This window comes from Dermacentor albipictus, chromosome 9, assembly GCF_038994185.2.
Source record: "Dermacentor albipictus isolate Rhodes 1998 colony chromosome 9, USDA_Dalb.pri_finalv2, whole genome shotgun sequence".
Classification (NCBI taxonomy): domain Eukaryota; kingdom Metazoa; phylum Arthropoda; class Arachnida; order Ixodida; family Ixodidae; genus Dermacentor; species Dermacentor albipictus.
In genome coordinates, this window is record NC_091829.1 from 31924739 (window position 1) to 32068042 (window position 143304).

Here is a 143304-nt window from a genome sequence, read left to right on the forward strand (position 1 = left end):
TTGTGTGTTTGTGTGTTTACGCTTCATTTGAATTATCAATCACGTGAACAAATTATTTGCAGCCCGTCGAAATTCGTTCAAGTTAGGTTTTACCAGTTGTGGCTAAATTACGCATATGTTGTACAGGACGATGAGAGACCCTGCTGCTGCGGATGGCTCCGTGTTAGTCAAAATATTTTGACCCATGTTAACTCACATTGTTCAACGTACTATCAGCGTGAATTTAGCCTGTACAAGCGTATGTCTTGAACAAGTAGGTATTTAGTGAATAGGAAAATATGTTAGCGTAGAAAAAGAATAACGACGACAATCTGTGTTATTGTCCAGAAGTTGTCCCCGTTTTATTTATTTCTTTCCTTTTCTGTATACTCTAAACATTGCTATTCAAGGAAACTCTGATCGGAACTCCTGTTGCACGAAATCGCAATAGTTTGAGACGTGCGATCGTTCTGTACACGGTTTCTGAACATGATTTTGTCCCAAACGTACATTTCGAAGCCTGAATTAAACCACCTTTATGGATGCAGGCGAGCCTGTAAACACAGCAACGCGCTCTACGGTCATTTCTAACCTGTTTGCGTTTGAATTTATGCTAATAGTGCGCGTGTCCTTGAATTTTTTTTTTTTCGAATTGAAAAGCAGCCGACTACAGGTATTTAAACTAGCTGTGACCTCGCGCTAGAGAAAGAAATCGTCGAACGGCCGCTAAGAAAACTCTTAGGTTGTCATGTCTGGCGCTCACTATTGGGGGCGAGTAGTCACGGAGTCGCCATCTCTCGGAAGCGCCTCCCTTGGGTAGTATGGGGGATCACGCGGCGCTCTCCTCACAGGTTTCGCTTACGGCGCTCAATAAAAACACCCCGCGGCAGCCCTCCTGGACACTTACGTATGTACTCTCAAAACGAGGGAAGTTTTTGACTGTCGATATAATAACCTTGGGCAAACTGAAGCACAGAATCGTTTACAGACGCAATCTATTTATCGAATAAGTACAGTGAACGCCACTGCGCGCGGTCGCCGCGATGGAGTCTCCCGAACCGGCTTCTTGCGTGAAAGGTAGGCAAACGCTGAGAGTAAACTATGTGAAATATGTCCTTATAGTGGGCTGTCTGTATAACCAAATGGGGCATAGCAGAATAAAGCCTGAATGCAGCGATCGCACGGGTTTGCAGCGACCAACTGCGCGTCTGCATGCAGGTCCGCGCACAATGTTTGGCTTTCGCTGTGAGCCGGTTTTCGCACCGTGCCGTGAGCTTTATGCCGCAGCATATGAGCATTTGACAGCACACTAGCAACCATTGTTGCGTGGACGCTATCAAAACTGTTCAAAAATAATGGCGTTATAGAGACTTCGACGCCTACGGCGAATGTGATGTACCGTCGCGACTATTCAATCTTTTTTTGTCTTGTAAATTATTGGACATTTCAATATTATTTCTCAAGTTGCGTCGCACTGTATATTTATCGCTCTTCTCAGCGTGTGATTTCCCTCTGTTTCTTTTTCGCAATTTAGTGCATTAATTCATAACACAAACATGATCATATGCCATGCCTTTTTTTAATGTACGCCTTACTGTTCCCTTTCCGTTCCAGTGAACTTGCCAGTATCTAGCATCAACAAGTTAGTAGACCAAACCGTCATGACATTAGCCGGGCAGCGGGCGCGGGCGAGCGTCTCGGTGCGCGTTTTCTGTTACTCACCGAACATCGCGCAGTCCCGGCGGCGTAGCAGAAATCTTCCTCGCGTCTGTGCTTGCTGCATACCTGAGTTGTAGCCGATGGCTGTCTGTCGGCTCTGAGTTTCGCCAGCCAAGCTTCACGCAGCTCCTCGCCCTGCGGCTACGTGTGAATAAGGCTGACAACGGACTCCCTTGCGTACGTCCGGCACTGCGGCACCGAGCAGTAGCCATGCCATGCTGCACGCCTCCAAAGGCAGCCACTACCTATTATAGTGCTTTCAAATGTCGTCAAACAGACACTCAATGCGGTAAAGCCTCACCACTTAATCAGAATCGCGGCGCAGGTAGGACTTCAAACTTTCGTTTTCAGCTCGCTTCGGCGCTTCGGAAGCAGCCGACGCGGCCGCTGTGTCCACGTGATCCCTCATGCCACGTCACGCCGATGGTGGCGCCAGGTTTATCAGTGGTGGAGCGCGCCCCCAATACCATGTCCGGTCGAATCACTGTACTATTATATAGTCATACACATAGCTTCGAAAGGAATGTGGACACACGAGAAAACAAAGCCAAAACTAATATCAGTAATTAGCGCTCCAGCAAGGCGTGCACCTGGCGCAGTGAATCGCTATTACGCGTTTCTGGCGCTTGAAGCGTAACACATAATATCAGTAATATAATTATATACCTCATGTCGCACATCAAGTAGTTTTACATGGTTCGTGGTCAATCGCCATGCATATTTTGGTTGCGACAAGTGTGCAAAAAGTAACATGATCACAAAATATTACAAAACCTGGCGAAAGATAGAAAGAAAAGGAAAGAAAAAGAAAGGAAGCCTTAATTGTAAAGGATAGCTACGCGATCCACATGTATGGCTTTAAATTTCATAGAAATTCGTTGGTCGTGTACTTTGGAGCTGTTTCAACCTTGATGATAATGCAGCTCGTATATAGTGAATTGAGCGTCAAAACACAAATGCGCGCTTGTCTGTTTTAAAGAATCAATAAGGAATTTCGAAGTGCTCGTTAACCCCAAACTAAAGCATCTTGAAATACTAAAAATTAAAAAAAGATAAAGATGTGTTTCGAAGTACACTTAATGACAATTACGTAAAGTTGTGATGGCCGTAGAGTCCCACAGCAAGTAAGTTCGCGACCGCGCTGGAAAGCTAGCACACTATGCCATAGAGTTTCATACAATAGTAATTATTGTAGAAAAAATCTATGATCACTTCTACGGCATGCTATATCGCCACATTTTCGCTATTCTCCTCCGCAATAGACGCTGGCCGGGTCACTGTAGGCCGACCACGGAAAAATCACTCGACTCTAATCCCATGGGAAGCCCCAGCTCGGGAGTAGCATATGTTGCTATCCGCCTTGAGCATCAGAAAGGCGCTTTACTGGTTTGTTACTAACGTTACAATACTTGCGTGCGTGTGCGTGAGCGTGTGTGTGTGTGAGTGTGTGTGCGTGTGTGTGTGGGGGTGGGGGGGTGTTTTAGTGGGCACAACGCGAACGAATTTTTTTTCCCGGAATAATATTCGCAATGTGTTCTTCGTACGCTCGGCCATGAAGAGGAAGTTTTAGCCCACGAGCTTTTGTCTAAGTGCGTGGTAACGCAGAATTGTGGCACGAGTGGACGAGTGGCTACGACAGCCTTGGAAGTTCCCGCATCGCCTTGTCGTGACGTCATGGATTTTCATGGCGTCTCATGGGGTCTAGTTAACTGTTCATCACTGCGAATCGGCATGTCCTTAAGGAGCCAGGATATTGAACATGGCAAGTTACGAGAACCTTTACTGGGCCAACATGGCCCAAATACACACACAAAAAAACCCTTCAAACTCGTCACATCACAATGACGTTCCATCGCTGATGTTTCGGCGCGAATAGCGAAAAAGTCACATTCATTTCTTTTCTAATAATAATCAAACTATTATCGCAAAATTAACGAGGATAATGTTTCCGAGAAGTTCTGCTTCGCATAATTGCTAGAATTTAACTCTCTCTCTCTCTCTCTCTTAAATGCTACAAATTTCAGAATTCGCTCGCCCAGGTGCCCTGCTTCGGTATCTTTGTTTATGGGTGTCCAATTGTAACGCAAGCTGCTTGGGTCCCAGCAATACCCAAGTACAGTTTGTGTCCTTGCACTTACGCAATACGCACAAAGGGATGCGAGGAACTCGATGTAGTGGAAGGTTCCGGATTAATTTTTACCGCATATCTAGGGTTCATTCATGTGCACCCAAAGCAAGGTGAGGCCGTATTCGCATAGCCGGTATCATCCCCGTCCGGTCCCGCCATATCGGCGTCCGTCAGGGGAGAGCACTTTCACATCTGCTCTTGCTTTAAAAAAGATTGCTGATGATTACGATACTCCCTAATTCAAAATTTGAGTGCAGATGTATACGTGTTTTCATTTCGATATATATTAGCGAAAAAATAAAGTTTTCATCGATAATTTCTTACTACTAAACAGCATGGTCCTTATTTAACTCACTTTCGGGTACAAAATATAGATGCAATGATTGTTGCGCTACATATTGACGAAAAAAAAAAGGTATTTATCAACTTTTTTCTTACTAAACGTCGTGATGCTAACAAACACACTCAGTAAGAACTTTTCAAAAATTGAACCTGCTTTCGGGTCCAAAATACAAATTTGATGATTGCGGCGCTGCGTTCTGGCGAAAATCTAAAGTATTTATCGATAATTTCTTGCTACTGAACTGCACGGTCCTAATTAACACTGAAAAAGTTTGCGCGAAGACAGGAGGACAATGCCAAGCAAAGACAACCAACTAGCCCTACTATCTGCTCTCCTAATTACCACGCTTAGTAATGCCTGTTAAAAAGATTGAGCTCACTTTGAGGTTCATAATACGTATTTGATGATTGTATTGCTACCTTTTGGTAACAAAATAAAGTAAGTATCGGTAATTTCTTGCAAATAAACCGTAAGGTCCTAATCGTCACGCTTAGTATTACCTGTTACTTTCAGCTACAAAATACGAATTCAATGATTGTGGCGCATCATGGGAATGATGGGAAGTACAGGCTTCGGATTGACTTCGATCTTTAGACTAGTGGCGTTTGATTGCGGCGCAGTAAACAAAGCTATACTCAAATATTATCGCGTAAAATCTAATTTTATGTCTGCAGTATGTTATGTAATGTACAACACGCTACATAAACTTCGTATCACTTTGAGATGGAAGCACGGTCTACTATGGTTTATCACCAGGACACACCAGGGTATGAATTCTTGTGCTATTCTGTTCCCGATTTAACACCAGAGAGTAATTGTTTATTTATTTTTGCAGCAGCAATAGCAACCGTGCAGGTACTTATATAAAAATACTCATCAAGTATTTATGGAAATAAAAATGTTGTATTGTGAGAAAGTGTTGCGCCCTTGAGCGGAATGCTACAAGTGTCGTCTGCTACGACGCCTGCTCGCTTCAAACGCGAAACTTTTCTCGCAGACGACAGGCACTTGCGAACTCTCTCGCTCTTTCGAAAGGCTGCGTCGGCTGTCACGATTGCTGAACGTCTTCAAGTACTTTTAAGCACATCTGCTGCACTGCTAGCTAGGACGCTAGTGGCCTCCTACGAGTATGCTTCATCATATTTTATATTGACGTACCGCTTCCGAAGCGTTATGGCGTGGCTTTGCACTTACCCATTTGCCGACACTAGACTACAGCCAGGAAGCAGCAACCTTCCCTACCACAAGTAAGTTTATGTTCTCAAAGTCCTAAAACACGCATTTCCATGAGCATATAAACGAGCAATGCATAATGAAGCCCTCAATAAAATTTGAGAATAGAAGTACAACTGTATATGTCTTGTATCAGTAGTGTCTTCTTTTTCCTATCCTGAAGTTTCATAAAGCACGTAACGCTACAGCGCCAACCTAACACACTTAACAAACCAAGGTCCAAACGCTCAAAACATGTTCTTTCAACGTATGCGATGCCGTCGCTTTCTCGTCAGGGCTTCGACACCACACCGTGACACAAACATCGTCCCAGTCGCTGGCCCAGCGCGCTATCGTCACTTCGGGCAACACAGCAAAGCCAGAGAGCTTTCACAATTTCACAATTTATTTATTTATTAGTAAAAATACAGATAATTGCATGTGCGTAGTATACATAAGGATGTCCCAAAGTCAAAGACTGTATCGGGAACTCCTGCTAAAGACACTTATGATGTTATGCAAAGTTTAAAGCAACAGTGGTACAGATGAGAACTAAGAGTAATATCAAAACATGTTTATAGCATATGAGTAATAAGAACACTTGTTAACAGCAGGACAATATAAAAAAACGGAATACAAAAAAAACGAAGAGAGTTTCAGTAAGTATTTATTATGAATGATTTTAGTTCTTTTTTAAATTGGTATACATTTTTTGCATTTTTGATGATAGGGGGTAAAGTGTTCCAAAGCGATATTGCGGAAAATTCCGCAGTCTGTTTACCATAGTTAGTTCGCACTTTAGGTAGAAGAAAATTATTATTGAGTACAAATCTAGTGTGACTATGAGCTATTAGGTCACAAGGTGAGAAGCAGGTTGATGGTACTTCCTTAGTCATATATTTGTAGAACTGTAGAATTTGTAGAATTGCACTGTCCCACTGCATGTTATAGCAATTGCGCTCGGAGCGAAACCAAAACTGTCGAAAAATACTTGTAGACTAGTTCGCCAGTCAACAGAATGCCAATCCGAAGCCTGTACTTCCCGTCATTCTCGTGATGGTTGAACGATCGCAGCGCCACATTTCCCTATGATTGAAGACGTGTTGCCATAGGTCTTGCTACGCCACTGTCACCGGGTCTGTTTGATTTGTCATCGCAGACCGCACGTCCATGACCGTCTGACAAGCTGATTACACAGTGCTCATTGGGGGATAGCAGCGCGTTGGGCAATCAGAGGCGACAAATTGAACAGAATATACCGGCCACGGAGGGCATTCTGTCAGCAACGTTCGATCTTTCAATCTGTCAAATTTCCCGCCATTCGGACTTGACTACAAACATGCCGTTAATTCAGTACCACATCGATTACAAAATTTCCACCGTGCTGCAGGCGTTATCCGATTCGCGGCGCGGTCAGTGCGGTGACAAAAAGAAATTCAGCGGTGGTGCCACCTGAACAACAGTTTCAGCAGCTACTGAGAGAGGATTGACAACAGCGCCGCAGCACAGAACACGCGAACACCTGTGCACCTCCACCGAACGTAAAACGTGACGGATCGTTCGCGTACCAATTATTTTTGGTTTGGGTGTTCGCATTTTCCGTCCTTTGTTAAGCTTGCGTGGATGGGAAGATGAGAAAGTTTAATGGGTTTAATAGCAATCGCATCTGCAGCGTTCCGCATTGCACGAACCGTGCCGTGAACGGAGAAACCAGCCTCCATGCGTTCCCGCCCGATGCGGCCAGGAAGGAAGAATGGTGTGCGAGACTTCGCATCTGTAAGCCCGTGACCCCGGCAATGAGAGTTTGCAGCGCGCACTTCGTCGCTAGTGACTTCTTCTGGGGCAACGTGGGTAAGCGCGCTTACGTGGACGTGAATTGCCTACGGCGTGTTGACTTGCGCTGCCCTTGTCGCGGACTTGTTTTTGTAAGCGCGGCCTTGCAACAACAAGCTCCCGACACGAGCCGGTGAGTTGCTTCGCGCACGTGTTCATTAAGATCATTGGATCGAACCTTCAACTTCGTACTTATAGCTGAATTTGTCTGTACGATGCTATGGATTGCTGCAGCAAACTGATACCCTGCAGCAAATCAGGAAGGTGAGATCACGGCACGCAATCGAGGCCAGTTGTCTTGTGGCACATCATGGCATTCCTATTTTACTGCTTGAGGGAACTGCTGCTACTGCTGTCTCGATGGTTACTTTCGCCAGTTCATTCGAACTTGTGAAGGTTTGCTCATAAGAACTAACAGCCAGAGCCATATCCAGGAACGCAAAGAGTGTTCTCTAGGGCAACAAACTAAAAGTAGCTTTTCAGCGTCATGAAAGTGCCTGGCAAATTAAATGGCGATGTCTTTCGATGACCATTCGAAGTTAACATTGGCACAAGTGCCACGTCCTTTAATAATTCAATGATCTTTAGATTCCAGCAGTGTACTGGAAGACCTGAAACATGTTTTTATGATACAAGTATGCTGACAAAACCAGTGCTAGTGTCCCATTTCGCTTGCTTTTGACAATATCTTAACACCGCATATCCAATTAGTAATTCATTTGCATGAACTGTTCACCATGCCCCATATACTTCATCTCGCGTCGATAATGCACAGAAAGTTTGTGCTATCTTTGCTGACACTATTTGTTGACACTATTCTCACTTTTCACACGTTCAGTCGCCTAATGGAATCCTTTACTGGCCTGTATCATCACGTTAATCTAGCCAGCTTCACTTCAGTTTATGCATCGTCTGTTCTTGCAAAATAACAAGGTTCAATAAGTATGATTTTGCCCACTTCTGTGTAAGCTTTTTGTTTTCTTTATTTACCATATTTATTAGCATTCACACATTGTATTAATGTGCTCCTTGAGTATGCAAAAAAATAATGCATTTCTGTTCTCAATCCTGTTTTCATTCCCCCTCCTATGTAGTGCCCTTTCAGGCCTTTATGATTAAAGGTGCGTAAACAAATAAATTCTTGCGACAAAGCTGGGCACCAGAAAAAGATGTAAAAGAAAGGTATTTTGGTGCTAGTGCTTGCTCCATTTTACCGTTTACTGAGCTACTGTTATGGTTATCTTAATTCACCGCATAAACCATACCTGGAGCTAAACTTGTGTTAACAAATAAACAAATCAGCTGCGTTAGAAAGCTGCTGGGCATGACACCCTCGCAGTATAGATAGCACATTCTTGTGTTTCTTTTTCTTTTCTTGCAACCTAACTGATGCATTACTTGAAAGCATTGTTTTTCTCTGTATTTACATGCATTCTAATAAGCAGTTTCTCTGTCCATGAGTGGTATTTATGCTGTTCTGCTTGTATTTATGGTGTTCTTTAGTTCTGAATATTCTACCCGTATGTTGATATCTATTTCATTTTCTAGTACCTATATGCACGGAAATACTACGTAACACGATATTCCACTTGTGTGTAAATTTCGTTTCGCTGTTGTATGTTTTTGTTATTTCCTGCCTCTCTTGTTCTATGCCATTCAACCAGGGGCCTCAGACCCAGTCAAGCTAGGGACTAGCTTTTTGTCTGGAGTCCCTGAGAGAATAAAATCAGATTCTGATATGGCATGTCACGTGAAAGTACACCAAACTATGTATTCTTGAGGCTGATCCATAAATGCTGTCGCATGTGTTTTACGGGTACATTGAAAGGGCCCCTCCCGTGGGTCACTGGCATACAAATTTTATTAAATTCTGCAGTTTAACATTTCATTATAACTTATCGGCTATGAGAGATGCAGTAGTGAGGGGCTGCGGATTAATCTTGACCACTTGTGGTCCTTTCACATGCACCCGAGACATGGTACTCGAGTGTCTTTGCATTCTCCCTGCATGAGAATGTAGCCGCAGTGGCTAGGAATTGAACCTGCGACCTCCAGCTAAGTGGCAGACTGCCATAGACACTGGGTCATTGCAGAAGCACAGTCTGGAAAGCAGTGCCTTAATTGATGTGTCATTGCATAGATGGTTATTGCACAGAAACACATAACTGGCACGATATTTGCTATGTAAAGGATTAAACTTTCATTGACTATAGTCGGATACAACTTTAGAAAAAAGGGGGCGTTTACTCCTCCGAGGCAGATGCACACGAGCATCCACCAATGGGCGCGCACTCTGGACCGACGTCATGCGCCGCATGGCCGGTGACTTCGCCGCTTCGATCATCTGGGCGGGGCCTCCCCTTTTTTCTAAAGTTGTATCCGACTATAGTTACCTATTTCATAATTGTAAAGCTAGCTTTCCTGTGAGGCAGTTTGCCAATCTAATGGCGGTGTCATTTCTGCAGTCAGCATGTAGGAGTACGGTCTGCTTGTCTTTTGACAAGGAAAATGCTGATATGACTTGTGATAAAACCATGCGCAAGGAGACGAATCCTGGCATGTTTGTTTGCCTTTCGTTGATGGCTCATATCCACTATGGGGAATTGGCCAAGATTCAGACGGAATTAAAGAGAAGGTGTTTGGTACTGCAACGAAAACAGCCAAAATAATTGGGGAAAGAGGCAAGGTGTAAACAATAACTTAAAGAACTGTGGCTAGCACTTTGTCTTTATTTGAACCACATTGTGTACTGGCAAATATGCAATGCAGAAAAGCACACTTGCGAATAAGGAAGTGGGTCTGTTGCTACTCACAAAGAACCATATTCTGAAGGCTTCACTTCCTTTTGTGTTACGCAGACCCACACGTGTGGGCACCTCGTCGCAAGAGGCTCAAGAAGACTGCTATGCCTTCACAGTGCTTGCCTGCACAGATGCAAGGCACGAAAGGCTTATCGAGGCGGCAGGCATCCCCTCAAGTTTGTCATGGTGTGTCTTTCAGCTTGATACAAGCACCAATGGTACTTTTACGCTCCTTGAGGATGTTACAGAAGGGAGATGTATATTTAGAATGTTGAATATACAGAAGCAGAAAACAACTATAAAACAATGAAAAAAAATCGCAATGAATATGTTTGTGCAGTATAGAAAAAGCAGCAGAAAGTTTTGAAAACAAAATGGAAAATGATGTATGCTTTAGCATAAGTGTACATGAAGTCAGTTATAAGCTCTGGGGGACAAAATTACTACAGTTGTATACGATGGTTGATCTGAATTTCAGGATAACAATTTTGGCAAAGTCACTGCCAAAATACACTAAGTACAATGCTTTCACTTTTGGGGTTACTCGTGCATTCTACCTAGCTTTATGCAGCCGCAATTCATGATACAAATTTCTTATCCCCATGAGACCTCTCAGATGTGCACATTCCTCTGAGTCAGCACACGAGGTCTTGGTGTTCCACCATCCCAACAGAAACCCGCACAATTAAGCAGTGCTCAATGGTGCTGAAGAAATTAGTATAATTTTTTTTCTTTTAAAAGTCCTTATTTGAGTGCAGAGTCCTTTAATACTTTTTTGGTTGATGCCTTTAAAGGGACACTAAAGGCAAATACTAAGTCGACATTTAAATAGCATTCAGAAACCTTGCAACGGTTTTCTCGTGCCAAGAAAATAATTTGTTTACGAGAAAATTGCATCCGAAGGGTCCGAACACCGTTTTTGAAATTCAAATCTCCCGCAACCCAACCAGGGGAGTAGTGACGTTGCATACACCATCACCACCCTTTGTTGCCATCATTGAGTTAAACGGCGCCTGACAGACAGCGGTACCGAGTCAAGCCAGAGTGATGGATTCACTGCTGCAGCTGCTTTTTGGTCAAATGGCGTAGACCATTGGGGCATTCCGTGTCATCACATGGAAGTTAAATTCTCTGCTACTTGCAGTTTGTGCGAGTTTCGCAAGCCACCAAAACCAGCGCAGCATTACATGACAAGGAAACTACTGAAATGCGAAAGCATGTGCGGTGCACGGTTGAGCGAAAACAAAACCTTTCGACCACACCTGTCATTCTCAAGGGTAATTTCAATAAGTTCTTTTTTCTAAAGGTGAAATAGCACTAGACAAGAAGCATTTTATTTTGTCTTGTAATACCATACAAGAATGTTTTTTGCAAGGAGTGATTGAATACTAGTGACAAAATTTAACTGAGGAGTGCTTTCGTCATTGGGCAATACTTGAATGTCTAGGGGAAGTCTCTAATCATATACTGCATTTACCACAATTTCTCGATTATTCGGGATAATAATTACGCCTTAGAGATTCTCAAGCACTAATCTGTCACTTTAGCTTGACTTAATATTTGCCTTTAGCGTCCCTTTAAGTAATTACAGGTACTGAAAGTAGACTGTGTTCATTACAAAAAAAAAAAGAAAGGAAACGTAATCAACTAAAATTACTGCATTAAAAATTGTCCTGTGGAGGCAATTTAGCAATTAATAAAGAGTAATCGATTACTTTGATGTTACTTCCCTGACAACTTACGTTAACATACCACAAATTCAGTAAATAAAATGAGCTGGCCTGGCTCTTTTAGTGTGTCCTCCACAGCCCTTCACATGTTCTTCATCTTCCCTAATTGCTTTTCACTATTTTCATCAGTCTGCTTCCGTGACTTTAGGGACAACAGGGGCACCGAAAACTCGCTTAGTGTGCATGCTACAGAAAAGGGAAGTGTTCTAACGTACAAACAACCTGTACAGTGGTTACTCAGTGCTGCTTTGCTCACGCCCAAGTCCTCTATGAAGTGCAGTGTTGCTGGGGCTACGGGAAGGCACTCCGAATAGTACCAATGAAAAGCTGTTCATAGGCGATTTCTTGGCATCAACATCTAAATTGGCCCTCATTATCAACCCACAGAATCTGCAGTTCCCGCTCTCTTCCTAGCTCTCAACTGTGGTGTACAAATGCGTAACAATGTGACACAGCACTCTTCGGTAACTTCGCTTATTCAGGGGTTTATCTAAGAGTTTCCATGTTGTATTTCATTCCGTGAGTATAATACTTGCAGCGTTACACTCCTCCGCAGTTTTCCCTCACTGACTTTTCCTCTGCCATCAGTGGTGCCATCGGGTGCAAGTTCATATGCATATGTCAGCCGAGATTTCGAATTATCTGATGCATGTCATTTTCTTGGTCGATATAATAAAAGACACAGCACATAGAAATCCCTCCATTGCTGCTGACAGGGGCTTTTGTGTGTGTATTGAATTAAGGGAAAAATTTAATTTGATTGGGGTTTGATTCATGGAAGTGGGCTCAGTTCAGTTGTGATTGGTCGTAGCGTTCTTTGTGTGAAAATTCAGTGCAGTGTCACTTGTTGGTCTCGATTTCTGCAGCTTGCCCACCAACACCGGCTCTACCCTGTGAAGGAAAACGCACACATGGAAAGCTTATCCAAGTAAGGGCTCACTATCGCCATTTGGCTGTGGGGAATTACAACATATCTTATTTTGTTGTATTGCAAGCTGAACAAGGATATCAGAAAGGCACATCTGGCACACACAGCGCTATGCGTGTCAGATGTGCCTTTCTGTTGTCCTTGTTTAGCTTGCGTTATAAGAAAATAAGATGTGCCATACCAACAAGCCTCTATAGCTATCCTCAGGGAATTGCAAACTTGCCTTTCAGGGTGCTCACTAGAAAGAAAAGAAAAAACTTGTCCGATCTTTGGGATTCCTCTGGCTTTCAACTCATTTACTGTGACAACAGCTGTAGCAGCAGCCACCACATTCTTCTCCTCAAGAACAACTGTAGTTCAATTCCAGTTTATTGCTTCGAAATGTGGCACAGTGGATGGTAACAAATATATGGAAACAGGTCCAGAAGGAAGCACTGTAATCAGACTTCTCATTATAATGACTCTTAAAATGTAATTGGAATAGCAGCTGAACAGGGCGGTCAAGTACAGCATTATCATTAAGGGCATGGAAAAGCAAATAGTGTATTCAAAACGCATCGGGAACTACGAAATGTGGAGAAGGACCAAAGAACAACAATTTATAATATGAATTATGAGAGCTGCATTTTTTAGCAGTTGTTTGAAACTTTTTAGGCATGTGACAGTTCAAATATAAGCTGGGGAGTCATTCCGAAATGTTATGGCTTAGAATCAGGATTGTTTGCTTCCCATATTATGGGGCAGGAATAAGGAAGATTATTTTGATTGGCAAATCTATATGTGTTAGAATGAATAATCTGCATGGTGTCCATTATAATTAAAACATTAAGATTATGGTGCTCACAACTTCATCTTTGGCCTTTCATGTATTGCCTCTTGTGGCCTCCAGAATGCATGCACAAGTGCCCCTGCTCCCAGAGCCTGCACGGCAAGCGAAACTCTGCATAATTTACCAAGCGCCCAAGCTACGTGGCAGCGAAGTGGTTCGCACCATAGAAATCCCTATAAATACTATTAGAGGGAGCTCTGCCACTAGTGGAGCTGCAAGTAACGAGGGTGTGGGGCCACCATGGGAAAGACTGGCGCTGCCCTCAATGGGACCTAGCATGAGGGATCATGAGGGTGCAGCTGCCACCCTGTCCATGTCGTAAATAGAGGAGCCAAACTGAGAACACGTGGTTTTAACAACGCCATATCAGCGTTAGCCGTGCTTTGGTTCGCTACGAAGCTATGATAAATGATGATACAGTGAAGAATTCGTAGCATAACAAAAGTATTTTCGAATAGCTCCCGGCAGGGTTTATGCAATGATCATTGCATGATCTTTGCAATGATGACTGCAGATGCCAGTTTCGTAGGCTTAGCGTAAGCATACCGCAGAAAGAAGCAGAAGAAAGAAAGGGCCACAAGGTACAGCATTGCTATCACTTTCAGCTGAGAGGGAATATGCGAGAGTGAACAATGGCTTCCATGTGGAAGCTTCTGAAACATCAAACCCTTTGACAAAACCTTTTTTGGTGAGCGTGCTGCTTTTATTTTTCTCTTTTTTTTAGTAGGAAACATTCAGTTCAGGTGTAATAAGGAAAGCAAACCTTGCATTCCTTGTGCTAACTTCCATTCATGTAAGGGTGAAAGAGTTTGTCTTGAGTGCCAAGTGAACATAATTTGTCACGTTCTGCTAAAGTTACGTGGCACCTTAGGGCCTGTGCCCTGCCCTTCAGAATGATAGTTCTGCCTCGAATTTATTGTCCCGATACTTCTCAGAAATTGACCTTCTTGGAAAGCTTTAAACAAGGTTCACTCGACGACAAAGAAAGTATTTCCCCTTTTTTCCACCCTCCTCTGGAATATTTTAATCCAATAACCCCCCCCTATACAGAGCAGCATGTCAGCAGTCATATGAATGCTGGGGAAAAATTTCTGCATTGCAGTAAAGAGCATCTATCTCTCTCTTTCTCTCTCATATAAGGCCCTATCCCAAATTTCTTAGAAAATAGGTTCATAGTATTCTTTGGAAGGCATTGCACTTATTTTAATTTGTTGCTCAGCTTCAAGAAAAGTCATTTGAGAGCCTCATTCAGAGTGCAGTCAACATGCCGGAGAGTTATACTACATGTACTGTATACAGTTTTGTTGAAAATTACTTTTTCCCCTAGAACTGCTGCTGCTTTATTTAATTATTTGCACCTTGATGCAGGTGCAAGGAAATCAAGACGGAGAGAATCTGGACCGTGTCCTTCCTGATAAAGGTGTTACTGGCACTGGCATGGCAGCGCAGGAGGATGAGGTCGTGGAGGTTCTTCTTCAGCTTAAAGCAGTGCGTAACACAAGGAAAGACCTGCGAAAGAAAAGTATCCAGGTGAAAACCAAATTTTCGATCCTTTGAAAGCTTTCATATGTGCAAGCTGTCTCATACTCGTGTCACATGGGCACCCATGAAGTCCTTTAGCTCCGTCTTGATCTCACGGAAGATGCATTTAATGTTACACGGTTGTCCTTCTGCTGAGGTAGTTTGATGGAGCTTTTGGTGAAGGGGTTTGGTGATCTTCCTTGGCAAATGAAATGAGTACTCTTGTTCCCACAATGCTTGAGATATAATTGAAAACTTCATTTTTGTTTGTTTACTCTTGCTTGTAAATATACTAACGATTTTAGTTGGGTATGTAAAACAGTTTAGACACTGCTCGATCATATTTATGCTTGCTGCTGCCCACAACTTAAATGTACATAGAAGTGTCATATATCTTGCTTACTGTGAGGTTTCCTGCACGTGTCTTGTCGTGGTCGTGCCCCGCCGTGCTTCACAACTGTATGCGAAGTAGGTGGTCTAGGAGTTGTGCAGACTTTGTAACAAAGAAGGCTCACAAAATTGTCTGGTGCAAAAAGTTGCGATTTTAAGAAAGAACAGAAAAAATTGGTAGCCGCGCAATGTCGTTCACAAAAACGTGGGTAAGCATAAGGTTGCCAGCATCGCTGTGTTTGTCAAGTGTAATTTACATTTTATCGCAGTAGTGAATTTTTCACATTTCTATTATAGTTCTTTTTTCTTAAAACAACCTTAAGTGAGGTAGTTCTAGGCATAATTAAAGGTGAACTGTTCTTGCACTTGCACAATCTGAACAGTGCCTGATATGCTCCTGGCAACTATTGTTGTAAACTTACCGTATTTATTCGAATATAAGGGCAGGTTTCTGTCCCAGAATCCTTAGCCTCGAAGTCACTCTTCGCCTTATATGCGAGGGTGAAATTCATTTACTCTTTCAATATGGCAGTGCCATATTTCTGGCGACCCAGGTTTTAGGCAGCAGTGCAAATTGTGGCAATTAATAAGCCTTGGCAGGTCAAGCAGTACACTATTTTTGTGCATATAACCTGCAACAAGAATTCTAAAAATTTAACTGTCATATGCAAAGTTCTTCTTTTGGTGTGGCTCCATGGCATCGCGGTGCATGCTGCATTGAAGCCACATAAAACAGTGAAATTTGCACTGCTGTGAAGTGGCACCTCTGGACGAAATTCATATACAACTCGCACTGATTATTCCGGGGCTTCCAATTGTTTGGTATTTCGGGTACTCCCTGCCGAGTCTCAATAATCTGTTAACTACTCTATGTTGCCTTATATTAGTGTGTACTTGAGTTCTTTTTCTCAGGTTCCCCAACTGCACCCTCGCCTTATAATTGTGGCCGCCTTATAATCAAATGAATACGATATTACTGGTAGTGTGACTTGACCAGAACTCCCTTAAGGTCTTACTGCAACTTGTGGCTGTAAGGTTACATCCAATTACATGTTATTTGTGCATCTTTGTATTCCAAATATATGACCTACGATGTTTTGGTTGCGAGCACTAGTGGTATGCAGTGGCCCCTGGTGGCAGGAACCTGTCACTCTGGTCATTTGGTGGTAAATACGCAGGTCTGCGACGTCTCCCATGTAATAATTGTGTCATATATTGTGCCACAACAGTGTGAGACAATGTTGCGTTGAATTGTGTGACCGATACCTGCATTTTTTCCTTCTTATGTGATGCACGATGTACATATTTTCTGGTTGTGAATGCAAGCAGTCGTAGCAGTCTCTCTAGCCTTCGTAGCATAGCCTGCTGCACACATATAGGAAAGGGAGTATAAGCAAAAAGATTCCCCTGCTTCTATTGTTGTGTTCAATCTTTGCATGCTGGCGTTATCGGCTGTTTTGACGAAACTTTTAACGACGATGCAAGCCTGGTGAAGGCTAGCACATTCTCTGCGCTGTGAGGCTCGTTTAGTGCAGTCACCGACTCCAAACCTCTGACTGCCTGAAGACTGCTTTGTTTTTTGGCTTTAAAACAGTGCATCCAGAAAAGTTCAAGTGCTGCAGAGCGACGCAGTCATCCTGCAAAAAGACGCAAGAAAAGTGATCTGGACCACGTAGCTGGCACTGTTGCACAGAAATGCCACAAGCGAGGAGCTTTTGCAGCAAGGGCAGCCTCAAACCTGCCGCCCAAGTTTGCCGCCCGGACATGTATTCGCAGACGCAACACACGGGCAGTGCAGACTTATATCAAGGCTCCATCTGTCGGTGAGATAATTTTGCTGTTGTATGTGACTGCCTTTTAATTTTCAATCAGTACTGTGTGTGTGCCCATCACTTTCCCACACTTTTTGTTCTCTCTGTCCCCATTCCCTGGTAGTGTAGGATAGCAAACAATGTGCAACCTTGTTCATCCCTGTGCCTTTCCCTTTCTCCCTATATCTCCCTCTCCCCCCTCTCTCTCTGTCTGTCTTGTTGCTGTTAAGCGGCACATTGCAGTTTTTTGTGGCTTGGCAACCTGTTCATATTGATAGCTAAGCAAGAATTTTTGGTAGGCAGGACCTACAAGGCAATACACTGAGGCAGTCTCTATCAAGCCATCAATGCACCGCAATTACATATCTACACAGTACATTCACGTCCCAAGTCAAGGGGCTCTCAATCTGGACCAGATACATACAGGGTAGCATACATGGCATGCAGCTTATCATGGTCAATAGAGCTTCAAAAAAATCACTAGTGGGCACTAGCGTCCACACCTGCTATAGGTAGAGGACTTCGTCTAGCATGAGAATGATGAGTAGTGCATGGATTTGTCCTCACTTTGTCCCTATGGCTTTAAACAGCCTTCTGCGTTGTTTTAAGCTTACCATATTTACTCGAATCTAGGCTGGCCCTGATTCTAAGCCGACCCCCGAATGTCCGAAGCCAGAAAAAATAAATAAATAATAACAAATAAACGAGAAGAACCTTACCTCGAATGTAGGCTGAACAAAAAGGTGAGGACAGTGTTCACAAAATGAAAACAGCATTTATTTATTATGAACATGCCAAGCTCACTCTACGCCATCATCGCTGCTAGCCTCCGACACTTGCGTACGCGCGCCCACATGTGCACAGACAGTGCGGCACGGCTTGTGCGTGTCAAAACATGGCGCAATCTTGGTGAACAGCTCCTCTCTGTTATTGTGTGCGTATTTTCCTCATCGCTGTCATCTTCTCATTGCGGCACATGCAAAAAGCGTAGCCCGTTGCCCCCTCCAATGACTGACGTTTTTCTCATCGATGCTGAAGTCCCGACCGGCTTGAACGTTTGATGATGCCTCTGCAGCTAGCACAACTTTTCATTCGAAAGTGGCACTATAGCGGCATTGCCTGTTTGGTGCCGTCACGAAAACTCCACGCCATGGTCCACGCCGCGTGCTGATACGACACAGGTCAAAATAGCGACATCGCTCGTGTACTTTAGTTAGCTACTGGTGCAGCTAATAGCAGCTGTGATACTGACTTTTTTTAGATGGAGCTAGCTATGCACCGTATTTATCATTTTCAATTACAAACTGGCGCATTTTCTAAAATTCTCAAATTTAAGCCGACCCTAGAGTTTGGTATGCGATCATTTGAGAAAACAAAAACTATTGGCCTAGATTAAAATAAATACGGGTCATTAACACCTCAGATTCGCTGTAAGGCAATGGACAGCCTAACTTATTGTCTTGTTTCTACCATTGTATTGTCTTCAGGACATTAACAAGTAAAAAAGAACTCTTTGGAATGTCTAAAGCAGTTATTCATGGAGATTGTTGCTGCCCAGAAGCCATCTTGATCCAACATCTCAATTAGAAGTGTCAAGACTTAATTGTGTATCTAAAGATAGCTTAATTAACAGAATTAAGAAGATGCCAGCATAAAATGTTTGGCTTCTTGTAAGTGCAAGAGTGTATTTGCATTCTGCTGCCATCGTAATGCAACGGCTGGGATCGAATCTACGACTTCCAGCTCAGCAGCACAATGCTGTAGCCACCGAGCTAACATGGTGCGTGCAAGATGAAACTTCAAGATGATAAAATTTGATCAGGAACTCTCTGTGGTGGGTTCCCTCGTATCCCACTGTGCAGCTTTACAATTTAAGTCAGATTGTTCAATTTATTTATTATTTAATGTGTAAATAAATGGATAAAGGATTTAATTACATGCATGCGATCTAGGCTTTCTCACTTGTGGCAATGCCAGGCTGCGACAGCCGCATCTTGATTGAGGTGCAATGCCACCCTTTAGGATGAAACTCCACAAAGTAGTCAAAATTAATTTGAGACCCTTCACCAGGGTTTTTCATAGCCTACTGCGCAACTTTAGGACATCAATCAATCAATCAATCAATCAATCAATCAATCAATCAATCAATCAATCAATCAATCTAATGAGCCTGTCAAATGTGTATGTTAAGCTGGGATCTTGTGACAATTTGTTTTTTTGTGTGTAATACTATGGGGCAAATAATTTACAGGCGCCCTGTTCATTTACCTTTGCAGGGGTCCAGGCCAGTCCATCAGTACAGCACAGTCATGTCCAGACTTGTTACAGGCCGCTTTTGCGTGTGGCAGCTGTCACATAAACCATGGTATTGCCAGTCTACAGTGAAATCCTGTAGTGTTGCCTCAATTCTTGATGTGTACAGGTAGGCACAATCAGTGATACTTGAACAGAACGGAAGTGGAAATCTTTCTTTCAAATTGTTATGAACAAAACTTACGTTGTCATGTTTTTTTATTTTCAGGGCAAATTACTTCAAGAAGAGTTTGTGCTGCTTTGAAGAATACACTGAGGATGATGCATACGTAAGGCGTTACTCGCCTGTTTGGTCTCATTAATCTTAATAATTTAATATTCTTGATGTGTCAGAACAGCTTTGCAACATTGTCACATGAAAGATAAATATGTGCAGATTTATGTGCACAAGACTAGATTGAATGGCAGGCAGTCTTTATCACATCAGCATTGCCAGAAATATTGTTGATGACACTGCGCTGTTATTTACGTCCAGCAGGAGTCTCTTAAAGTGCTGCATCACGCCAAGATGTTGCACCCTTGTATATTTTGTACACCGTCTGACAAGCCCAAGCACATTGCTGAACCTTGCTATCACAGCCAATGGTTCACCCATTAGGCTAAGCTGCCAGTCTGTTAAATAAAACAGTCAATAAGTTTTTCCAACGGCTGGATTCTAACTGAGGACCTCTAGCACAGAATCTTGACAAGTAACCATTACACTACTGACGATGTTACCCTGCAACAGTGTGCCTTATAATCAGATCATAGTTTGGGCATGTGAAATCATGGAAATTTATAAAAAGTTAAGCATCATTATACATCAAAATGTGGGCCAATCCTGAATGTGGATGCAGTCTCAAAATCTATGCAGATTCCAAAAAGAGTACAGGCAAAAAATTTAACGAGTCTGATGCTCCTCCTCTCATGCAAGGAGTGATGCGATAAAGTTCCGAGTGCAGCGACTCCACCCCTATTTCAACCCCAACTTGCTCAGGAAGACATTATGCTTCATCAAATTCAACTGAAAGTTGAATTTCCTTCCAACTTTTTTTTTCTTTCTCTTCTTATCTTTTCTCTCCATCTATCACCTTTCATTCCCTTTATGCATTTCCGAAGCACAGGATAGCCATCCAGCATTTACACAGGCTAACCTCCCTGTCTTCCACTTCTTTTTTTTTCTCCCTCCTTCTTTGGATCGCCCCTCGTACAGTGCAGTCTACTGCTAAGGCAAACAGGAACAGAGCAACATGTTGCTCTCACTTTCCTGGCACTCCAGCTTCAAGTGCCAGCTGAAGCTTTTTCAATGCACTGTATGGTAGTGTATAGACGTGCTGGCATCGCCAACCGCAAGTGACCTAGCTAAGGCAAACAGGAACAGAGCAACATGTTGCTCTCACTTTCCTGGCACTCCAGCTTCAAGTGCCAGCTGAAGCTTTTTCAATGCACTGTATGGTAGTGTATAGACGTGCTGGCATCGCCAACCGCAAGTGACCTGCTGCAGAGCTGGGTGCTTCCACACTTGACAGAGGAGGATGTTCATATGCCTTCTTCAATCTTGTTTTCCCTGTAACAGCAGATCACACTGTAGATGCATGTGACCTTGACCAACATTAGCGAAATAGGGCGCCCAAGTGGCCTGCGTATGCAAAAACCTATGCAGAATTCAGGTTGGATGCGCAAGCTGCTCTCATCTGCTTGTCTAAAGCCCTCTAGCCTTCGAAGATATACTGTACGCAGCTGTGGTACTCGAGAGGGGTCTGTGAACTTAATGGGGAGCGAGCTAACATTTTTGAAATTTTGGGCTGCAGCTCTTTTATGAGCGCGATACTTACTCAAGTTATGCGGCTTACACTACTTGGGCCCTGTTCTGAGAATTCCCTGTGTATATGTATGTAAAGCATGCTCTGACTACATGTAGATGAACATAGTTCCTCCATGCAGTGGAGTTTGCCAAGCATTTGTAAGGCGCTTTTTCTCTTTGAATGGCAATATCCTTTCTACAAATCATTCGTGTAATGCCTTCTTTTCAAAAACCTTTCGAGAAAAAACATTCTTTTCCCCAATGGGATTCTAACTCCCAACTTTTCAATTGTAAGCCAGGTTCTAACTACTGCACCAAGGCAGTTTCGTTGAAGTTATAGAAATTACAGCATTTTAATTACGCTTGAAAGATGTGCATGGAGGTATTTAGGCACACCACTTTGCCTGTACTTCACGAATTGGTGTTGCAAGCATTGGGATGCAAAATCTGCAATCAAAAGCACGATTTTGAGTTGGCCTAGTTGGAACAGATTCATTAGTTAAACACTTCTTGTACACAAACAGACAGGGACAAAGAAGAGGAGCAACACACGGACGAGCGCTTACCAGAACTGGTAAGTTCTGTTAAGTGCTCGTCTGTGTGTTGCTCCTCTTTTTTGTCCCTGTCTGTTTGCGCACAAAAAGTTTTCAAAAGCATGAGGACAAAAACCTGATGCTGCAAGTACTGTGACTGCACTCACCTGGCTCACCTAACCGCCTGAATCCAATGTCACCATTTGTCCTGCTTGTAGCATTTTCACGGAAAAATAATAAAAAAAGGAAGAAATGGATATGGCTCTATTATATGGCTTTCTTGGTTGGGTTGTCTTATGGTGCTGACAAAGATATGGTGACGTCTTGCAGGCTGCTGTCTCCAACATTACTAGACTGGCTGTCCCCTTGAACATATTCTTTGAAAATAATTTGCCCATCAAAAAGAGTTCGCAATCTAAACTGTGTGGCCTTGATCATGAGACCCATGCAGAAATAACAACGGCCTTGTAACTTTGTTCGCCGCTCTTGCCCGACACTCACTGCACTATAGAGTCAGTAACTACCACTCTGACCGAACAGCCACTGATTATTTTCTTCAGTTTGTATGACCACGACCGATCTGGAGTATGTGCAGGCTCTCTTAGAAGCACGCATTTACTCCAGGCTGGCTGTGTAATGTTTAAAGAATGTGCCAGGAGATATTCTCAAGGAGACGCTGCATACCTGTTTGAAAGTTCGAAATAGGGAGCCCACAAGGAGACTTTCACTCTTAGAAAAGTTTGCACTCTTTCGTGCTTATCGTGTCCCTAGACTTACAGTCATCTCTCTTATGCATGTGCCTTTTGTTTATTTAACGCTGCATGTTTGATATTTCCAGGTAAATACGAAAAATAGATGTCCTTTTCACTAGACTGCGAATAGGACACACATTTGGCACTCACAACTTTCTCTTGTCCGGTAACGAGCCTCCAACCTGTGGCAGATGTGGCGACCGGCTGACCGTCCTCCATGTCTTCCTGGAGTGCCGGGAAGCCGAAACAGACAGGAGGAAACATTTCCCGTTTGCATACCACCATTGTATTCCCCTGCATCCGGCTATGTTTTTTGGTGAAGAACCGCTTTTTAAGACTGAAGCAGTCCTCGCTTTCTTAAAAGATGTTGTACTACATGTTACAAGCCCATTCATTTCGTAGCGCATCCTCTTTCCGGAGGATATCGCTAGGATAGATTCTCTGTATAGCACATGCCTCTAGGCCCTTGGGTTTCAAGGGCCCCCGGTAGGCAGTAGTGCTCTAGACTATTTTATACATCTAGGTAATCACATATTTTATATATAGCATCATTCTTTCTTAATGCATTTTAGTGATCATAGTACACGTCATTAATCATTGCCATAATTTTATACGTGTATTTTTTATGCAATTTACACAAACTCTTTTAGCTCTTTTAGGCCCCTTTACAGCCACGTCACATTAAATTCACAGATCCCACCAGACCACGACATATTCATTATCACTAGCATGGCGCTCTTTGGCCATACCTGGCCCTTGCGCCATTAAACCTCAAACATCATCATCAGGATAAAAGGCACCTTTGACTTTGCACTTTAGCGATATTAACTTTCTAGTTGCTCCTCATCCCTTTCCATTCAACACAAACAGTATTTTCTAGCTAAATATCTCTCAAAAGCTGTGTACAGTCTTTGCCTAAGCCTTCTCCTTGCAGAATATCCCACAGGATGTTGCTGTTGATGTCATATGGTCCAATAACGTATATAAAAAGCCCACATGTAACGGTCTGAATATTTCAATACACTGAGTAAATAAGTTATCATCCAGACACCTACTGATTCTGAAGCCATTCCGAAGTGCTCCCAATATGCCATTATATTCTGCCCATGCTTGCCTCTTCAATTTATTCACTTGCATTGCCAACCTGTATATGACCGATGTAATAGTCGTCAATCTACATGAGTGAATGTTATCTTTTTCCCCTTTAGCTTTATAAGTTAGTTGCATTCTACTTTGCCGCCAACTGTCTCGTATTTGCCTATCTTGTAAGCTTCTTTTACTGCTTTAAATAGAGCGTCCTTACTTTTTGGTCCTAGTTCATTAATCAGCATAATGGGAACCTTGTCTAATCCTGTCGCTGTGCACTTAGCCATTTTACTCTGGGGCTTTCGTTTTCAGTTGAAATTTCTCAGCACCAGCTCCTTTTCTGTCTTGTTCTTGTCCATTCTCTTTTTTCCTCAATATACACATCATCATTGCCTTTAAATGATTAGGCTGTTATTTTTTTGGATATAACTTAATGCCACATCCCCTTCCAGCTTGTTTCCATCTTTGTCTAGGATATGTTGTATTGTTCCAGACTTCTGGCTTAATAAGTTAATGTGGTTAGAAAGTATGCTATGCACAGCCTTCTTTTCCTCGTGTATCTCTGACAATCAATGGTCACTTTCGAATTTGGGAGCTCCACGCCATCTGGCAGAGGGTGCTGCAGCTATGTTAGACGGCACTTGGTGTTGGCATGGCAGAGGGCGACAGCGGCACAGAGACTTGCATCTGACCCTGCTTAGGGCTATTTATACTTGTTTTTTATTGTATCCTTAGTTGACTACTGCTACATATTCTCGCCATAACTAGGTATCATTTAATAGCATGTGACGTCTGCAAGTCCCCTAACTGTCTGCTTCAAGATAGCCAAATTGCAGATACGCAAAATCAATCTGAAGTCAGCTAAGGAGGCCTTGTTCAAAAAAGTTCTGAGGACACCTTTTGCAGTCCCTTCCGAATGAACTAGGGGCATGGTGGAGAGCCGCACTGACTAGCTCCGATCTCCAGGACCAACTTTGGGCCATGCAGCAAGCCCGGGAAGCTACCGGGAGACGGGGTCTCTCTGCTGCCCCGGCACAGCCTAGACCCAGGCCATCAATTTGCAGGATTTTCAATAAAGTTGTCACACTTAATCACTTCTTATAAATTGTGAATGCAAAAGCATTATGCCCTATCGAATGCTGCTGAGCGGTCCTTTGAGTTTTGCACTGCGAGTAATGTGTTTGAGTTTCGCTGTGGGGTATGTTATCGAGTTTTGCAATTAAATTGGTGCAGGTTATATTTTTTTACATTTCTGCGTTAGCATGTTGACTGTAGACTGGAATCTTTTGGGTGATATTGCGGAGAAATCGAGTGCATTTATTTTCACACAGTGCGTTTGCTAATGTCTATGGGGAGGGTCAAGCAGACGATGTCTTCGGTGGCCACGATGTCTTTATTCCCATTCAGCTACTCCACTGCCTGCTTCTTCGCTCGTTTTGCTGCATTCTTCCACTCCTTTACTTTGTGGATTACTGGCATGGACGGTCACGTTTTGCTACTGCCGAGGTTGTGGCCACCAACACTGTAGATGCGTCAGGCTCCGTAGCGGTACATGCTGCCTGATCCACCAAGGAGCAGCAGCCTGCGGTGCCAATGCAGCATGCCACCGACGTCCTGCACGCCCAGAGACCAAGGAAGCAGCGGCAACTAAGCCCTGTGGGGCGGAGAGAGAGATATGGACTGCATGCCAGCTTCCGAGAGCGAGGATAATGTGGCGATGCCCTCTCCCCCATGTAATATCCGGCGCACGAATGCGGCAGCAGGTGAGCCCTTTCACTCACTGTGTTCCTTCGATGGGTGCTCGTGACGTGCCGTTGCAGCCAGTGCGAATTTTGGTGCCATTTCGCCGCTACAGATGCCGGCTTTTCCGCTGAATAGGCCATTTGATGCTCTCGCACAAGAAAAAAAGGCAATGTGTATATAACACAATACCGCATGTTCAGGAATTAGGTGCACATGACTTCCATGACAAGTCGCAATGTCCAGGTAGCTAATTCTAAAAAACACAAAAAAGAAACATTTACTTTTTATGTATTCACTTCAAAGCACAAGCCTTAGTTGCGAAATAGAAAGCGAGTAGTAGTGATCGAGTCATGTTTGCAGAGATCCTAGTATGAGATCCTAGGACTTGCATTACTTTCGACATATCAGCCTCCTAAGTTTGCTAAATAAATGCTTGCCAGTTAACAGTGCTGGTCTCTACTATGCGTGGTTAAAGGGTAGGGCCTGTCTACCGCCCGGAACATGTGTTTGGGGGTGGGAATGAGAAGACTGTGTGTCACATTGACGGAAACGAGCATGCTGATATGGACCGAGCGCAAACGTGCGAGCGAGCTCTATCTCGGAGGCCATAAACGGAGTGGCGCGTTGATAAATGACGTCTGACATTGCCACCACGTCCAGTAAACAGCGTCGGCACCCGTACGCACATTTTTGCAGACTGAAAAATTATATTTTAAAAAATTTCAATTTGTTTTCCAGAGAAACCACTGCACCCTTAGACACTTCGAACTGCAGGCTTTCTATTGTGCTACAATATGGAAGGTCCTTGAAAAACAGTAGACAGTCCCTTTAACAGTTTCCCAAAAGCACTTCCGTACATTCTTTGAAACTCGGTTTCGGTTCACAGGGAGCACTGAATGAGCATGCAAAAGAGAACAAGCTTAAAGGTGAAGGCAAATCCAGCGCATCTAGTACGCTTTATGCACCGAAACTTGACCACTACAGAACGTGCCTATGCGCTGAACGGCGGGGCATGTGCAAGAATTTAGTAACGAAGATGCATATATGTAGGTAAGAAACACAATAACATGTTTTTGCCATTAATTATAGAAAAGCGCGCCTTGTCAGTCGTGAAAGCAGTGGTTCAAATTCGACTGCTTCGATAAATGGGGCTGCGTTTACGAATGGAAAAGTGTGTGTGCATTTCGTTGAAGCACTTCCCGTAGAAATTGAAGTCGCTGCTGCGCATTCAGTATAAACGGGCGCTCTGTCATCGACGAAGTAGCGTTCAACCAGTATGATTCGACGAAGGGGGCAACTGTTCGATAAAGTGGCACCCGACGAACGCTTCCGAACCCGCGCCGGTAAGGGACTCGAACACTGCAAATTTTAGTCCGCTTTGAAATTGCCGACTGCCTCGGCAAAGCGGAAGCAGCAGTCGAAACGGGACCGGAAGTCGTGGTGAGCCCAAGTCACGTGGCCCAAGTATTTTTCAGCGTTTCCAACGTGCGCTCGTTATTTTCCGCTGCGTTGGCTGGTCGCGCTTCGCCAAGGTTGCCTGCTAGTGGAGCAGCCGGAGCAGCAAGCGCGCGAGGCGACGTGGCGAGTGCCGTCTGTGCCGTCGTCGCTTCGGTGCCGCCGCGTTTTGTCGCACGTCGAGGCCTCCGCTGCCGCCAAGGTTGAAGTCGGCGTTCAACACCTGCGGCACCTTACGCCTACAGGCCTGCGATCGCCGTTATGTGTGGCGTGGCAGCTGCCAGCCCCGACAGCGGCGGCAGAAGCGGTCGGCGGTACGTCTTCGCCGGCAGGACTCGCGTCTGACATACGCCGACGTCGTTGGTTTCGTTCCCGGGCCGTCGCTCTCGGCTCTTGCCAGGATGGCAGCGGACGCGTCCCACACCGGCGAGATCGTCAAAGTCGTGCTCCTCTGCGTCATCTGGTACGGCATAAGCTCGGGCAACAACGTCGTCGGCAAGGTGGTGCTCAACAACTTTCCCTACCCGCTGACCGTGACCATGGTCCAGCTGTTCTCCATCACGGTGTATTCGGGACCCGCGTTTGCGCTGTGGGGCATCAGGCCCTACCTGGACCTGAAGTGGGGCACGTACATGCGGTGCATCGTGCCACTGGCGTGCGGCAAGTTCTTTAGCTCCCTCACGTCGCACGTCAGCCTGTGGAAGGTGCCGGTCTCCTACGCGCACACAGGTGATGCTTCGCCCATTCATTTGCGGGATCGAAGTGGGGGAAGGTCGCCTGGTCTCGATGCAGATCTGCGAGCGGTCGTGACGTGTCTTGTGTCGACAGTTTAATGATGTTACATGGCTAGGATGCTAATGCCGAAACTGGTTTGTGCATCCAGCTGTGGCTTCACGCAGTGTTGGAAACCGCGTTATCGTGGTAGTTCCGGCCTGTTCGTTCATGTCTGAATGGACAGAACGTTAAACAGGGCACGGGAGACGATATGTTAAACAGTGCTGGTTAATTAGTAGAGTTCTACATCGGCTGGCGGCAGTTTGTAGCTCAAATGTTTTGGTAATGGAAATCTTGAAGAGGCAGCATTTCTCTGGAGGAGAAAACTACACAGAAAAAAGACCGTGCACGAAGATCTTCGCGTACTGCTAAGCATTGATTATATTTGCAGTGCCATTCCTTATTTTTGAAGTTGATGATTTGTGTTGAGTAATTGTACATATACTGCAAATCGGTTCTTTCTGATTACCCCTTTCTTATCACCATGTTAGAATGCAGATGGCAGTATTCTCCACATTAGCATGTGCAAAAACTGATGGACCAGCAGGCTCTATTATTGTGCTGGCCAGCTTGGTTCATTACCAGTCATATTTCATTCTTCTAGAAATTTCTGAAATGTTGACATTAAAGGGACTGGCAACCAATTTTCATCATACCCATCTTTTTTTTTTTTTTTAGTGCAGTGTAATGCTTATCATTATCAGACTTTTTTAATATGCAGAGAGGATTTGGTCGTTCACTGGAAGCATATGCTGAGGACAGGGATAGGTGAGCGCAATAGCGATTATACGCCACCATTAGTGGCAGGCAGGCAAGAAGTGTGGCCATAGTGTGAGAATGTATTATTTTGTTTATTAAGTCGGTGTTGCTATGATTCATGTTTTCCGAAGTGTTAAAGTATTTCTGCGATAAAAGCTACGTGTTTTCATGGCTACCTGTCCAACTGCTTCACTATTTAACCAGTCAAAACGAAACCAGTCGGATCTAAAACAGAATGACACTTTTACATATGATAAGCAGTTAAACGTGTTGCCATAGCCACGCAAGTGCTTTTGACTTCCGAAGCATAGAATAAAACACAAATGTCCAATAATATGCCATTTGCAATGTTGAGCAATAATTATGCTGTATTTACATCAACGTCTCACAACACGTTCTGGCCATTTGTCAGTCCCTTTAAGATGAACGTGATGCAAGAGGTCATGCTTGTATCAGTGGCAGCCCAGTAGTATAACAATGCCGCTGGGCTCAGCATCAGGCTGCATTGTGCATCTAAACTGTTTGTACTGTCTGTAATGTCCAGCCATGGCTAAACTAAATGATGATATTCCGTAGGATGCAGCAGCTCAATGACCAGCGCATAGAAAAGCAATGTTGCCTTTATTAAGTGAGGAGAAGGAGGAGTAGATTTTAATGAAGAGAAAGGAGAGGTCGGCCTGGAGAGGGTGTCTCTAGTCTGCTACTCCTCACTGGGGTAAGCAAAGTGTTGCGCTTCACATAGGGTACTTCTGTGACGATTAAGATGTTTTTTCTTGACACTCTAGGACTGGCAACTTGGAAAATTCTTACATGCGTAGCACAAACAAATTTTTGATGAATTGGAAAGATGTGTCGTGGTGTGTTCTTGCTTTGTATGCACAACCATATGAGCCGCTGAGCATAGTTAAGCAACTTCTCATCTCTCCAAGTAGTTTGTATTGTTTAGCATAGCTACAATAAAGCAGCATGCTGGCAGTGTGACAGGGTCATGGAGCTGTATTTTCGTTCTTCCTTTTTGCTTTGCGTCCATTAGTCACTCATTTCATAATAACAAATGCACCCGATCAGGCGCAGTGCAACAATTGTACTGGGCCCAACAATTGGACAGTCCTGAGAAATCCTGCATGCTTCTGTATAATTTTCTTGGTTGCGTTTGAGCAGAATGTGCTTTGTCTGGCCATTCGTGCTAGATAGCTGAGGGCAGCATTCTTGTATTCAGTGATAGTGTAGTGAGTGTCCTAGCACCACTAAAGAAAAAAAACTGAAATTCTGAAAACGCAGTCATAACAGATGTTGGATGTTGCAAATCTCCAATAATGACATGCCACTGAATGTTAGAATGTACTGACAGGCAGGGGAAATAGTGTTAATATCAAACGGAGCGCAGAGTTCATATCAAAAAGAGCTTTAAAAAACTTCAAGAGACCTTGAGGAACTGTTTGCTAAAGGGAAATTTCATTAAAGTGAAAGGTAAATAAATGAGCCTGTTCTGCTATCAACATGTGCAGCTTATAATTGTTCATTGCGCGGAAAATTTTGTTCAAGGGACTTTAAATCAAGTGGTATTTCACTGCATTTCTATCCATTTAAAACAGGCCCTGCATTCACCAGTCTTTTCTCATGCAAGAATGTTTATTAATTTGCTGGCATGTGGGTGCATGTCACTTAGGCTAGCGCTTGCTGTGGTGACGAGGCAATCACCGCATCAATAACAAATCATGGACAGTGTTTGCATAATGGTAGTTTAGAGAATGCAGATTCATTTTCATGTGTTCTTCTCCTCTTGCGACACCGGACTAATTGTTGGCATGTGAAATGGTGTATTTTTTATTGCTCTGCAGTGCAGTAAGGTTTATTCCATGTTCTAGACCATAGGGCCACTTTTAGAATTATAAATGCACCATTCATTCATTCATGCCATATTTTTTGTAAGATACGAAAAGTAATAAAAAAAAAAGCCGCTGTAGGTTAGCTGGGATAGGTTTTTAGTGATCTCATATCAGATGAAGTTTTAAATGGGCCCTGAACCACCCCTCAGACTTGGTGAAATTGCATAGTCTACGGGTAGCATACGCTGCTGTGAACAACTCAGCCAAGCTTCACTGTAGTATGCAGTGCGTGGAGCTTGCAAGCAGATCACGAAGTCATCTTTCTCTCAGGTGCTCTCTTTTCAACAGAAAGGCCCTGTTCTCACTCTCTTCTAGATGCACTATTTCGTCATTGGACGCACTATTTCGCCATTCCCTTAGACAGCTGCTATTGGCTGATAGGTGACATCAAGCTGTGGTGGGCTATGTGGTGTAGATAATGCGGCCACCACGTGGTGCCGCCACAAGTCCACTGGCTAACCATACTGTGGCTCGCTGAGGAAAACCGCATCTGGCTTATGTTTAGTGCATTGTAGGCACCAAAAGTCGAAGTCGTGGTGTCTCCAAAATGAAATTTGAACTGCGCTCTACGGCAGCATTTAGAAGGCGGAGTGTTGTGGGCACGCCTCACAGTGCCGTAGCCTTCGCACTGCAAGGCATTGAAGAAGGAACGAGAGCACAGCGGAGGCCGCGTTTGATTGCCAATAACTCCGCTTCTGCTGAACGCATTGATGTAATTTTTGCGGTAAAGTATTTCTGAAATAGCCTATTTTCATTGCGAATGCCTCTCTCCACTTCGATAAACAGTGGTTCAGGGCCCCTTTAAGCAAGTCAAAAGACTTTGTTCTGACTATTTGTACGTGCAGTAAAAATGTGTGTAAGACATTATGGAAACACTAGTGTTAATGTTGCTTGCTTCTTTATTTCTTTTTTCAGTGAAAGCCACCATGCCTCTGTTCACTGTAGTATTGTCTAGGATCATTCTGAAGGAAAAGCAGACATGGACGGTAAGTGCTGCGTCCTCTGTTCCCATTCCTTTATTTGGAAGTTTTTTTTTTCTCACGCTAGACATTTTGTTTCAGCTGTGTTGCTCTGCTTCTCTGCGATCATAAAAATATAGCATGTAGATGTGTGAGATAATGACCATGAGCTTACTGCAATGGTCATTTGGTTTTAAGCTCTTTAAATATTTGCACAAAATGTCCAACTTTTCTGTCTTCATTGCACAAAATCTTTTTCCCCACTGGCCCAACTCAAAGGTATGCTGCGCATTCTTTCACATTTATAGTCATTCATAATATTCACTGTACTTACCATTCACGGAATCCACTTCACTGTTATTTTTTATCTTTTTGTTCATGCGTTTATACCGATGGCAGAATGTCTGTGTAATGACTTTCCCCCCTATGTAATGCTGTCTTGAGCCTTTAGGATACCTAAATAAATAAATGAACGTAAAATCATCTGCTTCAGTGAAGTAGGCTTTCTCTCCATGTACATGTAAGTTTCAAATATTTTGTCTTGAACAGCTGGCAGGTAGATGTATAAATTTCTATGCGATAAATTAAATCACTGCCCAGTGTCAAATGCCAGACCGGAAAATAGGTGATGTATGTATTTGATAACTGTGCTGCATGGTCACATAAAACAACATTGGCTGTTTTAATGCTTTCAGTTACATTTGGCTGCTGATACTTAATGATAGTTAATGACATTAAAACCTAATGCCACTTGTGGCATAGTGCATTCTCACAACTCATTTGGCTGTCTGACTCCCATTATTAGTAGAGATACACAGAAAACACACATGTTTGCATGAAGCACATCTCTTATGTGCACCTAAATTATTCTGCTTAAAATATTTGTATTAGCCTTCAAGGATAAGACAAAAACATTAGGAGGAAACATTTATTTTTTATCGAAATGTACAAAGTGCACCAAGTAGTTCCAGACACATGGCTGTGGGTCAGGCCAAGAATAACAAGTACATTCAAAGAAAATTTTTTTAAAATATTCTGCACTTCAAGGTGATGGCTCAACCTGCCTTCAACTCTTCTGGGTTATCAAGCCTCCTGTTAACAGTAGCAGCTGCTTTTTGGGTATTGCAGAAGTATAATTTGCTAATACAGCAGACCTTACTTTTCTGTTTAGTGTCCTATCCAGCTGTTTCTTCTGTTATTTCATGCCATGTTTAATTGCATTTGAACAATGCAATATTTGTTGCAATAATGTTGTCATAATGACTTGAGGTGGTATTTGTAATTCAGTTTTGCTCATTTTATTTACCGCACTCTCTGGCTAACTGGGATAATGACGCCATGATCACCGGGCTGAGCTAACATAAATTTATTTTAGTTTTATTTCAGTAGGCTTCTTCTAAATTATAAAATACACTACCGTGTAAATGTTCCATTATTTAAAAGCTGATAGCATTAGCTGTCAAATTCACATTGATTCATGTTTTTGAAAAACATAATATTTTGCCAGTCCCTACTTTTTGGGGCCTTTGGATGCCTGAGAACACCAGCAGTAAATGGCCAATTTGAGTGAGACATTGACGTGGTAGTCTTTTGAACAGCTTGGATCATTGTTAAAGGATTATTCACTAATTTTGATACGTGAGCTAAAACTTGCAGAGAAAATACTCCCCTCTTGTATTTCTTTTTATCCTGTTTGTTTCGGTTGTGGAGGCAGAAGTACACTCTGCAGAACCTCAAACTTAATTGCTTCATTGCTCCAGCTAGACGAACCAGCCCTCGATGTCCCGAGGCTCAAACTTGGGTATGGGCATGTTGAACTGCATGCCTGATGGTGACATGATCGAAGAAGCGGCAGTGCAGCAGCAATGCTTCGGGATTATCAGGTGTTTGCAGCACTGAGGTTGTACTTTCATCCAAGGTAGCATGCGTCTGTGAGTCAGGTGCCGTGGGCAGCAGCATGGCTTGATGGACTGTCCATATCTAGTGACGAGAAAGGTTTCGAGCCCTTCGTATGGCTGGTCACCAGGTTGTGCCATTTCCTTGTGCAGACCGTTTGGTAGGAACTCGACTGCCTAGCGGTATTTGTCTCACTGTGAGCTGACCCGACAAAGGAAGAAGTGGAAGAAACTGCAGGAACCAGGCCACTGGGTTGCTCTTGTAGAAAGATGGAGAAGGCAGCAACACCGTCCACAAAGCTGCCTTCTGTAGCAGCCCAGGGTGTGGTTGCCATTTCGATCCACACCCGGGCCACCAATACATGTATGTGGAAGTTGCCAGTGAGGGTGACCACGGCCACATTTATTGAGAATCGTCGTCAGTGGCAGAGCGGCTAGGCATATGGCTTTTTCTTGGCCACCGACTAGCGTGTGTTCTGCTCGAATGTCCTCTTCTTGTCTTCTGGGGCTGAGTCTGATAATAGCGCTGCAACACTGTCATTGTTTTTCCAGTGAAACACGAAGAGGCTGCTCTGTTGTATTTGCAATTATACACTGAATATTCATGCATGCATTTCTAGTTATCCTCGGTACTGTGATTCTATCAATTCCTCCAATGGTTAACATCCCTGTCTTCCTTTATTTTTTTATCTATCCCTCGCTCTCCCATGCAAGAAGGCAGCAGAGAAGTTTTGAACACTTGGCAGCTTAGGCACAGAAACCTCTCTCACAAATGACATGACAATACCCTCTGTCATTTACTTCAGCTATGTTTTACTTTCTTCACACAAGTAGTACGCCATCAGTCATGTTCCTCAGACAAAGTCTTTTCTGTCACTCAGTTCGCCCTTCAAGCTTGCTTCATTGCCATTCTGTGACATTTCTTAGAAGGCACATCTAGATGCGCCAGTGTTTGAAAGAAAAGCAGTTGCATGATAAAGGTTGGTCTGCATTACGGTCGTACGTTGAGCTAGGCACATGTGAGAGTGGCTGCAAGGCAAAAACAAACTGCTACGAAATGCCACTCTGCAAAATCTGTTCATGCTAGATCAACTCATTGGTGCGCTGAGAGCTTGAAACCTTCTTGGAGCACTGGTTTTAATATAGTCACAAATTAGCTTTTGTTCTTCTTTATTTAAGTCTGTTCAAGACCAACTGCACGATAATATTGGACTGTAAAAGGCATAGTTTCGGTTGGTTATCTATAGAGCAGCCTCCGTACAAAATATCTTGTCCGAGGTACTAGTGTATGCATTATGAAAGACTCTCGAAAAGAAAGGCTTTTAATACTGAAACTGAAGAAGGTGTCACCATTACCACTCAATAGAAATGACACCTCGGCAAGACCTCAAGATTAGGGGGCACCTGCGGTCGTTAAATATCTCCAAGGCGGTGTTCTGGGATGTGCGTCATATCTACTGACCACCAGGTGCATGCTTCATCTGCTTAGGGACTGTTAAAGGCTGAAATAAATACCATTAGCAGACTTGCGTCTTTGCCAATATTGGTTTGATTGTTCTAAATACTACTCATTTATAATCAACTTAGGTCAAAGTATAATTTTGTTGCAGTTGGCCACCAAGAAGATTTGCACACTGTTGTCCCTGTATGCTACAGTACCACCTGCTTTGATCTCCAAAATGTATATACAGATGATGCCACTACGGTGACATGGAAGCAGAAGTCGGGCTTTTAGCATAGTCAGCAACATGCGACGAAAAGTCTACGAGCAAGATGTAGTGCCTCAGTGCCCTATTCATAACAAACCTTAACAACAGGATGATGCAAGAAGGAGACAGGACAAGGTGCTTTCACAACTGGTATCTTTATTTTCTCCTTGTCCTAACATCTTACAAGACAGGAAAGACAAGGCGCTTTCTCAACTGACATTTTTATTTGCTCCTTGTACTGATATCTTACAAGCACCTTGCCATGTCCCGTTCTTTTGTGGTCCTGTTTGCACTAAGGTTTATTATGAATATGCACCAACCAGCATGTCAGTGCAGTCTGCTGATCAATGCCCGGTGCCTGGTATTGAGGCACATTGACATGCCACAGTAGCTTGGTGGCTTTAGCATTTTGGTGCTGAACGCATGGTCACAGGTTTGATCTTAGGATGCGATGAGCGCATTCTGGTGGGGGCAGAATGCAAGGAAGCTCATGCACAGAGCTTTTGGTGTGCTATATAGAGTTGTTCAAATGCAAACATCAGTGCATGTGGTTTTCATGCAAAGTATGATGTTGGCTTAGTTGGTTCATAGCTCTCAGTGTATGGCACGAAAGAATCGCGGAAGAAAAAAAAAGTGCTGCCCATTCTTTTCCTTTTTTCTGCTAACCTCTTGCACCACAAACATTGACGATTTTTGTACAGCCTAGAAGAAAAGGAAAGAGAATAAAGCCATATGACAAACTCTTATGTGTCATAAGCACCTCTTGTGACACATCACTATTGGTCGTACATGTTCATGCCCCTTCATTATTACTAGGTTGCACAAAAGCCACGCACTCTCTGCGCACTCCACTGTTCACATTTGAACGGCTGTAAGTAGTACCTGAAAGAATCCCAGTTGGTCAAAATTTATAGTGGACAGTCCACTAAGGTGCATCTTGTAATTTATGTGTCGCTTTGTGATGTTAAATCTCATCATTCAATCAATTGAGGCACATTGATCAAACAGAATGCTGCTGAATATCTATTAAGAGAAAGTTTATCTTTGACCACACCAACAAGTCTACCTGGTCAGTGGTTTCCTGTGGTGTGCATTTTTCCAAGAGTTAAATCGGCATGGTAACTGTTATGTTTCTAACTCTTCGCGAAGGGTACCACTAACACCAGTAGTGTGCCACAAAAACGACCGGAAACACTAATATAGTATAAGTCAACAGTAGCACTGCCGATTCCTTGGAACAATTTTATTGTGCTTCGGTATTGGTGGCTGTTCACAGCTGCTTATTGTCGTAATAAACCTAATTCCTGCAAATTTCTTTTCTCAATATGATAGTTTCAATCGGTGTTTTGTGTATGGCTTTTCGAATTAATGAGCATCAATACTTGCAGGTCTATGCATCATTGCTGCCCATTATCTTTGGGGTCATGGTTGCAACTATGACCGAGATTTCCTTCGACATGACTGGCCTGATCAGCGCCTTGATATCCACCATTGGCTTCTCGCTGCAAAACATATACACAAAAAAGGTTACTATTTTTTGTTTGTCTCTCTCTTATATATTGTGTTGTTAAGTCATTTAGGTAGCCATATTAGACTTGTGATTGCATTAGTGACATGTGATTGCATTAGGTGGGTGACATATGATTTGCATCTGTCTATTGTGCCAGTCGCAAGTACGCAATTTAATGAGATTGTGGAACTTTGCTGCATTATGCAGAGGACTTTTTGTGCACGGATTGACATGTGCTAGCATCTTTATGTGTACTCATGTAAACAATAATTAGCTAAGTAAATAAGTCTGTAGCATCATAGTAAACAACACCAGCGCATTCTTTGTTTTTGGTGTACAATGCACACCTTACTTTCTCCTAACAGCCTTCTTGGAGTTTCAAGGCTATTTGAAGTGAATAGCCTTTTACTTTGTGTAACATTGATTTATATATTTGAAGTCATTTCTCTGCACAAAGGAACATTTATGGTGGCTGTATGTGACAGTGGATTTTCATGCGCTCTGTTTGATACTGTGCTTGAGGAATTGCTTCATTAATGTTGGCCTTACTTCTTTAGATGCTGCGTGCTTTAAATTTGCATTGCATGAGGTTGCTGGAAGCGGCTTCATGCCACCTGGACACTGCTTCTTCCTTCGTGCAGGTGATACGAGACACCAATGTTCACTACCTGCGCCTGCTGCATACGTTTGCAAGGCTGGCGCTCATGTTTTTCATCCCGGTGTGGCTTCTCTTCGATGCACGTCGTTTTAGCAAGGACACTTCGTTGGTAAGGGCCTGGGGCATGCTCTCTACTGCACATTGAGACAGAAGAGGCCAGATTTGATATCATTTTCACTAATGGCAATGCGTATTGTGATAACCTATAAGAATGGAGATTCTAAAAGGTTGAGGAATTATAGATCCATTAGCTTTTGGTATTGTACAAAATATTCACCAGGGTAATTTGCAGTTGTATCAGGGCAACAGTTGACTTCAGTCTGCCCAGTACTAACATGTGCGACAGAAACTTAGTGTTTAACAATGAAGCTAAGAACCGCACAACAAGCGATGGAACAAAAGATGCTTGTAGTAATGTTAAGAGACGGGAAGACAGCGGTCTGGATTATAGATAAAACGGTGTTAGCCGGGATTGTAGTTGACATTAAGAGGAAACATTGGAGTTGGATGGAACACCTAATGCAGAATGGTTGCCAAGGGAAGGGAAGTACAGTTGGAGATGACAGAGAACTATAGGTGGAGTGATGAAGTTAGGAAGTTTGCAGGTATAAGATGGTGTCGGCTGGGATCTTCGTCCTGCAATGGACATAACTAGACTGGTGATGATTATCCAGTCCTTTAACACCACCTTATAATTAATTTACAAGCTACCCTACCGCTGTTATCACTGGGATCAGCCACACAGCATGCTTTCTTTGGCCGCCTAGTGTTGGAACAGCGTGGTGTGTAAAGTGCTTTGGCACCTAAGGGGTCGAGCTGATAGAGAAGTGCTTCAGGTTTTTCGCTCAACTGGTGCACCAAGTAGAGCAGGTTATATCTGAAAACTGATGGCATAATCAGCATGCCACTGCAGGGGAAAAAGATGACACTGGAAAAGGAGTGGATGAGTGCTAAGATTACAGCCTTTCTTTACTGCTGGCAACCACAGGTTTGTGTATTTATATCCATGTCCCACATAGCCAAAACAAAGTGAAAGGCGAAAGTAATAAAGAATGCAACACCATTGTGCTGTTTGCTTTGGTTTTACTTTTATGTGACTTTATACATGTCTAGACCTTTAATGTTACTGTTCTCTCGGAAAATGTGCCAGTAAAACAATCAAATCTGTGAAAACTGAAAACCACTGATTTCAAGAAGCTTCTTGCCTTGAATATTTCTGCCAAACAAGTATTATACAGTGCTACCACAGATGCTGCCAAGCTTGTTTGTATACACACACATCCATGCACACACGTAAATAAGATGCATATAGATGGGGGAGGGGGGGGGGCATGTAAAAATGCTCATGTGCTTATATTTAGGTGCAAGTTAAAGAACCGCAGGTGGTCAGAATTTTATCCGAAGCCCCCCCTCCACACTTTAATGTGCCTCAGAGTCGGATTGTGGTTTTGGCACTTATAACTCAAGAAGTAAATTCTAAAACTTTGTCAAGAAGTGTGATGATGTTCTTGAACATCATCAGTGTAGTCGTTGCCTTACATAAAGTTTGTCTTATCATACTCATCACCTTGTATGAGTTGCATGATGGTCAGTGGTCGGCTCATTAGACAAGCAACACATACACTAGTCACAGCACTGATTTTATTGCTCTGACAGATATGAGTGCAAGTTGCAAATTAACACAAAGCGCATTATGCATGTGCATCAATGTTCAACTGATGCTAATGCATTACCATTCTACTGATGCTAATTAGTGTGAAACCAAGCGATTCCACTCCATTTGAACAGTGTGATTTGCTTGAAATACCTTGTGTATGTTTTCCAGTGAATCTATTAAGTGCTCAGAAATCATTTTACTGCCCTGTATGTCACATTCTATTATTTTGTGATTCTGAGGTGTGCAGTATGCACGGTTTGGAAAACATAGATCATGGCATTTACTTGTGCCTCACATTGGATTTGGGAACTGAAATTGCTCATCTGGGGCACAGGCAGCTATATGGCATCTTCATCTCGCATCTTCTTGCTCAGCTGTAAGCCAGTGCGAAAATGTTTTCTGTTACTTTTGGGTCACCCTATATAGTATTTGCCTTCATGAAATCCTTTGACTGCTTGGAAATTTTTCTGCTCATTTTGATCTGTATATGGAGGCCCTGTCGCAACAGCCTTGTTTAGTAAAGCTGCTTGTTCCTACCTTTGTCTCCTGCACCACAGTTCAAGCAGTCCGACGGCTTTACGGTGTTGCTGTTACTCTTCGTGGATGGGGCACTCAACTTTGCTCAAAACCTGGTTGCATTCACGGTGCTCAACATGGTTTCACCGCTTACTTACTCCGTCTGCAATGCGACAAAGCGGATTTCGGTCATCACCGTGTCCCTGCTCATGCTGCACAACCCCGTCACACCCCTCAATGTTTTTGGCATGCTCACTGCAGTGCTTGGTGTCCTCTGCTACAACAAGGTATGGCTACACAGTCTACTGCTCACTGTCGTGGGTCACTTGGGGTTCAGGTCATGCATTCCTGCTGCGTTGCAGAGAGGCCTGATCAGACCCTTATGTGCACTCAGTGTGTCTTGTAGTAAACTTGTGAAAGACCTTGAAATTGAAGGCCAACTTCAGATGCAGAGAAGGTCTGGTGCAAAGTTTTTGTGGTCGAAATGCAAATCGGTCCTTTCTGGAAAGCTTACGAAAATCTATGTTTTTGATGCTGAAGCAAAACAAATGAACAAATAAGAATGAAGAAGAAGAAGAAAAGAATACAGCACTGTCATTGCTGTTTGCCAGAAGTGATGCAGAACTGTAAATCTCTCCGACTCTGTCTGATGGGTCTGCTTCTTGCTTTGCACATACTCACAATTACCCTTAAGTGCCTGCAGTTTTTTCTGAATTCTTACGGCAATAAACACAAATTGATAATACAATAGGCCCGATGTATACAATGCAGTACCTGAGCATGTACTTTATAGAGAAGTATGAATGCAGTTGTTCACCTTCTTGAGAGGCACAATCAATACTCAGTTTTTTTTAACCTGACACTAGTGATAATTACTCCTCTAAAAGGCAAACTCAACTTCTGCGGCAGTATGAGATGCACTTCTCATTGCATTTAAGCAGAGTCACCATGCTGCTTTAAGATTCATGTATAAGATTCATGTTTTATCCACCTTGCACCACATGCTACCAGGTGCTTGTGTCATCCGCTAAAGGCTTATTTATATGCTGATAAAGAAAACTGTCCAATTACCTATTCTATAAATTTGCCTCCAAGTGCTTTGACGACATATGCTACGCATTTGTAAAAAAAGTTAGCTGAAGTTAAAATGTATTGTAGCGGAACAACAAGAAGGAAAACTGAGGGACCCGATTTTGTTAGTTACAACCATAAACCAACAGATAATGAATCCAAGGGAGGCATAGGTGAAATTATTTTGTTTTAATTGAAATTTAGAAATAGTAAGGCAAAGGGAAAATGAAGCTGAATGAAAAAACAACTTTCTGCCGATAAGGGGTGAACTCGCACCCTGGGCATTATGCGTGCGGTGTGCTTATGGTCTGAAATTTTCTCATTGATACTGTTGCTCCGAGTATAATTTGAGCAGTTGATTAATTGATAATAAATCAATAACTAATTATCTAATTAGGCAAAACAAAAAAATAGCCTGACTTGCTCCAAGCTATGGCAAACAGCATTAGTACCTTGGTTCTGTTCAGCTACGTGGCGCTCACATATTTTAAAACATTGGCACAAGTTACAAGGGACTGCCGCTATCTACAGCACACGCCACACAAACGTAACTCAGAGAGACATAAAATTGAGTTTCATTTATCAGAAGTTTCGTTTATGCAAAGGATGCAAAAATGACAAAAAATAGTTTATTTCAAAAGTGTCAAGTGTTTTAATTTAACTGTAGTGGGAAGAGGATGGTATTGTGCTCTGCTTGGAGCATTACAGCTCCTTTCGCACAAGGCATTTGTTAATGCGCTCTTGGTTTTTACTCACCATCACAGTGCACAAAGGAATGCGATAACTAGGCAATGTGAATGCTGCAGAGTAGCCGCTGATGCTACGACAGTGCACATGACTGATACATTTAATTTTTTTCGCTATTTGGCATCACCATTTTAGATTCTTGTCAACCTAATTCTGTTTCATATGAAGTACGACAGCCATTGAGGTAGATGCAGTTGGCCGTTCCAGTTCCATTTAACCGGAGTTCACAAAAAGAATTGTTCGATTTAGATGCAGTTTGTCGGCAGCCAACCCACGCTGGCACTCTCATTCTGTCTATCTGTCATTTCTGTTTAAGTGCGTTTTGTTTATTCGCAGTCCACTGTACTACCCAGGGATCAAAACAAGTAATGTTCTTCAAATCAATTTTTTAACACACTTTGATCAGTAACTTAAGTTATTTCAGTCAGTAAGTGATTTTAGTGGCTACTTATTTGAGTTGTGTTGGTGTTGAGTGTTGGTTTGTACATTGGGGATGTGACACCTTAACTAATAATGGTCGGTATGGGACAATAGGGAGTTTTAGATTTTGTGCACCCAAACGATTTTGGGTACCCAAAGGGACCTTCATGCACCCAAGGCACCATGCCCTGCTTGCTTTCTTTTGTACAGCTTCCTGCATTCTTTTATAAACCCAGTGGCTTGTGTCCCCAAACTTTGTGTGTGCAAAATCTAAAACTCTCTAATAATGTATGAAAGATGAAGAAATGAGCTGTTCTTTTAGGTGTGGAATTGTGATAGTAAACATTAAGAAATAAAAAAATCTGAGGGCACCTAAGCACTTTTTATCAGTTGTGAATGCGAAAGCATTGATGTCCAATTGAAGGCCGCTTAGTGGTCCTTCGAGTTATGAACTCGCAGGCAGCCGAGCATGTTGCAATGCTTGGTGCTTTTTGATTTGGCCTTACCCAGGCACAGTTATAATGAAGGTGAGAGCTTGCGCGGACAAGGAACGTGCAGGTAACACAGGCTTCCGAGAGTGAGGGTGACGTGGTGTTGTGTTGACACACTCTCCCCTCACGCAACACCTGACACGCTACCACGGCAGCAAGAGTTCTCCTTTGCCCACGCTGCTCCGTCGAAGGGTGCTCGTGACGGTGTGTCGCAGCCAATGGGACTTTGCCTGTTGTTTCGCTGCTCCAGACAGATGCCAGCTTTTTTGCTCAATGGCCCATTTGTCGGTGGCAGATGGCAGTAACTTTATAAAATTAAACACATATTATTATCTTGTGCTGCTTCAGCGTGATTGTTGATATTTTGAACACCTGTGTTCTTTCTGAACAGCGTATCTGTGTATATTGTAGGTATAAAAGGACAACAGCTTTAAAGAAAAAGGGAAAGAAGGATATAGAAAGTGTGGATGAAAACAGGAGGGTCTTGCATAGGAACAGACCAAGTGTTGGCGCCAAAACGTTCAGTTTACTAAATTACATTGTTTTGTTGGATGCATTGCTCACTATAAGTAGATACCTATTGTGTTCTGCTGAAGAGAAAAATTTTTTTTTCTAACAGGTTGTTCTATTAGAGTTGTTACCAAGTTAAAGCTTCTTATCAACAGTCGGTAATGGAGCATGTTGTTTCCGATGACGATGGTGTGATGCTCATGAACTTAACAATTTATAGCAATATGTTTTCTATCCTGTAGTCAATATAATCTGTTTCTTAATTTCTGTATTTGCTGTTGGGGCTGCACTTTTGAGACCCTTCGTCTGTCCAGCAGTCGATGTGCGCAAACTTGTTTTACATATTGATTTGCAAATACCTTTTGTTTCTTTTTTTTGCTGTTGCAAATGTGGTAATCTCTTTGTATAGCAGCGAACAAACTTCCTTGATAGTATATATTGTAGTAGTTTCATCACTGTGACACGGCCAGAGGTGAGCTTTAATGAAACTGGCCTAACGGCCGCAGGCACAACGTGCTGTGAAAGACAGAGACCACTGCTCTGAGTGAGGATCGACGAAGAATTGACGTTTGTTCACAGGGTACAGGGCATGATCGTCAGAAACATGGAACAGTGAGCCGCATTGTGTCATTAACAGTCATTCAAGTGAAAAGCATGCCGAAACATCACAGATAGCCACAGATAGCCTAAAAAAAGCAAAGACTAAATTATTTGCAGTCAGTCAACTGAAAAGCAAGCTGAAACACCACAGATATCACAGATAGCCTAAAAAGACATTCCTTTCATTTCTTTCATTTCATTTATTATACCCTCAAGACCACAAGGTGTTACAGAGGGGAGTGGGGTAGAAAAAAAAGGTACAAAACAAAGAAAACAAAGAAGGCAGCAAGTGATGTAGTCATAGACATGTGAAGCCTGAAGCGATGGTGTTGATTATGGCCGTACGAAATTGTGCGTGGTGTGCAATAGCAATCAACGCAGTGGGAAGGTGGTCCCATTCTTGACACATCCTAGGAAGAAAAGACTCATGACACGCTCTAGTGCGACACTGCAGAACTCCAACTTTGATTTGAACTTTCTTTTACTCGAACACAACGTCATTTTAATGGTGGCTGTATGGTTAAAGCACTAGTTTTTTTTTTACAAAGTTTTATGAAGTGCTATCATGTTCTAATCAATGTTTTTGGTGACCAACAGGCAAAGTATGATGCAAACAAAGCAGCCCGGAAGGCTCTGCCCGTGTCATCTCAAGACTTGAATCCGCTGATTAGGACTGCCGACCAGCACAAGCCCATCAACGGCATGAATGGCGCTGCGCTGCACCTTCTTAGCCCTTACAACGAGAAGCTCATGGGTCTTTGACAAGGGGACCCTGGCTAGACCATGAAATGAACAGAGTGCTTACTTGTGTCAACAAAAAGATACAGTTGACAAAAAACAGTGATTTAAGGGACCGAGAAATTCCAGAATGTGTCCACTGTCTGAACTAAAGTGACTTGCATGTTCGTGTGGTGACTGCCTGGAGGAAGAGATTCTCGCTGAACTTTCGATGCTTTTCATAGCGATGCTGCACAACTTTACCTGTGTTTGCACTGAAGGTCCAAGACAGATTTTCCGAACGTCTGCTCAAAGTGTGACTACTTTTTGTTTACCTTTTTATGATTGTGATTTCCTGTACAGTGTAGGTACATACAACCGACTTTGGTTAGGCAAGTGTTATTGCGAATTGGTAGCGCCGCTAAATCCCCAGATGGTCCTTTGTTGCTTGAAACTGGAAACAGGATCCCTACCTTGTGTTGTGATATGCAGGACAGTCCTAGAGAAGGTACTTTACTTTCTATTGTTTGTTGGTGTTGACTAGAGAGCTTTTAGCTAGATTTTGTTGACAAAGACTTTAATATAAGGGTTTTTGTTTTTTTCCAGTGTTGCATGACTACTGTACTTATCGCACATTCAAAAATCACCCTCACGTGGTTGTCACAGCTGTTTAGACAAGTACATGCCGAATCATGAAACTGTTGTCTTGCGTGAATGAGGAACCGGTGAAAATGTTGGCAGGGTGAAGATGTAATGTTAGAAGGAAAACTCAATCTGCCCTGCTTTATTGCTTTGTAAGTTTGTTCACAAGTAACCTGGATCAAGTGGTCTGTTTTCTATTTTTATAGGCCTCCTTTGTGAAAGTCTTGTGCAGAAGGATACGAACTTGTTGTGGATTGTACTGCGAGCTTGTATAGCGATGTGGTGTTTGTTTTTAATATTTATCATACATATTGTATAATGAATCCATGGTCTGCACTTTCATTAAGACAACTAGAAGACACTGAAACTTGCAATGTGCTGTGTTCACATGTTTAGCCTTTGCACAGGTTGAGTGCCTAGCAAGTTAGAGAAAGCTGACGATGTTGTCCAAACTTTACTTTATTCATGGTTCTGAAGTCGTAAAATTCGCTGACCGCCTGGTAAAGGCAATGCTGATTTTGGTTAACACTTGCACAACACAAGCACTTAACACTTGCACTTACACAAGTCATGTTGCTGTTGCTAAGGTCAGTTGCTGTTTTGCTAAGGATTTCAAACTGTGGCCATACAAGACGGGTCACTTATTCAATCAACTCTAAAATTAACTAATAAGGAAGAAATTAAACATGCTTGATATACTACTATAACTTTAAAACTGCAGCGGGTGCAGGCATGGAGACTGCGCATTAATTGCAAACATGGCAAAGTTATAAAGCCCTTTGAACTGTCCTCATTTCATTTACAAAGGCTAATTTGCGATTAGCAGCGTGTCTTGCAATATGGCATGTGCCTAATGTGTGGGTCAAAGTGTAATGGGAGCTGTATGCTTCTTGGCAGACATATTTTTTGTACGGGCTCTTTGGTTTGGCAAAGCAATATAAACAAGAAGTTCAAATCTTGAACTGCTTCAGCAATGTGCCCTGTTTAGCCAACGCATGACTACATTCTCATGCCTGATGCGATTGTGTGTCTCCACCGAGCTCATGAGAGTTTGTCGGTTTCATCACTGATGCACTTTAATTTACACCTTTATATGTAATCCTCACAGAGCCCAGTGATGGTGAAGTATTAAAAATGGGTCTGTGAAAATGAACTAGTCATGCAGCCATTGTTACATGACTAGTAGTTCTTTAATGCATGCACTACCATTCAGTGTGTGTGCTTGCTGCAATTGTTTCTGTGTTTAAGTGTATTCTTTGAGAATATGGTACTCTTGGTAACTCATAGAATTACACTGCAAATTTCTTGCTCTTTATAAAATGGTGTTTAAAATTCATGTTGCATTATTTATGTCCTTTCATTAGACATGCTCTCAATCTCCTGTGTACACATGTAGGAGATTATGCAAATTTTAAAGGAGAGTGAAATTTCTGCCTCTGAAACAGGCAAGATTGTTTTAGGCCTGGTGTTATACTATGAACTGGAGTTTTGTTAGAAGGAAAAGCTTCTTGAATATGTTGTGAATTACATGGAACATTCCTCTCTATGTGTTTGATTTAATATTATCGAGCTTCATTGCTTGTAAGTAATTGTCTAAACCTTATTGCTTCAATTTTATGGCAGTTTACCATAGTGGTGTTACTCTTTTGTATTTACTTGTTTCTGTGCTTTTTAATCTTGCACTTGTTTTGTTGAACCATCAAAGGGAAAGGAAAATGAATGAGCAGCTGCAAGCCTAACTTGGCTCTCTAAAGTTTTGCTGTGTCATATGCAGTAGTTACATTAATACTAAAGAGAAATTATATTGGTAGATTGCTTGTCTGAAATGCCAAGGTGGCCAGTCTTGTAGTGAGCAGTGGCTTGGTGAGTAGGAAAGGATGAAAAAACAAATATAGAGAGATGAGTGGTGAGGTCAACTTAGACTTCCTGCCCTAGCTTTCTGTGATGTCGAGGATATTGACATTCCTTGGAGCCAGTTAGTTGATAAGTGAAGAATGATTGCATTGATTGAAAAGTAAGGAAGTGCACATCCTGGAAGCTTTTGAGAACTTCCACTGTGCAGAAACTGTACAAATGTGCTAAACTATAGTGAACTCCATGATGACACTGATGGTGCTTGGTCACAAAATTCAAAAGGTGAAATTTACCTGTAATTCTCCATCAAATATGAACTTGAGTTCTAGCTCCGTCAAATAGAGTTGTAAAAGCGTAGTCTACCAGGCTAAACTGATTTATTGTTTCTGAAAAATGTTTAAAAGCTCATTAAAAAAAAATCAAAACAGTCTTATTGAGAGGAGCAAGTAGCAGTTGAAGTTGCTGTTTTGCTAATGTACAATTGCTTGACTTGATATGCCTGCGAGGTAATGTCCATTATACAGTATTCCACATTGGTGTTTTCATGTGGTATGGTCATCTTCCCTGCTTTCGTATGTAGCAGTGTTTATTCTTCTCATCTTCCCTGCTTTAGTATGTAGCAGTGTTTATTCTCCCAAGGAAATTTCAGAAAATTTCATTGTCGATATATTTTAGTAGAGTCTGCTGAGGGACTCTGAAGCTTCCAGAGGAAGATTATGGCAAAGCTCAATAAACTCGGCATGCTTGCAGGATATTTAACTGAGTTTGGTTAACTCTGCTTGAAGCTCTTCCAGACTTAGCTATGTTGTATGGGGTCATAATTAGATGCCCTTGTCTATGACAATGAGTTTGCGAGTTTCTCGTAAAGCAGTTGTTTCTTTGAGGTGTTAAACCACGTGACAAAATCATTTAGTTCAAGAGTTAAGAAATTCCATGCCTCCTTTGTGCTGGTGTTCATTGTGTGCCAAGTACCAGTGAATTCTCATCTATTTATTCGAAGCTCCCCATGGCCTGGCCATGACTTCATATAAGAGAATGTCATACAAGAGAAGAACAAAAACAGTTAATCTGTTATCAAACAGAATAAAATGCATAAATATATCTAAAAAAATGGGCCCCTCTCATAACAGTAGGAGAGTGGCTTGTAGTTACATGGTGTTATATAATGTCTTTCTAAAGCTGATAAATTGATATATTGATTACAAAAGATGTACATTATACAATGGGCAGGAATAAAAATGTAAAATGAAATAAAAGAGAGAAAAAAGGTGAGGTACAGCACATGTGTTAAAAAGAAACAAAAACAAAATGATGTCAACATCACAGTCTGTTCCTAGTATTCACATTTGCAAGTGATCACTGTAGTTCTCATGTTTTTGACTAAAGATTTAGCAATATATGCTGTGAGTTAGTAAAATTACTTGTGGCTGCTGCTCTCTGGCTATGGCTTTAATGTTGCTGAGCACAATGTCCAGAATTTTATTCACATCACAAGCTTTTGCAGCACTGTTAGATAAGGTTAGTAATCACACTTTCTCTCGCCGTGCGTGCCACAGGAGGACAAGCCCTGTACCAGGCCATTTAGAGCCTCAATATCCTCAACATGTAAGTGCGATTGACAGATACTGACAGGGCATGTTGCAGATCCTGCATGCACAATAAAATCTGATTAATTCAACTCTAGTGAACTCGAACCCAATCGTAGGTCCCGGCCAATGCCTGTACATTTCAAATGGCCAAGAGTTTTGTTATTTCAATCACAAATTTGCCATCGCCACATAATTCGAACTTGACTGCAGTGAGAATGCATGTGCTTGAGCCCAATGGTGGCACCAGTGGCATCAGTCTTGACAGTGCTAAGGGGAAGCTGAATTGTCAAAGGCATGCTGTCTCCCACCAAAAACGTGGATTTTCAGTGTGCTCTCGCAATTTTCAAGTGAGAATGACAGCTCGCAGTGAACGATTACCATGTTTACCCATTTACAATGTGCACCTGTCTTCTAAGAAAATAGGCCTGTCTTTTAAGAAAAATTGCCTGTACATTACAATTAGATATGAAACCAAAACTGCATTTGTAGAGTAGCCTATATTTCGAGAGTTGCCATTGTCATTACAAGGTGGCCACGTGACATCTTTTCGCATAGGCTGATGGCGACAACACGCTACTGTCAGTAGAGAAGCTCATTTAAAAATGTTATTTTATGTGCTATGCTAGCAGAAACAGAGCGGCGTCGCATGCTTTTGGCGAATCGGAGTATTGCATTGCATGCAAAACATTGCATGCAAAACAAGACGAACTGTTGGAAGTGGCTAGCCTACATAAGCCACCATTCAAGTCACGATAGTGATTGTGGAGTCGGAAATGACAGTGGAGGCATTTTAACACGACGGTGTTCTCTGCCAAGCACCACCGAAATTGTATGTCACGCAATCATCATCATGCAAATTTCATGGCATTACGACGAGATGGAGCTGCTCTGCCATTTTGTAAGGCGGTTACAGTTCAAAGGGGGTCGGTCAAAAGGTGTAGCACGACATGGAGGGTGTCGGGACGTGTGTTTGGAAAGGAGAGGGAAACGTCACTTCTGCGCTGCCAAGGTCGCTCGCTTTTCACATCGTTAGCTTTTAGCCCATAGAGAGAAAGGTCATAAGGGAAAGGCTAGGAGGTTAACCAGGCTGAGCCTGGCAGGCTACCCTGCACTGGGAAAGGGGGAAAGATGATTGAGACGGCACTAGATAAGCGAGCTCGCCAAACGCCCATCTACTCACCTCTGAATGTGTATGGGGGCGGGCGTGATGCCACCGGAACTTGTAATGACGCAGTTTCATCACATACGAACTCGCCGTCGCATCAGATATACCTATGACTCTTGGTAGCCCTCTGGGGTGCTGTCTGCTTACGCTGTGCAGCAGCACAGACCTTGCTTACTTGCTATCGCTGTGATTGCTTCGCTCTTCGAGTAAGGCTGAAATTAATAAAAGAGTGCACATTTATGGATTTGTACTTGTGAATGTGCGAAAAAGCTGCCACTGCTTCCGAGAATACATGTTTCACTTTTGTGTTATGACCAATTGCCCTGAAAGAGGGATCGGCCAATTCTATAGAAATGCGGAATATTTAGAGCTTTGGCAGGGCCGCACGAAGGCTGTGGCCCATAGCGACTAAGACCTTGCCTGAGAGCAGGGCTGGGCAAATGTACTTTGTAATTGTATCATTTGATACAAGATATTCGGGCAAGAAGTATTTGAGACACAGATACAAGATACTACCACAATAGCTGTATCTGATACAGTACTTTCCATTTGCATCTCAAGATATTTCAACACATTTGCAAATTTCCTATAGATTTATATAATGTAGCAGCAAATGCATATGCACAAAAATGTTTGCTTGAAAATTTCTTAACTACGACCAACCTTGTTTAATTTCAATGAAATGTTAGTATCTCAAAAGTTTTGTCTTTCTTGCTCAAAGTTTAATATTTTCATTCTGAAACAATTTATCTAGGTTGCTTTCACTGCTTAACATGAAAGCTCTTTATACTGTCAGCACTGTCAGCGGTTTGTGCGTGTTGCTTTTGTAATTGATGCGAGTCACTGCTCCGCTTGCCGGCCATCTATTTACAAGAACGTCAGCAAGAAGCATCTGCACGATAGTGCGAATACCGCTGTGAAGTTTTACCTTGTCCGTAAAGTTATTATCGTTTACATACGTAAGGCAGTCCAAAAATTGCCTGTGGTGTTTGCGAGCAACAACCCCGTACACAAAACAGCCGCCTTATGCACAAGTCTCCTGTAAGCAGCGCCATCCACGCTTTGGTTCGCAACAGTCAAACTTGCATCCACGAGATCCTTCAAATCGCTGGTGTGTGAAAGCCACTAGGCGCAAGGCAACCCCATTCTTGCATTCTTCAGACTTTGTAATTCAAAGCACCACTCAAGAGGAACTTCGATAACGGCAATATAGCGGCATCAGAATTTGCACGATGTAATTCAAAGCACCACGCAAATGAACTTCGATAACAGCAATATAGCGGCATCAGAATTTGCACGATGTAATTCAAAGCACCACGCAAGAGGAACTTCGATAACGGCAATATAGCGGTATCAGAATTTGCACGATAGCCGCCGCAGGCAGTACAGTACGGTGGCTACTAGAGTTACTGTATATGCTACCAAAGGTACTTTGGTAGCATATAAAGTAACTCTAGTGGCTACGAGCAAGTGTCATGACACCGACGCAACTAAAAAAAAAGTCGAAGTTTCGCCCGAAAGGCGAAGTATCGTTTGCTATATAAAATTAGTGGACAGCTAGCTATACGAAGTCAGTATCGATAGTAGTTTTATCGGCCGTTAAACTTGTAAACATAGACATGCTAACTTAACGAGCATGGCGTCGCGCGCACGAGCAAACGTGAACATATCTATCTCGAATACAGCGAAACTCGCTGTCAAAACGCTGCAGTGAGGATGTGCGGCAGCAGCAGCGAGCGAATGGACTTTCGTGCTGCCGCTTGCATCAACGCGAATTAAGCCGCGAAAAAGCCCAGTGCGGACTCTGTGCCCGTCGCGGATGGCTTTCAAGATACAGCAGCCCGGACGGGCGGGCGCGGTCTCCCAAAGTAGAATGTGCCCCCCCCCCCCTCCCTCCACCCACCTACCGGAAGCCGCAACGGAAGACGGCGCGCTTCCTTCCCGCCTTCCTCCGTTGTGTGCACGAGATTTAGCCGCGATTGGCGACTCATCCTCGCACGCTTTCACTCGCACATACACTCTTAAAACGGTTGCACCCTTTGGGGTGTATATTTGTCCCACAACAATAATCGTCATCTGCCTTGCTTGCGTTTCCTTTCCTGAAAACTCGGCGCTCGCTATTTTCCTGTCGAGAATGCTGCGTCACACTGATAAGGCGCATGCCGTTCGTGGCTGGAAAGTACCGGGCTCGCAGCGTTAAAGAAAGGAAACGCGGGCAGCACGGATGACGATTATTGTTGTGGGACAAGATACGCCCCAAAGGGTGTAAAATTTTCTAAGAGTGTACAGCACACGGCGCGCAGCGTCGATGTTATCGCCCTTGGCTTTATACGGGACCTCACGGCGACGCCGTCGGCGACGGAAAGAATGTGCCCGGAGTGTCCGTATAATTGCTATAGCAACAAAACAAAACATCAAGCAAACAAAAGGTCTGCTGTGCGCAGACGTTCGCGCGCTTGTTTTTTTTTTTTTCGAGACGGCGCGAGCGCCACCACGTGACTCTGCTCCAGCAATAGGGTGTATGCACCACGGCCGGACTCGAGCGGCAGCGGCGCGAGAACGCGCGCCGCTGCCGCTCGAGTCCGGCCGTGTATGCACGAAATCAGGCGGCGCGGTGCATTGTGGGTGAGCGGCCATCTTGTAGTACTCCTTAGCAGACGCCCGCTGTAGCCTCCGCACCCGCTAGTGCAGCATGCTGCGACGATAAATGGAATCACCGCTCCAGTGACGCGCTGCAAGTTGCCTGTTCACAAAGACAATGACTTCAGTTGTTAGAGACTGCGCTCATGTTGCCGCCGTTCTTTTTTTCCTCGAGTACGGTGTGCGTGGACGGCAAGAACGGTCTTGCACTGACATCGCAAATGCCTGGCTTCCAGCCCACGTACGAAAAGTGGAAGTGCGGCCCGTTGCTGCCATGGATTTCGCGTCGAGTGCGCGGAAGAAACGTCGGCTCGATTGTGAAGGAACTTCAGTTTGTGCAGCCAGTGTGACCGCGCGTACTAAGGCCCCTGCTCCAACGAAAGAAGAGTGGAACAGCTTCTTTGGCCATCTTTTAAACTCCGGACATCGGCCAGTCGTGGTGAGCACGGACCCCACGTACAGCGACATGTATGTGCCTGCGGCAAGAGCCTGCAATGGTGCAAACTTGCGTCGACTGTACGACCGCAGTGCACAGAGCTTGTCTTATGACCAGCTGGCACGACGCTGCAGTGTTGTTTACAGTAAGCTGCAGATTAGTGACGATGCAGTCAGCAGCATAGAGGCAAGGACTAGGCAACAGTCGATGAGTACTCGATGGTTTGCATACAGGGCTGGCCGTATCACAGCGTCCACATTGTACGACGTCTGTCATACAAGACTGGAGGTGCCTTCAATAAGCTTACTGAAGCGCATTTGCTACCCGCATGAAAATAAGGCGTCATCGCCTGCTCTTAGGTACGGCAGGCAAAACGAACCAAATGCACTCGGCGAATACAAACTGACTGCCACAAAGTCACACCAGCAGGTACAGTTTAAGGAGGCAGGGCTGCTAGTTTCACAAGCCCACATTTACCTTGGTGCCACTCCCGACATGCTGGTACAATGTGCATGCTGTGGTGAGGGCCTAGTTGAAGTTAAGTGCCCCTGGAAAGTCAGGGATGGGAACATAAGTGATCTCCTGTGTGACGCTAACAGCTGTGTCGTCCAATCTGATGGTGCACTTGAGCTGAAAAGTAATCACCGGTACTATTACCAAGTTCAGCTCCAAATGTTTGTGTGGCAGAGAACTTACTGTGACTTTGTGTTGTGGAACAAGAATGGAATGAATGTGCAAAGAGTGAAGGCGGATTTTTCTTTTGTTGTACCTTTATTGAAAACAGCAGAGAAATTTTTCTGCAAGGTGCTTCTGCTTGAGCTGGTAGGCCGTTGGTACACAAGGCAAGAAGAAAATCGACCTCCGACACTGGGTCAGTCCACTGCAGCCTCAACTGCTAACATGTCTCAGGCCACACAAAAGCAAAATTTGTCGAAGAGGACTGACGGCAGTGATAGTGCGGAGTACTGCATATGCAAGGGACCAGAGAATGGCAAAATGATTGCCTGCGATGGCTCGAACTGCCCTATTACATGGTTTCATTTTAAGTGCATAGGTATGACAAGAGCACCAAAGGCTGACCAATGGTTTTGTCAGTTTTGCAAGCAGTGAGGCTTGTTTCATTTTTGGGAAGTGCAATGTGCATATGCGAGTTACTACATGATTCAGTGATGTAAAGTGACTACAAACAACTTTTGGATATTAAAAGCCTACTTTTGGCAACTGTGTCAGATACAAGTCACATATTCTTTGCCAGGGTCATCTTTGACTTCTGAGGCTCAGGTTACAGCAACGTAAACGGCAGGAGCGTAGCCACCCTTTAATCAAATGACACTACAGAATTGCAAAGATTTGTAAGGGCACAACACACACGAGCAATTTTGTCTATTTGGCATTCCCCGTGCTCATTTGCTTTCAGGGCTTCAATAGGGAGGCTCCCTTTCAGTACGGTGAACTTGTTTCTCACCATTCCTATTACTCTCTCCACGTGGATTCTTACGTTTGCTATCTCTCTTGTCCGCTCAATGTCACTGCTACTCAATTGTCTTTTTCCTTTAGTGAAAGCAGGTGTAACCAGGGATGCATGGCACAAACCCACACTTTCCGCTATCAGGAAACCCCTGTCGGCTAGCACAACATCCCCGTATTCAAGCAGGTTCAGTACCCCACATTCCTCTGTTATGGCTTTGTCACTGGCTCGACCACCAAATGCCTGTGACAAAAACGTAACTGAACCCTGTGGACATATTCCCAGCAGAAATTTCACAGTATTATTGTGTTTGTATGCCGACCATGTCTCTGCTCGAGGCAGGTACGAGCTTGGTCGATCAATGAACACTTCAAAGCAGTCCAATATCACGCGTACTTTCAGGCCAAAGTTCTCCACAAAGGCCATTGGCATTGTTTTCATGATTTCCTCCTTTTCCGGCCAACGCACCAGTAGTCCAAGTCTGTCAAAACATACATCCAACCACCTGTCAAATATTCTTGAAGCTGTCGACTGTGCAATGTCAAAGCGATAGGCAAGGTCTTGGAATGGGCAGCCTAGCCGCATTCGCATTAGAAACAACACCATTTCTTGGAACTGGGTCAGTGAGTGCTTCCCCGAGTATGAAATGTGGTCTTTCAAAAGATCAAATACACGAAGCAACACTACAAATGTAGGAAGTCCAGTGTAGAAGGCAACCTTTTTGCCGTTTCCCTGAAGACTATCCTCGGTGAAAGTCTGTGACCGAAGAACACCCTGGCATTCATCCAGTTGTCGTTGGCAGGTTGAGAGTTTTTCCTCTAGTTCGGCGACATCTGTTATTGTCATATCTGTCTGGCAAGCAGTGTCTACAAGAAAAGAAAAAAGTGGAGGAAATTAAGTTCCCTGACCCACAATGACACATATCTGACCATGTGGCATGTGCAGTCCTTTAAAGTGATGAATAAGAATGGAAGGCTGCCACAGAATCATCTAGAAACAAAACGCCACTAAATAGCAAGAAAAATCAGGCTTGACAGGCTGGTCCAAATAAACAGCTTTACATACCAATTCGTGGCTCCCAACTCTTGTCAGGCTCGGCCTCATTTGTGTGTGGAGAGCTTTCCATATCCATGGAAATTCCACTGGTAGCTCCTGCATCAATCTCATGTGCAGGGCTGTCTCCACCTTTGGAAGCATCTGTAGCACCTGAGATGAAAGACACCTGTAGCAATGCTACTTGCACAGCATCATGACAAACGAAAGGGACGGTGGTTTGTCCTTACCGGGAGCAAATGATCGGCGTTGTGCGCGTGAGTTTTGGCGGTTATATCGCTCGTTGTTCGCCAAAATGTTCCCATAACCTAAGCACTGCGATGGGGCCCAGTCGGGGTTGCAGTGGTCGAAGAGGTCCGACGGCTGACCTGAAACAAGCCAGTAAAAAAGCGCCAACATTCACGGAAACGAAGTGTGTGCACGATATCCGAGGCCAACCATAATTTATTTAAATATTGAGGAAAACGTAGTTGCATGGAGCGCTGTTAGCCCTGATCGCTAAAGGTGCCAATCTTCTGTTAACACTGGCAAAACCAAAAAGCTAGCTAGGTACCTCAACATTACACCATAAGCGTTCTTTTAATGGTCATGAAGAATCACGTACCTGACAAGAAATGCCGCGAACAAACCCAGTATTTATCCGGGTTCTCGTCTATTCCGCGCCTGTTGATGCGTGCGATCCATTCGCGGCGCCTCCGCTTGCACAGCTCCTTCGTTTTTTCGCATTCTCGACTGCGCACCTTCGGGATCTTGAAAAATGCACAGTCCTTCTCATTCGTCTTCAGCTTCACGGCCTTGGTCTGGGTGCGGCTCGAGCACCTCACAACAGCGCAATAAACCATGGTGACCCGCTAAACGACACCAGACACACGCTTCGCTTCGAAGCGGCGGCAGCGACTGTGGCTGGCGTCTGCTAAGGAGTACTACAAGATGGCCGCTCACCCAGAATGCACCGCGCCGCCTGATTTCGTGCATACACCCTATAGGGACGCGCAGACCTTATCACCTGCCCTAGCTGGAGGGCTCTGGCGGAAAGATAAAAGAATGTCGCTGCCTTTAGATTTAGTGTCAGCTTGAGAAGCAGAGTTCAGCCAACGTTTATAATTTCTCGCGGTGATGTTGCGATAGCAGTATCTTAAGATGCACTTCTTTCATGCATCGCAAATACAGATACTGATAGGCGTCTTGCCAGACGTGATACAGATACAAGATAGCCAAATTAAGAGTATCTGAGATAGTTCTGCGATGCAGGTATTTTCGATACTGCCCAGTACTGTCTGAGAGTGGCAGCGATGGAAACTAAAAGTAAAAGTTTTATTAGGTTACACCTAGTTTCCGTTTGCTGGAATTGGAAGGACGCTTTTTGCTTGTTTTAAAATCGGGTGAGTATATGATCTGGGCACGCATACTTCTTTCTTTTATTTTGATACGGATCTACAGGAGCTGGGTGCGCGTTAGATCTTGGAGAGCGCTTGAATCGGGGAAACACTGCCAAATAAAGTAGCTCTGCATTTCTTTTAATTCGGCCTACCGGATAATTCGATAAATTGCGACAGTCACACGTTGAGGTCGGATTAATGAAATTTGACTATAAACTGGCATGCCGACGGTAGGTACCGTTAGGTCCATTGTTAAAGCGTACACTGAGGCCGCTGGCTCACATCTTGCGGATGCTGTCGTTGCTGGTGCCTGCGGAAGTGCTTTCGGTGCAATATGGAGGAAATAGCGCTACCATTCTGCAAACGAGCTTTGTAGGAAGAGAGTTTTATCATAGAAAAGTATGGTTTCAGTATTGTGTGATAGTGTACTTTCCGCGCAGGAGGCTGTTCATGCTATGCTTTAGATTTCGCATACCGAGTGCACGAAAGGATTTTATCTATTCGCCAAGACTTGCCGCAACGCAATGACAGCCGGGAGCGCATCGTATTTGTGGAAATTCAGTGTATGGGGCCATACATGGAAGTTGTTCGTCAGCGCCAGTGCTTGTCTCGTCTTTTCTTTTTGGGTTGTCCTGGGTGTTCGCGCTGAATTTTTTTTCATCTTAAATTGTGCTTTCCATGTCTGCCGATCCGCGGCGAAATCAATACGTCTGTCGTCCATGGCCTCCGAGGTATCCCAATCTCGGAGACCGTACATTTGGCATATCGCGCCTATTGCTCAACCTCACCTATAGGTGGCACAGCCATCCCGGGATGTTCTCTCGTTAGGCCTCGACGTGTTTGATTTAAGCGACAAGCGATCACGAATGATCCGCAAGATTATTACTCTGTCGTCGAAGCGGTCTGAAATTAAGGCCGTTTACGGTCATATGCTACAAGTGAATTCTGCAAAAGAAACGCCAAATTCAATTCAAAGCGCGTGGCCGGGACCGCCGCCATACGTAAACCACGCATGCACAAATAAAATGAACGTGACACAGTTAACGTGCCTTAAATTGCTATGGTACCGTTATTATTTTCATATAACACCTTTAGTTTTGGTGAAGCGGCCGCTTAATTAAATGCTGTGCAACTAACGGGGATGTCGTACAATTCATACTGTTTCCAGATTGTTCAGACACTCCTTCGCATGCATGCTGCAAAAGGGGAACGAAACACGCCACAGCGGGTTACGCGGCCTGCGTCGGCAGCACGGACAATGGATCGACGCCAGGAGCGGAACCAAATTCTCTCTTTGGTGGTGGTGGCGATAAACTTTATTGAAAGGGGCAAGGGTAAAGAGGGACGTGGCTGAGGGTTAGGGCTCAAGTAAGGCCCTGGGCCTGCTTGGCCTTTTCCGCCCAGTCCACCAGTTCAAGTTGTCGGTCGACGTCCCCGGAACTGAGCCAGGCTGTCCAGTCAGTCTCGCTGCTGACGGGGGGATGAGAGAACGGGAGCAAGGTGCATTCCCACATTATGTGTGTGAGTGGTCCTGTTTCTGAACAGAGCCTACATTTGTCGCTTTCCCTGCCCCCTGTGATTTTGTTAATGCATTTTGGGTGTGGGTATGGGAGAGGCTGAGCAGGCCACACACTAACACAGAAATTTCGGGGGGGGGGGGGGGGGCGTCAGGTGTCCGGTGTGCCACTTCTTCGCTACGCCACAGTCGACGCGCTCATGGCTTGCGAACGCGCAAGCGCGCTCTCCGTCGGGCTGTGACACGGCACACATATTTTCCGATTGCGCTTCAGCGAATGCGTCCGTTGACGTCGCGCTCGCTTGGCCAGGCAGCTCGAATTGTGCTGAGTAATGCCACCGGCGGGCCGTAGAGTGCACGCCTTTGCACGGCCGCCATGGAACAGGCGTCCTCGCGTGCGTGTCGTCTGCTGCGCCGGCTTCACTTGCACGCAACGCAAGCGGCTGTTTCCCAAGCGCCCACCGCGCGCTATCGGAATAGTCTCCGAGTCCCACTAAAAAGGACGGAGCGCTGCGTGACTTTCCTCGGAGCTGAGTGTAATTGAAAAGTGACTTCCTACTGCGCCGCGACATAATGATAAGGTATTTGCAGAAAAGCAGCCCTGGCCCATGCGCCCCGCCATGTATTTGGTAAGTCAGCCGTTGTTCCTCCTTCTATCGCAAATCCTTTGCGTTTCGCACGGATAAAACTGAGCTTGGGCCCGACCAACGATTTGCTTGCGCAGTTCTCTAGGTCGTGCACATAGACAACATACGAGATCTATGAGATGAGAACAGAACATGGGTTACCGCTGAGTTCTGCGTTTTCCTATCGAAGCCACCTCGCTAAGGTAAATTATGGAAGGTCGGGAGTCGTTACAGAAAGCTGCGTCGCCGTCCTGGGATCCCGGCCGTCTTGAACACATAGACTGGTACCAAGTAATAGCTGCACCACCGCGGCCCATGACCATGATCTCGTCGACTTTCGCACAAACCTCCGCGGCGGCTAAGCATGTCGTTCTGCCCTAGGAAAAATACTGATAGAAGTATTTTATTGGTTTCTCTAGGTTTAATCTTATTGGCTTATGAAGCGATAAACCTGAAACGCCAATAAAGCTGATAGCCTGTATTGTTCTATTGTGTTATGCAATATACCTGATACACTAACAAAACTGACAGCCTGTATTGGTCTATTAGCTTACAGGTTTATTGGCGTATAGATGGAGCGCTGTGTACCAAAGTGGCTTGTTCTACAAAGGTGCCTTATTTGCTCATTCTAAAGCGAATCTTTCTACGTCAAGTCTTCTGGACTTTGCTGATCGTGGTTGCTGCTGCTGTCTTGCCAAAAAGCTCACACACATGACAACACTTATACAAGGAGCCGCGGCCTATATATATATATATATATATATATATATATATATATATATATATATATATATATATATATATATATATATATATATATATATATATATATATATATATGTGTGTGTGTGTGTGTGTGTGTGTGTGTGTGTGTGTGTGTGTGTGTGTGTGTGTGTGTGTGTGTGTGTGTGTCACGTAGCTGGACAGGACAAATATTGAGATGTGCCGTCGCTTCAAGATATTCAAACAATTTTTTTTCACTCCACCTAATTAAATAACTCTTAAATATTCAAACAACTTCTCAGATATTATAGTGAGACGAAAAGTGTAAATGAGAAAATTGTTTAGCGACATGAAAAACTCCCGATACCACTTTCTGTTCCTCAATACGTGCTGCATAAAAGTGTTTTCCCGAGCGTGAAAGAAGCCTGCGAATACACCCAAAGTGCTTCGAGTGGCCAGTGGCGCGGCAGTCTTGCATGCATTTTGCGTGCGCGCACATAACGCCTTCTGCGCACAAATAACCAAAAGCGATGCGAGATTGGTGGTTTCCTGAAACGCCCAGCGCGCAGAACAGTCGCTTGAACGTGCGCCGTGCCGCAAGATGGGTTAGGAGCAGTAATAGACGAGGCAACCTAAAGTTTGCCCGCGTGGCACCAGCGCCGAATGCTCCCCTAGCGGACCGAGGGAAGTTTCGAGGGTCGTCGCTGCGCTAGCGCGCGCCCGTGTTCTGTATGGCGGGAGCGCTCGTGCGCATGGTTTTTGCGATGCTGAGTGCGACCTCATCAGCCAGGAAAGGTGGCACGCAATACTGATGTGTTGTTGATTGCCACAGCAGCCTCGAAAACACGAAAGGTCGTACGCCGCCCGTGAAGCTCTACAGATTTCTGGGGAAATGGTACGAGAAGGACAGACGACAAGCATGGATAACTGCTGTGCGCCGAGTCAAGTAAGTCTCATGCTTTCGCATTCGCGTGTAATATCTTGAAAGCGGAATAGTCATATGCCTGTTTTTAGTGCACGGCCGTTTGTTTAGTCGTGTCGCGTTGTTGAATTGTGGTGGAATCCGCCGTTTGTTAGCGGTAAATGCATGCGTGTTGCGCCGCTAAGCTCTACGACGCGTGCTCGATTCCCAGCCACGGCGGCCGCATTTCGATAGGGGCAAAATGCAAAAACGCCCTAGTTACCGTGTGCTTTGATTTTTGTGCACGTTAAAGAACCCCCAGAGGTTAAAATTATTCCTGAGACTCCCCATTACAGCGGGCCTCATAATGATTTCGTGGTTTTGGCATGGCTTTGGTACTTAGAACCCCCGAATTTATTTGATATTGCTCTGTGATTTCCCTCGCGATCGGCATGGACGAGCTCAAGAGAATTATTTCCCTTTTCCAAACGCTGCAACTTAAATTACTAGTTGTGCAGGTAACGAAAGGGGCCGCGCGCTACTTTTGTGTGGTAGCAGACCGTATTTAATGCAAGCCGCGGTCGTCGCGTGCGTCGGGAAGCGGCAGATCGCAAAGCAGCCGCTCGAAACGTGCGCGTTATGTTTGTTGTTTGCCCATGCTTTCTAAGTATCTAAGTGTGCAAGTATCGTAACTTGTAGTTGTACCACTCTTGTAGAATAATATATGTACACAATCGCAGGAACATATGCAAACATATTATTGGGAGTCATTTAATCCCCACAACAAATAGGCACACATACTGTTTCATTTATATGGGATGCAGATGGAAGCGGCGCCAAACAGACCAATGGCAATCACAACAGTCTTCTCAGCAGTCAGCACCACCGGGACATGTCGTTTTGTACTGCAGCGGCACAGCTCTTGAGCAGCAGCAAGACACGTGTGAAACAGACTCCAGAACATGCCTTTGTGAAATGACGGAACCGTCAAGAAGCAGCCCAATGGATCTGCAGTCATCGAGTAGTACGACAACAGAAGTTCCTGCTGCCAGTGTGACCTAGCTATGTTGTAATTGAAATAAAAGTGGCTAAATTTCTGAACATGGTGCGTACCTCTAACTCGACGCCATATAGGATCTTGTTGGACACCTGTGACACGCACTTGGCTTTCACTCTCACATCACCGTCCACAATTTGTTCAACGCCGTACACGTTCGGAAGCAGACGCTCCCCTATCGTGAGGTTGCCGCCACGAAAAAAAGCTGTCGGTAACCATCTTGAAACCGCACGGCAATCTTTGCATCATTGTTGCGCAAGCAGGCGATCTGCCGCCGTCGAAAGCGGAGCGCCGTGAGAACGAGCAGCAAAGAAAAGCGCGGACGAAACAATGTAAACGAAGCGGAGACTGCGCCACGGCGCGACCGCGCTGCTTCACATTTCCACATAGGGGCGCTGTCAGAAGGCGCAGTAGCGGCGCCTGGCCATGGTTTTCTCGTCTATAGACGTTTACTGTGTGAAACAGTGAGAAAGTTGTTTATTCGCTCTATATAGGTGGGCGGCTTTCTAGCTCAGTACAGAAAGCCGTTGGCTAAAGCCACGGCACAGGCCCGGTCCTCCAGAAAGGCAACAGAAAGGTACACGGTTACCAGCTTGGCAGCACCAGCCATGAAACACACCCACTTTCTAAAGGGTATGCACAAAAATCATGAGCCATTCTACCTTGTGAAGGTGGTTGACCAGCGAAGCTGTTTAGCACATGTCATGGAGGTGACACAATTTTGAACTAAGGTATGAACTCATTTATGGTCTTGATGGGTGGTCATCGTGACGAAAGGTACACATACTGAGTTATTGTCTTGGTCGGTGTTTATTATTTCACTCGCAACTGCAATCACATTCGTTGATAATGTCAAATCGATGCACGTGCGCCGCTGAGTGGTCGGTTGGGCCGGATCGATGTGGCATCGCAAGGGATACGTCTGCTACACAGAAGGCGCAAACCGCTCCCTTTTCGGTACTGACACATCCCCATTCAATCCCCATCCCCAAATCACCGAAAACGACAACAGGGGTAGTGTCACCACAGCTAATTCACGCAAAGTGGGTAGCCATGAACCTTACGGGACTATTAATCATTGCATTTTTTGCTTGCTTACGGGGGTCTGAGTCATTGCTCTCGGGGGTATAAGTTATTGATGATGACAGCTTTTGACACGCTGTTCTGTATGTTGTATTCGAGATTAGAAACATTTTAAGCACTGTTCGCTTCCCTTTTAGCCCCTACCTTACTGGGCTATGAGTCATTGTATCTTGTGCTTGCTTACGGGAGCACGAAGGCTTACGGGGGTATGAGCCATTGATGATGATAGTTTTTGTTCACAGAGAACAAAAAATGCATGCAACCCTAGCCATATACAGCTTCGCTGTAAAATATCCATCCATCCATCCATCCATCCATCCGTCCGTCCGTCCGTCCGTCCACATCCATCCATCCATCCATCCATCCATCCATCCATCCATCCATCCATCCATCCATCCATCCATCCACCCACCCACCACCCGTCCGTCCGTCCGTCCGTCCGTCCGTCCGTCCGTCCGTCCGTCCGTCCGTCCATCCATTCATCCATCCATCCATCCATCCATCCACCCACCCACCTAGCGGTTAATGCATCTACCTAATCTACGCGCGCCGGAACCTTTCTAGATTTGGGCCTTACTGTCGTACATCCTTTCGAACACTCCAGTGCAACCAGTTGTGTATACGGGAGTTTCAATGCAGAGCTCAATGTGGCGGGTTCAAACCCAGCCGAGGTGACCGCCATTTTAATGAGCGCGAAGTATAAAGGTGCTCGCGTACTTCCTAATTTTAGGTGCGCGGTAAAGAACTCCAGGACATGAAAACGGCGTGCTTACAATCCGATCGTGGTTTTGTAATGTGAAACCATACAATTTTAATGTAATTGTTTATAGGTTTCCTTAGAGCACCTCATATAATCAGTTGCCCCGCTTTGTATTCAACTTCGAAGAATTCAAACGGCCGACAGTTGAAATAGACAACGACAATACAACAACTACAAAGTCGATCCGGCCGTACTAGGTTTTCTCATACGATAGGCACCAAACCAAACCAAGCTGGGCGAGTTGGTAATTGGTGCGAAAAAAGAAAAAAAAACGGAGAATACAGGAAGTTCATTTTTTGTTGTTAACTTCCTGTGCCCTTCGTCCTTTGCGTGCACTGCATGCAGTTTTACAGTGAAAACAAAGCGACTGTGAAACTTCCTTTCAAACAATACATATATGGAGGTGACATCATCCTACATAGAATGAAACCTGTATTAGTAAACTAGTCGCCATAGTTTTCAGTTTCTTGTCTCAAACTCAGGCTATTCACGGGGGCCGCTCCTGTGGTGCAGTTTCATTATTGGACAAACAACGCGTGAAGACAGCGAGCTATAGCATGCAGATGACGCAATTCGATAGCAAGCACGCGCACGAGCGACTGCATGAACAATCTTAATCGCAGAACGGCTTGCATACGAACGAGACGCTAACATACAGAACGACAGATCGGCCGAGCATGACATTCATTCGCGTCGCGGTAGTGGCAGCGCCGCATGCAGACGGAGATACGTATATACATAACCAAACTACATCGGCGACCTACTCTCAAACCGCTCTCAAGCAGCATATATGCAGAAAAAGGTACAGCTTCTCATGTCGAATCTCTGCAGCTAGCTGTGACGCTTCCATAACAACCATTTGGTCTGTGCAGGAAGGGACGATACCACAGCAGTCAAGCTAGAGAAACAGAGGAATGTTCGATAGGAAATGGCGCGGCGGTCTAACAGCTGTGTGGCAGAATGAGACGGGCGGGGAGGAAGAGCTAAACATAGAAAGAAGCGAGCACGACAGGACGCGATATCAGGTCTTTCATATAGCGTGCAATTCAACCGAACCGTGGGGACTGGCAACTGCAGCTGGAAACACGCACATCGCTCTGGCAGCTCCGGAAAATGGCTCTCCCCAAGTACAAGGTATGCGTCTTTTCTGTAGACACATATACTGTTTTCCTGGAGCGCTTCATCAAAGAGAGAGGAGAGAGAGAGAGATTTAACGGGTATTTTAAGGGAGAGGTTTGCCACTCGGCATGCCCACAGCATGTGCTACCCCAGATACATATGATGACAAACGAAATGATCAGCACAGTTCACAGCACAGATACACAACGTGCACAAAACACAACGCTCAACTGAAGTGTCTCTATAAGGACACTCAAAAGTGCTTTCATTGCGCGAGATGCAAAGACAGCTGCTGTAATGCATGGGCCAAGAACGTGTCTTAGTTCAAAGGGTAGCAGTTGGTCAATGTAGCACGAGTGTTTATATTAAGGCCGTTCTTTGTAGTGTGCGGAATGATAAATTTTAAGGTTTACGGGATACTTAAAAGTGGCCTGCGGTAGATACCGTAATTCTTGTATTTGAGCTGTATTATTCGAGGAGGACATCTTAGTTGAAATCAAGAAAAAGAAATGGGCATGGGTAGGGCATGTAATGAGGAGGGAAGATAACCGGTGGTCATTAAGGGTTACGGAATGGATTCCAAGAGAATGGAAGCGTGGCAGGGCACGGCAGAAAGTTATGTGGACGGATGAGATTAAGGACTTCGCGGGGGCAACATGACCACGATTAGCGCATTACCGGTGTAGTTGGAGAAGTATGGGAGAGGCCTTTGCCCTTCAGTGGGCGTAGCCAGGCTGATGATGATGATGATGATTCGAGGAGGCGGACGTTACTAGCACGATAAATCGAAACACGTATTCAAATTATTAAAAATACTAATTAACTTATTCATTATTTGCTTTACGGTGCATGTTGAAATTGGCGAATTGTAGCCGGCGAGTTTGCAAGACATATCCACTTGAAATTAATTTCCAGGATGACATATCAGTTTGGAGACATTAATTCCCAAAGTGTGGGTCGAAATACATTTGCGTTCCAGTTACTTTTGTGCTTCACTTCATTAATGGGCGTTTTGTTAAAAAAGTAAGTGGGACAACGGTGCCTTTCGACGGCGAGTTTGATGGCGCATGTCTCGAAACTGGTGTCATTCTGGGAATTTATTCCAAGAATGACAAACTTGCAAACTCACCGGCCACAATTCGTAAACTGCAATATGTGCCCTAAAGTAATTAATTAAGAAGTAGTGAATTCTTGTTAAATAGCTGAGTACGTGTTTTCGTTTTCCGAGTAAGTAGTGCCCTCATCTAGCAATAATCCAGCTAGAATTATGTTACCTGCAACGGGTGATTTTTTAAAATTACGTAAGGCTTAAAAATGATCACCGCGCGTATAGCCATTTGTACTCCCTCTGGAGATGTGCTGGGGCACGGCACTGTTCTCTACGTAATTGCGCAGTGGAACAACGAATGACACCTAAATATTATCATTGCAAACAAATATGTAATTTCAAAAAGCGCATAATTTATTTTTTAAAGCGAACCTTGATATGCGTTGTTCCGTGGGCTTTGGCGTGTTTGCCCGGTTAGGCTCTCATTGAATGCAGTGGGCCAATCCTGGAGCTAGTGCAATAGCAAACTTAATGGCCGATCTCGGATATGGTTTAATGAAAACCTGGCCAATCCATTAGACAGCGTAATCCGCAGTCTCGTATAGGTCTCGTGCGCCGCGTGGTGAACACGTAATCACTATATATTGCAAAACGCGGTGTAGGAAATGCACAGTTATTTAAAGAATTCAGTTAGCCACTTCCCGAAACTTCACGTTGGAACAGCGTAATTTTTTTGCCATAAAGTATCCTATACGAAAATTACTACAGTAAAACCTCGGTAACAGCGAAATTGAAAGGACAGACAGGATTACTTTGGTGTACCCTTTAATTCATTATATTTATTATTACATGTACTGACATATGAGTCCCTACGGGTATTTAAATGGGACGTTCACATACATTGTTATATTCATTATTTCGTTATATCCAGTATTGTTATACGGCGGTTTCACTTATATGGAACTCTGGCGGCTATTATTTACGGGCTCTGCAAGTATGAGTGTCCAACCAGCGTGGGAATGGCGGTTGGTACGTGGATTTGTCTAAGGGTCGTCCTTCTGGCTTCAAAGGGCTTTGCGACTTTGCAACTGCTCACTTCAGCAGAAGTGTAGTGTCATGTTCGACAATGCGCGATGACTGTGTGCGTGCGCAGAGTCCTTCCGCCTCCCCTGCGTTTAGGAAAACGTGATCGCTTCGAAATTTAGTTCAGTAAAATCAACTAGAACGTTTTGAATAAAGTGGCAAGAAAATCTGACTCTACAGGCACAGGCGGTTAGTCAAATGCATCTACGAAGCATCATTTTCATAGTGGCTGAAAGATCGCAGCGACAGAGCCGGCCCTCTAGTAGTTTTAGTTGAAAATAAACCTGAAGTTGCGGCGCCAGATCGCAAAGCCCACAAAAATTTTGCTGGCGTCTAATCTTGTTAGATCAGTTGTTTCAACAGCGACGAAGTACTATACGTTGCGTGCTTTCGAAGGGAACCATGGATTCATAGCAAGTTTCAAAAAATTGTCGTGCGCCAAAATGGCCCGAATACAAGAGAATGACTTAAAATCCGTGACGTCACACTAACCAGCTGGAGTTCAGGGCCGGGATAATGTGTAACGATTGTACATTCCCTAACGCAATTTATTTTCGCGCTTCGTTAGCGGCGCTTCCAGCTGCGTTGTCAAAGGGGCCAGCAAGCCGTGAGCGGTGGATTATGAGGCCCTTGATTCACACAGTCACGTCACCGGCGTCGGTCATGAGACACCGTTTACACGCCGATTTCTCCTTAAAAAATGTAATGACGTCGACGTTAAGGGCATCAGCCAACGTCACCCTCGTTCTTGAGGAGAAACCGGCGAGGCGGACGACAGTCACGTGACGGTGACGGGACGGGACGGGGCGTCTGAAAACTGTGTGAATCCCGCATAAGAGCAGCATAGAATCGATCGGAAGAAATCGCTACAAAACCGCCCTCCTGATTTCGTCATGAAATTGACCTCCCACCCCAAAGGAAGATATTGCACATCAAAATTTGGCGCAATTTCTTTTAGTATTAAAATTACAATAATTTTCCCCACAAATCAGAGAGTTCTGAAGCCGTACGTCACTGCTGTAAACTGCTCATCGCTGGTCATTCGGGTCCCTTTAACGCGTACTTGTATATCTGAAAAGTTGCCCGCATTAAAGGAAGATATTGTGCTTCGATTGGAAGTACGAGGGGAACTGTGTTCTGTCTGTTTTGCTTTTTCTTCTCGTTTTCAGATTCAGCTGCATAGCCACCTGGACTCATGCATGCGTCATGCGACAATATGGGAGCTGGCACAGTTGAGTAACCATTCACCGGCAGATGTGTCGGCGGAGAGGACGGGAATTCTCGTTTCAGAAGTGAAGTCGTTTTAATTTGCACCGTACGCGTGCGTCTTCGTGATCTGTACAACGCGATCGCGTCGAGTGCTCGTGGTTGATATTTGTGATTAAGCGTCGATCATATACAGTTAAGCGAGAAAACTTATTAAACGCAAGGGTATAGGGGCATCCTCGCACCGGTCCCCGCACGGGCCCAATGCGCTCAAACGAGACGAAGGAGAGAAGCGGGCGAGTGGCGCGCCACCTGTCGGTGCAGCGCCGTACATTGCTAGGGAGGGGTCTTCTATGTTTGCCGCAAGATGGTTCATCGTGCGCGCCAAGCGCAGAAGAAATGTAGCGGAAACGCACTTCGCTACGCGTTTAACTGCGACTTCTGTAATTTACATGCTCCTAATTACCGATATACACCGCAGTATAACTTTCTTCGGCACGTTTCTAAGGCAACACCGCATTCACTAGAGGTGCTTTTGTCCCGCTTTGAAGCATCGAACTCATGGCTGAGTACATAAAAAAAACTCATGGCTGAGTGGTAGCGTCTCACACTCCGGAGACTCTGGTTCGATTCCCACCCAGCCCATCTTGCAACTTGTTTTTATTTATGAATTGCCTTCCGCTATTTTTCGCTCACGGCCAACGTCGCCGACGCCGACTTTTCTGCGACACGAGCTCCTTAACGCTGTCGCGTTAAATTTTTTTTTGCCTCTGACGGTAGTGGTGTTAGCGCGAACGGCCTGTAAAAAGATGGAACGAAAATTTTCAAGAGCTTGATCGGGATAGTGCAGGGAGTTAATTACAGATCAGTCAGTATTTGTTATAGTGTTAACAAAACTATCTCGGTCAAAACTGGAGGAAAAGTAGCAAGGCTCGGACTGAGGTATTTCGGCCTGAAAGGAGACGAATATTGGGAAATGGTCTGTGATTTGAGTATCTATGACACCAGAGTTTAGAGTTGGCGCGATGTTAGAGCATGGTCAAGAAGCGTGCTGGTATCATGAGTAGAACACCTCGTAGAAGAGATAATGATTCCAGTCCGAAACCAGCAAGACAGTCTGTATAAGCTGTTACACTTCCGTTGTCGACGTCAATTAAGTTGATGTTAATATCACCGACAATTAGGACTTGCTTATTTTCAAGAGAATTTTTTTTCCCGAAACTGTGGAGAGTTCACTTAGAAAATCAGGAATAGATGAAGAAGAGGAGCGGTATACACAACCAAGAATGAAACTGTTACGCTAATGAGAATTCAGCTGTAAATCAGTTTCAATCCATACCGATTCACAGTGATTTACATAAAGAAAAAGATCAAGCCTACGCTTATACTTAATATGAGGGGAAACAAATATAGCCGTACTACCGTATCGATCCGAAATACGATGGCAGTATTTTGCTTCGTATGGACGAAAACTGTATAAATTGCTCTTTGCGTATAAACCGTATAGAAACCATGTTTCCGAAACGCAAATAAATGAAAACGAATGATTAAGTGAGTCAGTAAATGCCGAAATGATATCATGGTTCTTGCGTTGTTGTCTTTAGTGAAAATAACCACGTGTCCGGCGGGGATTTGAACCAGGGTCCCTCAGCGCAACAACGGAATTTTTCTAGCTACCAGTACACCATAGACGCGTGCGAGGCACCGATAGATAAGAGCTTCACCGCAATCCTTCAGACATGTAAATTAGCACCTTGAGACAGTTGTTGCATGCGTCATGTTACAGAGCAACATTTTGCTTTCCAAGTGTGAGAGAGATCCAACGATGAATCTTAGCTGGATTCATCGACCTATCCCCTAACCAATTAAGGACGTCGAAAAAGCCCGATTGCATTGCTGAGATTCACTTCGAAACGAAATATGTGCCAGAGATGAAGTTTATTTATGATTTCTTTCTTTCCTTGAATACCTTCAAGGTCCGAATGCGTTACAGAAGGGGGCGGGTAATATTTGTGCAATACGAGAACAAGACAATGCGGCTACCTCAACGAAACTGCATCGCCCTGTTCGGCGATAAGAGATCTACTTCAGCGAAGAAATTGGTACAGGTACGGGGAAGGAAGCATCCTTGAGTTTCAAAAGCTATGATATCACTGACAGATCGTGGTGTACAACGCGAGAAAGGACTCTGAGAAGGAAAAAAAGTAATTTTACTTTTACTGCATGGTTGTATTACTGCAGCTGGAGTTGTTGAAGTCGTTCTTAGCACACTAATATATAAGAAGCCATTGAATATGTATGCCGCACAAGAATAGCGAAGTGAGCGACTTGTAATATGTTCATCATGTGCAATGAGAAAAGGGTCGAAGAAAACGAAATTGTCTCGTCTCATCCACCCTTATCCTTGTCCGTGTTCTTTTTTTAAGGCTGTATGAGTACATTATCTCACACCGTTCTTTAATGTTGTGCAGGAGATTGGTTCATGCTGATTGACTGCCCTCTTCCTATTCATGACATGATCTGAACAGACAGAAAAGCTTGGACCTGGGGTACAAGAGCGTGGAAGATGTCCGAGAAAAGACAAGACCAAAAGAGGCCACCACACTCGCAAATTACCTGAAGGAAATCTTCGTCTTCCTCAAGGTCGTAGTGTAAGACTTGTTGTTTGACTAGTTGGTATGGGTCCCTCTAGGAAGAAATGGCAAAACAAAATAAAACACATAAGGCTAAACGACAGGATAGGCACCATTATATTTTCTGAAGGCAGTGCAACACCTATATGCGTATTAGCCACAGCGCATGCGCACCGTATACAAATGTTCGAACTCCCCATTACGATACCACATTGAAAACATAACCTAGGTACGGCATCTCACACGCACACAAAGATATCGATCTGTCATTAACCCATTTTTAAGGCAAAATCTGCGTTTAGAAAAGAAGGTTGCTTGAGGCACCTGTCCTGTTGTCTATTCGTATGGTGTCTATAGTGTCTGCTTTTGTGCCATTTCGAATTCTCCCTTTGTGAACTTAGTGATTAAACTCTTTCTTGAAGCTTATCGATTTTAGGTAATGCTTTGGAAGTATAGCTATAGTGTGAGGTCTAGAGGTACGCGAGTATTCGATATTCGATGGTTCTTTTTTTCTCGAATATCTGTATTAGACTCGCTCCATAATTTCGCTGTTCGAACTACCCATTATTCGATCCCAAATCAAGTTAGGTTCCTACAGTTTTTAGAACAACTTTCTCTTTCAAATGCAACATACTTCATTAAAATTTGTTAAGCGATTGTCTCATGAGAGTATTTCTGTGTTTCACGTGTACTTCAATATGGAAATGGGAGCTCGTCCCGAACTACAGCTGCCGCTTAAAAAAAGAAAAAGCATCTACAGACTGGCTCATTTTGATTAATTTTAAATTTTGCCGTAATGTCAAATTGGTCATGTTGTCACTCCCCATAGGCTCGCAAGGTGGCTATACGTCTTGTAGCCAATTGGCCCGATCGCAAACTTACTGAATTTTCAAAGTATCTGTGAATAGCGCACTTGTTCGCATAAAAAGGTATTTCACCGGAGGAAAAAGACGGTTTTTTTGTTCAGTCCAGCTGCGAACGCTTTGGCCCGGCAGTGTTTTCGTCCACTTTCGTTTCCCTTCAGCTTATCATTTCCATGCTATGCCCATAAAATACAGGTGACGTAAGAACACTTGCCAGTACTGTAACTTGCTGCATGACACTCTGTATACAATATCTATAGGGAAATCAAAGTTGTGTCTAGCGCGAACGTTTCTGTTAAGCTCATTAAGAACATAGTAATATAGCAGCGCAAAAAAACACAAGAAAGAAAAAAAAGAAAGAGAAAGAAAGAAAGAAAGAGAAAGAAAGAAAGAGAGAAAGGAAGAAGGAGAAAGAAAGAAAGAAAGAAAGAAAGAAAGAAAGAAAGAAAGAAAGAAAGAAAGAAAGAAAGAAAGAAAGAAAGAAAGAAAGAAAGAAAGAAAGAAAGAAAGAAAGAAAGAAAGAAAGAAAGAAAGAAAGAAAGGATGATTTTAGATTTCAAGAGCGTTCCGTCTTGCATGCTTGAATTGTCTTGTTTCCAATAAATCTTCGTTTTAAAGGCAGTGCCTGCATACTGGCCCTTATTTTCTCGCCAGATTCCTTTCTTTTTTCTTTTATTTTGCGCTGCTGTATTATGAACACATTCCGACTCTCCCTCTTAGGGAGCAGCTTCTAAATAGGGCGTTCCCTTCTCCGACGCAGAGGCGACCGGGAGGCCCTGGAGCGAGTGGCGTACGAGGCGGCCATCGACCAGGCGGCCGTGGGCGTGCTGTACAGCGAGATGTTTCTGTGTCCTCAGTTGCTCGCCTCCTCGAGCACCACACTGCGATGGCAAGGGATGCCGGAGAGCATGGCCAGCACCAGGCAGGCACTGGACGCCGCGCTATTGGGACTGCGCAAGGCTGAGCTGGAGACGGGCGCCAAGTTCAGGCTCATCCTGTCTTGCAGTCGCGGAACGCCCGGTTAGTTGCGCCTCGGCCATGAGAGATGTCTAGGTAGAGTGTAGCCCTATTTTTTCATGTGAGTCACAGGCTTCCTCACATTATCGGACGCTTTACACTATATGTACCTTTTTGTTTAACAGAGTGGTGGCTTAACGGCCATGACGTTCTGCTGCCGAGCAGAACGTCACAGGTCTCAGAGGTAAACTCACCGCGGTAGCTTCATTCTGATGAGGGTGGAACGCAAGATTGCGTTCGTGTATCGAAAGTCAGACTCCATCTCACAGCAGGTGCGTTTCTTTGGAACGTTACACCCTATAATTTCGATTTTAAACACATGTAAGCACACGCGCACACTAACGCAGAACCACTTTAACTCGCTCAGTATCAATAATTTAAAGGAAAGCGGAGGGGGATAAGGATGTATGTCCTATATGCAATGTGGGAATCGACATTATGCTAAACATTTTGCGGCTAGATGTCTATCTAGCCTCTTCCGGGATTGCACGAGGTGTTAACAGGTGGCGGAGCGTGTCCGAGTAATGCGAGCAGTTGTGTATGCGATGAAAATGATGCGTTGGACAGCAACGGCAAGTAGACGGCACGTCGACGTAGGAATTACGACGACAGCAATGGCGGCTTTAGCATGTCTCAACTCTTTATGCATTTCCCGCAGCTCTACGTTCGTCCGCTTCTCATAGCTACCACGAAAATGACACGCTGTCTCGCAGAGTGGGCGCCCGAGGTTCTGGAGCTCTGCCGTGAGTACAGCGGCCGAGGAGTGGTCGGCATCGACGTCTGCGGCGTAGTCCTCCCCGCCCAAGGGCATTCCGCGTGGGTACACCCTAATGCCAACGAGTACGGCGAAGAGGTCACCGACCCCTTGATCACCAACACTTTCCAGGTGAGTTCGCACATCAACCACGGATCCTTATGTTGATTCACTTGGTCCCTTAACGAGGGGCAGGACAAAGCAGAGGTTACAGGAAGATTGAGGCTTCTATTGACTAATAACTAATGTGCGCACATAGGTGCCATTTCTTTATCTCGAAAATGAAAACAAGACAAGTTGAAGGCACGCCTGAAAAAACTACTTTCAGCAATCACTAAAATTTGACGTTTCCTTTGTCTACGTTTTGTTAGAAGAAGAAGAAACATGATCGATTGAGCCGTTGCGCACGAAAAGCACTTCTGCGGTTCGTATGTATGTGAATAAACCTCTAATGCCCAAACATAGTTCCACATCAAGGAAATGTGGAACAAATTGTTCACTGTCATTTCTGGCCAATAAGTACATGTGTACAAAAAACGTAAATGTTAACTTATAGGGTAATCATCAAAGTACTTAATTGATAATCCGTTCGTTGAACTATCCAAGCTGAAACTTCACTCCAGCCACACCCCCGCGTATCAAAAACGCAACTATGGGAGTGTGGACCTATCAGCACACTGAGGCATCAAACTCACGTATCACATATATGTTGGATATAACAGAAAGAAGTAGGGCTAAAACTGACAACGTAATAAGATTCCCCGTTAAACCCCCTCGCTTTGTCAGAAGGAAGAGAGCTAGGGCAGCCAAAAAATAAAAAGCACTGTCCCCCAGTGAGAGTTCAGATCTCAGCCTACCAGCATCATCCATACAACCGCCTCAAGCAAGGCCTCCGACACCACGAGGGTGAAGGAGCTAGATTTTGGGTTTGAGGCGGAAGCCATTTTCCGAACCAGTTCCAGCCACCATACTGCAGCGGCTCGCCGTGCCAGAACACCGCATGTGAGCACGCCACAATCGCCTTCGCAATCGGCGATGAGGTTCTTCAAAACTCCACCACAATCTTTCCCTGTCGCTGGGAGAAAACGATCACCGGTGGGCACCATGTTCGGGAGAATGGGAGTGTACCCAAATGACGTCTGTTAATTCCCATTGCTCCTTGCCTCGACGCAGCGTGCTGTCTCCTGGGGCGTGCATCGGACCGTGCACGCAGCTGAGGCGGGGCCTCCGGCCACCGTGCTGCGTGCCGTTCGAGAACTCCACGCCGAACGCATCGGCCACGGCTACCGGGCGGTCGCTCACGGTGGCGACGCCTACCGGCAAGCGTTGGCGGCGGGGGTCCACTTTGAGTGCTGCCCGACCAGCAGCTACCTCACCGGTGGCGTAGATCGCAACGCTGCGGAGCACCCCGTACTGAGGTATGGCAAGCACACGCCTGCACGCTTGTCTCTCTCAATAGTGGGTGTTTGTGCGGTGGAGGCAAGCTTGGCTAATGAATGCTTGAATCATACCAGTTGGTTGGTTGATTGATTTTCGCTCCGGTGAATGGGTCAAGAACAGGCACGTACCCAGGGGGGGGCCCGGGGGGGCCCGGGCCCCCCCCCGAAATCAAGTGGCTTACCCCCCCCCTCCCCCTCCCCATCCACGCCACCACTCCTTACACATTCCTAAAGCGCCGCACGATCAATGTTGAGACTTGGCAGCTGTTCATCGGTCAGCATTATGCTGCCTTTTTCACTCCTTTTAGATGGCGGTAGTTATCGGCATCTCTTGTAATGTGAAGAACAGTTTTCTCATAGATTCCGCACCCGTGCGATTAACTCGAGATGCGTTCAGTTGTCACCATCTATTCAACCGTCACGCGCATAGCTGTTGCTTTTGTTAGTTCAACCTTCTTTGTCTAGGCTGATTCTGGGACCAGGAGAGGGATGCGGCTGTTACTCATCTGGTCTGTACTCAAATGGAACGAGTTGCGGCCGGACAAAACGCCAATTGCGTTTAAGTTTTCCCTTTGCTTCATTATTTCCTTAAGTTACTTACGGCTCGCCGCGACGCTGGCAGATGCCCGGAACCATATACACGTGATATGGGTTAGATTAGGTGGGAAATAAAATAATGTGAAAGAGCGTCCATCATGAAACCCTGCAATAACCCTTAAACCCATAAGCAAGATGACTGTCGCCTGTTACCTCGTCTGTTTTTCCCTAATTGTATAGCACTTTTCGTGCAAAATTGGCAACTGGAAACAAAAATCGCAAGAAATTGAAAAATTAAGCGATCTACTAAGGGAGAGAGCCAAGGCAACAACCAAACTGCAAGCAAAAGCGAATAATAAAAAAGTTAACCGTTGTTTATGAGAATATTTATGGATCAACATCTTTTTATTTAAAAAGGAAGTAGAGAAAACGCCGCCGGAAGTGGTGAACAATTACTTGTTTTGCATGACGCTTCTACAGTTATTGGTCGAACCGCCTCACGTAGCCACTTCTCTGCTGTGCTTATGTGGGTGTTTTTCTAACCTTTCGCGGTGAGCGCAGTACGTCTAGAATCGCAGAGTCCTGCGCTCTACGCGGTTTTATGGGACTGGCGGCCGCGCAGCGTTACGCAATTCGCGGAACTGTCAAAACTGATCAACAAGGCGAAAATAACTGATATTCGAAACTATAACATGAGAAAGACTGAAGAAGCCGTAAAAATGAACGCAGCCTGAAATCAGTAAAAAATAAACCTGGCATAGGGCAAACCATGATGTATGCACTAAAAGATAAGAAGGATAATATTATCAGCAATCTCGAAGATATGTAAAAGCAGCGGAAAAATTCTAAGCTGACCTGTATACAGTACCCAGAGGAGTCACGATACCTTATTTAGAAACATTAATGAACAGGATACAGAAACTCTCCTATAACTAGCCATGAGGTCAGAAGGGCCCTGCAAGACATGAAACGACGAAGAGCAGGAGGAGAAGGTGGAATAACAATTGATTTAATCAAAGATAGAGGAGACATAATGCTTGGAAAACTGGCGGCTCTTTATACGATGTGTCTATCGACTGCTAGAGTCCCAGAAAACTGGAATGCAGACATTATACTAATCCACAGAAAAGGAGACGTTAAAGAAATGAAAAATTATAGGACCATTAGCTTGCTCCCAGTATTATATAAAATGTTTGCCAAAATATTATCCAATAGAATAAGGGCAACACTGGATATTGTCAACCAAGGGAACAGGCTGGCTTCAGGAAGAGATACTTTACAATGGATCACATCCATGTCATCAATCAGTTTATCGCGAAATCTGCAGAGTACAATAAGCCTTTCTATGTGGCTTATATAGATTACGAAAATGCATTTGATTCAGTAGAGATACTAGCAGTCATATAGGCACTACGTAATCAAGGAGTACAGAACGCTTACGTAAAAAGCTTGGAAAGTATTGTGACATGAGTGTGGTATTTGTTTGTTTGAACGATGCGCGTGGGCGCCATCACTCCAGAAAAGAGGAGGAAGAACGAACTGGGCTCGCGCTGTGAATCTAACCGGTCAGCGCTGGAACCATTGTTGTAAATATAATCTGTAAATAGTTTCTCGTCTTACTGACTCGTCCTTCGCGTAAGAATATCTACAGAGGTTCTACAGCTACCTTAATTCTACACAAGAAAAGCAGGGAGATACCTATAGAGAAAGGGGTCAGACAGGGAGACACAATTTCTCCAAAGCTATTCACTGCGTGCTTAGAAGAATTCAAGCTATTAAACTGGGAAGGCTTAGGAGTAAAGATCGACGGCAAATATCTCAGCAACCTTCGGTTTGACGATGACATTGTTCTATTCAACCACAATGCAGACTAGTTACAACAAATGATTGGAGACCTTAGCAGAGAGAGCGTAATAGTGGGGCTGAATATTATTATGCAGAAGATGAAGATAATGATAAATAGCCGGACAAAGGAACAAGAGATCAGGATCACCAGTCGGCCACTAGAGACTGTGAAGGAGTACGTTTACCTAGGTCAATTAATAACAGGGAACCCGGATCGTGAGAAGGAAATTCACAGAAGAATAAAAATAGGTTGGATCGCATACGGCAGACATTGCCAGCTCCTTACTGGAAACTTACCATTATTGTTGAAAAGTAAGGTGTGCAATCAGTGCATTTTGCCAGTACTGACATATGGGGCAGAGACTTGAGAAGAAGTTAAGGACAGCGCAAAGAGCGATCGAACGAAGATTGCTAGGCACAACGTTAAGAGAGAGAAAGCGGTTTGGATAAGAGAGCGAACTGGTATAGACGATATTCTAAATGGCATCAAGAGAAAAAATTGTAGCTGGGCAGGTCATGTAATGCACCGGTTAGATAACCGTTGGACCATTAGGGTTACAGAATGGATTCCAAGAGAAGGGAAACGCAATCGAGGACGACAAAACACTAGGTGGAGCGATGAAATTCGGAAATTCGCGGGCGCTAGTTGGAATCGGTTGGCGCAGGACAGGGGTAATTGGAGATCGCAGGGAGAGGCCTTCGTCCTGCAGTGCGCATAAAACAGGATGATGATGATGATGAAGAAGAAGATGATGATGATGACGGAGGTGGAGGTGGTGGGCCCCCCCCGAAAAAAAATCCTGGGTACGTGCCTGGTCAAGAATATAATAAAACTTTGAATATGAGGTGAAACGAAATAAGTGACAGGAAATTAGGAAATTAAATTGTCCCATACAGATATGTTCGTTGAATAACCAGTAACAGTTACGAAACCCTGCTTCGAATTTCGATGTTACGGGATTATAGGATTAAATGTATATACTTCGTGTGGGTGCATACGCAGAATCTTTATAGAATATTCAAGCCCCTTAAACTTCGTAAAGTAGCGCCACGCTTTGAAGAATGCCGCCTCCTCCTCGCGCGCTCTGGCCGACGCCGCCTCGCTATTGGCCCAATAGCATCACGTGGGCCCTCGCGCCGTGCTTCAGCGCCATTTTTGCTCGAGAAGCGTCTATACGGAGTGGCGAGGAGCACATGTTGGCGCCGTTGCTACGCTCGAGCAGTGTAGGCGGCGCCACGGTAGAGGAGGGAGCGTGAAAGAGAGGAGAAACGAAGAGGAGTGAAGGCGGGGGATGAGAGTGTAGTATACTTTACGAAGTTTAAGGGGTTTTATAGAATATTTGATTGATGCGCCACCAGTGAATGACGAAGCAAAACTCTGCTCTGCGTCGTCACCTATAAACCAGGTGTTCGTAACTGAATATGAGGGTAAGCTATAGAGAGAAGGTACTCAATGAAAATGCCGTTTCTTCATTTTGCTTGCTGCGTATTTCCCTAAAGAACCTTTTGTTTTGTTTCATGTTGGGCTGCTCGTGGCGATTTGTGCCTGATTCTGACACCTATAGCTCACGTGACCACCAAGTGATAAAAAATGCTTGCATAAGGTTTATATAAGCGCATATAGTATATGCACCAGCTTTCGCTTGGAAAGGCATGATGTTTCATTGTAAAGTGAAGTCTGACATAATAGGACATTTACCATTGCACACAAAGGAAAGGCCCAGACAAGTTGCAGCTAACTGCAACTTTTTTTCCTCCTAAATTGCCACTTTCTCGTCTCTTGGCGTGATGCGTTCTCAATGTCGACTTCCACGCTTAGTTTAAGCCATAGGGATGAGCACCGCCTTTGACGGCCGAATACCTATATCGACGTCAAATCGGACTCAGGCATTTCTCGCAAAAAGTTATCTACTCTACGCTTTCCCGTTCGCTTTTCACTTGTCGGTGATAGCAAATAGTGCTCAGTAGACTTGCGGTATGTTGTCACCGCGTCGCCATAGACTCAGATTCCAGGGTACGGTCGTTCCGAAAATTCTGTAACGCCATTTCTGGCAGAGCACGCGGGAGAATGGTACAGGCCCTTCTCGTTCTCTGAACGCAGGGCTGATGGAGGCTGTACAGTCGCTGTCAGGCTTAACCAGAACAAGGAATACACTTCTCTAGCTAACTGCTTAAAATGAACAAAGCTCGATGCAACGAGCAAACATCGATTGGTCAACTTTAGAAAGAAGACGCGTTAAAGGGACACTAAGAATAAACACTCGTTCAACTTAGCGCTGATAATGTAGTCTTTGAAAACGCCGTGTTTTGTAAATTTCGCGTTAACGCTTGTTGGTTATTGTAGAAGAGAAAATGGATATGAAAGTTTTATTTCTTGAATTTCGCTCCTAAAGTCAATTGCTGGTGCGTCAATACGACGCCAGGAATTTTCAGGTACTACTACAACATTAATTGTGGCCGAGTGAAAGTTGGCGCATCATAGCCATCATCATGGCACATCATAGCCGTAGTTCTTTCGCCACAAAACCCCAACTAACTAACTAACTAACTAACTAACTAACTAACTAACTAACTAACTAACTAACTAACTAACTAACGAAAGTTTGTGATAACTGCGAAGTTTAGCATTTAGCTCTTTTAGAATATAAGCATGTGTGGTCTTGCCAGCAGTGGCGTAGCAACAAAGGGGGGGGGGGGGGGCGTGGGCCCCGGGTGCAAGGGGCCAGTGGGGGGGGGGGTGTCATATACGTCTGAAGACACCTCTCTTTCCGCCGCCTACACCCGGGGGGGGGGGGGGGGGTGCGACAGAAGACCTATGGGCCCCGGGTGCCAGACGACCTAGCTACGCCACTGCTTGCCAGTGCAGGAAATTCCAGACGGCATGAGAACTTCGTTCGTTACTGCTTGTTTCCCGGCTTACAAAGCCACTTCTCGTGGCAAATGTCTCTTTCTTTGGTGGTGCATGTAGTGGGGCAACATGCTATCGTACAGCTGAAATATATATATATTTTTTAGTGCCTGTTAAGGCTATAGCATTCAGGGCACCCAAACCAGAAGTATACCCAGCGCCTTCCACAGGAGAAGCAGAAATGAGTTTATTTATTTATTTATTTATTTTCAAATACTGCAGCTCTATTCATGGCTATTGCAGGAGTGGAGTACAGTAAACATAAGAAACAGAAACAAAGGCAGCTGAACATAATAGATAATAGAAAAAACAACAAGGGGAAGCAATCTTATCGCAAATCACGTAGTGTCAGTTCACGAACAGAACCGGGTAATCCATTCCCGCCCTCGACAACTCTCGGGAAATAACTGTGTTGGAACATGTTAGTACGTGCAAAGAAATGCTTTATGTTGAGGGAGTGGCAACGTCTGGTTGGAAGAGCACTGGCATATCTGATGTAATCATCAGCAGATAATTGACAGCATGAGTGAATAATCGAACGTAGCAGCTTCATGGAATCTATGTGTCGCCTTGTGCATAGAAGAGATAAATGCAAGGAATTTATTGCAGATGAGGGTGAAAAATTACGATCATAGCAATGACAAATGAAGCGAATAATGTGTGTTCGGATTAAGTGTATTAGGCGACCGGTCATATACACGCCAGGGCGCGGCGCGTAAGATTCGATCTGCGATTGTTGAAGGTTCGCGCACAAGCGCGTCCTCCGCGACGATATGCAGGCTTCGACGTGACGGCGCAAGCTTCTCGCTGAACACCGACAACCCGACGCTCACGCACACGACGTTGGACGACGAGTACCGGCTGGCGCTGAAGCTGGGACTGACGCCCGACGACCTGCTGCAATGCGTGAGTGCGCTTGCCGTGCGAAACCTTGCGGCCATTGTAGAGTGCGCTCCATGGAGGAAGGGAACTGAGGAGAGGCCCTACTCCCTCCGCGCGCTAGGAGAAAAATGTGGAGGAAGTGACGTAGTGCGTTCTGCTCTTTTTTGCTGATTTTTTATTTCTTTCCCCTAGCGGCCACGCCTTTCGGGCCACAATGGCGGCTTTGTTTTGGTTCTGTGCGTTCACACGTGTTGCTCCGTAGGTTTCGTACCGTGGCAAAGGCGCCGTGCGGGCAAGTTTGCGTTGGTCTTCGTGTTTTGTTGCGCTGCGTTATCTGGACCGTACTCTCCCGGATGTTGCTGTGGCCAGGTGGGACAGGAGGAACTAAAATTCGTGAAATGAACGCGCATGCAGCGCTGTACGCTATGTACCGCGCCACGGCAATGGCTACGGACGAAGGAATATCCGCGCAAAATTTTGCCCTTTTTCGCGGAATCATGCTAACGTGCTAACGATTGCTTAGTATTGCTCCGGAGCGCGCGGGTCCGAGCAGCACTGTTGCGCGCAGCGCGGTGCGGTTTCTCGAGAAATGTAAACAAGATGCGGAGAACTGGCCCGATAGGCGGAGCAACGCCGTGAGCAACGCCAACTTCCGGCTTCATTTTAGCTTCACAAAGAGTGACGTCAGGGCCTCTCCTTAGTTTCCTTCCTCCGTGGTGCACTCCATCTTTCCTCGGTAGCCATCTTCTTGAAAATCTGTTTATTGAGTCGGGGCATTCGAAGCAACACCTCGAGGTATAAGAATCACCGTATAGAGTGGCGGTCTATGATATCGGTCACCTGCAATTCTTTAACATGCACTTATGTTAGTGCAGCAAATACATAAGGGCCTTTGCACTCCGCCTCCATCGGAGTGATGCTGCCCGTCGGGAATCAAACCCGCCGTCACCTGTGAGCTGTCGATTCTTGATGTGCCGCAATATCTGCTTGATGGACTGTAATGAAAAGACTTACAATTCCCTTCGCAACATTTCGGACTTCCTTTCTAATACCTTCATTTAAGCAAGGTCCCATAGGCATGTTAACAAATCTTTATATTTTTCGTCATAACCGCGTAAAATAAGATTTCGCAAGTAGAATTTGGAATTGGCGACGTAGAACCCACATGCATATGTCGTGCAAGTTGCAGCTTTTCTTTTTGTTCCTTTCTCTCCCTCTCCTGCCTCGCACGTGCATTTAACGGCATATATTTTTGTTTTCGTTTTTGTTTGACTACTAACAGAATCAATCGGCCATATCCGCATGTTTTCTACCTGACGACGAGAAATGGGAACTGCAGGAAAAGTTCAACCGACTCACCTGTCCAGACTCAGCGAATGCCTAGTATGACGTTGTTCGCTGTCTGTGATGAAAACAGCAAATAAAACACATCAAAAGAACCCAACTAACAAAGACACCAAGGACAACACAGAGGAAATCGCATTTACTAATTGAATTAAAATAATGATAAATTAATGGAATTGAAAGTAGATGGAAAAACTTGCCGCAGGTGGAGAACGATCCCACGTCTTTGCATTATGCGTGCGATGCTCTACCAATTCAGCTGACGCCATCTTCTCATCTACTTTTTGGGGTATTTATGTGTTACTACTAAAGCTAATCCTGGGAGTGTTAGCCAGCGCCACCACTTACAAGCCTTGGCGGCGGATTAGCATTCTTTGAGAACTTTGCCCAGTTAGTGGTCTATCTATATTTGACCTCTTTCACGCCCAACTTTGGTTACTGGATATTGCATGGTCTTGTGCATGGAGCATTTGGCTGCTGTGCTAAGGGAACCGGGTTTCAATAACCAAACGTATGGCCTGTCACTGGGTATGTGACAATAGGTAAGTGCTGCTCTTTAATTTGACCCTCTTTCACGCCAACTGGAGTCATTGGATATGTCCTTAAAGGGGCTCTGAACCACTCCTCATGCTTGGTGAAATAACATAGTCCGCGGGAAGCACACCCTGCAGTGAACATCTCAGCCAAGTTTTGCTGTTGCACGCAGAGCTCGCAAGCGGATCGCGAAGTCACATTTCTCTCAAACGCTCTCCTTTCAACAGAAGCCCGCTCCTCATTCTCTTCTGGACGCTTTATTTCGTAACGAAGCGGACTCCCGTACACGGCTGCTATTGGTATCTGCGGTCGGCTACGTAGCGTAGATACTGCGGTCGCCGCGAGGTGTTGCCACCAGTCCATTGCATAAGCGCGCTGTGGCTAGCTGAAGACAACCGCGTTTATACGTTTAGCCCGTCGTAGGCACCAAAATTGGAAGGCTTGGCGTCCAAGTTATCCAAATGAAACTTGAACTGCGCGCCACGGTGACATTTAGAAGGCGGAGCGTTGTGGGTACGCCCCAATACGCCGTAGCCTTCGCAGTGGAAGGCATCGAATGGGGAACGGGAGCACGGCAGAGGCCGCGTTTAATTCCCAATCTACTTATAGAAAAACTTGATGTTACAGATGTCTTAGATCAGAATAGACTAATGCAAAAATATAATCAGTCTGATTCTAGAACTATCTTAATCACAGGTGAAGGCTCGCACCAGTTAACCCTTAATGATATTGGTGTTACTCCGCTTCTGCTGAATGCAATGAAGTACTTTTTTTTTTTTTGCGGCAAAGCATTTCTGAAATAACCTACTTTCACTTCGAATGCCTTTCTCCGCTTCGATAAAAAGTGGTTCAGGTCCCCTTTAAATTTTCCCTAAAATTTGTCTGGTTCTAGGCCGAATCGAACCCCCACCATATGTATGCACACACACACACACACACACACACACGCGCACACACACACGCGCACACACACACGCACGCACACACACACACACGAGAAGAAAGGAAAGAGTAGGGCCCGATTTTTTATCAGTCATATTATAGTGAACTACAGTCATTTCATAAGATACCAACGAACAAAGACACTCTGCACAACATAGGGGAAATTATTTGTAATTATTAGTTGAATTAAAGAAATTGTTAATTATGGAAATGAAGGTAGATGAAAAACAACTGGCCGCAGGTGGGACACGAACCCACGTTTTCGCATTACGCGTGCCTTACCAACTGAGCTACCGCGGCGCCGCTTTCCCATCCACTTTCTGGGGTACTTGAGCTTATCAACTGGAACCCTTGGAGTGTTATCCAGCTTCACCACTCACTAACCTTAATAATAATATTTGGGGTTTTACGTGCCAAAACCACTTTCTGATTATGAGGCACGCCGTAGTGGAGGACTCCGGAAATTTTGACCACCTGGGGTTCTTTAACGTGCACCTAAATCTAAGCACACGGGTGTTTTCGCATTTCGCCCCCATCGAAATGCGGCCGGGATTCGATCCCGCGACCTCGTGCTCAGCAGCCCAACACCATAGCCACTGAGCAACCACGGCGGGTCACTAACCTTGGTAGGCCTCGGCGGCGGATGAACACGCTTTTTTGCCGCAAGCGTCACGTCTACGTGAGCTTTAGTGGATGCAGGTAACTGGTCAATAAACCCACACAAGCTACATGAAGGCATCAAAGCAGCTGGACTCGATACGCTAGCTATGTACTGAACGAGAAGAAAGGAAACCGAGGGGGCCGACATTTACAGCGAAGCTGTATACGGCTAGCCGATTCTTCCGTCTGTCTGTCGTCTGTATGCCGAAAACACCTCCTGCGTAATCCCATGCGCGTGCGCGAAAAAAGAGAGAGAGAGAGAGAGGCGCGCGATTGGCTGCGCCAGTGACGTCGTTGCTCTCCGTGGCAGACGAGCACGCGTGTGCAGCAGGTTCTCTCCGGCTTTGAAATGGCTAGGCCACACATCATATGTACTACTGATGAGCAGGCAGCGTTCTATCAGCAACGCCACGAGTAGAACCTGGAACGAGCTCGTCTACACCGTGCCGATGCTGCAGCCCGGGCACAAGAACAGGCTCGTGCAGCCGAGCGCAAGCAGCAACTGCGTACCGAGGGTCTTGCAGCCTACCAAGACGTCATTTAATGAACCGTTGGGATTAACCCAGTGATAAATACCGAGGCCGCATGTTTCAGCTTCGCTGGCTCACCATCAGTACGGAGTGCTTGGCTGGGGATATTTTTTTCGTAATCGTATCATAAGAAGCCAACAACCAAAGACACCAGGGACAGCATAGGGGAATTACGTGTAGTTATTTATTGAATTTAAAAAAGTAATAAATAATGGAAATGAAGGTCGATGACAAAAAAAAAATCTGGCCGCAGGTAGGCACACACCCACGTCTTCGCATTACATTACAGTTGCCCGGAAGCAGCAACTGTAGTATACGAAACAGGAAGTGATGTCACTACACTTTCGTATGTAAAAGAATCCACCTAGCAACTGATTTCATTTGTGTTGTTATAGCGCTCTGGGAAGGCCATGCATAGTTAGGACGCTTGAAGAGCAGCCCGAATGCGATGAGCGATGAAGGGAACAGCAACTTCAATATGCACAGCAGTGTCGTGCTCAGGCAAGTCATCCAACCACTGTGCACAAGTCGTGTATAGATTTAACTTTAGCTAAGTTACGAGGGCATGGGCGGGGCTTCACTGCAGACATAGTTGTATCCAACTATAGTAGCATTTTTTGAGTTAGCAGTGGAAGAATTGTAGATAAATATATATTTGCAGAACAATCACAGTTCTTTTGGATACCTTATTTACTGCTCTACCAACAGCTAAAACCGACTCATATTGTTATTTGGGAAGTTGTGTAACAATGCGTGGCCGCCAGTCCAGTATAACCCTGTAGAGTGCAGGACGCTGCTGTTCTGTATAAGGTTACAAAAACACCTGCATAAGCACAGCAAGGAAGTGGCTACGTCTGGCGGCTCGATTGATAACTGTAGAAGCGTCATTCAAAACACACAGAATTGTTCTCCACTTCCAGCGGCGTTTACTCTACTTCCTTTTTAAATAAAAAGATGTGGATCCATAAGTACTTTCATAAACAACGGTTAAATTTGTTAATTTTTGCTTGTCCTTCCTGTTTGGCTGTTGCCTCGGCTCTCTCCCTTAGTAGAACGCTTAATTTCTCAACTCCTTGCGACTCTTCTTTCCAGTTGCCAATTTTGCACAAAAAGTGCTGTACAGTTAGGGAAAACCAGAAGAGGTAATGGTTAACAGTCATATTGCTTATGGGTTTAATGGTTACTGTAGGGTTTGATGATGGACATTGTCTCGCATTATTTTATTTTCCACCTTATCCAACCCGTATCGCGAGTATATGATTCCGAGGATCTGCCAGCGTCGCGGCGAGCCGCCACTCGAGGAAATAATGAAGCAACTGGCGTTTTCTTCGGCTGCAACTCGTTCCAAGAGCATATACAGTAGAACCCCGCTGTTACGTTCCTCACTGCTGCGTTTTCCCGGCTGCTACGTCGTTTTCATCCGGTCCCGGCATAGCTTCCATAGGATACAATGTATAAGGAACCCCGCTGTTACGTTGTAGCTGTGAAACCGCATGGTACGTCGCAACTTAGCACCCCCCAACTGCCTGGGCTAAACTAGGCTACAGTGAACTAGTAACTAGGCAGCGTGTTCCAACCGCCATTTTGGATTTTGACGAGTTTTGGCTGGGCTTGGCCGGGCTTGGCTATGGAACTGGCTGCAAGAAGCCGCACGCCAGTTCGAGAGGCCGCCACTAAGTGGCCATTCGTGAAAAATGCTCTCACTATCATCACTGTGATTACGGTCACCGCATCGTTACAGTGAACTAGAAGCAATTCAGTGCAACGAGCGGTGGGGGCTGCGCCTTGCGGCGCGTGTCACCCGCAGTGGCACCCGAAGCGGTGGCGCTGCCGTCGACCACTCTTGAAGGCGACAGGTCTGGGCACGCAGTACCATTGCATTTCAGCGGTGTGTTTTGGTGGTGGCTTTTTGCTCTGTACGGTTGTGCGTCGCAAGCGTTCTCTTGTGAATGCGGCCACTTGCATCAATGAGTGCAAAGCAACGTCTCAACCATTGCTACGCCCCAGGGTGCAGCACAGGATACGCCCGAACTAACAGTGCGAAGAAGCTATCGTTATTCAAGGCGCCTGCAGACCCGGAACGGAGGTGCACGTGGGAGAGAAACCTACATAGAGCCGACAAGCCGCTAACCACAGACTGCGCGGTATGTGAGCTGCATTTGGCAAGTTGGCTTTAGCTACTTGTTGACATCCCGGCTGAGCCAGGATAAAGTGGAAAACTTTTTTGGAATCGTTAGACTCTCATCTGGCTGCAACTCACACCCAACGCCACACCAGTTTCTGCTAACTGTTAACTGTCTCTCTTTTTATAACTTAGCGCACAGTGTTGCAGGCGGGAATGCAGAGGGAGATGTCATCAGTTCCCTTCTTGATGTTGGGGACCGGGAAGAAACTTCAAAGCAACAGCTGATTGACCAGATGAAGCTTTGCACAGAAAAACAAGCGGTACCTTCAAGTTCACATGGCAGTGAAGCAGTGGAACACGAGTACCATGTTGAGAGGAGCGACTCAAGGCTTATATATTACATTTCCGGATACGTGGCCAAAAAGTGTGTGCTGCCCACCAAATGCTGTGCGTGTAATGACAGCCTCTTACTTCCAACAGAAGAAGGGCGCCGCTTGCATGCTGCAGAATTTGTGCGCCATAATGATGGAGGCTAATTTACTCTACCCCTCGGTGGAACTGTTCCGCGTTATAACAAGGCTTGAAGACATTTTCACTAATTGCTTTAGTGCACAAAAAGTTCATCGGGAAAGCGTAATGGACATCCTGCATATGATTCATTACGCCGCTCCCTTGAAGGTGGGATGCAGAGATCATGCAGAAAGCCTGACTCCTCGCATAGTCAGCTTTTATGTCACCACACGGCTCCATTTTTTTTATCAAAGGCTTGAATAAAGCACATATGCTGTCAAAAAGAAAGGCAGCACAGCACCTGAAGCTAAGCAGACTGACTTAGCCCAATTTCTAAGCTGCTTGTAAAGTGCAATAAAGCTCTAGGATGATTCTTGCGCTATTACAGAGCGCCTGCAATAAAATCGTATGGGACAGAGAAGGCAGTTTCGAAGTCGTTCTCCCTTTTTTTCTGCGTGTCAGATTTCGTCTTGTGCAGCACGTACTTTAAAAATGAAGTGCTTTCTCGTGTAAATATTAAATCAGCCTTAATTTGACGGATATATGTGCATGTGCACCCTAGCAGACGCTGTAAACAAGGTGTCTTTTGCGATCGCGAACATCATGCGAATATTTGGTCCCGCAAATGACAATTGCTTCGCAAAATTTAGTACTCGCAAATTATTCCGGTATTGCCATCTAGTCCGAGTTGACGACTAAGCGTGAAAAAAGAAATTGCAGCGCATCGACTGTCCTTCGTCTGCTACTGGCTTTGCTCAGTAAGGCACGCCCAAAATCTTACGGCCACCTCAAACACCTCTACGCACATAAAGTACCCAAAAAATAATTGCAAACCCAAGCTGAATTGCGTTAAAACAACGGCTGTACATAACCAAACACGCTTTCTATTTTCGTGTGCCACGTACGCTTCAGAGGGGAACAGGACGAGCTTTCAAGAGCGGTCGATTGCAGCGCCGCCGCTGCAGGTGCCACCGCGCGCGTCAGCGGAGAGGCGCGGTCGTGCCACTGGAAAGTATTCTAGTGCACTGTAGCATCGTTGTTGGACGTGTTGACCCACGGAGGAAGGAAACTCAGGAGAGGTCCTGACGTCATTCTTTGTGAAGCTAAAGTGAAACCGGAAGTTGGCGTTGCTGGTGGCGTTGCTGCGCCTACCGGGCCAGCTCTCCTCTCTTGTTTACATTTCTCCCACGCCGCGCTGCGCGCAACCGGGCTGCTCGGACGCGCGCGCTCCGCAGCAATACTAAACAATCGTTAGCACGTCAGCATGATTACGCCAAAGAGGGCAAAATTTCCCGCGGATATTCCTTCGTCCGTTGCCATTGCCGTGACGCGGTGACGACGAGGAGCACGAGCCGCATGGTGCCGGGGAGTTGCCAAATCGTAGCTTTGGAGAAGCCGTCGCGGCTCTGGACCTCCTCCGCAGGTACGTCGCACCTCACGGCGACGCTGACAGCAATGCGGCCTTCCAGGCTATTGAGAAACGTGTGGCGATTTTTAGCGAGCGAAATAAATGGCAAGCCGCCATTATATACTTTTTAAAGTCCTAAGCGCACTCTGTGGAAATAAATTGTCTATAGTTGAAGCTGCATTTCTTCATTCATTTTCGGAGCTTTCCTCACTGTTGCGTTTTCCCGGCTGCTACGTTCTTTTTCCCCGATCCAGTGAAAAACGTATAAACGGGGTTCCACTGTATACAGACAAGCTGCCCCGTGAACCGAAACCCTTTCCTGGTCCCTGGATCAGACTAAAGAAAGCAGGTTGAACTAACGAATCAACAGCGATGTGCATGACTATTGAAGAGATGGTGGCAACTGAACGCATCTCGAGTTGATTGTGCGGGCACTGAATCGACGAGAAAATTGGCCTTCACACCCCAGGAGATGCCGATAACTACCGCCATCCAAAGGACTGAAAAAGGCAGCAAAATGTTGACCGCCAAATAGCTGTCCAGTCTCAGCATTGATTTGGCGGCACTTTAGGAATGTGTGTGAGGAGTGGTGGCATGGGTATGGAGAGGGGGGGCCCGCCCTTGAGGGTGGAGGTGGGGGGTGCACGTGGGCGGGGCGCAATAGGATCTTATTGCACCTGGACTTTTAAGGAACATGATGTGGCTCCATTTAGGCGGTCGCCCTTGTCCCACCTCCCGCCGTGCGCAATTTGAGAGGTGCATTTGCAAGCACCCGCCTGTAATTCAGTCATTTGACCATCTGTGTCCACGGAAGTCTTTATTTACTGCCTCAGCATTCCTTTGCGGCGGGCGCAAAATTTCATTATACTATTGAAATCGCATACAAACACACTTTATTAAAATGAGGTTCTAAATACATGGTGTTCTATGTACAATGGGTTATGAAAAGTTAAGTACTTTGTTATATGGAGGTTTAAACATACTTCTAATGACAAATGACAACTACAGGCAAAAGCTGAGTGCTGAGTGCTCTCGTCATCTTGCTATATACCAGACCGTGAGACTAACTGATCCATACAAGCACAATACGCCATAAATGAAAAACTTTCATTCTCCCATTACATATATATACATGTACTCCACAGGGGTAAATTGCTGAACAACCTCATGTTCATTAATTTGCATGCTGCAACGATCTATTACAATGCTGCAGAATGAGCCTTGGTGCTTGCCGATTTCAACATTCAACTTAACAAAATGGCACATTTCTAAACCCTCCTCTCTTCTTCCCCTCAGCCTTGCAAGTATGAAATGTAACTGGGCACAGTAACATGATTTGAGCAACCTTTCTTTCTTGGCAGTTAACCATTCATGGTGAACTATGATCAGCGAGCTCGCCACCCAGGTGGTCGCTAACTAGTCACGGCAGTCTGCGGCTAATTCACAACCAAACAATGTTCACATTTTCATCTTCCTCCTCTTCATCCACTTGAGGCAATGTGACCATTTGCATCAACTCAGCGGGCACACCTCCACAGATACCTTTCTCAATGCAGAATGTCCTCAGAGCTGTCTCCTTTGGAAATGGATATTGGGCGACTAGCAGCCTGCGGTAGGCCTCAGGTGAGCAACGGTAGATATCGAGTGCCAACTGCAGCGTGGGCTCAGTCCACGCTGTGGGCTGGTCATTGCCGAGCTTCTGCAGGCACTCAATTTGGTCCATATGGAGGAAGCGGCTCAGCCGCTCCGTCTGGCGGGCCAATGATGCCTTGACACGCGCGGTCTGTTGAGACAAGTCGACCACCTTGCGTCGCAGTTCATCAGACTGATGCCACAACGCTGTTGCCTGCTCCTGTAGCTTTTCATAGCTTGGAGGCCTGCATATATGGGGGTAGAAGAGTCACTAAAGGCAAGATCATTGTGCATTCAGTCTAGAGACCGTTGGAAAAAGTGCTCTAGCCTCATTATCCTAGAACACAACCTTGAGAGTCCACAGAGTCACAATGGTGGCTACAGCTATAAGTGTTAACTCGCAGATGTGCAAAGCATGATTTGAAACTGCAGCACAGCAGAAAGGGGTTGACTGAACAAATACTGCGGACCACTCAATATGCAGCTGTAAGCATACCCTCCTGTAATACAAAGTGCCAATAGCAGATTTGCTCAATTTATTAAGCAGTTACACTACACGAAAGAACGCAAACCACTCTGTCTATAAAACACCTAAGCGGTGATGCCACATTCACATGTACAAATGACTGTGCAGGCAGGTATGACTGCGGTGTCTGCAAGACACACCTCATAACCATAAGACTGGTCAGACATGAACTGCTGACAATACGTTTGCACCCACCACTTTATGCAGTGGAGTATTTGATTTTGTATCCAACTGCACCAAGCAGGCAATTCTTGGCCCAATTTTCTTTGTTAAAAATATGCATCCATTAGACTCGGGTAAATACTGTAATCAGAAATTGTGAACTACTGTTATTTCTTGAATAGCTTCATAGGGTAGGCCGAAAATAGGTGTTTTCAACTAGAGACATGCGTTCAATGCATTCGCCGTCCCCTAAGCTTTGCACATGCTGCCACTAAAGGTGTCGATATTGGGGTCACTGCAGGGGTCAGGCCCATGCATGCTGACTGTCCATGTTTGAATTATCCAGCAAAGGCCTATTTTAGAATCGAAATAACGAACGTGTGGGGCCCTAGTAATGCATGGGTGCCAGACGGGACCTTTGGGTAGCATCGTAATAACCAAAAAATAGAGTTAACCGGAGTCAATTATTGGAAGTCTACTGCATCTTCGCTGAACTTGTCACATTGTCTTCTGGTGTTTGTCAAAATCAAGCAGTGAACAGCCAAATTTAACCGAACTACTATTTAAGCATTTGATGTCACAGAAAAACAGAGCACATGTTTGCCAAAACCATACAATTGGTCCAAATCGAAGCAATATTTTAAATTAAATTCACTCTAACTGACGGCTCACCTAGGCAAGATGGGTGTCAAATCCGACGGCTTGCCGACAGCAGGCATTGTGTTAGGTGCAAGTGACTGAACCGATAAGATGACTGGCATTTGAGTATTTGGGCTCGTCACCTTACTTTGCACAGGAAGCCCACTGGGTTTGCTCACAGGCACCAGAATGATGGGGCCAGTGTTGGGAAGGCAGCTGACTGAAGGCAGCACTGAAAGACAAGAGAAACACGTTATTTCACTTTGTGCTGCTCGACTCTTACAGGCAGACATGAACTGGTCAAACAGATGAACACAGATAAACAGATAAACTGGTGACAAACAGATAAAGGACAAATTTTACGTTTGCCCCGACAAATCTTGGTTTTCAGTCATTAGCATAAATACAATTTTATTGATAAATTGCAAGAAATGGATACAAACCATCTGGACCGACAGCCTACATTGACTGGTAGCCACTGCAGTGAAATATATGTGAAACAGGTAAAAAAAAAAAAAAATCTAACAAATAGGCACGTCCGTAATCACATCACAACAATAGATGAAAGGCAACATAAGTAAAATACACAGACGACTGCAAGTGACATAAACTGCTTAGAAATCTTTAATTTGCAAACAAAATATTTTCAAACTAAATCTTAAGTTTATTGCTACCTCAACTTCAAAGGGTGGCTTATTCCAAATTTTTGTCCCATGGAATTCAATTAATCATTCTCCATATAAATGGTAGCAAGTGGGCAAATTAATATTGCCATTTGATGCTTGTGTAGTGTTTAGAGATGGTATGGTGAAAAGAGTAGCAGAGAGAGGAAAGGTAGTGCATATTATTTTGCTAACAAAGAGCGCAGCCTTATAGTTATGAAGTGCTCAAACTGAGAGCATATGCTGTTCCTGAAATATAGTGTTAATTTTAGCCAATCTGGACAAAGAAAGAATGAAAAGGCTCGCGAAATTTCAGAGGCCTACCTAATTAATAAATGTGGTGACAGGTGCGTGAGCCAGGCATCACTTGCACTACACAACAAGGAACAATGTTTTTTAGAAGCATCTAATCGTTAAAGATATCGCACTCCTCGATTCCCGCTAGTCTGTCTTGTTTCGCTTTTGGTTGGGGGAATGTATGGTGCGCGGGTGTATGCATGTGTGAGTTTTTCTACTTATATGGCTATTCGAATGCAATAAGCTTTTAGCCGTCAGTCAGCGCTCGTGTTTTATCTCTCTTCTTTATCCGCGTTTTCAGTGCGCGCTGTGAGTAATAATAATGCAGATGTATGGCCTCGCCCAGCTAGCCACCATACTACAATTTTAGCATTCACACAGTTACTATGTAATATGCTTAGTACTCTCCTTTGTAGTCACTGCAGTGGTTTTAGATATGCCATATATGTTACATCCCATGATTTTATACAATAATTTATGTGGGAATGACAAAATGCAAAGCATAGCGACCAAAGCACAGAACGGGGAAAACATTGGCATGCCTTAATTGAGCACGTGATGGTAGGCTAGTTGGTTATGCATGATTACATATGCCTTAATTAGCATATGACAGCCATGCGGCACCTTCCAGCATATGCAGTGGATTTGCTCTTTGCAGTGCAAGCACTGGTCAAGAAACACTGCTAAGTATTTAAGAGACAACTTGTTCAATTGGCTTGTTGCATAGATTAGAGATTAACTGATGAAGTATCAATATTCTTTCTTCTATATAGGAAAATAATGTATTATGTTTTTTAGAATTTAATGATCACTTGTTTTCAATGGCCTAGTTACTGATCCTTAACAACTCAGTCATTATGTTGGCACTATGTTGCTCAATGGCACTATGGTCGCAACTGGGTCCTCTATGAAATGCAGTGCTTTATTGTTGCTGGAGCTTTGAGAAGGCACTCCTGGTAGGGTGAATGAGAAAGGTGAAAAAAAAATTGTGCATATGCAATTTCCTGAGATTAATGTTTAGTGGCCATCACTAGTTAATCAGAGCAACACTGGTTCATTTTGTCGGCTAACATCTGGTAGACTGTTAAGGTGAGGAAAGAAATAGTACTGAACATTTATTTGGTTTGCCTCTCTGAACACTGCACATCCACGGGACTGCTGCGTGGCATGCTTGCAGGCATTCTGTTGCAGTTCACTCCAAATTGAAGTGCTCAAATGTGCGTTTCCTTTTACAGCTTGTCCAATCAATAAAGTAACTGGTTACATGTAATTGGTTACTGAAGAAAGTAAATGAATTACAGGGATCTGTAACATCTGGGTAACATCTGGGTAAAAAGCAATCAGCCAATTACATAAGTACCAAAATATATTTGATTACAAGTAATTAATTACATGTAATTTATCATGTACATGCAAGCCTGCACATCCCAGAGTAGCTGAACTTACAAAGGAAACCTAATACGGCTTTCTCAGAAAATGAAGCTTTGCAGCTGACAAAAAAAGTCGACCTGGTCTGCACACTGAACCTGGGACCAAAGCCTTTCCAGGGCTATTGCTCTACCATCCGAGCTAACCAGAAGTCTAGCAGATCGCAGAGCGAAGGTGAATCAACCCACAACTTCAAGTCTAGGGTTCGTGTGCCTTGAGCATGGAGCACACACCAGCGGACAAGGTGAATGAACGAGTTCCAGCAGTGATTGCACATGGCAAGTATAATACTGTGATCATGAAGCAGCAGAAAGTACCACTAACCAGGGTTAGTATTTGGAGCACCGGTGTTGGGCACCATTGTAGGCACCATAACAGGTGGAACAACAGGCGAATTGCCGACAACGTAACGGTGATCGCCTTGCGCATTGGTAGGAACAAGGATGATGTTGCCACCCGAAGTGGTCACGGTGAAGGCTGGACCAGTATTCGCGGGCGCTTTCGCCAATGTTGCTGCTGCTGATGGAGTCACTTGCGTGGGCTGTGCCTGGTTGGCTCGGCTGGCATGGTTGGTGGCTGCAACTGCGTGAGAAAGGGCATCAAGGCGGCATCCACAAAATCCAGCACATGTACATTCTGTAGTGCGGTATGCATACCAGCCGGCCTGTGAATAACGCTAGTAAAAAATCCCGCATCATGACAGAGCAGGAGAGAGGGGAGGGGTGTCTTGCACCCATATTTTTCTTAAAAGCTTGGCCATTGAACACACTTTTTGCGAGGTACATACACACTTCGTTAGCAAATATTTATACTTTTACACAATGCGGGCAAAGCAGCAGCAACTTCAAAAGCAGGAGCTGAAGAGGAACACAGTGTCTCTAGATCACCGTGACTTTTCCAACAGCACTGCTGATGCCAACTCTCCCTAACTGAAAGCAGCTGCAAATTTCCATGCCAAGATTACAATATTAAACTTCTCTTGAATAGTGTGTTTGTTAAAAACTTCCCATGCATTGCCGATATTGAACTGCCTGTGTTTACTGACTAACTATTTGACTACACCTCCAGCGATTGTTCAAACTTACAGTGTAATTTGACTAACAGATTAACTGAAGATACATTCATCACCCAGTTCTAATAAAATCAGTGCCAGATTTCTGAAAAATATCTGCTCTTATAGCTCTACTATATTAGTTAAATTATTCCAGCAATTGCTTAAAACATCCACTGTTACATCTGAATGAAAAGCGGGGAGAGACTGTTCCTTTGCATAAAACTGGCAGCAGGACGTCACCTGCAAATTATCATCCCTGATCATTAACCAGTACCTGCTGCAAGTTATTTGAGCATAGTATAGCATTTGCTAACCTTGTAGACTTTCTTGAGCAAAAGTAATTTTTCAGGCCACTCCAACATGGGTTTTGCAAATGATTCTCATGTGAATTGCAATCAGTAACTTATACTTGCAAACTACACTGTTACTTGACCCTCTTTTCCTTGTCAATTATATCTTTTTAGGTTTTTTTATATGGCTTTCACAAAGTGTACCATAAACAATTACATTATAAACTAAGCAATTTAAACCTTGATTACAACCTTCTAAAGCAGATTGAGTAATTTCTCGTTCATAAGTTCTGGTTCGCAACAGCTAAAGCCTAGAGTGCCACAAGGCTCTGCTCCGAGACATCTTTTATTCCTTACCTACATTAATGACTTACTTGAACCAATAACATCTGACACTTATCTATTTGCAGATGGCTGTTTTATCTTCAGAGAAATAATTACCGAACATGACATCACCCTGCATCAGGCCAGGCCTGATGCATGGTGATTAGCTTCCAGAGCTAATTCAAAAGACGGTACTAGAAATCTTTATTTTAAACTGTCGCTTGTTTACTTGTTCTTGGTAGTGTCCTTCCTCCATTTCTTTACTGCACGAGTCCATCTGATGTGGTTCCTTGTTTGCCAAGTAAAGGATAGGTGTATCTTACAGGTGTACCTGTGAGATACACCTTACTTTTTTTTTTTGTTTTTTGCAGATTTACTCGCATTTATGCCAAATGGTGGGCATTAGTCAAGTTTGTACTAGCAGAGGTACCCCCCCTCATTTGCATAGAAAAGTTACCTCTTTTTTTGTAAAGGTGCCCCCCTCCCCCACCGAAAGAAAATACTGGGTACATGCCGGGGCCAGCCTTAATAATATCAGTAACTGATGCCATGTCTAACAAATGGAATTTAAGATTATGAAATGCAAGTTTATGAGCGTATCTCGATGTAACAGTAACCTGCCTGTATACTATTTGAATAATGTTGCTTTAGAAATGACAAATTCATATATATATACTCAGGCATGCAATAACACTGAACAAAATGTTGAATCATCATTTAAATATATAATTAACAAAGCTAACTGCTTGCAAAGATATTTGCGCCATAACCTTAATGCTTGGAAAACTGGCGACTCCATGTACTGTCTATCAATTGCAAGGGTCCCAGACAACTGGAAGAATGCAAACATTATACTAACCTGCAAAAAGGGAGACGTTAAAGAATCGAAAGATTATAGGCTCATTAGCTTACTACCCGTATTATATAAAATATTGGCCAAAATAATCTCCAATAGAATAAGGGCAACACTGGACTTTAGTCAACCAAGGGGACAAGCTGGCTTCAGGAAGGAATACTCTACGATGGATCACATCGGTGTTATTAATCAGGTAATCGAGAAATCCGCAGGGTATAATAAGCCTCTCTATATGGCTTTCATAGATTACAAAAAGGCATTTGATTCAGTAGAGGTACCAGCAGTCATAGAGGCATTCTGATATCAAGGAGTACGACCGCTTACATAAATAGCTTGAAAAATAGCTGGAAAAATAGCTTGAAAAATAGCTAGAGATACCACAGCTACCTTAATTCTACACTAGTAGGAAGGTGCCTATAAAGGAAGGGGTCAGAGAAGGAGACACAATCTCTCCGAAGCCATTCACTGTGTGCTTGAAAGAAGTATTCAAGCTATTAAACTTAGAAGGCTTAGGAGTAAGGATTGATGGTGAATATCCCAGCAACCATTGGTTTGCCAATGACATTGTTATATTCAGCAACACTGCAGATGAGTTACAACAAATGATTGAGGACCTCAACAGAGAGAGTCTAAGAGTGGGGTTGAAGGTTAATATGCAGAAGACAAAGATAATGATGAATAACCGGGCAAGGCAACAAGAGTTCAGGATCGCTAGTCAGCCACTAGAGTCTGTGAAAGTGTACGTTTACCTAGGTTAATTAATCACACAGAACCCTGATCATGAGAAGGAAATTCATAGAAGAATAAAAATGGGTTGGATCGCATACGGCAGACATTGTCAGCTCCTGACTGGAAGTTTACCATTATCATTGAAAAGGGAAGTGTACAATCAGTGCATTTTACTGGTGCTGACATATAGTGCACAGACTTGGAGACTGATAAAGAAGCTTGAGAACAAGTTAAGGACCGCGTAAAGAGCGGTGGAACGAAGAATGCTAGGCATAACGTTAAGAGACAGAAAGAGAGCGGTTTGGATCAGAGAGCAAATGGGTTTAGGCGATATTCTAATTGACATTAGGAGAAAAAAATGGAGCTGGGCAGGTCATGTAATGCACAGGTTAGATAACCGTTGGACCATTAGGGTTACAGAATGGCTACCAAAAGAAGGCAAACGCAGTCAAGGACGGCAGAAGACCAGGTGGAGAGATCAAATTAGGAAATTCGCGGGCACTAGATGGAATCAGTTGACGCAGGACAGGGGTAATTGGAGATCGCAGGGAGAGGCCTTCGTCCTGCAGTGGACATAAAATAGGCTGCTGCTGATGAACCTTTCTAGTGCTTCATCTCTTTTAGAATTACTGCTTATTAAACTCTGTTAAGGCCAATATTAGAAAGTGCTACAGGTATATCAAACACTTTCTACAAATACCTTATACATTGTCTTGAACTAATCCAAAATACTTCGATTCATTTTTTGGGACTACAATGGTGTTGCAAGCATATCTTTGATGAAATGAAGTCTGAGTCTTCACTCACTCGCAACACACTGGGGGATTGCTCATCTATCATTGTTTTTCATAAGCTATATCATCACCCTGCTCTACATCTGCAATTCATCTCACGATCACATGACTTATCTCGGCACACTGATCATCGGCAACAAGTTAAATGTTGTGTGTGTAATGCAACATGCTTTTTTACAACGAAAATTTATTGCATAAACATCAAAAGAACGCAATGAGCTTCCCGCTTACATTGAATATTTTAATGATGAGAATTTTCAAAAAGCATTAGCTAGTACAGTGTACTCATAACAAGCATATGTATGAACTAATGCTAGTTGTTTTTATGATATGCTGTATTTAACAAACTCTCAGTTAATGTGGTATAATGGGCTAATAATGTGTGTAATCTCATACTTTATTGCCCTTCTGTTGTTTCTCCTGTAACCTACTCTTATCTCTAATGCCTTAAGACCCTAAAGGTAAAATAAATATAATCAATGAAGGCCCCGGCTGGTATAATGTAGTGAATCCTTCCAATTGATTTTATGCCACTTTTATAATCCAGTGTTCCCCCCCAGCTGATCCACTTGATGATGCAAGTGGATAACGAGACAGATGGCATTGTAATAGAACCGTCAAGTTATCCCAACTCAAGAATAACAATGGGTTCTGTCTGCGCCCATACAATGAACTGAAAGGAAGGTTTCGGTAACTAATTATTATTATAATACAGAAGCCTATTTTCGTTCCACCTCGAGGGCACCCATAGCAGCTACTGACTGAACTATTTAGCTTGACTTTCATTCCAGATGAAGTGATTGTTGTAGATCTACAAAACATCTGGACAAGAGCCTACACTGTTGCAAGGTTAAAAACGTATGTCCACCTGGCTGCAGGTGTGCTGGCTGACTTTTGGCCACTGATGATGAAACTACAGGTGTCGTGACCGTAGAGACAGTTGCAACACTTGTGGCTGAGGAGATGACCGTATCTGCCTTAGTAACGGCATCAACAGCAGCAGTAACATTCGTAATGCTGCTCGTGGGACCACCCCGTACAAGCCTTCGGCGCTGTTTCGGAACTTTCCGGTGGCTGAACAGGGTTGGCACAGCAAATGGCTTGAGCTTACGGTCCGTGCGCCTGGGCTCATACTGGTCCTCTTCGAAGTGTGCCTGCAGAATATGGTAACAGAAAAAAAAAAGAATAAATAAATTTATATGTTCATGGTTCATGACTATCGGCTGCCCAACAGTAGAAGGCACAACGGCCTTCTGATATGTCCTTGCCAGCACCCCATGAGCCACCACTGATGTACTTGTGATAAATGGCTGCTTCTTGTGATTCAGTATCTTGGTGAAAATGGCACTCGCATTCAGGGTTTCCATTTTCCCTGGCAAAGGCTAGGTTAAAGAACAATAGAAAATCTGCTAAGGTCATCTTCAACAGGACAATACATCTGACAGAGCAAAACAGGCATTTAAGGCCTGTAAACAGCGCAGCGAAGTTTTCTTCCATAGATTCTGCTGCAAAAGGAGTTAATAATAACGGCAGTCAAACTCCACTAAGTATATGCTAAGAAAAAAAGCAAGCCGATTTCAACAATTCCCATGGTTCGGAGCTCATTTACTGAAACAGCAGCCTTTCCCTATAGTGAAGACCACCATATTGTCTTTGCTAGTGCTTTTTTTGCTTACGTAAGAGGGCTCACTCACTACAGGAAGGGACAAGAAGCAAGTGGTTAATGTTCTTGTTTCTGGGGGTCAAACAATAATGTATAAGTTTAAAACAACAATTAAGAACTAATTAAATACTTAAAATAACATTTGAATGATAACTATAACTTCTGTGACATTTGAGAGAACAAAAGAAAAGTGTTCTTTAGATCAATGAGTTTTGATGTTATCCCACTTGTGATGTACACAACTTTCTTTCTACTCCATGGACAGAGTACAGCAATCTCATACTCCTTATATCTAAGCGGAGCTGATTTCTTTAGATAATTCCATAGCTTTCTAGAACTTTATGTTCACAGTTGTTTAGCCAAAGGGTTATGCTAATACTCTTTTTGTTCCGAGCTGTCCAACATTTTAGTATTGGAAAATTACCCGCCGTGGTTGCTCAGTGGCTATAGTGTTGGGCTCCCAGCAACCATTGGTTTGCAAATGACATTTCGGCCACGGTGGCCGCATTTCGATGGAGGCGAAATGCGAAAACACCCGTATACTTAGATTTAGGTGCACGTTAAAGAACCCCAGGTGGTCAAAATTCCCGGAGTCCTCTACTACGGCGTGCCTTGTAATCAGAAAGTGGTTTTGGTACGTAAAACCCCATAATTTAGTATTTGAAAATGACTGCTTTTACAATCTTGTTGCGTCATGTTTGTTTTCGTTTTTGCGAAAACAAACATGACATGTCTTGCGGTCAGTGTAGTAAGCTTTGAGAAGCTGTGTAAAAGTGTTGTATTTCGTTTCCATCATTTAGTAAGACAACGTCCGAGCACCCACCTGCCCAATGCATCAGCAATGTGGCATTTGAGACTACCTTTAAATATACTTTCCTTACACAATTTTACAATATTTGATACGTATCTGATTTGGTCTGAAAAATTACTACTCGCACACTACTAGTAGCATGTTTAAACAAAGTTGTAGTTTGTTTTGAAACCAGTTCAGTGAAGTAGACCCCGTAATGTGCATTGTGCAAGCTGTGGTTAGCAGTGAAAATCCATGTGGATATGAAAAAGTGGCATAACTAATTTTGAGGGCATATGTTCTACGTGCTCACTTGAGGCACACGTTTGAGTATTTTGTTTTCCACAAGCTGTTGTACATTTATAAGCAACGGTTCTTTTAGAATGATTGAGTAATGACCCAAAAGCACCCTCGCGAACTAAGTGATAAGCGGTTCACTATGAATTGAACATGCATATGTTCACTTCTGTGCTAAATTCGCAGCATCTTAACCGTTGTTACCCGGTCGCTCTCGATCGCGATCGAGGCGGATTTGGATCGAAATTCTCGACCGCCATTGGGTCCCTCCGGCAACTTGCTCCAAGGAGCCAATCGCGGCCAAGACATTCGGCCCTGATCGGACTCGATTCGAAAAGGTTGAACGCAGCGAATATTTCGCGCTCGAAACTTGATATATCGTTTTACATATGCATGACTTTATCTATCCATGATAGGCCACGCAGCGAAGAGTACGAAAAACACCGCGTCCATCGGTCATCTCGGAGGCCACGGCTTATGGCGTAGCACATCTGTATGTGTAGAAGTAGAGCCTAGAAGTTAGTGGCACATACTACCTGCTCTGGGGGATTGGCGAAGAACCGGGTGGCGCGAAACTAGGACGGCGACAGCGGCTGCGCAATCGCCGACTCAAAACGACAATTTCTAGAGTAGAAGGTGGTTCAAAACTGGTACTTTATGAAGTATTAATGGCAGCATAAGTAGCCTACGACACGAAGAAACAAACACCAAGGAGCCTACCTCACACACACCGTAGCTATTGTCCTTCGGTGGCACCCAAAGTTTGCCATTCTCTGCAATGTTCACTTTCACAGCCCATTCCAGCCTGCGCTTGGGATCCCGCGGGAATGAATGGATGCGCAAACCTGCTTTTCTTCCTGTTTTACAACCAACGGCGACGCATCTCATAGCGCCTGCTTCGTGCTGCCGACAGCGGAACTATAGCGGCGGAAACGCGAAACGAGAGCGTAGACGGCGGTCACATACTGGCAAGGGCTTCCACAGAACACCTACACGCGACAACAAACTTGCGCAAGAAGCATTTGCGAGCACCATGCGACCACGGCGACCACAGTGTACCAGCACAGAACACGGCACCATGCACGGTCCAAAAAAAAAACAAAACTAGCGGTGGCATTGTAAACTAAAGTATGCAATCGAGAGATGGCGCTGGTGAAATCGAAACTAATATCGCAAGCGCTTGGTGGCAAAACCCACAGCCCCGTTTCAAAGAAGACGCTCATAACATCCATCCATTTATCTAATAATAACAGCATCATCATCATCATTATTATTATTATCATGTAAAAAGCAATATCACAGAACACTTATATAAAATTAGAGAAGAAAAACTCCATCTTCCACAGTGTAACGGAAAGAATAGTAGCAGTGGCGTTGTGAACCACAGAGTTTCTCATTATGGTGAGAAACTCTACGTTGTCAACTGAACTATACGATAGAGTAATGACGCTGGCAAAAATCAAAACTGTGATCATCATCATTACGTGAAGGGCAATATCATAGAACAAATATAAACTTTCAAAATGAGAGTTGTACCTGCCACAGTAGAACAAAAAAAAAAGTAGCGATGGCGTTGTAAGCTAAACTATACGAGCGAGCGATGGCGCTGGCAAAATCAAATCTAATATCATCAAGTGGTAGGAGTGGAAAGTATAGCATGCGGGAGCCGACAAAGCGTACAGAAGAGCGATGAAAATTATAGGTGGCGCTATGTGCAGCTGGGGGGCAGCTTTCGCTGCGTTTGAAGGGGGCGGCGCACGGCAGCTAGCACGCGCGTTTTGACACGCACATTGTGCATCGCGTTTTAATTTTTAATGTAATGTACGCTGTGGCCGGGATTCGATCCCGCGACCTCGTGCATAGTAGCCCAACACCACAACCACTAAGCAACCACGGCGGGTAGTTTCACAGTATCAGGTGGATCACCGTGGTTACAGTTACCTCCGATAACCGCCGCACGAAACTCTCTATATATATAGCTTTATGGAACCCTCTGGTAATTTGCAGGAACGCTTTTCCCGACGAGACCAGTCTCGCGTATGAAGTCCGGAATGATTGCTACAATGACTCATACACAGCCTTCAAACTGTCACATAAGTGACAACGCTAACTTTTTTAAAGTACCATTTAGACTTATTGGGTTGCAATGACTAAGAAGAGGCTGCAGAATTTTTTTTTCGCCCGATCGATTGGATAAACATTAATGGTACGCGTCCGCCTTCGATGTACGGATATCACTAATAATCTTGCTATTCTTTAATTCTAGGTAGGCTACCTTAAGGCATGTTAATAACGACCTTAATTATATTGTTATGCGGCGCCTTCGCATGGACGTGACAACGATGCCTTTAGTGCGAAGACGACGAGTAGGTGTAGAAGCGCCGCAAGAGCTCGCAGTCGGCTTGACTGCTTTGTACCGTTGTATATATTCTATAAATGAACAATCTTGCTTTTCTCGCCGTAACGATATACATGCATGCAACCCGGCACCACGTATAAGGCCCAGCAAGGCTACGTAATCAGACATTCTTCAATCCACGTGCGTGAGCCGGTCACTACATGCGTGCACGTGACACGTCCACAGTTGTCTCGTTGTATTTCTTGCTATTTGGGCTTGTCGGTGATCGATAAGTGCGGCAAACGTAGCGCGTTGCAGGCAAGGACGAACGAAGAAGCAATTGAGCAGAAGCGTGCCCATGGTTAACGGAGCAAGTCATTCGGTTCTTTTTCTTGTGTCTCGTTCTGTGCAAAGTGGTACTGTCAGTGCTCTAACGAAACTATAGAACGCTCGATTAGGCAGGGGATAGCTGCAAATTGTGACTGCACGCTAACGCCGCAATGTTGTGATACACACATTAATAAAGAGGTTCTCGGCAGCTTTGGTTATTAAAGCTACAAGTATTGCAAGTATTCTAGTGTTTCAGGCATTGCAATTGTATTCTCTTTTCTTTGTCTTTAAGGAGTCGCGTTGAAAAGGATCAGTTGTTGAACTGGCTCCGGTAAGAATTTATGGGCGGATCATTGTGAAGGCGAGCTCAAATTTTATAAATGCAATAAATCGACTTCCCTCGGCGCAAAGAGTAAAAGGCCGCACACGATTTTTGATATGTACGAAAACTCGAATAGTGTTGTTCTTTGGACTTGTTGGGTGGTAAACGCAGTGCGCTACGGACAAAGGAGTAACTGAACAGAAGTATGCCCAGTTCACGGAGCAAGCGGTCCAGTCCTTTCGTTGTCCTCGTCTGCAACAGACTGAATTCACTGCATTTACGAAACTTGAATGCCTGATTCAGCAGCGGATAACAGCGAGCTCTACTGCATTCTAAAGCTGTAGCGTCGTAATATACACCTTAACAAAAGAGACATCGGAAGCCCTGCTTATTGATAAGACCAAGTATTCTATTTTCTTTCTGTCTTCAAGCCACGGTAATAAAAAATGTCCTTCGTTGAACTGCGCGCTTCCGGTAACAATTTGGGTGGAACACGTTGTAGGCGTGTCGCAACGGTCTGTCTATATAGTTTGCCATTTAGAGGGGCGTGCCGTCTCGAATTAAGCGCCAGTCTTTCTTCGTCTTCGGGTTCCAACGGAACCACAGAAGCGGCGACAAGCTCGACATCTGCGTTTGCCACTTGGCCAGGCTCGAGTCCTCGTTCGTGTAGTTGGAGAAGTCAGAGTAGGCGACAGCCTCGTCCCTTCCGGTGACGTCATTCAGTGTCGTCACGTACCGCAGCACGATCGCCTCCTCGCTGTCCACGGTGATTGGATTGGGCTGTGCGAGGACGGTTACAGAAAAAAAAAAAAAAAAACATTCGTTCAAAATCAAGCAGTCGAGAACTAGATGACATTTAGGTCGAATGCTCCAAGTTAACGTGGCCTCCAAATTCACGCGTGACCCATTTGCGCTGCGTAATCTCGGATGCCATTTTGCGTTCTACGGTATAGCGACACGCGTTGCTTTTCCGGCGCCTGAAATACGCAAAAGCATGACCTTCGAGATTGCCACCGTTACTCTGAAAGAGCCGTCTCTGGAGTGTGTGATGTGGACACCACCTATTGCTGGCGTAAAGATGGGAAACAGATAATCAAAAGGCATTGCTATTTAGGGTGATTTATTTTTAATGCGATCGCGTTATAGGCCGATTTCACTCACTTTGGAGGTAATGAACGAGAAAAGAGGAAACAGAGGGGCCCGAGTTTTAAGTTACTATTACAAGAGGCAACAGTCAATGGCACCAAGGAAGGCTTACGGGAAGTAACTTGTTTATATAATTTAAAATGATGCTATTATAAAGTAGTTCAACCAACATACAAATGATGGTTAATACGTGGAATTTTCAGCGGATTTGGCATGGATTCGCTGAGAAATGAAACTGCAGCACCGTTTATTGTTCTTTTTGGATAAGTATACTGCGTCCTTGTCATATAGCATTTCTTTGGATCTTTCTCAACAACTCCACGTCTAGAGTTACGTTAAAATGGCATTTAAGCTCGAAACTGTGCACATTGAGGCATAATTATGTATTGGCACTTTTGAGTATGAGTGTCGCTAGATATGTTGGGTAGTTACAGTCGCCATGTCAGCGACTATCTTATTGGTCTTAAAGAGTTGTTTTTATTTGTAACGTTAGAAAAGCAGATAATCGATGGAGATAAGCATAGAACGCTAATTGTCACCACACACCAAATTCTAGATGACAATATCGCGGTAAAACAAAGTGTTCGAAGCCAGAAGGACGAAGTTTAAACGAATCCCTTTGCTGTACGAAGTGCTGCACCGGAGGCGCCTGTAGACGCTATTGTAGTTTCTCACAAAAGTTACTAGGTGGAGCTCGCGTGCTGCGATCAGATCGCTTGTATATTAATTTGCCTACAGTTCGTGCTTGTGAGCACCTTCAGACGTTCTTGTGGCGTTATTTATTGCGCTTTATCTTTCCAGATACTCGAGCAATCATATTTTTCTTAGCGCATGAAGGCAATAAGTTTCTGCGCACATGCATAAGCATTGCGAATCGTTGCATTTATAATGGCATATTTTCTTCGAAGTTTCCACTTTGCAAAGTCACAAGCCCATTGGAAGCCAGAAGGACGACATTCATGGGCTACCAGTCACTCGCCGCACTGCCTATAAAACTACCACACTCACAACTCCCGCAGACACTATAGCACCAGGGTTCTCTTTAGTAAAATTTGTGGGAAACTGCACGGCTTGTACGGTGGCTGCACTGGCGTTCTTGGCGCTGGCGGAGTTGCTTCGAAACGCTTGACAAACGGGGCGCTTGCGTGAACCCGACGAAAGCGTATCGAGTCGGTTTGTCGGGCTGAGATTTGCTGTCGCGCTCATCGAACGCTAGCCGGCCGGGCCGCTCAGCGAGCGTCGAGTCGCGATGAGCCAACCCGACCGCATAGGTCGACTCAACCCGACCCACCAGCTACGGCATGTAAACGCGGAGGAGTCGAATCAGTGGTCTGGAGTAAGCAGCGATTAAACGGTACACGCTGTGTAATCCTCTCGAATCGACACATGCTGTAGCAGCAACCTCGACCCGTCATGTACGAGTCCGTACTGTCGAGTCGGGCTGCCTGAACTCGACATCCGAATCGACTTGCTCACGTCGGGTTCATGCAGCGAAAGTTTTTTTTAAACAAGAAAAGGTATTTGCGCACGCTTCTCGTCACCTGTAGTGCGTGGTAGACCTGGGCGGCGTCGGCCTCCACAATGCGCGTGGCCTTGAGAAAAACCCTCGAGGTTCTTCCCGGTGGATCCAGCAGGGGTCGCACGCGCAGCCTGTCTCGCTGTGCCAGCAACATGTCGTCCGTGCCCGGCGATCCTTCTGTGGTGAAGGGCTGACTGAGCAGCGTCAACGAGGTCGCGTTGGCGAACGCCGCCTTGGAGAGGAAGTCACCGAAGCTCGACGCCTGCACGCAGCGCCAGACATCCGTGAGTGCTCAGGTTTTTGAGGCGCTGTGTGCACAATTGTATACGACGAGATAGCGCTTAAAGGGAGACTTAAGCGAAACGATAAATCAGTTTAGACTAATAAAAGATTATTTGAGAACCTCGCAGGCAGTCATTTCAATATAACAGTTTGATTATTAGATGAGAAAATGAAGGTCGAAATATCAGTATTTGAATTTCGCGCCGAAACCCCGACGCCGCTACGTCAGTGTGACATCAGGGATACCAAAGTATGTTTTCGCATTTGGGCCGCGTTGGCTGAGTAAAGGTTCCCGAAGCTTGCCATGTTTAATATTTGGTTCCTTTAGAACACAATGTAGTCAATATGTACCGCTATATAAGTAAGTAGGCCCTAGAAGATGCCATGAAAAACCATGACGTCACAGCGACCAGGTGCGGGAACTTCAAGGAGGCGTCGCCACCGGCCTTTCGTTCTTGCGCTTTTTTTTTTGCTTGCCAAACGTCTTATTGGGGTAAGAGTGTTGTGTTTAGTGTCGTCGAAAGGCAATTTACTGAGGCAGAAAAAATCATTTTTCTTTTTAGTGTCCCTTTAAGAAAAGCAGAGAGGGCACACGAAAATGGGTGCGTCTAAAACGTGGCGCATTCGTTTTGAGAAAGTTCCGATTACACCTTTAGTGCAGCTTGAATAATGCGTACTAAGTGCTTTAGCGAACGGAGTTGAAAGGTAGACGCCTGGGTGCTGGCTCACGGTGCCAGTGTGTCGTCATGTGGTGGGGTTCGCTTCAGTTCTTCTGACAGCGTTTTACGTCGGGCATGTTTCCGCAAGTGGCATTTATTTATTTATTTATTTATTTATTTATTTATTTATTTATTTATTTATTTATTTGTCGTCATACTCTCAAGGCCCGGGGGCATTACAAAGAGGAGTGGTGATTATTACAAACAAATTCGTTAACAATATTCTTGAAGTTTGTGGCGTCAGAAATGGCAGTGATGGAGGCAGGGAGGCGGTTCCGGTCATTCGTCGTTCTTGGTAAAACGGAATCAAAATAAACGTTGGTGCGACAAGTTGGAACTTCAACTTTAAAACGACGATCCGTGCGTGACGATATGTATGATGGCGGAAAGATTAGTTCATCCTTAAGTGTTTCGTTAGTGCAATAAATCTTGTGAAAAAGGCATAGGCGAAAGTATTTACGACGTTTGGAATGCCGACGATTAATTGGAATGTCTTCCAAATACGCTGAACAACATGTACGGTTCATCTCGTGTTCGACATTCCTGTAGCCAACGCATGCAGACAACGTTTCGTAAAAATCAGAAAGCTATCGCTCAAAAATTTTAAATTATCTGTCTGTGCTGCTGCAGTATACTCGTTTGATGACTGAAAAGGTGCAAGAAATGTAATTGAAACAAATTTCCAATAAATTGCGCCGTTTCTAGACATGCTTCGTATTCGTAAACATAAGGCGTGGCGACGCACGTGGTATATAGTCTGGTCTTAGTCATGTAAGGTCTCATTCATCAAAGAAGCTAACTTGGCATCAAACATTTTTGTGCGGCCATTGATATACTGGGTGCAGGCAAAAAGAGCAGACGAATGCGATGCTACTCCACTTCGCAGGCCATCAACATAAAGAGCAATTTTCACTAATCAACGGTTCAAACGAGTGTTACAGAAAAACGAGTTATTACTAAGTCACTTTGCAGGAAAGGATGCAGCCATTGGGCACATACTGCTAGGAGTCTTGAAATATCGAAACTTTAAAGCCGCCATTAATTACCAAAGTCGCTATACTGGCATACCGAGTGGTTTCACAAAACGCCGGTGAACCATTTTAAACAATTAATACGAAAATATTAGTGTGGCGCTCGCTGGAAGAACCCTCGTAGCGGAGTGCGAATAATCATGTGACGTCAGCGGCTAAAAACAGAACGGCTCGCTTACTGACTCAACTCGTGAAAAGTCACTGAACGCGTCGCGCAGTCACAGGGCTGACGATGTACTTGACGTACGGTTTGCCAGCGCAAGGCATGAACTATAGATGGCGTTGTGTTCGCGCATGCGTACCTTACGTAGGACGACAAACTCTCGCAGGGCGACTGTGGTGACGTATTCGATGGGCGTGTCGGCGTAGCTGAAGGCGCAGTCCATGACGAGCGCAGCTTCAGCGAAAGCCAGGCTGCTGCCAGCCGGAACGCCGGGCCACGACCGGTAGGTGAGGCTCACCTGTTGGGACAGAGAACACGGACGCAATGTTCTACGACGCATACTGCTAGAAGTCGAAATATTTCCTGCAATGGCAGATTTGCAGGAGTCTACGCAGTAAACTCGCACGTGTGTCTCTGAACCTATGGCAGTTAAATATGCGAAGTTTCGCCATGGTAGGAGAATGGTTCGAACAGCGCTCAGCAGGCTCCTTGGGTCGGAGCAGCGTGTTCGAGATGAGGTACTAATTCCAACGTAAATATACCTGGTAGCGAAGCTTCCATAGGAGCCCATACGTTAAAAACATGGCGGTCCATCGCCGGTTCATGGGGCTTAGCGCCATCTGTATGTGCTGGGAACACTTCCGGCGGAAGAAAAAATAACGTGACGCAATGTCCGTTAAAAGAAGAAGTGACGTCATTTTGTTTTCGAAGGCGCGAAATTTGTTTTGTTGTTCTTCCTTTGGAGCTATATATTCAAATGCTCCGCCATTCGACTGATGGGCGTTTCGAGCTTTCAGCGCGGAAAGCGATGCAGGAAAAGGCCAGCCGTACGGTTGTCAAAATCGCATCCCTGCACAGAACATACTTTCTTTGGAGGCCGACGAAAGCTTTAGGTGTAGAGTGCTGATCCTATTGTCGGATGCCAAGCCCGTCGGCCAGCGCAGTCGCACGAAAACAACTACGCAATTATCTGGCGGTCGGAACTCACTACTTTTGACTGAACAGATTAAGAAGCAATGAAGCTACCCGCGTCACCAAATTCAGACAAACTTCGACAAGCAAGAAAGCACAAATTGTGAGGGGGGCGTATTTCAACAGGTGATACGAGTGCGCCTTTCTGCCCATTTGAAGACGTGCATTGCACTGCGAGTGATAGTGGCGTCAACGCCCCCTGTAGCGATGGGCGCTGAAAAGAAATGCATTTAATAATAATAATAAAATTAAACGTATTTTCTTAACTCATCACGAATATATAAAATAGACTAGGAAGTTTATTTTCGTTGAATGAATCTAACTGTGTCTCGTTTGAATTAAAAAAACGCGTTTTTCTTTCCCAATGTTTGTTCCCTCCAAACATAGTCGCGCTTCAATCGCTGCTCCCATAACCCCCCCTGCTGATGTCGGTGACAATCTGTACTGAACCACTTTTCGCCCGAAGCTTCGCGACCTATTTGAATCGACCTTGCTAATTCTTTTTTCCATTTATCTTCCTTGTTGCGTTTCGTCAGCAGTTAAAAAGGGCGCGCCGCGTATGATTTGCCACTAGGATTTGCGAGTCGTGAGCAGCGAGTGATAAAAGGAAGGAATAGAATTACGCCAGCGGAATAAATCGTTACACCAGCTTATATTTCTGACGTCTTGTCCGATTGTTCGAATGGTTTCGACAAACATGCGTTCCGCATTTCAGGCACGAGTCACGTATAGTTGGACACGGCGTCCGAACGCGAATTGCGGTGCGTTAGAAAAATGGCTGCTTAGACTTATGAATCCTCTTTGAGACTCGTTGGATGGGATTGCTGGTCGAACGTTGAAGCTCGTAATTCCGGAATCGTGTTGTCAATCCTATCTGTCAGACTACTCGCCAGACTATTGGATACGTTTTTTAAAATAAACTGTTCGAAGCTGGTTAACACTTTTACCACCGAGCCTGAGCTGTACTCGTCGTGGCGTTTGAAATTATATCAACCAAAGAGGAGCCGTATGCTCGTCCATGTCACAGCTGTTTCCGATTTGCTTGCAGCCGAGTCGCGTTTGTCGGCTCAGTTTGGATCTTGCATTAAAGTTTTGATCTTTTACCGCATTCTTCGGTGGCTTTAGTTTCCTTTCGTTATCATCGGTTCAGAGAACTGTGTTGGAACCTTACACGTGTGCTGCTGAGGCGTAGTCTTTTCTTCAGAGCATGCACCTTCTATTAATACTTCGGGTCAATATAAGAGCTAAACGCAGCATTAAATACTTCGAATCCTCACGTAATTTGCCAAAATTTGCTGGAATAACAATAATAGAAAGCTATACACTTTCTTACGAAGTGAATTGCCAGTTAAAGGAAGCAAAGGCTTCTTTTTTTTTAACTTTGGTGGTTGTCTTGTCTTCTTTGTACGACCATACAATCGTACAAAAAATCGCACAGTTTCTCTGCGCATATGCCATTTGTGCAGGACAGGTCCCTTTCTGTCGTTCCTATCCTAGGCAAGCAGCGCAGCACATTTATGTTCGAGAAACGAGCCTATAAATTGGGTTAGAAATAATTGATAATGATTGTGAAATTCGTAAGCTTCTTTCAATCCGCAGTAATTCCGCTGAGCGCCATCTTATAAACCGCATAAAGGAGGACGCTAGCGAGAGCGCAGCGCACTATGCAAACGGAGAGAGAGGGGGGCTGATACTCAGCGACTTCACCACGTGACCCCACCACGGGACCCGCGCGACCGCTAATTTCGCTGTCCATAGGATTGGCCCAGTTTTGGTTGCGCCATCTCCGAGATCGACGCAGTTTACCATTACGCTGTTTCGGGATCGGCCTCCGCTACTCGGCGAGAAATCGACCGAGCTGACATGCAAAACCAAGGAGCAGAAGGCAAGAGAAAGCTTCGTTAAAATAAAGGAATTATGCGCATGAAGGCGTACGTTTGTTGCAGCGAGCACATCAAGGCAGAGTTTGTTGTGTCTTTGAGAAATTACTTAGACAACAGAGCCGGTCACCGATATGTTTGTAGAAGTAGCACGGACTTCTATGTAAGCTGGTTGGTATGATCCTGTCTCTCAACGTTCGCGGTCAGAGACCATCCATCGAGTGAACGATTGGAACGTCGCAAAGAAGCGAACGCTTAAAAGTGCCTTCTGGGATTTATCGCTCACGGCCAACGCCGCTGACGCCAACGCCGACGCCGACGACACCGGCTTTTCTGCGACACGAGCTCCTTAACGCTGTCGCGTTAAAATGTGCCCGGCCGCAGCCGGAAAATCACTCTCCCACGAACCGGGCTTCGCTTCCTGAGCGCCAGGAGGAACGCCAACGTCCGCTGGTCGGTCGCGTTCACGTAGACGTTGAAGTGGCGCGCCCCTAGCGCCGCGTAGTAGGCCACGTATTCGAGCAGGTCGCGCTGTGCTTTAACGCCGTCCTCGGAGATCCAGGGCGGCACGCAGACGCCGACCGAGGCTCTCTGTTTCCTGACGCCGAAGTGAAGCTTGCGGGGAACGAACCAGAAGGCGCTCTCCTCGCGGCGGTACACGAGCGACACCAGGCGAGCGCCTGCGGAGAGAGACGAACCGCCATTTTAAAGAACGGAGCACGGATACAGCGAACTGGAAGCATTCTAGAAGTATTGTACTAGAAGTATTCTAGTACACTGTAGCAAGGAGGCCACGTGGGAAGAGAAACTTACTATAAGGAAACCATAAGCGGCACTAAAGAATGACAGTTAACGTATGCTGTAGATTGGTAAAATATCATTTTAAAACACTATTTATTATGAAGCCTTAGACGGCTCATGGAATGTAAATTTGACCGTCCGGCGTTGTGGTATCAAAATTCAATGACACCGAAATTTGGGGTGAAACCCTCGACCGTTGGCGGAAGTCGAACACACGATTTTTGGTGTTAATTACGGCAAAGTGAATTAAGGCACCGTTCATTAATATGCAGTTAATTAAGGCACTCGCACACACGCTCTTTGGCGTTAAGGCGAATTTCGTTAAGGAACAGTTAATTAAGGTAGAGTTAAGGCACTCGAACCCACTACCTTTGGTGAGAGAAAACAAGTAATAGGAAGCAACAACGCATTACAATGTAATGTAATGTAATGTAATTACAAGTAATGTAATGTATGCTTCTTGGGCTCGCATGCTTTCGCCTTCATCCTCTTTAGCGTATGCTAAAGTGACTGAATTTTTTTATTAACAAGGTGAGAAAAGGGTGGTTATTCAACCTTCCTTCTTTTTTTCGCACCGGAAACATGAGCTCCGATAGGTCAGTGTGACGTCACGAATTTGAATCGATTTTCTTGTATTTGCTCACATTGCCGCAACTTGCTTGGTTGAAACGCAGGTTTACATTTAATGCGATCTAATTCCGCAGTCTAAATAGATTGTAGCGGCAGCAGCATCGGCGTCGCATGAGAATTACGTAGACGCTCGCGTCTACACGAAACACGAGCGGCTGGCACGGGCTAGCGTTCCGAACCAGATTAAAAGAATGCTACGCTAAGAGAAGGAGTGTCGGTTTTTCCTCTCCTGCTACAGCCCGAAACGTTACCGGTCTACGTGGTCGCTCGTCGCCACGAGATAAACTATTTGTCGAGGAGACGCCGTAAAAATCCTTGCCGTCACAGACATCCACTGCTTGCTGGAACCTTAATGTGGCGTTGCTGCTTGCCTTTCGTTTTCGTGTCTTTTCTGGTGTACACCAAGCACCCTCTCCCGATTGGGGCAGGATGGGATTAGCTGAGTGAAATAAATACGGCACTTGATTAAAGTCACACTTCGAGAATGAGAAAGCGGCAGACATCGCGAGAGGTTTTATGAAGAGGCACTGTGCCGACTTAGAATCAGTCATTCAAGCTTGAATACACGCGTACGTTTTCCTTGAAGGAGAAGCACCTATGTGAAGCACCCGTGTCCTCTCGAGCTACCTATTTTGTTTACCTACTTCAAGTATGCTGACACGTATTCACCCGCTGCTTTAATTAAAGCTCTATTGCTAACCACCCACCTTCTTAATTTTAGAAGTGTTCTAAAGGGAGGCCGACCCGACAGCTTTTTTCTTTTTAATCTGGAACTTTCCTCTGCATTATGTTCATTTTGTAAGAAAAACAAAAGGAAAACTTTAGTAAACTTGAGCTTGAACGGCTGTGTTCGTTTCTTTGTGTTCGTTTCTTTTAGTTAGCTTTCCCTTCTTTAACACATCCCTACATGTGTTGTTATTAACCGAGGGTCCCGTTGCAGTCTTTGACTTGGGACCGTCGTCTGTATACTGTATCTTACCAATACATAGTATGCACGTGACGTCACATCCGCTGCTGTCGTCTGCTTCCGCCACCTTCCGTCATCTTGGGGAACCTTATCAACAGGTACGCGCGTAGGCCCATAGGTTCCCCACACGGAGGAAGGAAACTAAGGAGAGGCCCTACCCCCTCCGCGCGCTAGGAGAAAAGTGTGGCGGAAATGACGTATAGGTTCTCATTTTTTTTCGCTGCTTTTTTATTTTTTTTGCTGCATGGCCACGCCTTTTGGGCCACAATGGCGGCGTTGTTCTGATTTTTTGAACGCTCGCACGTGTTGCTCTGGTAGGTTTCGTGCCGTGGCAAAGGCGCTGTGTGGGCGGGTTTGCGTTAGTCACCGTGTCTTGTTGCGCTGTGTTACCTGCACCGTGCTCTGCCGGATGTTGCGCGAGCGCGCGCGCTCCGCGCGCGATACCACGCGCAGCGCGGCGTGGTTTCGCGAAAGATGTAAACAAGAGAGGAGGGTGGCACAAAAGGCGGAGCATCACCATGAGCAACGCCAACTTCCGGCTTCACTTTTGCTTCACAAAGAGTGACGTCAGGGCCTCTCCTTAGATTCCTTCCTCCGTGGTTCCCCAACATGGCGCGGCCGTAAACCGGAAGTCGCGGAGTATCCTTGAATGGCGTACGTGCATACTATGTATTCATTGTATTTAAAGAATAAAAAATGGCCAGGCTTAGCTTGGTTAAGCCAAGAATGCGTTGCATATTGCGCGGTGTTTTTTCTTTTTTTGAGGGCGAGGTATTGCTTGGCGCTACTTTGGGAGATTGAGGGGCTTTAGTCACGCGCCGGCGCAGCGCCCCTAGCGGGAGGAGCGGGAGTCACGCGGTGGCTGCGGCTGCGCGCGACCGCGCGAGTTGGGGCCCAGCTTTCCCTCCGGCTGTCGTGACGTCACGTCACGTGGTTGGTGGCTGCCCGGCCGCGCCCAAGGGCTGAACTGAATGATTGCAATATGCAACGCATAAAAACTGAAACTGAAGACGCGAACGGGACGCTTGTGTGCACTACTCACTGGCGTCCTCGGGCACCGCGCACGTTGCGAGCACAGGTTCGTAGGGGGCGCTCGTGAGTCCGCCGACCGGCACGCTCGCCGCGCTCTTCACCACCACATCGGTGCTCCACAGGTACGAGCAGTTGGTCCGAGGGTCGTCGCCGACGCAGAGCTCGACCCTGGCGCTGCCGTTCCGGTAGACCGGCACGTGCGCCTCGTCCGGGTGGCGATCGCGCGTCTCGACCAAGAACGTGCCTCGCTCGGGCGTGACGTCCCTGCGCCGGGCGTTGTCGTCGCCTCGTTCATCATCATCAGCTTGGTTACGCCCACTGCAGGGCAAAGGCCTCTCCCATATTTCTCCAACAACCCCGGTCATGTACTAATTGTGGCCATGCCGTCCCTGCAAACTTCTTAATCTCATCCGCCCACCTAACTTTCTGCCGTCCCCTGCAACGCTTCCCTTCCCTTGGAATCCAGTCCTAACCCTTAATGACCATCGGTTATCTTCCCTCCTCATTAGATGTCCTGCCCATGCCCATTTCTTTTTCATTATTTCAACGAAGATGTCATTAACTCGCGTTTGTTCCCTCGCCCAATCTGCTCTTTTCTTATCCCTTAACGTTACACCTATCATTCTTCTTTCCATAGCTCGTTGCGTCGTCCTCAATTTGAGTAGAACCTCATCATTGAGTAGCCTCGTTATCGCTGCCATTTACAGCGTCTGAACGTCGATTAGGGATCGTGTCATACGAAGAAGCCCACAAAATTGGCAGCGGCTTAGCTCGGCTATGCCAGGATATACGTAGCGAAAGCTAATGCATAGTATGGTTAGCCTTGGTTAATCTTGATTGCAAGGTCAGGTTAGACTGGTTGTCTAGCTATGTTGCGGCGTTTAGCCAGTTGTTCGGCGCGCTGTTCGTCTGTTTCCCGGGCGATTAGTTTCCTCTTCATCTCGTTCCGATGTCCATTCCAGGCCTCCTCCTCCTTATCAGAATTGTTGCCGTCCATACTGCCGCCTCAACTGTGGTTGCGGCGCACTCGAGCTCTCCTTTTCAGTCCTCCGACATGTTATCAGGCATGCAACGCAGCTGGCGAAGCGAGCGGAGGCGAAGGCAACGATGAGGAACGCAGTGTGACGAGGAACCCGGTGTGACGTCATGTGCCTCGTCGGAGCACCGCCACGGCGCAATCGCAAGTTCGGGTCCACTAAAGGTTTCGCTTTAAAAGGGAGCGGCTATGCCCTCCGTGGTGACTGGCGTTTCGCTGTTTGAGCCCGAAGGCGCGGGATCAAATCCCGGTCACGGCGGCCGCATTTCGATGCGAAGCAGCAATCTGGCGACACCCAAGTGGTGACGAAATGAAACCCCACCCCTCGGAGAAGACCTATTCGGAGTAACGGACGCCGATCTCGAAAGACACTCTTTTCTCTATACGGCAAACACCGGAAGCGATTGGAGGAGCCGAAAATACATACGTCATGGTCGCCAAGCGTCGTTTCGTTTTTGCATCTGCGTCCCGGCGGTCAGCCCGAGATCATTTCTGCCCGCTTTCCCTTTCGCGTTGCCGTCGAAACGTGCCGCACGTGCCCCGTCGATACTGTGACAGCACGGCGACGGCGAACGCGCCTCGGGTGACACCGTATCACTGCTATCGCAGTCGAACGCGTTCGGTGCCCCGCTCACCTTCTGAGGAAGATGCAGTCGTACTTCCCGTAGTTGGTGCCGTTGGGGCCATACGAAGGCACCAGCTGCTCTGTCGGGGCCAGCAGCAGGAAGCGGATGAGCGTGGGCCTCACGCGTTGGTCCACGAACACACCGCACGTGTAGGCCCACGAATGGGTCTGACGCCAGCGAACGGACGCGTTGAGCCGCCAGACGGCGTAGTCGGTGCGACTCTCCTCTTCGGCGGTCAGCCAGAACGGGGAGAACTCGGTGTCGGCGACCGAGCTCTGCGAGCCGTTCGACGCGGCGGCCGCACGGTTGAAGGTGCCGCCCTCTCGCGGAGAGGTCTGCACGGGGCCGTACGTCCTGATGACGTAGAACGCGGTCAGCAGAAGAACGCCGACGATGACGGGGCGGAGCGGACCCTGGGAAGGGGAGTAGAATTGTGCCTGTTAAAATACTAGCGACATGACACTCTGGACGTGCTTTCTTATTTGCATTTAAGGAGCCCTAAAACACGTGTTTAAAGGCGCCCTGAACCACTTTCTATCGAAGTTGGAGAAATGTCATTTGAAGTTAGGCTATTTCACAAATAGTTCGCCGCAAAAAGTACATCAGCAGCATCGGAGCTATTGGCAAATCAAACACGCGTTTCGCGGCGCTTCTGCTCCTTCTTCAAAGCCTTGCATTGCGAAGACTATGGCGGAGCGGGACGTGCCCATAACGCTCCGCATACTGCACATCATCATGACGCGCAGTTCATAATTAGATTTTTCATGTTAACGTAAATATATGACACTACTCCCGCTTCTGGCGTCTACAACGCACCAAAACGTGATACAAATGTGGTTGTCCTCGGCGCGCTGCAGTGCACTTAGCCGGTAGACTCACGGCGGCACCTCGCGGCGGCCGCGGTATCTATTCCACGTAGCAGACCGCAGCTACATGCAACTGTAGTGCGTATGCGCAGCATTTTCTTTGTGCACGGCAGGGTTTGAGTGCCTGCTCACGCTTGCATTCTCCAGTCTGACCGTGCTACGTAGTGCGGACCGGCTTTGTCATTCAGCAGCTTGAGACGGATAGTAGCCACTGAAAGAGTTGGGGTCGGGCATGAAATAAGTGGTAGCTGGCCCACGCCGTCGTCCGACTCATCCACGCTAAGGACGTTTTGAAGGGAGGGACTTGTTCTCATGGAGAACGAGGAATATGGGATTTATTTACAATATCTGCATGAAGGATGGAGAACGTTACATTTCATCAGTATAGCATGACTGAAAAAGAAAGCACGCCGAACAGCCGGAAACGGCTGCTTAAAAACCCTCTGTCCTCCCTAGATCCCTAGGTGAGGGAAAACTGCCGCTCAACCTTCGTCCAATGGGAGCGTCCAAATCCATCGTAGTCGACCCGCCTTTGAGGGGGAGGGTTCACACACTCACTTCTGCACTTTGGTTTCACTGAACACACCGAGGTGAGAGGGTTCTCGTAGACATGGGTTGATACGCTTGACCCAAGCAGGCGCCTCTTGATCCCAGAGCTGACCCCGCAGCAAGCCGCCGCGTCTGTCCATTGACTGTGACGTCTTCTGGGGCCCGCGAGAAAGCAGCGCAAAATACCCTTTTCCAGGAGTTATCTTGCTCCAAGCAAACCGTGAAGGCGATAGCGAATAAACTAACAATACTCGGTCCGCCGAACATGGCTAGACATGCCGGTGCCGTTGGGCTGTCGAGGAGGCGCGTTGTTGTCTTTACAAAGCGAGTCGTCCCAGCGGGCCGGGAAGGGTTTGAAGGTCGCTTCTCCGAAGATCGCTAACACTGCAGGTTGATCGAAACAACTGCAGCGGGCTGTGAATGGTTTGCAATTCAGTACCGCTGCAGGCCCATCGTAACACCACATCCAACTTGCGCATTTTGAAGCGCCATCAGTAAGTCTGCCAAGCCATCTAACCAGGAGCGGACAGGAGCGAGCGCGCGCTGGAAAGTGTGCGTGCGACTTGACCTTAAGTTTCTCGTGATTCGAGGCTAGTTGGGTGTTCGAAACTAGTCGAAATTAGCGTCACCCGGCGGTTACAGCACTGATAAGCAGGTTCGCTAAAGTTTAATTCCTACGTGGGCGCCCGCGGCCGAGCGTGAGCAGACGACAGTCGGCTTCTTCTGGAACTACGCAATCATTATCGAAATTCGATGGCAGATTATCGCTTACTTCGGCATGCTTATTAAACTTCTTCAATAAATATGCATAGTAAGAGTAGGAAGAAGCCCACTGATCCAAACATCCTTCTTGATTGATGTCAACTATTGGCCAATAACAGCCACGCATGGAAATCTGCTATATTGCGAAATAAAGTGCCCAGAAAAGAGCAGGCTTCTGTTGAAAAGACAGCGTTTGAGGGAAAGGTGACTTCACGCTCCGCTTGCCAGCTCCATGCACCGCGCAAAACTGCAAAACTTGATTGAGATCGATGTTCACTGCAGCGTATGCTATCCGCGGTCTATGTTTATTCATCGCGCCTGATGGGTGGTTCAGGAACCGTTTAGCTAATCATAGAACGGCCTCACTATTAAACTATAGAGGCACGTGACGCCTTTGTAAGTTGCGGTTTGTTAACAGCTAGGAAGGTTGTATTTCGCATAATTATATTTGATTATGCCGACAGGGTGGGTGAGGATCACGTGACTGTTAAACTTTGACCCGGTCGGGGTGTGAACGTCCAACTCCCCCCCCCCCCCCCCCCTTGAAGTATCTGTGTTAGCATACAAGCTGCCCAACCACCCCCTCCACATCTACGGCCAAGTGCGTTTCTGTGAAATAAGGAGTTACCACACTTAATTGGTCAAAATTATAAAGAGGTGGCAATACTTAAAATTGCACAGCGAAGCCACACTGGCGACACATAGTTTCCGAAACGGGAGTTGTGAACGTCACATTCAGTGCTCGTAATGTACGCTTACCGACATTTCGCGCTCATCGTCGCTGTGCGTGGAATCTCTCCAAGCTTCGGTGAAGAGCCGTTTGTGGCTGGGCGCGTAACCGCGCTTTGGCTGGAGGAACATCATCTTGACGCATACAGTCGTCGAGACGCCAACGTGCAATTTGACCGACGAGCTGCAGGATAGCCGTGAACGCTTGCTTGCTCCGCGATGACAGCGTCTCACGAGCGTTTTAGAATGCCCGTTCTTCGGCGTCGTTCTTTCTGGGCAGGTATGGCACGAGCCCGATGTTGGAGGCATGGCCTTCGAGTTTGCTTCAGCGCGCACGATCTCGGAGGACCTGTTGGAGTCCCCGGAGTTTCCTAATAAAACTACCAGAAGGAGCTCTGGCGCTGCAGTCGCTCAGCTACTATGGGAAGGATTATTAATGAATAGCTCTCTTTAATGTTCGTGCATATGACTTTGAACGCTCTTGTTACTGTTTCTACAATGCTTCACTTGCATTTATTGACCTGAATTCACAAGCAATCCGATATTAATGAGCGTAAAAGGCAATAAGACTCTCGTTACATGCATAGTCACTGCAAACTGATTGCAGTTATAGCGCAATATATTGCTGAGGTGAGCAGTTTGTGAAGTTACAAAGACGTCTCCTAGTTTCCCTTTACTTTCTTGTGTGGATAGAACTTTGCAAGTGTTCGTGCTATTTGAATGTCACCAGTGCATATCACCTTTTTCGTGTTTTTTTAATTGTTCTACAAAAAGGAGCAGCCGGCGCCTATAATGGTACCAGCTTCTCCTTCATTTCATGTTAATACACAGAACAAGATAAGAAGTTTGAAGCCAAAAGAAGGAAGTTTAGGCAAATGTAAGTACTAACCGCCATTCGCTTGCTGGCTGTTGCGGAAAAAACAAGTTGACAAATTCTGTTTCCGTGGTACTTCTCTCCGGGCAACATTAACAGACGCCGCAGAGCTTTAAAGCGAAGAAACTCTCTCTTTTCTGTTCCTCACCTCTCCCCCCTTTATTGACTTCGCACAGGATAAGAGAGAAGCGTAGAGTCAGTGTGTTCGCATGATGTTAACCAAACCAAATGAGAGAGAGAGAAAAAATATAGAAAACAGGAAGTAATAACAAGAGGGATGGTTAATATTGGTGCTTCACTGCGCCACTTCGTGTATACATATCTTCAAGAGAGCGATGACAGGCGCTAGTTGCTGGATGTTTATACTTTCTTCTTGCGCTGTGTACAAACCGGAATGACGAAATGATGGATGCAGAAAAAGGCGGACAAACGAATGCCGTGCAATCTTACAACTGGTTTAGTAGTGTCAGATCTCGTATATATAAAAAGGCAAAAAATCAGATTGAAATGCAAGCTTAAAATCAAGTCCGTGTTTCCTGTAGCCGTCCTTTCGTCTTTTAGGTTTGTGCATAACGCAAGAAGAAAGCACGGACAGGTATCTTGTTAACTGAAAGACGAAAATTACTCGCCGTGCTCAGTCAGTGGCTGTGGCTTTGCACAACTGAGCACGAGATCGCGGGTTCGATTCCCGGTGGTGGCGGCCGCATCCCGATGAGCGGCAAAATTGACCCGGATCCCTTCACTACAGCGTCCCTTATGAAACAGTGTGATGTATTAGGAGGTTGTATCTTATCAATAAAAGCGACAAGGAAGACAGGAAATGTAGACCCATACAGCCGTGTTACAGCTACTGCACTCTCAAAAGATCCAACTTGTCTTCGCAAACTACTAAAGGCACATTTTAACAGCTATAGCACGCTTACCTTCATCCAAATCGTTCGCACTTCTACGCGAATTGTTGAGCCGTAACCGAGCTCCGAAACTGTAGTCACCAGTCCATGCAGCGTGAATGACTCGAGTTGTAAATCTTGTCTTCTCGGTGACTGTGGGCTGCGATTTAGAAACGCGCTCCGACACTGCTTCAGCTTGAAAGATGGACGAAAAAAAAAAAGAATACCTCGCAATGTTCGAATTGTTGTGGGGACGTCAACTTGGCCGGAATGATGTTCGTAATCCATTTAGATGAATGTCCAACATCTGGGTAGTTTATACGTTCTCAACTTCCTTGCCTTTCGGCCGGAACACTCAGCAGTACAGAAGCCACACATCGTCCGCCGAGAAGCCTACGCACACATGTGTGCAGAAACAATGAAAACAAACGGCAGCCACATGCGGGCTTCGAGCACAGGTTTTTTAAAATGTGGTGGCATCGCGTGACCGAGCAGCTGTGCGGCAGGAAATGTACGAGACACCACGTGCAACCATGTGTCAGAAGTCCTTCGTCGATGACGGGAAGGCGGCAGTGCGAAGCAACATCCAAGCTTTAGCTCTCTACTTAGCGTTGACTTGTATAGGCCACTTTGTTTGAAGACATTCGTTATACTTACATTCGTGGCATTCTTGTTGTCGGCATATGTGAAGGTGTGTGACTCTACCCTTGACGAATGTGCGCAACGCAAAAAGGGTCGAATTAATAAAGGGAAGATCAGATATCCAACGGTTCGTAGCCATTGCTACAAAGGATACTCGTATGGGTTTCCTTTGTAGCAATTGCTACGAACGGGTGGATATCTGATTTTCCCTTTATTAATTACCTCTGTCCACCTTGCGAGTTTCCGCAGAACTATTACGTCAAAAAGAGACGAAGGTAGAAAAAAAATAAAACGAACGAGCGCTCAGTCACAACTAAAAGTAAATCAGGGAAAATTTTCCATATATACATACCACCTGGCAAATGACAAAAACTACGACACCTTTGATCTAACAGACAAATATATTCAAGTGCACTAGATACGCCAGGGCATGTGTAGACACAGATATGAAATTAATGCTTAGATAGATATCGCACCTTCTTGCCCGAGAGGATGACGAATGGCTGATTGATGCACACATTACTGCGCGCAATGTGATAAGCTTCACTCTCAAGCCTCGTAGTTTTTTGCCTATTAGGGCTGGGGACGTCCGCAGGTAAACGTACTTAAATTACTTGCCGGATGTGCTGGACGTGCGTAAAGGTCCCAGTTAACGTACTTGGCTAGAGGACTGTGGTATAAAAGTTACGAACAATGATAAGGTGCCTCAGAAAGGCTGGCCCACGTTTCGATAGGTGGACCCATCTCTTGACGAATATAAGTCCACATATCAAAACGTGGGCCAGCCTTTCTGACGCATGTTATCCCTGCTTGCAATTTGTATACAACAGTGTGCTACTCCATCTGTCGGCCCCCTTCTTAATTTTGACTAGATGACTGTTAGAACTAAAAACACGAGAACGGTTCACAGGACGAGGGGGGGGGGGTTGCGTTTGAAGGGACTAACAGTGTTCAAATCAAATAAAATGTTTATTTACACCATGTACATTACAGATGCAGGACATAAAAAAAAAGAAGCTGCCAGCAGGCAGCTTGACGAGTCCGCAGCCCTACGTAATGAGCGGCGTTTGGGCCACAACAACAACAACAAAAAGACACATTCAATGAACAAATGCAAGCATTTGATCAGTGCAAAACAAAAGCAAAACACAATGTTCCAAAATAATAGATACCAGGATAAGTCAAATCAGTTTTCTTCTTCTTCATAATTAGATCTAAGTTCAGCAGGCGAACAAATAAATAAATCAAAATTAGCATATTGATAATGGTTTAACAGTGATGGCAAAGAATAACATAGACGTTTTATGCCAGAGTTCAAACGAGGTGCAACAGCATTCCAATATTCACCGTGTCTGGTAGTGTAATATTGCTAATTTTTTTCTAAATGTGCCAGAATACGCAGGTTGTTTATGTTATATATCACATCATATTTAAATGTAGTACTCAAACCGTAGTGGTATAGTTTCTGAGCCGTGATAACATGCACACTATGGAAAAAAACCTGCAGCTGTTGAATCAAAACCAGCATTATAAACATGGCGTAGGTATCGTTACTGGATAACGTAAATTTTTTGTAGGTTGGAGAATGTAGTTGTACCCCGAACAAGTTGGCAGTAGTTAACAGGTGAATACAAAAGAGAATTATAAATCAATGTTTTAGGTTTCGCAAAAAGAATGCATCTGAGACGAGCGGTTATTCCAGTTATTCTAGCCAGATTAGTCACGAGAAAGTTAACATCAAATTCCCAGGACATGTGCTTAGTAAATGCCACACCAAGGCATTCGAAATGGTCAACAATATCAAGAAGACGAGAGTTAAAAATAATATCGGCATGAGGAGCGACTGGCTTATTTTTGGCCTGAAAGATAACTGCTTTTGTTTTATTTTCATTAATCTTCGTAGAGCAATATGAGGACCACTTCAGGACCACAGCATGTGCTTGCTGCGGTAAATCTAGGGAAACGATGGAGCATATTTAATTAGAATGTGAAGATATGTGCCCAGTGGTCGATTTAGGGACCTCTGGGCTCCTTGAAGCCTTTGGGTTCAGCGAGAGCAAGTGGAAAGCAAACATGTCTGTAATAGAAACAAGTAAGTGTCGACTGGAAGATTGGTGGAAGAAAAGTAGGCAAACGATAAACAGTGGAGGCGTACAAAAAGAAACTTCCCAATAGGAGTTGAGAAAGTTGGTGATGGAAATTCTTCGTGGGGGTTTTTTCCTTTTCTTTTTTTCTTTTTTTTGATAGCTAGGACATTAGGCAATATATTAACAAGAGCTTGGTGACGCAACCCACCACCCCGTTCCAATGTAAATGCTCATAGCATCCATCCATCCACCCTTGGAGTGGAGGAAGACCTTCAAGTCGAAGATGGTTTGAGAACACGGTGGTTAGTCATCTAACTTGTTGTGCAGTTTAGGGACGTTAAACGCCATAATTTTTTTTGTGGCGTGAGGTTGGGAGCACTATGTCATCTCAGGTGGCTGGGAGAATGCCTTGGGGTGTACATTACAGAGGATTGTGAATGTGCGTCCGTACATGCCATGGCTTTCGTTGAATTGCGTTATAGTGACATTATTGACTGCTTTTCAATGAGTGAATGAATGGAAGTTTACTTTCATATGTTCAAGAACACACTAAAATGTACACACAATACACTTACACCAATAGCCCAATGTGGCTGGTCCAGTACAGTATGCAACAAATCGCAGGTCATCAAGCAGGAGAACTTTTGGATCAGTAGCAATACTACATTACGGATCTTTGCGCGTTGGAGGTTCTATTATATTAGTCACTTTCGAAGTGAAATCAAGTTACCTTGAATTTACCCTTCATCCCAAACTCGGTGTTCTTAAATGATGGTCCAAACCAAGCCGAACCACCTTAATTTCAACGCGCAAATTTGGGTTGCCCCAGGCAAGAAGTTGCCACAGACTACTTGATAAGACCTGGAGAGCATGCGGAATTCAACAATAGCGCTACATTAAGTAAACATACAAAATAAAATAATAATAATAATAATACATGAAATGCACACAAGTGATTATTTTGAAGCGATGGAGACATAATACGCGTACAAAACTGAATGAAAAGCGAATGCAGAAAACAATACTACAATTGCCAATACTCATCTATTCATGTAAATTGTGCAAAACACCAAATACAGCCCACTTGAAGGGTCCCTGCAACATATTTTATCACATGTTTAGGATGAGTCAAATCTCTCTCTCTATCTCCCCCTGGCCCTTCAAAAAAATTAATAAAAAGAAGAAGAATGCACCTGGTACCAACAGAGTTGCCGGCAATCGAATGCTGCCGTTTCCGTACCCTCGGGTCGTTCCCTTGGGGAACCCTACGTAGCCACACTGCACCGATAAACGCGCAGAGCTTTCGTCTCGGCACGACGTCGAGATCACGGGGCGCGACTTCTTGCGTCGTCCAGTCTCGGAGGGCACAGTGTCGGCGCTGTGGTATCGTTCTCTATCACTAGACGGCGCCATCATCTCATTGGTGCAAACGTTCGCAAGCGCCGTTCTTTGTTTCAAACTGGACAGCTTGTCGGTGTTGGAAGTTAACCAAATATCGCTGGGCCGACTGGCTTCTGGAGCCCACCGCAAAACCACAAATGAGGCAGTGCAGGGTAACGGTGGTTGGGCCTCTTTGAAGCGCAGGGGAAAGCTAGTTTTGAAGGAAGACTCAGGAATATGACTCAAAATAAGCTGTCGGCTAAAGTGCACAAGAATCTGTACCTCAAAATCCTGGAGACAGAGTGGAGGAAGAGGTACAGAAAGTTGGCAGTGAAGTACAAGGTAATTGAAAGTGTAAATAGACAACCAGGAGTCATCAGAAAGAAAGTAAGAGAGAAAGAGACAGTGAATTGGATACAAAGAATGAAAACAAAAATGACCATGGAAATTTAGAAGAAATGGGGAAAAACTGGGAGGGAAAATATTTATGATAACACAAAGGAAAGTGCGTTGATATTTGAGGCTCGATACGGTTGGCTAAGAACAATAAGAAACTGGAGCAAATATTCGCAACAAGATGAGACGTGTGTACGCTGCAGCAAAAATCCGGAGACCACTCAGCACATCCTAATGGATGGAATGCGAAGGAATTTACCCAGTTGAGACCGGGAGGTAACGTACACCGTCCAGAAGCACTTAGATTTAACGTGGACAGAAACATCGACTGGTCAGCTGTCGAGATAAGCGGGACGTTTAGAGCATTGGTAGAAAAATAGCAGAACAGAAATTGATACAACCGGATCGATTACAGGCATAGGTAGCGATGCAAAATAAGTAGAGAAGTTTTGAAGAAAAGAAAAAAAAACTGATTATGGAGGTGTCTACAAAAAATGCTAGAATGAAAAACATGTACAGCATATCTGATTAAAGCAAGCAGGCTAGGTGGCTCGCCGTGTACGCTCCGTTTCAAAGGAGATGCCAATAAATAATCACCACCACCACCACCACCACCACCACCACCACCACCACCACCACCACAACAACAACAACAACAACAACAACAACAACAACAACAACAACAACAACAACAACAACAACAACAACAACAACAACAACAACAACAACAACAACAACAACAACAACAACAACAACAACAACAACAACAACAACAACAACAACAACAACAACAACAACAACAACAACAACAACAACAACAACAACAACAACAACAACAACAACAACAACAACAACAACAACAACAACAACAACAACAACAACAACAACAACAACAACAACAACAACAATAATAATAATAAAATTCCGGCGTCTCAATTACCTGAAGTGCTGGGATTCAACGCGAATAGAAGTATCGGATGGTTAGCGGTCGACATAATCAAGAGACCTTTAAAGTATTCGTGAAAAAAAGCAGGAGAGACATCGGTAAAGCCGGCGTCGTTACATGCACGGGTTACGGTACAATATAAATATAGATGTTTTAATGAAGACGGAAAAGATCACTCTAAGATGTAGGCAGAACTCTAGATTGCTGTAGATGTAGTAAAACTTGATTAGATCAAGCAGGCTTAGAGGCAGCTTGTCGCCGCCTCCTTTAGGTCAGGACGCCAGTAAGTCACCATCATCGTGAAAGAAAACTTAGGAAGAATATTGCATATAGTCGTCACAGGCATCCGCAACTTTACAAGATGAATGAGAAACATACAGAACGCTAGAATAAAATGCATACAGTGACATATAGTTATCCCACACAGGCTAGACGGCTATTTGTCGCTATCCCAATTCAAAGGGTTGCCATTATGGATCATCATCGGGAATAGGCACGTTTTTTTTGTTTAGATGCAGAAGCATGGAAAGGTAAGCTAAATCAGAGCCGGCTATCCCAAAATCCCATATTTGTTACGCGAGAAGAATAGAAGACATGATAAAGTAAAACGAAAGAAGAGAGTTTGTGTCTGGAGAGGGTTGGAGTGGCTTCAGAGCATAATTGTGGCATAATTGTGGGGATAATGCTACGTCCTACTTTGATTAATTCAGGAAAGTGCAAAGTGCTCGAGCGGCTAGTCGCGCGGCAATTATGCGTGTATTAACCGAATTTTTTTCACACTCTGAAAAACACGTTTATATAGCACGTATTGAGCAACAGAAAGCTGTATCGGGAGTTTTTCAGGTTGCCCTTTTATTTTCTCAGTGACACCTATATTCTAATTATAGTACTTTAGATGTTCAATAATTATAAGACTAATTCTGTATTTAGGCGGAATGCGAAAATAATCTGAGTATCTCCAAGCGACGGCAAACAACATTACATTGGTTCTGTCCAGCTACGTGGCATTTGCATGTCTTTAAATCACGGTTTATAATAGTTGGGACACCCTGTACAGGAGGTTGTAGTATGCAAGACTAAACCATGCCTGTGATGCCCACATTCTCACGACAACACGCCTTTTAAAGGAACCACTGGCAGAATGAGTGGCGTCTCGTTTTCACTGGGGCGTCACTAAGGGGCACATTTCGACGAGCAATGCGAGTTTCAGATGCATTGGCACCAGCCTCTGCACCAGCGTGCTCGCCGACACGGCAAGCTGGTTTCGCCACATTAAGACGGCATCGCAGGAGAAGCACGCTTTGCAGAGCAAGAACGGCCGCCGTGCTCCGCAAGCCGACGCCGCGTGATCGCCGGGTTTGTTTGCGATGACGCACAAAGAAACGCAGCTCGCACAACCAAAGCGCGGTCGCCCGAAATTTCATTTCGCTCGAGACACGCCAACTCCAAGAGACGAAGGGTGCGCTTGGCGCGTTATGAAGTTGGCTGGCTGACGCTGTAAGCAGAGCACGAAAAAAAAATGGCTGTGGCTTAGCTAAGGTTAAGCCCAGGATGCGAAGCATACTAGCCTTTATTTTAACGCGACAGCGTTAAGGAGCTCGTGTCGCAGAAAAGCCGGTGTCGTCGGCGTCGGCTCAGGCGTGCGGCGCTTGCTCAGGCGCACATTTCGTTGTCGCGCCGAACGCTGCGTTGCTCGACGCGCACCGCGTCCGATGCGGGGCGCGACGCCGCGAGCGACGGCGGGAGTTGGAGCACCGGTTCTCCTCTGTCGTGACGTCACGGTGTCACGTGATTTCATGGTCACCGCCGCGCCTGAGGAGCTGGGTTGAGCCCTCGTAATATGCTTCGCATAACGTCGGCTCAGGCGTGCGGCGCTTGCTCAGGCGCACATTTCGTTGTCGCGCCGAACGCTGCGTTGCTCGACGCGCACCGCGTCCGATGCGGGGCGCGACGCCGTGAGCGACGGCGGGAGTTGGAGCGCCGGTTCTCCTCTGTCGTGACGTCACGGTGTCACGTGATTTCATGGTCACCGCCGCGCCTGAGGAGCTGGGTTGAGCCCTCGTAATATGCTTCGCATAAAATTGGAGGACGCTTAAGCTTCGCCTTCAAGAGTGGGACGCGATAGCGTTCCCGTCGACCCGCCAAGGGGTATAAGACAATGCGCTACGGCACAGCGATCACTTACGATGCGCCCCGCATCGGACTTAGCGCCCACCTATCACGCGGTGAGCGTCGAGCAACGCAGCGTTCGGCGCGGCAACGAAACGTGCGCCTGAGCGAACGGAACGAACCAAAGAACTCGGTGTCTCGGAGGGGAAACGATCTACGCCAGCCAAACGTCGCGATCGGCACGGGCAGAGAGATAGATAGTAATCTAAACCGGGAGCACGGCGAAGCGTCGTCAGAGGATAGGGAGTCCCGCGACGCGCCTGGCAGCGGTCCCAATGCGCGCGCGGCGCGCCTCCTGTCGGGGCAGCGCCGTACATTGAGAGGAGGGGGTCTTCTGTGTTTGCCGCAAGATGGCTCTGCGTGTGCGGAAAGCGCAGAAGAAATGCAGCGGAAACGCACTTCGCAACTCGTGTAATTGTGACTTCTGTACGTTACATGTTCATAATTACCGATATACACCGCAGTATAACTTTCCACGGCTCGTTTCGAAGGCAACACCGCATTCACTAGAGGCGCGTTTGCACCGCTTGGAAGCATCGAACTCGTGGCTGAGTGGTAGCGTCTCTGTCTCACACTCCGGAGACCCTGGTTCGATTCCCACCGGGCCAATCTTGGAAGTTGCTTTTTATTTATGAAGCGCCTGCCGTGATTTATCGCTCACGGTCAACGCCGCCGACGCCGACACCCGACGCCGACGACACCGGCTTTTCTGCGACACGAGCTCCTTAACGCTATCGCGTTAAAACAAACGTGCAGAGCAGATAGACGTACGTTCGCGCACATAGCTGGGGCACCGCTGCTTCTGTGCTTTTCGCAGGGAGGTCGTTGCAACATGGGCGCACTTCTTTCGTTGCGTAATGCACGCATGGTTGAGAGGCGAGCGGCTTGCGCTGGCGTTGATTAGAAGAAGTGCGCCGTAGCAGACGACGACTTCGAAAGAGCAGACGAGACTCGCAACGAGTAAGCGTCTCCCTTCGCCTGCGCCTCTCTCGGCGAAACCGGTGAGGCATGTGCTTTGTGTTGATAAATGGATTGCGAGTCCGCGGTCTACGGGAGAGGCCAGAATTCATGCTTGCTCAGAAAACACGGTTGCGACACGAAATGGTAAACACGCCGGCGATCACTCACACTCACACACACGCACACACACACACCACGCACGCACACACACACGCGCGCACACGGACAACCGGTCAACTTATTTCGTTTGTTGCGAGCTTTCGGGCAGAAACCATCACTGCCGCTTTGCTCGAATCTTGTTACGAGTTCTTGAATATGTAACAGCGTTATGCAATGTATTTTTCTTGCGGTTGCTGTTGCGGTGTTGCATGAAGAAGTCCGGCAACGCGAGCTCTAGGGTTCGTGGTCTAGCCCGAAGCATGCGGCTGTCTTCTCAGAGACGTCTTTAAAGAGAAGGAGTGGAGTCTCAGCTATCTGGCATGTTGCCCACTAAACAGATATTAACGATAAGAATGGATATTGCATTTTGAAAAGCGATCTCAAGAGTAAATCTGCGAACTTTTGCACAGACTTATCAAACAGACGATGACCATTTCTTGGGTGAGAAACTCAGCGGGGTGACCGCGTGACGAACGCTGAACTATAGCAGTTATACTTAGCGGCACCAACAAAACTGGTAAAGAAGGGGGTTCCACACTCTCGACCCCGTTTTTTCTTTCTCGCACATACGATGTCCTTCCCTGACACTATTTATCTTCGTCCACGTTCGTGCAAACAACCTATCTCGTCGTGTAGCCTAGGACTGACAAGAAGAAGGGCTAAGAAAGTTTGCTCGCTCGTGGACATCTCGAGTTGCCCGGGTAAGAAGCAGGGGTTGGGCTATTCGGGTAGAGTGTTGATGAATCCTTGCACGGTCACAGGAGGTCGCGATGGCTAGATTGAAAAAACCGCATATAATAAAAGAAGCGTTGGCAGCAGGGCGAGTGCTGACACGCGTGGCGGGACAAGATTTTTAAAGACGCAAACTACGCCTCGTAATTGCTTTCCCCGGTGGCGGGCGCGACGAAGCGCAAACACCAAGATGGCGTCTACGCAAGAAGAAACCCTCGTGTTTAACACGACGCCAGTCTGCCGGCGGCTGGTATGTATAAAACGAAGGCAAAGGCAGACTCTGAGGTCACTCAGGGTTGGCGGGATTGGTGAAACAAGTGACATCGGTTGTTGAGCCTGTCAAAGAAGGCCGGGTGTCGTTCTTCGGGAAAGAAAGAAAGAAAGGAAGAGAGAAAGAGAGAAAGAAAGAAAGAGCGAAAGAGAGAAAGAAAGAAAGAGCGAAAGAAAGAAAGAAAGAAAGAAAGAAAGAAAGAAAGAAAGAAAGAAAGAAAGAAAGAAAGAAAGAAAGAAAGAAAGAAAGGGGGCGTACGTAGCATGTAAGAAGCAAATATATGAGTGACTGCATCATTGGCGCAGAGGATGTGATGACAGAAACAAACTACGCGACTCCTTGACAGGTAATGCATCACATGCGTACTACTCGTGGCTCTTGAACTTCGGTCTTCTCGTACGATTGGTTGGGTGAAACCTGCGAACGGGCTCTGCGAAACCGTCAGGACGAAGCCGCCAGTGGCCGCGGCGGCTCAATGTCCGCGGCGTTGTTCTGTGACGCACGAGGAAGCGGGTTCGACCGCGGCCGCGCGGCAGCCGCATTCTGGTTGGACGAAAAAAAAAAAGTTTGGGTACCCTGCATGGAGTGCCCATTAAATAACGCAAGCTGTTTAACATGAATACGGTGCCCCCTCACAACGGCATATCTCATAATTAAAACGTGGTTTTGGGACGTAAAACCCCAAAACTATTTTTAGACAAATTTACCAGTGGTGGCTTCGATAACAAATTGGTACACTAACTATAAATTTCAATTAGGCCTGGGTATCCAAATTACACTTCTGGGGCAGGAAACAAATATCAGCCTAACCTCGCGTGGAAGCCGCGCAAAGACATAAAAGACCAAGGATGGGGATAGAAGCCACCTTGAAGTTCCTGGTTAGACTTGCACGTGACCTCTTCATTTTTGGAGCCTAAGGTGCTTCGCATCTCTGGAGATATAAACCACCATGCGAGGGCTGCGCATGCGCTGTCGATAGCTCGACAGCATGGTGGCGGTGTAAGCGGGCATCGAGCGTCTATATATATGCCACATTAAAAGGAACCTCTCGCCAACTTTGCTTTTGCTACAAACCAACCCTTTCCTGCAACATGAGCGAAACCAGTTTTCAAAGAGTACTTTACTCATCTAAATGGATCTAGTGTATTTTAGGATCATTTTGGGCGACCAACAAGATTTGCCTGAAGGCTTCCTGATAGATGATTATCAGTCATTGGAATCGCCTTCGAAACAGGGAGTCGACGAATAGACCCCTGGCCTGTTTGAGGTAAGCAAGTAACCTACACGACAGGCAAAGACGAAGGGCCGGGAAGATCTAAATTGGTGAAAAGGCCCGACTGTAGTACTCCCAGAGCTCTGATAAACACTAAATAATTCTCCTTGTAAGAGTAGCAGTGACTTCAGTTTTCTTCGAAGCTAACTCAAATGCAATCCTTGTTGAGCCTAACCTGCGTCGTCAGAGAGAAGGTGGACCGGCAGTTCCGACTCTGCTGCTCAGTATCCTTAGGCTTCGGCACGACTTCGTATACGTTTCTGCCGTTTGTTCCCACAGAGATTTTGCGCGTTGTTCCCATCAAAGTGGTCAACGAGTCTTCATTCCGCTCTCGCGAACAGATTGCTGCGGCTGGGCGGCGATTGATGTTCCGTGATTGTACTTTGCCGCTGTGGGACCCGAACGATTTCTCCATGTGTCGTTTGCATTCGTTGTCTCCGGACATACGGATGCACCTCCCGCCTGGGTTACCACGACGTGAACAGACCATGCTATACCGTTTGTGGATAGGCGTTGCCTTTACGAACTCGTATGCTTTCCTCATTGGAATGGCCTATAGCCCCATGTGCGACACATGCAACAACGATGAGACGCTCGCACATATTATCTGTGTCTGTGCGCGATATAGTGCCCAGAGACAAGTGTTGTGCAAAGTACTGGAAAAGTTGGACAATCGTCCACTATGAGAACTGAAAGCTTTAGGCTAGTGCTCCGAAAGAACATCTGCGTTGAAGGCCTTACTGGCGTTTTAAGGTTGCTGTGGTCCACGGGGATTCATGATAGACTTTAAGAATGCCGCCCCCTACCGCTCTATAGTGTACGCGCCGCTTTGTTTGTGCTCGTCTATCTTTTTCTCTATCTCCCCCTTTTACTCTCTTTCTCTTTTTATCACCCTTAACCCTTCCCCCCGTGCAGGGTAGCCAACCGGAACTACCTCTGGCTAACCTCCCTGCCTTTCTCTGCATTCTTCTCTCTCTCTCTCTCTCTTTCTCTCTCTCTCTCTCTCTCTCTCTCTCTCTCTCTCTCCCTCCCTCTCTCTCTCTCTTGCGCGTTGTTATGGTAACTGTTCCAGCCGATAGACATCATTTGTCCCCCGAGGCGACTAATGAAAGCCCGTGCCTCTTGTCGTACTTACTGTACGAGCATCAACACTATTTTGTCGACCACACATTATCCTATTATCCTATTACTTACTTTTCAGGTGTCGCTGTGCTTTTGGAAAAGGAAAACAGAAACATTCAAAAAAGCAGATTTATCTAAAGCACATATTGCTTCAGTCTTTTTTAAACCGATGTACATTGATTACACTTAACAAGACTGCATCCCTCGTATAGCAGTTTTAAAAAAACCCGTTTTGAAGAAAATGTCTGTAGACATTTTAAATTGTTTCTCGGTGGAACTGATTACCGTCGTTAAGTGTTCGACAGATATGTTTCCCGGAAGGTATATGTATAGCGCAACAAAGCACGGACACACACACAAAAAAAAACGAGGACGAAGAAAAGTGCTAACTATCAACAACGAAAATTTACTTCCGGAATCGATCATACTTATACCCCCAAGCAACCACGTGCACAGCGATGTTAACCACGGTGTCCTTGCTTTGTTACGCTATACTGATGATACATTTCAATGATGGCCGACTAAAAGCCCAAATCGCCACCCTCGTCGATGTTCACCGGAACCTTGGTGCGGAACGACTACTGACGCAGCAAAATATTACGCGAACTGTAAGCAGCACTGGTGGTACAATAGTAAACCCACGTGCGTGCTTTCTCACGAGGAAACATCTGTCTATAACACGGTGCCCTGCGTTTCCTTTAAACGCGTGTCGGCCTGTGGAAACGTAAGCTGAAACGCGACGGGGCAGACGTTACATACGCAGCCGAGCCGAAGCCCGAAGAGAAGACGGTAACGCGTGTCACCTGTCAGCGAGTATTTAACGGCAAAGGGGGGACGTGATTCCTTCTGCACAATGTTTCCAAATATAACCATGCGGTGCAAACGAATCCCCTGCTGCGAAAGCGTACTTGCCAACAACTAACAACTACGGAACAGCAAAACACGCATCGCGAGGCGAAGAATGGCACAGGAACGTTTCCGACGCGGCCGGCAGGTTCTTCCGATAAAAACGGGAAGAGTGACAGGAGCGGGCAAACACGAACCGGAAACAGCGAAGCTGTGGACGACACACGGAGACCACGTTTGGCGAATAAGAAAAGCTTGAATTCAATTCGAGCGGCGGAGAGGAAAAAGCACACGGTGGTTGTCGGGAAGGGATGACGGGTATGAAACGGTGAGTGGTGACGCGAACAGTCCGTATGCGGCGCTGGCCGAGTTTTGAAAAGTGTGGCAAACAAGGTTTCGCGCGGCAAGCAGACGAGGACAGTAGCGAAGATAAAAATGAGCAACGGATGCAGGTACCTCTTTGCTTGCCTTTGCGTTTTTGAGGCTACAAGAAGAACAGCTTGTCGTTCGGCGCGGGGATTTGATTTACCATTTACCGATTCGTCGTGGCCTTCTCGTGTAACGCGCGAGACTCAGCGTGCGTGGATCGATAGACTGGAATGCGTCTGCGTGATGCGGCACGTGTTCGTGAACAAAGAATGCAAGCGGCGAGGCAAAGGTTGTGGACGCTTTCGCTTAGGCTTCGATTTTTTTTTTCATAAAATTGACAAGAGAACGATGGGAACTAGCAGTGAAAATGCTCACATTTCTATGGATTGACATAAGGGTGGGATGTGAGACTTGCATAGTCGAGAAAAAAAGAGGTGGCTGAGTGGATAGATAGATAGATAGATAGATAGATAGATAGATAGATAGATAGATAGATAGATAGATAGATAGATAGATAGATAGATAGATAGATAGATAGATAGATAGATAGATAGATAGATAGATAGCCGAAAGAAAAAGATGGCAGGAAAGAACGCTGAAGTACAATACAGTTTTCCATCACCGACGAGCGAGCTGCACAATGGAGAACGGAACTAGTGAGTAACGGAACTTTAGGGATCATGTTTTTTCCCGGCCCACTAAATATTGCCCCCCACCCCCGTTTTTCTCTTGTTATTTTCTGAACACCTAGAACGACCTACCGCATAGAGCGTTCTTTCCACTTCGTTTCGCAGTTAAAAATGTTTGCATGAAATCTCAGACGTTTTTCTCTTCATTGCCTTGATTCATAAAGCTAAACCATGTCCAACGTAGACAAATAAGTAATATTTGTTGATTTTTGGACCTGCATCACCTGCAGAGGCATTAAAGCAGAGGTGGAGGTCGAGGGGGTGACCAGGAAATCTAACACAACGCGAATATTGTAAAGGTTAAACATTTAACGCACAATAAGGAGCGTCATTCGATAAAGAGGAAATAATTAATGACGGAAGGCTATTTAATTTTCCGATCGAACACATAAAGTAGGAATAATGGAAGATGTCGTTCTTAAGTGAAGCTTTTGAAGCAAGACTCTGTTTTCGAGATATCCCGTCTTTAAAACCAACATCGTTCACTGTAGGCATGGCTGAAACCGATAGTGCTTTCATACCAACTATGTAGCTTTAGAAAAAAAATTCTTTTTTATTGTAAAGATGCTACTTGTCACTGTTTTAAAGACTCCACACTGTGTCCCTGTTTTCCCCATTGTAGTGCCAGTTTTTCAGGAATCAAGACACCTTTTTTTATCAGGCATATTCTTTGGAAAGCTTCCAATGATATTTAGTTTGGCTTCATAAGAACAAAATATAGCCGGTATTTTGCAGGATCAAAATAGAGAAAGCGATATATTCCTGCTTTTGTTGCGAAAGTTCCCCCAGGCGCGTCGTCTGCTAACATCCTTCGAGAAGTGAGGAGGAGCTCTAGAAATTGAGAACTCAAGAGACTGAGACTGAAGAGGAAGCTTTTGCTCCGAGCCCCCTATCTAAATACATGGGAAATTAGAAATTGGTTTTCTCAGAAACCATGCCACCAAATTTGATGAGGTTTGTTGCATTTAAAAGAAAACGTTAAAATCTAGGGAGTGTTTGTTTCTAATTTTTGATTTAGCTCGTGAATTTTTTAATAGAAATTGGTGTAAATCGTGAATTAGAGAAAAATGAAATTATGAAGCTTACAACTCTTTAACTCAGCAATGAAAAATTATATCACAGTTCTGTAAATGGAACCTGATAGTACATTTAAAGGGCATATTATACATGCCTTTCAAGAAGTCACAAAGTCGTGAGTAGAACTTTTGCTGAACCCTCGTAAACAATGAAGCAGATTCACGTAAAATATAAATTGACGTATCAAATTTGTCCGCTTTGAATGCTCTAATGGATGCATTTACAGAACTACGATATCTGTTCTAAGTGCGGAGCTACGAATGTAGAAACTTCGTGCTTCTACTTTTTTTCAAAGCTACCAATTTTTGAAAACATAATAAAGAAGTTCAAACTCTAAATCGAAATTTAGCTTCCACCAGTCACTAGAACTTAACTTTTTTCTTTCAAATGCAACAAATTTTATTGAAATCCGCCATGGGGGGATCTCAGAAAAGCGTTTTTGCATTTCGCATGTATTTGAATAGGCGGCGTCGGAGTTGAGTTCGAGCTGAAGCTTCCTCCTAAGATCCTCCAGCACAGATGTTGAGAAAGGGGAGGACGAGACGTGTCTCTAAGATAACTTAAAAAAAACTTTTATTTGCTTTGTCTGGGTCGCAGACAGGAGAGAGTCAACGCACTCGGGGTGAAAAGAACCGACGAAAATTGCGCGTTTTCCTTGAAAATTTATCTCTTTTTTTATCTTGTTTCATCACTTCCGGGTGCCTACTTCCGGTTCCGCCTTGCCGGCTTATACGCCTGCTCCTCGTCGTCGTGCGAAGAAGCAGACCCACTTTCGCACGTTATGCGGGCGCAGGTCCTTAGGCGTTTTTTTATCTGCACTCGAGAGTTACTCCATAGAAAAAAGTGCCTTCGCCCCTTTGGCGCTTTGTCGAAAAGTGACCAGGAACGCGTTGTTTTATCCTCAAAATACTTGTCTTTGGGCAATGAACGAGGGCACAGGAGCGGGGTCCCGCTATCATATGAAGCCAGACGATGAAACCAAGGAAAGCTTAGGGCAAATTAGCACTTGTAATAATTGAAGCGTAGACATAGTAAATTAAAGGGAAGTCAAAACGGACGAAAGAAAAACAACTAGCCCCAGATCGCGGGTTCAAACTCTCGTCTTTGCACTGAGCGGGCTACGATCTTCCAAATTGCACTACTTTCCTGGGTATTTCGGCATGTGTACAACACGAAACATTGGGTGTGCTAACTAGCGACGCAACTCACGAGCTCGGCGGTGTGTGCAGAACGTAATTTCTATACCCTAGGGGTCAGCTGGTGCGTGAGGTTGGCAGAAGGCAACTGGCCAATGAGCCCTCGTATGCGACAGGTTGGTACACTTGATGCGGTACAGCCATTGTAGCGCATACAAAACAAACACACACAAAAGAAAGAAGACAGGATGAATGAAGTCTTACAGCTTCTAGAAGATCAGGAAAAAAAAAGTGTGTAGATTGTTGCGCACGCGTACAGGTTCATCACCAAAAAAAGGAAGGAAAAAGAGTAATTGCTTTCAAATAGAAAAACAGAAGCATCGATAACGGCCATCCGCGCCCATTCTCATGATATGACAGACCTCGAAACAGTTCGCGTCCTGTAGTGTATCTGTTTCCTCCCCGTAATTTTTAACGTAATTAAGAAGTGGCTCACACTTTCGAGCCATACAATGTGCGGGCGGCTGTGCGTCGCCATTAGTATTAATTAAAAGTTCCGTCTCCTCTGGCGAAAGCAGGGCCACTGGTGTCTCACGTTCTGGTCTTTGCGTTTGTTTCACGTGTACTGCAGTGTTTTCCTCGCGTTGTTTTACAGTTGCATGATGTGCCTTCGTCTTTTGTCTCATAAACGTGTCGCGGCATTAATGCTCTTGTCACGTCTGACGCGCAGAAGAATATTTTAAAGCTTTTTTACAGGCGACGTCTTCCATGAGTTACGTGGGTGTCGCGAAGGTTACGTTTGCAAAAATGCAGGTGTTCATTAAAGCCACGAAGGACGCGCCAAAACTTCGCTCTCTGAATCTTAATTGACACAGTTTCATAAAATTACGCTATCTGCATGTTTGCACTAGTCATGATGCTCTCAACTTCGCTTTTCACAATTCCTAAAGATTTCAATCTTTTTATATGCGTGCAAGATATATGAGGCCCTAAAATCGAAATTCTGCAGCCATCGGTCACTAGAATATCGTGTTTTGCTTTTGACTGCATCGCCTAACGACGATGAAAAGCTGAGGGAGTAGAGTTTTGTTCGCGTTATAAATTCATTTTTCTTCTCCGCGAAGTCGCACGCCTTTTGTCTGCTCCACTCCTCTAAACGTCTTCATTAAGTATAGAAAGAGGCCGACGTTTTTTTTTATTTCTTTCATAGTGACGTTGCTTCTTCGGCTTTCGGATATCTTTCGTCTTATCGTCGCTTCCAATGCGAGTTGACTAAAAAGAGCAGTTCACTTCGGTGGTTGCCTAATCCCCTACTCTTGCAGCCTTTCTTTCTTTTTCTTTTTCCAGCAACCTCTCTGCGAGCGCGCCTTCATTTATCATGCACATTGAAACCTCGTTTGAATGCGCCGAAGTTTCATAATATGCGCATGAATATGGGGCCTTACTTCACCCTTAACCAAACTAACGCTAAATACATAAAAAAGAAAGGAGATATGGACATTACCAGCTGCACGGAAAGCTGCTGTATAGGAAGACGGTATCGATTGCAGCTAGAATTTTTTCTTTTTTTCTTTTTGGTGCTAACTTTGAAGAAGATCTGGGTCTATTCTCGTAAATGAATGATGGTACACCTTGGCATCTTCCGTTCTGTGGTCTTTGCGTACTCTTCCATAGTAAAAGAACACGATACGAAGCTTCTGTGTGCATTATACAGGTCATATCTGCGGGCCTCCATATGTGACCTAAGTTTTTTCTCTCTTATACTCCATAGGGGCAGAGGCGTGTCGGAATCAGGTCACTACTTGATTTATTGCTGCTTGGTAGAGCCCCTTTTCCCACGATATACTTCCGGCAGCTCGAAATCAGCCGTCGTTTTTGCCGTTCGTCCTGTACGCTCACAAACTCTTTATAATAACTAATAACAGTGAGTTTCGTCTAACCATCAGCAAAAGTGTAGCCAGCATACCTGACTGTAAACAGGTGTATGACTGTCGTGCATGCCCAATGTGGGATATTGGCCAAAATTGAACGTTCTCCAGCAAACAAAAAAAAAGACGAATAAATTTTTTGAATGCTGGGGCTTTACGTGCCTAAACCACCATATGATCATCCGGCACCCTGTTGTGGGGGACTCCGGATAATTTTTACGGTGCGGTCTGCTAACGTGCACCAATATTTAGCTACACACGAGAGTTTACGCTTTTCGTCCCCGATAGAAACATGGTTGCCACCGCCGGGTTCGAATCCATGACCTCGAGCTCAACAGCGCTACGGTGTAGCCACTGAGCTACGTCATCGGGTCCGGACAAAGGCGAGTTTAGAGTAACATTTGCACGTTGTCACGTGCGCATAATCAAATTTCAGACGTGGCAAAAATAAAGATAAACGAGGTAACGCTATTCTCAGCACCTCTTAGTTGTCCTCACGCCTTACTCTGTCGCTAGGTTGGGCACTGCACATTTTCACTGGGTGCGTTAGAAAAAGGAATTACCTATTAATAACGAAAAAAAATGACAAAAAGGATGAACATATGAAGTATGGAATCACGAAAAGAAGGAAGTGACAGCGCAGGAATGTAAAGGGAATAAAGAATAGACAAAGAAGGAATAGGCAATGTGTCTCATCCTGATAGGAAGCGTTATGTACCTTAACTTTTTTCTTTTCCGGCCTCTAGAAGGTTTTCGTTTTCTCAGGTGGCACGGTGACCTCCTCGCGCGATTACTCATCAGTTCATGTAGTGTGCATCAGCACTTCTCGGTTCTTCACGTCCCGGTAGTTCAGCGTCCCACCTGAGGAGTACCACACTACCACTCACCCTCTGAGAAGGTTCAAGAAACAAAAAAACTAACGGGAATAAAGACAGAGATGGAAATAATGAAAAAAATAACCTTGCTGTTGTTTTTTACCATGCGCAGAGCGTGCTTACTTAAAACTCACCCATTTCTCTTTTTTTGTTGTTGTTGTTTCCTGACTTTCCACTCCTTTTTTTCCCCTCTTCAGTTGCCACAAGATGGCGTCTCGGGCAGAAGTGCTCCCGTCCGCCTGATTACCGCCTGTCGTGTCCGTCGCGTTGTCGCCGTCGGGCGTCGCGTCGCCTCTCTTTCTCGAAAGTGAGTCAGGGCCGTCAATCTCTTTTATTGTTTCCGGGACGACAGGGACGTGCCCCAATTAAAAGGGAATTCCCCCGCGGAACAAGTCGCTTCCTTCCTTCCCACCATTGTATGCCTCACCCTCTGTCATTTCCTCCCATTGCCGCGTGTGTCTACGTCATCGCGGCCGTGTTCGCATCCGCCGCTACCCCGTTCTATCGCGAACTTCATTTTATCTGGTGTGTCTACCGTGGAAGCTGCAGTTGCCTCGCCGTTTCTTCTTATTGTCTTTTTTTCGCATGGTGAAAGGGAGGGATATGCATGGATTCTCGTCTGTCGTTCGCCAGCTCCACTTGTAGTTGTAGCTTGTCTTGAGTGCCTGTTCTATAAATCAGCGCGCGAAAGGTATTTTTCTAAAAGGTCCTGTCGGCCCTTGCACTGCTTTACTTGCGCTGTGCTGACGAACCGTTACGTTACCATGAGTTTTATTTCATGAGAAATTGTAATGCTGGCAAACAGACGAACCTGCCTAGACGTACCTTGGAGCCTGACTAAAATGGCATCTCTCTGCGAGGACTACGCTCCCCTTGTAGGCTGGTAAAAATTAGCGTTGCGTATAACCATTCCGTGTAGATTTTATGGCGAAGCTTTTTGACGAAGCTTCTGACGAAGGTCATTCGTGCACTGAACGTGAGCACCAACAAACAGTCTTGCACGTATCACTAACGCCAGTGAACCTAAGTTGTACGTAATAAGCAGATTAATTCCTACACATAACATGGACACTTAACATCGGCTCAAAAGCGTCTCGAAAGCGCACCGACATCTTGTAATGATACTGCGTATTATACTCAACAGATGGTTTGATTTACTTGATTTTCTTCGATTCAGCCATTGACACTGGGCGTGTGCCCATCCATGGCCAATCGTCCGGAATGAGTAGGTGACACTGCGACAGAGAATGTACAGAACCCTTAAGTGTAGCTAGATATGTGTCGCATTTTTCTGTTCAGCACCATTTTAGCCTCGACATGCGTCATACATCGGCTTCGTCCTAGGGACATCGCTACGAAGGCGACATCGCTACGGACATCGCTACATTTTTCTGTCAAAATAAACATTCATTCAGTCAAACATTCATTCATTCAAGATGGTCCACACTGCCCATCCGCTTGACTCGGGTTTTGCATTTCGGAATTGCTTGCGAACGGTGATGCTCATAAACTTAAAAGAATATGCAATGGCTTGAAACTTGTGACCTTTGAGGTGCATAAACATAGACGTTGCCCCCTTGATTACATTGTTCCCGGGATGAACGCTAACACAATTGTGGTCGTAGCCGTTATGTTTATGGCTTTTAATTCACTGATTCACTAAAGCTTTGCTTCACATTGTTTCTCAGATATGTGTTGGATCTGCACAACTTTTTTTTTTTCACTTAAGTCTGTACGGAAATTTACCTAACGGTTTAGCAGGACGCCTGATATGTTACACAGACACCGCCCAGATGAATAGCCGGCGCTTAGGGTCTGTACAGAAGTAGCACGTCACGCGCCCAGTCTCTCGTTATCCAGTTAGGAACAAAATTAAAACTGGGCACTCAAAGCACTATGTCGCAGCACAACCGGAAAATGAATGGTGATCTCCCTAATTTTACTCCGATTATTACTAAAGCGTCTCTGAAATTAATATAATTGCGTAATTGATAAGTTCGGTACATATGGTTTTCATTATTAGGGAATAAAAAAAAGAGCAGTTGATTGGTCACCACTCTGCACTCTGTACAAGGGGACGCAGCTCCTGTAAGCGTGCCTTAAAGCTTGGTACAGCAAAAGCAACTCTGGGTCACCGGGCAATAATTTTCCTTCGATCACACACACACACGCACACACACACAAAGAAAAAGAAATTGTTTCTCCTGTCAAGCTGGCTTTCTTTCTGTAAGGAGTGCAGAAAGGTGGAGTTCTCTTTAAATTTTATTAATTCGTTTTTTTTTAATTGAGCACCACGGGCTGTGTGTGTATTACCTCAAACCACTGCACTTCTCTTGGGTACAGATAATTAAAAAAACACTTTTCAATTCTCGCCATTGATACGAGGCTGGCGTAAGTTAAGGTCACAGAACGAAAGAACCTTTGTTATTTCGTGCGTCGCACACTCCACATGACGCGGTTTCTCGTGAGAGATTAATGGCGCTTTTTTCAGCGCTGTGCCACCGTTAATTTGCATTTCCTTTTCAGTCTTCATTAATACAATCTCTCCGCCTTCCGTTCTGACTTTAATTAATTTCAGCCGGCACTCAACATCTCCGTTTCTTGGTCATGGCTTTCTGCAGCACCTTCTTGCTGACACGAGCACAAAAAAAAACAAAGCAAGGTAGAAAAAATTACCTCAGTCGTCAAAGAAATTTGAATTGTGGATCTATGGGCGTGCATGAGATTTGATTTCGGCTTCGTATTCCGCGAGTTTCTCTTTTTCGTCAGTCATCAAAGAGAAATATGATCCTTGCGACATAATTGTCTAGCGAAATATGTACGTACCTACTCGTAATCAAAATTTTCTCCTTTATTTTCTATCTTTCATTTACGAACAGCTCCTGCGAAACCTTCTTTGCTTTATAGGCGAGCCTCACTGATCAACCGAGATGCTTATCCTGGAGAATACGCGTCTGGTTCAAGTAAGAAGTAAGTTTTCAGACAGCGCAGTAAGAGATTTTTTCTATCCGCTGAAAAGAATTATCAGCACTAACTGACAAGATTACCTAAGGATGTCGGAATGACTGTATAAATGCTGAGTAACCAATTTTATTAGTTAACCAACTTTTTAATGAAGTACTCATTGAGCAGGAGAAGGATCTGTTCTATTCGTTCTGATCTTGCCTGTGATGGTGTTCTGTTGTAGAAAAAAAAGCAAGAAAAGAACATGTATTCTCTACGTTCCATATGCGTATGTTTTGCTTTTTGAGGATAAGTGCAAATCTGCTTTCGTCGCCACGACGTTCAAAGAAAGGATTGCATTGCGCTTGCTTGGGAGTTTTCTGTATTTCTGTCTTAACTATTTTACGGAGGAAAATAAGGAGCTTTCGCTACGGGGCGGCGATGAGATCTCATATAAATATTCCCCTGAATAATTTCAGCAAATCCCTGGTAACATATATAATTACGTCACTGCCTGCCTGCCTGCCTGCCTGCGTGCTTGCCTTGCCTGAAAAGAGAGCGAGTAAGCACGCAAACGAACAAACAAATGAACGGAACAAACAAACAAACAAACAACCAAACAAACGAACGAACGAACGGAACAAACA

General features: G+C 45.1%; 7 protein-coding genes across 12 annotated transcripts in view; 4 read left to right on the forward strand and 3 right to left on the reverse strand.

Moving 5' to 3' along the window:
- The first annotated feature begins 6671 nt into the window (after positions 1 to 6671).
- On the forward strand, positions 6672 to 25233 carry LOC135912713 (uncharacterized). Of its 3 annotated transcripts, XM_065445231.2 has the most exons (8): positions 6676 to 7232; positions 10073 to 10201; positions 12612 to 12673; positions 14871 to 15032; positions 17008 to 17236; positions 19501 to 19646; positions 19746 to 19806; positions 25099 to 25233. In XM_065445231.2, exons 1-6 carry the CDS (start codon positions 7013 to 7015, stop codon positions 19581 to 19583), a joined length of 885 nt encoding a protein of 294 aa, XP_065301303.1. In that variant the 5' UTR covers positions 6676 to 7012; the 3' UTR covers positions 19584 to 19646; positions 19746 to 19806; positions 25099 to 25233. The 3 variants fall into 3 exon arrangements, with proteins under 3 accessions (XP_065301304.1, XP_065301303.1, XP_065301302.1); XM_065445230.2 differs by lacking the exon at positions 25099 to 25233 and having other exon boundaries at positions 19746 to 20182; XM_065445232.2 differs by lacking the exons at positions 10073 to 10201; positions 25099 to 25233 and having other exon boundaries at positions 6672 to 7232; positions 19746 to 20182.
- A 1764-nt stretch (positions 25234 to 26997) lies between these two features.
- Positions 26998 to 47021, forward strand: LOC135912712 (solute carrier family 35 member E1 homolog). The gene is made up of 6 exons (XM_065445228.2): positions 26998 to 27618; positions 31227 to 31297; positions 36263 to 36400; positions 37026 to 37151; positions 39257 to 39502; positions 43652 to 47021. The coding sequence occupies exons 1-6, from the start codon at positions 27291 to 27293 to the stop codon at positions 43814 to 43816; spliced, it is 1074 nt and encodes a 357-aa protein (XP_065301300.1). The 5' UTR covers positions 26998 to 27290; the 3' UTR covers positions 43817 to 47021.
- Positions 47022 to 53396: 6375 nt separating this feature from the next.
- Positions 53397 to 55586, reverse strand: LOC139049627 (uncharacterized). The gene is made up of 4 exons (XM_070525262.1): positions 55223 to 55586; positions 54849 to 54986; positions 54631 to 54771; positions 53397 to 54431 (listed from the first exon to the last, which is right to left on the reverse strand). Exons 1-4 carry the CDS (start codon positions 55458 to 55460, stop codon positions 53416 to 53418), a joined length of 1533 nt encoding a protein of 510 aa, XP_070381363.1. The 5' UTR covers positions 55461 to 55586; the 3' UTR covers positions 53397 to 53415.
- A 2234-nt stretch (positions 55587 to 57820) lies between these two features.
- Positions 57821 to 81494, forward strand: LOC135912701 (adenosine deaminase-like). 2 transcript variants are annotated; one of them, XM_065445216.2, is made up of 8 exons: positions 57821 to 58142; positions 67083 to 67144; positions 69648 to 69770; positions 71376 to 71635; positions 72346 to 72518; positions 73560 to 73804; positions 79895 to 80021; positions 81280 to 81494. In XM_065445216.2, the coding sequence occupies exons 1-8, from the start codon at positions 58122 to 58124 to the stop codon at positions 81379 to 81381; spliced, it is 1113 nt and encodes a 370-aa protein (XP_065301288.1). In that variant the 5' UTR covers positions 57821 to 58121; the 3' UTR covers positions 81382 to 81494. The 2 variants fall into 2 exon arrangements, with proteins under 2 accessions (XP_065301288.1, XP_065301287.1); XM_065445215.2 differs by lacking the exon at positions 57821 to 58142 and adding an exon at positions 63590 to 63797 and having other exon boundaries at positions 81280 to 81492.
- Positions 81495 to 89136: 7642 nt separating this feature from the next.
- LOC135912710 (uncharacterized) lies at positions 89137 to 101279 on the reverse strand. Of its 2 annotated transcripts, none has more exons than XM_065445226.2 (5): positions 100914 to 101279; positions 98312 to 98597; positions 93721 to 93972; positions 91043 to 91241; positions 89137 to 89927 (listed from the first exon to the last, which is right to left on the reverse strand). In XM_065445226.2, the coding sequence occupies exons 1-5, from the start codon at positions 101079 to 101081 to the stop codon at positions 89492 to 89494; spliced, it is 1341 nt and encodes a 446-aa protein (XP_065301298.1). In that variant the 5' UTR covers positions 101082 to 101279; the 3' UTR covers positions 89137 to 89491. The 2 variants fall into 2 exon arrangements, with proteins under 2 accessions (XP_065301298.1, XP_065301297.1); XM_065445225.1 differs by having other exon boundaries at positions 93721 to 93978.
- A 2303-nt stretch (positions 101280 to 103582) lies between these two features.
- Positions 103583 to 119175, reverse strand: LOC135912716 (uncharacterized). Its single transcript, XM_065445235.2, has 7 exons — positions 118924 to 119175; positions 115997 to 116400; positions 114336 to 114589; positions 111304 to 111575; positions 108183 to 108341; positions 105871 to 106110; positions 103583 to 103963 (listed from the first exon to the last, which is right to left on the reverse strand). The coding sequence occupies exons 1-7, from the start codon at positions 119026 to 119028 to the stop codon at positions 103721 to 103723; spliced, it is 1677 nt and encodes a 558-aa protein (XP_065301307.1). The 5' UTR covers positions 119029 to 119175; the 3' UTR covers positions 103583 to 103720.
- Positions 108235 to 143304, forward strand: part of LOC135912699 (uncharacterized) — a 347304-nt gene continuing 312234 nt past the window's right edge. For both annotated transcript variants that reach the window (XM_070525684.1, XM_065445214.2), the window contains exons 1-2: positions 108235 to 108326; positions 139912 to 140021. The gene's annotated coding sequence lies outside the window, so the exon portion shown is untranslated. The remainder of the gene's footprint in view (positions 108327 to 139911; positions 140022 to 143304) is intronic.

Coding starts and splice junctions, on each gene's coding strand:
- LOC135912713 (XM_065445231.2), top strand. CDS start 7,013: ATGAGAAAGTTTAATGGGTTTAATAGCAATCGCATCTGCAGCGTTCCG. Junction 7,233..10,072: donor CTTCTTCTGGGGCAACGTGG/GTAAGCGCGCTT, acceptor TGTGTTACGCAG/ACCCACACGTGTGGGCACCT. Junction 15,033..17,007: donor TGCGAAAGAAAAGTATCCAG/GTGAAAACCAAA, acceptor GCTTTAAAACAG/TGCATCCAGAAAAGTTCAAG.
- LOC135912712 (XM_065445228.2), top strand. CDS start 27,291: ATGGCAGCGGACGCGTCCCACACCGGCGAGATCGTCAAAGTCGTGCTC. Junction 36,401..37,025: donor AAAACATATACACAAAAAAG/GTTACTATTTTT, acceptor TCCTTCGTGCAG/GTGATACGAGACACCAATGT. Junction 37,152..39,256: donor TTAGCAAGGACACTTCGTTG/GTAAGGGCCTGG, acceptor CCTGCACCACAG/TTCAAGCAGTCCGACGGCTT.
- LOC139049627 (XM_070525262.1), bottom strand. CDS start 55,460: ATGGTTTATTGCGCTGTTGTGAGGTGCTCGAGCCGCACCCAGACCAAG. Junction 54,987..55,222: donor TTCGCGGCATTTCTTGTCAG/GTACGTGATTCT, acceptor GGCTTGTTTCAG/GTCAGCCGTCGGACCTCTTC. Junction 54,432..54,630: donor GAGTTGGGAGCCACGAATTG/GTATGTAAAGCT, acceptor CTTTTCTTGTAG/ACACTGCTTGCCAGACAGAT.
- LOC135912701 (XM_065445216.2), top strand. CDS start 58,122: ATGCGCCCCGCCATGTATTTG. Junction 71,636..72,345: donor TTGCAGTCGCGGAACGCCCG/GTTAGTTGCGCC, acceptor GCTGTCTCGCAG/AGTGGGCGCCCGAGGTTCTG. Junction 72,519..73,559: donor TGATCACCAACACTTTCCAG/GTGAGTTCGCAC, acceptor GCCTCGACGCAG/CGTGCTGTCTCCTGGGGCGT.
- LOC135912710 (XM_065445225.1), bottom strand. CDS start 101,081: ATGAGATGCGTCGCCGTTGGTTGTAAAACAGGAAGAAAAGCAGGTTTG. Junction 98,598..100,913: donor ATAGCTACGGTGTGTGTGAG/GTAGGCTCCTTG, acceptor CATATTCTGCAG/GCACACTTCGAAGAGGACCA. Junction 91,242..93,720: donor TGCTCCAAATACTAACCCTG/GTTAGTGGTACT, acceptor CTTGTCTTTCAG/TGCTGCCTTCAGTCAGCTGC.
- LOC135912716 (XM_065445235.2), bottom strand. CDS start 119,028: ATGATGTTCCTCCAGCCAAAGCGCGGTTACGCGCCCAGCCACAAACGG. Junction 114,590..115,996: donor GACTGCATCTTCCTCAGAAG/GTGAGCGGGGCA, acceptor CGCCCGGCGCAG/GGACGTCACGCCCGAGCGAG. Junction 103,964..105,870: donor AGGTCTACCACGCACTACAG/GTGACGAGAAGC, acceptor GTCCTCGCACAG/CCCAATCCAATCACCGTGGA.